The sequence below is a fragment of the Homarus americanus genome, unplaced genomic scaffold (genome assembly GCF_018991925.1).
Source record: "Homarus americanus isolate GMGI-L3 unplaced genomic scaffold, GMGI_Hamer_2.0 scaffold42903, whole genome shotgun sequence".
Classification (NCBI taxonomy): domain Eukaryota; kingdom Metazoa; phylum Arthropoda; class Malacostraca; order Decapoda; family Nephropidae; genus Homarus; species Homarus americanus.
Genome location: NW_024713859.1, coordinates 146,611 through 290,789, shown reverse-complemented (window position 1 = coordinate 290,789; position 144,179 = coordinate 146,611). Strand labels below are relative to the sequence as shown.

Genomic DNA, 144,179 nt, shown 5'->3' with positions numbered 1-144,179 from the left:
GGAGAATAAATATCCAACAGCAAAGCATAAGTTGGGGTGTTGTGCTGACTGGTTGCTCTGTTTTCCTATTGGATTCAATTTGATGACGTTACCTCTTATTCCACTAATCACAGTTAAGTAAGAGATTACTGAAAGAATGCACTATGTACGACACCATTATCCATTTTTTGGGGGCGCCGCCTCCCCTAGGAGGACCTATTGTGAGCCACAGGCCTTGGCAGGGTCCCTGGGAGCAGTGGCGCCCTCCTAGTGGCAGTGGGTGTCTTTCCAGGGGCGGCAGGGTCTCTGCCAGGGGCGACGGCGCCCCCAGGGGCCTTCCACATGCAGCTTTACCTCAAGAACTTCATATTTTTGTCGTACATTTTGCATTCGTTCAGTAATCCCTTACTTAAACGTGATTGGTGGAGTAAGATGTGACGTCATAAAATTACAGCCAATAGGAGAACAGAGCAATCAGTCAGCACAACACTCCAACTTATGCTTTGCTGTTGGATATTTATTCTCGTTTCACTATTTTAAACTCTGGGAGATATGATGTTAAATAAAATACACACTGCCCATAGCATTTTCAGTATTATCAACTTGAACAATGAAATGGAGAATAAATATCCAACAGCAAAGCATAAGTAAAACAGTTGACTGGTTGCTCGTTTTCCCAGCTGCAATCTGATGACGTTACCTCTATTCCACCAATCACAGTTAAGCAAGAGATTACTGAAAGAATGCACATTTACTACACCAGTATCCATTTTCAGTGCCGCCTCCCCAGGAGGACCTATTGTGACCACATTCGTTGGCAGGTCCCGGGAGCAGTGGCGCCTCCCTATGCAGGGTGCCTTCCAGGCGGCAGATCTCAGAGCGACGCAGTCCCCAGGCCCCTTCCACATGCAGCCACACCCCAAGAACTTCACATTTTGCTCACACATTTTACTATCCGTAGCAACCCTCACTTAAACGTGATTGCGGGAGGAAGACGCCATAAAATTACAGCCAACAGAGCAATCAGTCAGCACAACACCCCAACTTATGCTTTGCTGTTGGATATTTATCCTCGCTTCACCACCTTAAACCCTGGGAGATATGATGTTAAATAAAATACACACTCCCATAGCATTTTCAGTACACTCAAACTAAACAATGAAAAAGGAGAATAAATATCCAAATCAAGTGCCACAAGTTAGCAAGAAGCGACTGTAATGCTACTATTCCTATTGGCTGTAATTTGATGACGTTACCTCTTATTCCAACAATCACAGTTAAGTAAGAGATTACTGAAAGAATGCAATATTTACGACACCAGTATCCATTTTTTTGGGGCGCCGCCTCCCCTAGGAGGACCTATTGTGAGCCACAGGCGTTGGCAGGGTCCCTGGGAGCAGTGGCGCCCTCCCAGTGGCAGTGGGTGTCTTCCAGGGCGGAGATCTGCCAGGGCACGGGACACCCCAGGCCCTCCCACATGCAACTTTACCCTGCAACTCCATATATTTTTGTCCATATTTTGCATTCGTCCAGTAATCCTCATTAAACGTGATTGGTGAAAGATAGACGTCAAATTAATTGTAATTATAAAAACAGAGCAATCAGTCAGCAAAAAACACCAACCTATGCTTGCTGCTGATATTTATTCTCGCTTTCACTATTTTAAACTTGGAGATATGTTAAATAAAATACACACTGCCCATACAGCATTTTCAGTATTATCGAAACCCGAATACGAAAGGGAACAATATCCAACAGCAAAGCATGTTAGTGTTGTGCTGACTGGCTGCTCTGTCTCTCATTGGCTGTAATTTGATGACGTTACCTCTTATTCCACCAACACAGTTAAGTAAGAGATTACTGAAAGAATGCAATATTACGACACCAGTATCCATTTTTTGGGGCGCCCCAGGAGGACCTATTGTGAGCCACAGGCGTTGGCAGGGTCCCCTGGAGCAGTGGCGCCTCCTAGTGGCAGTGGGTCCCTTCCAGGGGCGCAGGATCTCTGCTAGGGCGACGGCACCTAGGGCCCTTCCACATGCAGCTTTACCCCTCATATTTTTAATATATTTATGTATCTATCCAGTAAACCTTCACTAAACGTGACGGGGAGTAATATATATAACCCTTTTACTAAACGTGATTGGTGGAGTAAGATGTGACGTCATAAAATTACAGCCATTAGGAGAACAGAGCAATCAGTTTAGCACAACATCTCAACTTATGCTTTGCTGTTGATATTTATTCGTTTCAATTATTTTAAACTCTGGGAGATATGATGCTAAATAAAATACACACTGCCCATAGCATTTTCAGTATTATCGCAACCTTGAACAATGAAAAAAGGAGAATAAATATCCAACAGCAAAGCATGTTAGTGTTGTGCTGACTAAGGTTCTGTTTTCCAGTTGGCTGTAATTGATGACGTTACTTTTATTCCACTATCATAGCAGATACGAAAGAATGCAATATTTATTTACACCAGTATCCATTTTTGGGGGGCGCCTCTCCCCTAGGAGGAACGACAGAGCCACAGGCGTTGGCAGGGTCCCTGGGGAGCAGTGGCGCCCTCCTAGTGGCAGTGGGTGTCTTTCCAGGGGCGGCAGGACTTCTTGCCAGGGGCGACGATATTCTAGGCCCTTCCACGTGCAGCTTTACCCCAAGAACTTCATTTCTGTCGTGATGATTTGGCATTCGTCCAGCAATCCCTTACTTAAACGTGATTGGTGGGAGATGACTACAGCCATTAACACTCTCAACTTATGCTTTGCTGTTGGATATTTATTCTCGTTTCACTATTTTAAACTCTCTGGGAGATTTGATGCTAAATAAAATACACTGCCCATAGCATTTTCAGTAATATCGCAACCTGAACAATGAAAAAGGAGAGTAAATATCCAACAGCAAAGCATAAGTTGGGGTGTTGTGCTGACTGGTTGCTCTGTTTTCCTATTGGCTGTAATTTGATGACGTTGAGCCTTTTTCTTATTCCACCAATCTACAGTTAAGTAAGAGATTACTGAAGAATGCAAGTTTGCGACACCAGTATCCATTTTTTGGGGCGCTTCCCCTAGGGAGAGTTCCATTGTAGAGCCACAGGCGTTGGCAGGGTCCCTGGGAGCAGTGGCGCCTCCCAGTGGCAGTGGGTGTCTTTTCCAGGGCGGCAGGATTCTCTGGGTTAGGGGCGACGTACCGAAATTTTCCACGCAGCTTTACCCCAAGAACTTCATATTTTTGTCGTACATTTTGCATTCGTCCAGTAATCCCTTACTTAAACGTGATTGGTGGAGTAAGATGTGACGTCATAAAATTAGAGCCAATAGGAGAACAGAGCAATCAGTCAGCACAACACCCCAACTTATGCTTTGCTGTTGGATATTTATTCTCGGTTCACTATTTTAAACTCTGGGAGATATGATGTTAAATAAAATACACACTGCCCATAGCATTTTCAGTATTATCGCAACCTGAACAATGAAAAGGAGAATAAATATCCAACAGCAAAGCATAAGTTGGGGTGTTGTGCTGACTGGTTGCTCTGTTTTCCTATTGGCTGTAATTTGATGACGTTACCTCTTATTCCACCAATCACAGTTAAGTAAGAGATTACTGAAAGAATGCAATATTTACGACACCCGTATCCATTTTTTTGGGGCGCCGCCTCCCCTAGGAGGACCTATTGTGAGCCACAGGCGTTGGCAGGGTCCCTGGGAGCAGTGGCGCCCTCCTAGTGGCAGTGGGTGTCTTTCCAGGGGCGGCAGGATCTCTGCCAGGGGCGACGGCGCCCCCAGGGGCCCTTCCACATGCAGCTTTACCCCAAGAGCTTCATATTTTTGTCGTACATTTTGCATTCGTCCAGTAATCCCTTACTTAAACGTGATTGGTGGGGTAAGATGTGACATCATAAAATTCCAGCCAATAGGAGAACAGAGCAATCAGTCAGCACAACACCCCAACTTATGCTTTGCTGTTGGATATTTATTCTCGTTTCACTATTTTAAACTCTGGGAGATATGATGATAAATAAAATACACACTGCCCATAGCATTTTCAGTATTATCGCAACCTGAACAATGAAAAGGAGAATAAATATCCAACAGCAAAGCATAAGTTGGGGTGTTGTGCTGACTGGTTGCTCTGTTTTCCTATTGGCTGCGCTCTTAGGAACAACGGCAAATCTAGGGGCTTTCTCAGGGAAGGCAGGGTTTTCAGGGGCTCCTCCAGAAACAGCCGAGTTTCCATGGGCCTCTCAGGGTCGGCAACGCTCCTAGGGACCATCACAGACACGGCGGCGCCCCCCATGGTCCCTGCTAGGGACACTGGCGACCCGAGGGGCCCTCAGAGGGACAGCGGTGACCTTAGGGGTATTTCCAGGGACGGGGGCGCCTCCAGGTACGTTCCTAGGGACTGTGGTGTTCCCAGAGGCCCTCCCAGAGGCCCTGCCAGTGGCGTGACACCTTCAGGGGCCCTTCCAGAGGCGGTGGCTCCCCCGAGGCCTCTTTATGGTGCGCCACTGCTCCCAGGGACCCTGCCAAGGCCTGTGGCTCACAATAGGTCCTCCTAGGGGAGGCGGCGCCCCAAAACAATGGATAGTGGTGTCGTACATATTGAATTCTTCCAGTATTCTGTTACTTAACTGTCATTGGTGGAGCAAGATGTAACGTCATCAAATTACAGCCAATAGGAAAACAGATCAATCAGTTTGCACAACACTCCAACTTATGTTTTGCTGTTGGATATTTATTCTCCTTTTCATTGTTCAGGTTGCGATAATACTTAAAATGTGATGGGTGGTGTATTTATTTAACGTCATATCTCCCAGAATTTAAATAGTGAACGAGAGTAAATATCCAACAGCAAAGCATAAGTTGGGGTGTTGTGCTGACTGATTGCTCTGTTCTCCTATTGGCTGTAATTTGATGACGTTACATCTGGCTCCACCAATCACAGTTTAGTAAGGGTTTACTGGACGAATGCAAAATGTACGACAAAACTATGAAGTTTTTGGGGCGATGCTGCATGTGGAAGGGCCCCTGGGGGCGTCGTCGCTCCTAGCAGAGACCCTGCCGCCCCTGGGAAGGCACCCACTGCCACTAGCAGGGGCCCATAGCAGCGCCGCCGGCCCTAGGAAGGCCCATAGGGGCACCGCAGCCCCTGGCAGGGTCCTTGTGGGCAGTGGCGTCCCAAAGAGGTACCCTGGGGGGGAGACCACCTCTGAAGGGCCCCTAAAGGTGCCACCGCTGTGGTAGAGCCCCTGGGGACATCGCCGTCCCTGGGAACACCCCTGAAGGCGCTTCCATCTCTGTAAGGGACCCTGGGATCGACGTTATCCCTGTGAGGGTCACTTGACCATGCCAGGCACGGAGGCGCCCCCAGGGCCCTCTCAGGGTCAGCGGTGCCCCCAGGGGACCTGTCAGGGGCGCTGGATCCACCAGGGGCGCTGGATTTACCAGGGGCGCACTGAGGGATAACGGCAATCCGAGGGGCTTTCTCGGGGAAGGCGGCGTTTTCAGGGGCTCCTCCAGAAACAGCCGAGTTTCCATGGGCCTCTCATGGACGGCAACGCTCCTAAGGACCCTCACAGACACGGAGTCGCCCCCATGGGCCCTGCTAGGGGCGCTGGAGACCCGAGGGGCCCTCACAGGTACAGCGGTGACCACAGGGTTTTTTCCAGGGACGGGGGCGCCTCCAGGTACGTTTCTAGTGGCCCTGGTGCTCCGAGAGGTCCTCCCAGAAGCTTTGCCAGCGGCGTGGTGCCTTCAGGGGCCCTTCCAGAGACGGTGGCTCCCCCCAGGCCTCTTTGTGGGGGCGCCACTGCTCCCAGGGACCCTTCCAAGGCCTGTGGCTCACAATAGGTCCTCCTAGGGTTGGTGGCGCCCCAAAACAATGGATAGTGGTGTCGTACATATTGCATTCTTCCAGTATTCTCTTACTTAACTGTGATTGGTGGAATAAGAGGTAATAAGTTGGGCATCGCCCCCAGGGACGAAAACAGGTTTGTAGGTGCCCTCAAATGCCCTCCCAGGCGGAGCGAAGCCCCCACGGGTCCTCCCAGGGCCGGCAGTACCCCTACATGCCTTCCAAGGTGCGGGAGCGCCTCCAGGGGCCCTCCCAAGAGCGGTGGTGCCTTCAGTGAAATTCTCTGGGTCGGTGCTGCCTCCGGAGGATCTCCTGAAGGCAGCAGCTTCCCCAGGGGCCTCCCAGGGTTGATCATTCCCCCAGGGTTACTCCCAAGGGCGGCGGAGGCCCCAGGAGCCCTACCAGGGGTGCCCCCTTCCAGCAGCCCTCTAGCTTGCTTGGTCGTTGTGTTCTACGGCAGCAATCCCTAACTTACTGTGATTGGTGGACTAAAATGTAAACCCAACGAACTACAGCCAATAGGAGAACACAGCAGTCAGTCAGCACAACACCCAAACTCATGTTTTGCTGTTGGATATTTATTTTCCTTTTCATTGTTCAGGATATAATGTACTGATGAAGGTGAACGCCAATTCTGAAATATCAGTCATATTTTGTAAAACCTCTTGAATCAAACTATGAAAGGGAGAAAAGTTCCTCTCTTTTCATTCCATAAGATTTGAAGTTGTGGTATTTTGTGAAGATAATATATGTATAAAAGAGCAAAACTTGTGTCACTTGACTGAACCACAATATCAGTACATCCGAATTTCTCAGCTGAATATGCCATTTGAGTCACTTTCTGAGTATCTGACTCTTCATGGTCAGTTCAAGCAACTTCATTAACACCGCTAATGCTGTGCCCAAACCTGTTCAATATTCTGACTAGGTCCTTACATCTTGTCTGTTTCAGGATATGGAGAGCCAAACCAATGTGCTTAGGCATTGGCAAATTGCTAACACTTGCCATCATGTCTTGGGCAATACTCAACACCTTTTCAGATTTCTCCTTTGAAAGTCTTACTTTGCCACTCTCTTCAACTCCAGGATCGGTATCACTTAAAAACCATGCAACATGATTGTAATGATCATCAGACACTCTTTTTGTTGCAGCTGCAGAGGATATCTTCAAGTAAATGTCAGAAACGCCAGGACACCTACTGTTCACAGCAGTGGATGATATATGTGACTTTTCTTAAGGAGCCTTAGCCTTCACCCCTTCATGAAAATACTTAGCAACAGTATATGAATCATTATGTATGAAGTGTGTGTGTGTGTGTGTGTCATTTGTTTCTCTTCGTTGTTTTCATCTGCTTCACTCTGAAGTTAGCAATAATCAAGTTATTGCAGTTTAGCTGAAATAGCATACATCTTGCTTACTGTGACTTCTGAGGAGCAGACTAGGAAAGGTTTGCCTCTGTGTCACTTACCTCAGTGTTGAATTAAGCGTTGCTGCAGTCTGTCCCTTCTGTATGTCACAACTTTCTAAACATTATAATTCTTAAGTAGTTGCCTTTATCAGTCTCTAAGCTGAGTTATAGAGAATACTGCCTCTTCTTTCATTAATGCATATTCTACCTATAAGATTAATTCTTGAAAGGCCTGGTCTGGTCCAATGGATTTACAGAAGTATCAGAAAGGGAGGATTTAGGCATCTTTTTATTCATGTTAACCGAATACTCTTATGTTAACATCTAAACGACGGTTGTACATCAAACTGCAGCTAACATTTAGGGTAAATCAATCATTATAATTATGACATGAATTAAATTTGTAATAGAACTTAGCCATTTAGAAGCTTTCTATTGTTTAAAATGGTTGCTTGATAACCTTTGGGTGATTTTATAAGTACTTTATCAAGTACTGAATTTGATATCACAAAAAAACAGATGGTTACTGTAAACCATAATCATATGCCCCAAAATAGGCTAATTATTATTTTAAGATATAATGATAAGAATGTATTATTGATAAAGTTAACATGCCTTACTTCTGTCGATTTTTTCACCTCAGTTTTAAGAGATGTACACTAGTGCGTTTACGGGGATTCATCAGGTTTTGTACAGCCCTGTGTTTGTTTACGTTCGACAAAAGGAAACTCGCAATAGTAAACGTACAATGGAACCAAATTAAAACAATAATAAAACAAGTATCTCAAAGATAATGATTTGTGGAATGTTTATATGACGATCACCTGTAAACGCACTAATGAAGGGGACTACATGGTATAATATCAGTCACTATGAGTGTATGCAAGCCAAAAATTAAGTCCAACATTGTGTGTCACATGTATAAAGATGCATAGAAACATATAAGTGAACATTTAAATCAAGGGAGTCGCACTTGAGCCCTTGAACCCTACGTAAGAATGGCCCCCTGAGTACCTTCACCTCTAACAGGTAGGTATGTTTTCCTACCTGGGTGAGATGACTCTGTCCACCTTATCCCAACCAATCCTATGCAGACCTTAGTAAACCAAACAAAACCTGTTCAAACAAAATCTAACTGAACCAACTAAAACTTAGAGTAAATGAAACTCAAGCTGCATTTAATAAGCCACGGGTAAATAATAATAATAACACAGTTCAGGTGAGTATGCTACCGACACAGGCGTTCCCCATGGTAATGTACTCGAACACCTTCTAAGGAACACACACCTTGATATCTTACCTATGACAGTTACAGTACTTCTACCTCATAAACACAGCTGAAGATAATTTTATCATGGGAGCGACTCTGGCAAGCTTCTCATGCATATAATTAATGGGTTATTCCTCACACACTAGACCAGACTCCCCACTATTACTCAATTTACCTGTATACGGGGTGCTGCACATAATTTACCTGTATACGGGGTGCTGCACATCATTTACCTGTATACGGGGTGCTGCACATCATTTACCTGTATACGGGGTGCTGCACATCATTTACCTGTATACGGGGTGCTGCACATCATTTACCTGTATACGGGGTGCTGCACATCATTTACCTGTATACGGGGTACTGCACATCATTTACCTGTATACCTGCCCATCATTTACCTGTATACGGGTGCTGCACATCATTTACCTGTATACGGGTGCTGCACATCATTACCTGTATACGGGTGCTGCTCATTTACCTGCGGGTGCTGCACATCATTTACCTGTATACGGGTGCTGCCCATCATTTACCTGTATACGGGGTGCTGCACATCATTTACCTGTATACGGGTGCTGCACATCATTTACCTGTATACGGGGTGCTGCACATAATTTACCTGTATACGGGGTGCTGCACATCATTTACCTGTATACGGGGTGCTGCACATCATTTACCTGTATACGGGGTGCTGCACATCATTTACCTGTATACGGGGTGCTGCACATCATTTACCTGTATACGGGGTGCTGCACATCAACAAGACGACAAAAGAAGCACAACTCAAACTCCAAAACCCAGTAAGTAATGGTATAATCAGCTGTTACAGTATCTAGAATTCCTCTACAAGTTCATATTTGTGATTATCAGATATATTACAATAAAAAGTTCGGCATCTAGTTGAAAGAAGACCTACTTTACTTGACGTTCCTTCGCTAGCTGAGGCCTGTTGAAAGTTTGTTTATCTTACAAAGTACACAAAGTAAACACACACCTCATTAACCCTCACTAAGGATGCCCTCCAGTCAGACCAACTTCATCTAACAACACTAGCAGTCACAAGCAGACCCCAGCTACAAGTGTCTTTTGCTCCCATCCAGCAATATTTACTCTCCATTCAACCAAGATAACACGCTTCTGTGGAACTCTTTTTCTGCGGATGATCAACCCGCCACAACTGTAATAACTGCAGCATTTTAACATCTGGAATACGATGGCTTAAGCCCTTGAATACGAATGCTTAATCCCTTAAGGACGATGGTTTAACCTCTTGAGTACGATGATTTAACCTCTTGAGTACGATGATTCAACTTCTTGAGTACGATGATTTAACCTCTTAAGGACGATGGCTTAACCTCTTGAGTACGATGATTTAACCTCTTGAGTACGATGATTTAACTTCTTGAGTACGATGATTTAACCTCTTAAGGACGATGGCTTAACCTCTTGAGTACGATGATTTAACTTCTTGAGTACGATGATTTAACTTCTTGAGTACGATGATTTAACCTCTTGAGTACGATGATTTAACCCAGTGGTTACTGAATTAGGGGCAATTTGACCTTTTGGGGCCGGTAATTGGGTAATTTGCCAACAAAATTCTGTAAGTAAAAAAAAAATGTATAAATAAAAGACATGAGAGCACTGTTATTAGCTGATGATCATAGGTAGTTACTTTTAACTGCGAACCACAACTAAAGGAATATATATTTTTTAACTGTAATGCTTCTATCAGTCTTAGGATTGTAGTTTATGACCCAGGTAGTTATCTGGGCATCTGGTGGGGGTGGGGGGTCGTCAGGAAGATAGTCAAGTGACACTAAAGTAATGTTAAGAGAGTTTGGGAACCACTGAACCTCCTTGAGTACGATGACAACCTTCAAGTAGTATATAACTTATTCCTTAAATACTGGTTTAGTCCCTTGAGTACAATAAGTTAACCCCTTAAGTACAATGAATTAACTCTGAATACGATGATCTAACCCCGAGTATATTATTATCATCGTACTCGAGGAACAGATCATCGTACTCGAGGAACAGATCATCGTATTCGAGGAACAGGTCATCGTACTAAAAGTATTAAGGTTTTATACTCGGTGGTGAATTGAATCGTTTTACTAAAGAGATTAGACCAGTATTTAAGGGTCAAGGGTTAAGGGTCAAGACATTTTAATCAATGGGCAATTATGAAGCAGTGATGTTTAAGTAGGGGTTAGCACCTGTATAACGGAGAAAACATTAAAATTGCAAAAAATATCATAATTTTTAGCGTAATTTAATTTGTAAGATTTGGTCACATTTAAGTTATTATATTTAGTTAGGTTAATGTTAAGATAAATCAAATCAATTTGTTACGTTGGCTTAGGTTAATTTAAATTGTTAGGTCAGGTTAGTTTAACTCAAGGTTAGGTTAGGTTAAGGTAAGTTAAGGTAAGTTCAGGTAAGGTTATGTTAGCTTAACATTAGTGTTGTTAATTTTCAATGGTATAAAACTGGGTGTCAAATCTACAGGTGATCCGAATAATATAATGAAAAAACAACGAGTGATGAGACGTGTTCATTTACCCTCAGTGTCGGTGGTTGAGTCTGACACTGTAGCGGCCTCTGATGACAACTGTACTGTGTGCTGGAAGATAAATAATAATAAATAATAATAATAATAATAATAATAATAATAATAATAATAATAATAATAATAATAATAATAATAAATAATAATAATAATAATAATAATAATAATAATAATAATAATAATAATAATAATAATAATAATAATAATAATAATAATAATAATAATAATAATAATAATAATAATAATAATAATAATAATAATAATAATAATAATAATGTGCAGAAGGAAGGACAGACAGGAGGATTAAAGTCGAAGCGAAGAAAACGAACTAAAAATAAGGACACAGACGACGAGAGATAATCTGGCGGGGTACAACTCACGTAAAGAGGAAGACAAAGTGGACAGAGAAGAAACATTGAGAGAGACTATGTAAAAAAGGAAGACATGCTTAAGAAAGAAAAGGAAAGAGGGAAATGGGTACAAGTGTGGAGACAAGGAAAAAAGGCGAACAGATGGAAACCCGAGTGAGGAAGAGGAGAAAAGGGGAAAGGAGGAGAAGGACAGGTAAAAGGGGGGAGGAGGAGGGGCAAAAGGGAGAAGAGGTGGTTGAGGGGTGGAGGGAGAGTAACTAGAGGTGTGAGGAGGAGGTAGAGGGGGGAGAGGTAGGAGGAGGGGTGAAGGGAGAGGAGTTGGATGAATAAGGAGGAGGTAGAGGTGGAGGAGGAGGCCATGGGGAGGTTAAGGGGGGAGAGAGAGGCAAGAGGAGGAGGAGGAAGGGGAAAGGAAAAATCCAATCTCTAATTAAAATCTACATGGGCCATCCTATCACAATCTAATTTGTACAAGGCAACAAAGAAAGCTCCCCCAAGACTGTCCTTTACATCCAAATGTGGTAGTGCCTGCTTGGCCATAACTGGGTATAATTGACAATTACGTCGGTAGTTTGGCGGCAACGGGCAAGTTTGTGTCAGCATTTTGGTGGTCGGACGCGGTACACACCAAAGGCCCGCTTTAATTACAGGCTGAAGCTGCAGGTTTTTAAAACAAGAGTTTGGTTAAGCCCATATTACGCCGCAACTTTCCTCCCCCTCCCCTCTGGAAAAAAGGCTTTTAGACTAACTTTGACATCACGTCATTATATTACTTTTTACCCTTGTTTCCTGTATTCTTTTAGAGGTTACCACAAGTTTAATTTCCTCCTCCTCTGTGTTTTTTGCGGCGTTCCAAACTTTAAGAATATAACGTTGACTTTTGACTACAACAGAGTGTAAATGTTGCCTAAGAGCGGCTTTAGAGAGACACGGGGTCATGGCATTTCGCAGTACCACTTTTTTATCCCGTATTTTTTTTTTAGTTGTGCAGCCTATACCATGACGAAGGTAGTCTTGACTTATAATATTTGATAAATGTTCAGTTCAGCTCTGCCACTTCATTTCTTGATGCCTTTTGACTAAATTTCAGTGATATGTTTGTGTCAATGCAGGAAACACAAACCAAACAGGGGAGGAACAGATGATGAATTGTAATATATTCATGAAGCAGGTCACAAGAACCAATCAAAACTATGACTTGTGGTTTGTTTATAACTGTTCTTAAACTAATCTCCCCTCCCAATCCGGTTTCCATTCTATGCATTAAAAAATCTAACAGTGTAGAGTTCCTTAAGAAATACCGAGAAAATAGTGTGGCAGAGCTAAACTAAACATTTCCCTACTGTTGTTATGATGATGACAAGTATTGGTCAGAAAAGGAGCTCAACCCCGATCTTTGTTATTTTGTGTTTGTTAAAAGTCGCATCAAGCAGATGTGAACAAGACTTAATGTAAAGTGTGTGGTCAGACATATGGCCACACACTTGAACACTACGTCCTCGACTGTGTGAAGATAGAACCTTTTAGGGACAGGTCCAAGCACACTGTGTGTGAAATGGCACAACACTTCATCTCTAATGGCACTTAGTAACTATATCAGTTCTCATGTATAGAACCAAACGCACAATGTGCTTGAATACTTCTCATGCAAATGTGAATAACAAAGTGTGCGGCCAGACATACTGCCTCACACTCCTGTACTCACGCAGTTGTGAATAAGTTACCCTTTATGTATAGAACTAAACAAATAATGTAATTGAAATACTGTGTAACATTCAGTGCCGTAATATCCTGACAACGGGGGTTAATTATTATGACCCTTTGTAAACTCTACTCTGTAATCCTTCTGCGCTACCGCTCACAGGATGAGTGTGGGGTGCACAATTAAGTAGCCGCTGTAAGTGGCAAAATCAAAATCAACAGATGGCATGACCCAACCAACCTAGCCTATCCTACCAACAGATGACATAACCCAATAAATTTTTTAAAGGTCATTGATTATTCCGTGAGTGTTTGTTAAGTCAGGGCAGGTAATCCAACACCTTGGTTATACATCCAGTATATTGTATATGTTCCTAAAGTCATACTGAGTACTGAGCTCCGACATGTGGTGGTGGTGTCATGTGGTGGTGGTAGGGGTTGGCATGTGTTATGTGGTGGTGCTATGTGGTAATGGTGTTATGTACTATGTGGTGGTGCGGTGGTGCCATGTGTTATGTGGTTGTGGTGTCAAGTGTTATGTGGTAGTGGTGCTATGAGTTATGTGATGGTGGTGCCATGTGTTAAATGTGGTTGTGGTGCTATGTGGTTGCTGTGTCATATGCTATGTGGTTGTTGTGTCATGTGCCATGGTGCCATGTGTTATATGATGGTGGTGCCATGTGTTATGTGGTTGTGGTGTCATGTGTTATGCGGCTGTGGTGTCATGTACTCTGTGGTGGCGGTGTCATGTACTCTGTGGTGGCGGTGTCATGTACTCTGTAGTGGCGGTGTCATGTACTCTGTAGTGGCGGTGTCATGTACTCTGTGGTGGCGGTGTCATGTACTCTGTAGTGGCGGTGTCATGTACTCTGTGGTGGCGGTGTCATGTACTATTTGGGGAACTAAAAGAAGATTTGAATCACAAGAAGATTAGCCCCAGCTTACCTAACCTAAGCTCTTCAGGTAACGTTACGGTGGTTAATGATCAGGTGAAATAAGCTGGAGTTTGGTGAGTCTTTACGTAATATTACAATATGTTATTTAACGTTAGGTTACGTTTGGTTAATTTACATTACATTGTGTTAGGTTAATTAATGTTACGTTAGGTTAATTTTAGTTACGTTAGTTAGGTTATCGTAAGTTACGCTATAAGAGGCTTCTATAGGTTTGGTTTGGTTAGGTTAGGTTATGTTGGAGAAGTTGTGTTTTTGTTTACATTTTCAGGATACATTACACCAGGATATACAGCACCAAGATACATAACACCAGTATACATAACACAAAGTTACATAACACAGGGATACATAACACAGGGATACATAACACAGGGATACATAACACAGGGATACATAACACCAGTATACATAACATAAGAATATATAACACAGGGATACATAACACCAGTATACATAACACAAGAATATATAACACAGGGATACATAACACAAAGATGACTAAGGGCTCACTAGCACACGAAAATAAAAATAATGGCAGCTTGATAAAAACATATAAGTTATTATACCATCTGAGGCGATGTTGACACTATTTCCTGTTCAAGGCTCCCGGTAACTCACCCCCCCACACCCTTCCTGCCTCACTCCCTTCCTCACCTACATAATCTCTATTTCAAATCGTCAAATAATTAATTTTACTGTTTAAAAAGTGGAAATTGTCATCAGAAATAAATAGTATATCTTTGACCTGATAAATATCGACACCAGAAGATATTGTACAGTGTCCAAGAGGCTGGATTAAGCCCTCAACATGTATGATATATTGGGCCGGTCGTCTGAACATGCAGTGAGGATGAATATTTCAGAATCTTGCCAACTAAGACTATTTACCAAATCCTGATGACGTCTGCCAATATCAGGGAAGTAAGTCTTCTCACGGCATAGTCCCTGTGCCGTCTTCTGGCTGATTTATGAAAAGCCTTTGAGATGCAGAAGCACTAAACAGTATATATCTGCACTGGACACTACACAAGATATTGGATATTGAAAATCGAAGGTTTTACTCGTCTTACCCTCGTCAGCGTTTAGTGCTATATGGAAGAAGGTGTCCTGGAAAACACGGGGAGTTTTATTGTGTAGGTGAAGCTCTTTGTGGCAGTCGTTGTCAAAAAAATCACTCCCTCGCAAACTGAACCAGTATCGACCCTAAATTAAATAAAACAGCACACCCACACCAGATGAGTCAGGGTGAGTACGTTCGGTGACTCATTCCCGTGAATCAGTTTCACCACGGGGAAGGAATGTTTGTCCGAAAATGTCTAGTGTTTTGTTTTTGTGTTGAATGACAGATCCTCTGAGTGTCATCATGGCAACGACAGCAAATGTTTACGAAAACAACAACAGGTATAACAACATACTACTGTAACTCTCAGACACACACACTGAAGAAGACAGAGTGGGTCAGCATATCGAGGTGGTTACTGAGAGCGGTGTGACAGGGTCTTTGACGTCTAGATTAAGAGGTTTAGCACTTAAGGCAAAACAAAGACCAGATCCTCTCTGAGCCGCTCCTCCACTTGCTAGTCAACCATGCAGTGATAATCATGCGGGTGAAACAACTCCCCCAGATGATCAGGTTAATGCCTCACTTATCTGTACTGCCGTGTGTGTGTCTGTAAGGATCAAGCTATTGGAAGTAATGGTAATATTTGGTTACTGTGATATTTGTGTAATAAGATAACCCTCGGAGGTAACCTTGATCTGTGACTTTCTCGATAAAGTTAAATGTTACCAGCCATAGTTTACCAACTCTTAACTCGGGAAGAATACATTTTTAATTGCTTCAGCCATATCTTTTAATACCAAACCTACCCGAATAACTCACTCACTGACCGCCTTACGCCCCTCCACCGACCCGCACTGACACAGCTTAAGACCAATGACTCGGAATTATCTTTGGATCTGGACATCACCCAGTAACTCGCATCTCATGTTGTCGTAAGAGATCGTAAGTGAAGGCATCCGGCTTCCCACTGCCCTACCAAGACTATTATGGAAGCGCTCTTTAGGACGGTGCATAGGTAAATCAGATAGGCTTTACATCTCCAGTTACGAGGCAAATTTACCATAACTCGTAGGTGAGTGATTACCTGGCGGTGTACATCATAAGGTAGTCGCCTTATGGTATACAATGTGGTAGACTGCCTGATGGTATACTACAGCATGTGATGTGGTAGACTGCCTGCCTCCTGCTGAACTAAGTGGTGTGGTAAACTGCCTGTCTCCTGGTATACTATGTGGTGTAGTAAACTACCTGTCTCCTGGTATACTAAATGGTGTGGTAGACTGTCTGTCTCCTGGTATACTAAGTGGTGTGGTAGACTGTCTGCTGGTAAACTATGTGGTGTGGTAGACTGTCTGTCTCCTGGTATACTAAGTGGTGTGGTAGACTGTCTCCTGGTATACTATGTGGTGTGGTAGACTGTCTGCTGGTATACTATGTGGTGTGGTAAACTGCCTGTCTGCTGGTATACTATGTGGTGTGGTAGACTGTCTGCTGGTATACTATGTGGTGTGGTAATATACTGGTCACATCTTACAAAACCAACAGTAAAAATCCACCGCAAGCAGACAACAAGACGCTGCCACGGGTTGTGTACCTCCATTGTAATGCAAATTAAAGCTCGACTCCTCACCGTGAAGCGACTTGATGCAACTGAACAATGGCCTGCAGGACGAAAGAGTCTAAGCATCTTTTATACGGGGAAGAATGCCATTGCAAGCCTCCCGACGGGTTTATTGTCCTGTACAACAACCTGAGGATATTAATGTCAAGCACACGGTGGTAAAACAGGTTCAATTCTGCCTCTGTTGACTGAACTCCCGGCCACCCTCTCCAGCGTTCGGGCGGCATTGTGTTTTGGTTATATATTTAGGTGTTAGAGAGTATATCGGATGATGATTTTTTAAGGGCTCTTCCGTTATTTCTATTGAAGTAATATTAGAACGCATCAATAATAAGGATTATCAAAGGTCCCAACGTATTTCTCCATATAAATGATATTAGATCGAAACTACAGTACGGATTTTCTAAAGTCTAAGAAAGACTAACTTGAAAAATGCCTTTGATACTACACCTTAATAATGCTTATGAAAAACGTGCTTGACAAGGCATATGACAGAGAGCAGGTTAACATGCCTTACGATATAGTACAGCTTGTTATAAAGCTGCTGACACCACAGGAGGACAACGTTTAGTGACAGCTTGACAACACCCGACCATCAACCTTGTGGTGACGGACAACACAAACTATGGCATCTTGTGGTGGTGTCGAGCTTTCCCGGTCAACCAACTAAGTTACCATAATATCACTATAGGTCACCATACATTCCCAGTCACCATAACATCATCTAACTTGTCATAATATCACCATAGGTAACCATACATTCCCACAATAATAATAACATCACCAGAACGCCTCCTTGGTTCACTATAACAACATCAAAGTTACCTCGTCACATTTCTCATTTTCATTATCATTGCCACCCTCTTGTTCACCACCACCATCTTCATCACCACCTCATAATCCTCACTTACACCACCACCACCACCACCAATAAACACACTTTCGCCATCACTCATCCTCACCATACTCACCACCACCAATAAAAAGGGAGATAGAACATAAGAACATAAGAATGGAGGAAACTGCAGCGGGCCTATTGGCCTATACTGGGCAGTCCTGTTTACACCCAACCCCTATCGCTCATATATCCATCCAACCTACGTTTGAAGCTATCCAGCGTATTCGAGTTAATGATGATATTTGGTAACTTGTTCCATTCATCCACTACTCTATTTCCAAACCAATTATTACCTATCTCTCGCCTAAATCTAAATTTGTCTAATTCAAAACCATTGGTACGAGTTCGCTCCTGGTAGGATAGTTTGAGTACCTTTGTTATATCACCTTTGTTTAGCCCTGCCTTCCATTTATACACCTCAATCATATCGCCCCTCACTCTACGTCTCTCGAGGGAGTGCAGATTAAGATGTTTTAACCTGTCACTGTACTCAAGGTTCCTAATGCCCGGGATTAGTCTTGTCATTCTCCTCTGATTTCTTTCTAGGGATACTATATCATTCTGTAATACGGTGACCAGAACTGACCCCGTAATCCAAGTGAGGTCTCACAAGCGCAAGATATAGTTTTAGGATGACCTCGCTAGTCTTGTAACTAACACTCCTTTGTATGAACCCAAGTACTTTGTTAGCCTTGTTTCGAGTAAATACACATTGTTGACTTGGTTTAAAATTTCTACTTATCATTACACCTACACAAGAAAAAGAAGAAAGAGAAAGAAATTAAGAACAAAGGAAAAAATATGAACTAAAGTAAATAAACACGAAATAAAGAAAAAAAATTATGACGTAAATAAAAAAAAGAGATAAAAATAAAGAAAAAGAAGATAGGAAAAATAAAAAAGTTACGAATAATGGTAAACACTGGGGGATGACGTCACCCAACACAGCACAACACAACACTATGCAACACAACACAACATAGCCCAACACAGCACAACACTATGCAACACAACACAACATAGCCCAACACAACACAACACTATGCAACACAACACAACATAGCCCATCACAGCACAACACAGCACAACACAAAACAACACAAACCATAGCACAACACAACTTAGCACAACACAACACTACACAACACACAAGAATATACAAGTACATACCATCTCATATAAACCAAACCGGCTGAGGCACTTAAGAGAAAAGCATTAAATTATTTCACAAATTGGCTCCTAAAAGTCAACATCACCCACAGAACTACAAGGCATGAGAACTGGAGTTACGTTTATTACACAGCAAACAGGAGGAATACTCAATTACGTTTACTGTACGTTTGCATACACAGCACACGCCATGAAGACTTGAGGTTCGTCTATTACACAGCACACAGCATAAATTCTTTAGTCTTGGCAGGATATAAGGACTGTGGTAACATGATTTAAGGACTGGTGGCAGGATATAATCATTGGCGTGACTAGTGGCAAGAAGTTAACCTACCTAACCTAAACTAACCTAAAATGACCCAAATGCGAGAGTTAACACAAAAGTTAATAATTATCACTTACTTTTTTTCTAGCTATCACATCTCTTCCTCTCACACCATTCCCTCTCCCCTTCCTCCCTCCCTCTAAAAAATCCCATTACCCCCTACCCTTCCCCCACGTCACCTTGGGGTGGTGAGGGGCGTGGGTAGGTGACAGTTGAGGTGTCACCTAAACCTGACAGGTGAGAAAGATATCACGTCTTACCTCGTCTTCTTGAGGCGTGTGTGTGTCAAGGTGACGGAGGAGACTCCCCCTGTCTGATGGTTTGTCACGCCTCATGAATACCATGGAGAGAGAGAGAGAGAGAGAGAGAGAGAGAGAGAGTGCACTTTGTATACATGTGTATGACTAACAAAAATTTATACTACACAAAGAATAGAAATAATGTTTTGGAGAGGGCAGAGAAGAATGGGTGGGACAGAAAGTGGGTGGAATAGAATGAGTGCAGCAGAAAGTGAGTGGAAACAGAGTGGGTGTAGGAGAATGGGAGGGAGGGACAGATTAGGTGGGGCAGAGAGTTGGAAGGTAGAATAGGTGAGTCACTGCGGTAAGACAGTGTTGGTTGGACGCAGAAAGTAGGTGGGGGAGAATGGGTTGGAAAGAGAGTGTATATCTAGAGTGTGTGTGGGGAAAGAATGGGGAAGAAAGAGTGGGTGGGACAGAGAAGGGGGGGGGGGCATTATCATATTATACATCACATGTTGAATAGCATTATGTAGCCGCCATATCGGCAGTAAACAAACAAGAAAATTAAAACATCTCCAGATTACTGACAAAAAATGACTCTTCCTCCTCCCTCGGCGGCTGTGATATGGTCAGTCGAAGCTCATTGACTAGAGTGGTGTATGCTCGCCACACCAGCCACGTACCAGCTGATAATCTGAAACGAGTCAAGCTGTCAGTCTGTTGTGAAAAACAGGAGTTCCTTGAGGCGTTATCTGGGGGATGGGTGTTGAGGGGAGGGGGAAGGGTCAGCTGGGTGCAGTGTGCTCAAAGGAAGGTTAAAGCTCGGGTTTTTCTCGCTAATAATTTTTTCAGGCAACCCAGCAATTAAAAGACTATCACTGTGTGGCTAGAGAGACATTTAGATTTTAATTAAGCTAAAAGCTCAGAACAATGGGGTACAGGAGACTGATATAACGACTTCATTCCCGGGTTGTGGCCACGAGAGGGTTGGCGTCTCTTGCTCACCTCAAACAATAGCTCACAATTTGGGGGCCCCTGAACCATGGGCCGAGTTGTCCAAACACCTAGTTGTACAACTTGACAACATTCTGTGAATAAATGTTCGTCGAGAAGATACAAGACATCCGTAATTAATAGATTATTAGATTATAGGTGTTTAGTTGTCACCTTAATTAAGACAGCCAGGTAATGTAATGTGACTCTGAGCTATTATTCCTAGGGTGAGTTTCTGACAATTTGCGTCAGATTATGTCCGTTTCGGCCTTGGTGAATGGTTACCTGAATTTATCATTGGAAAAGTGAAAATGTTTGAGAAGCGTCATTTAAGCTGCCTCCTACTGAACAAAAGGTATTTTCATAGTGTGTTGAATCATGGACATTAAAATTTACGAGTAACTTATAAGACCCGGGATATTGAATGTCAGGTCAAACTGAGACATTTAAAATTAAGTAGTTAATCGCTGAGAGATAGATGATGCCTCGCCCTGCCCATCAGCTGAACAATAAGAAAAAATGTATGAGGTGAGATACAAAACTGTTCATATTTTTAGTTCGTATAAATGTTAGCGTTGATTTATTGACATTTTAAGAATATCGTGGAGTAAGTGAGCCAGGCCAAAGAAGACGTGAACTACACCACACACAAGTAATGACCACACACATGAGCTAAGTTTCTGTGCCATGATATTTACTGGTCTGTGTGGTGTCAGGTCGTAGGTTTAAGCACTGATATTACTGTACTGTTCTTGACGTGGATTAAATCTCGCTTCTGGTGAATTTTGAATTATAGATTGTAAATTTCAGCGGGAAAAAAATGTGTATATAAAACTTTAGAAATAGTTTGTTTATATCTGTTGTGTAGATTGTGCCCTTAAAAAAAAAATATTGTGCACTTTTATTTACGGTAGACAAAAATGGCAAATCTGGTTAATTTCTGAACAATGTTACCAACTCTGAAACTGAATTCATGCTAGTTACCAATTCCTGTTCATAGATTTCGCTAAATTTACACCTAAAAATAGCCTTAACTGTATACACTGTAACATCAAAACATAAAATTGTAGACAAACGCCATAAGATTAACAACAAACACAAATAAAGGGCATAACACACAATGCGATGCAACAGGTGGTCCAACTTCGTTAATCATTAAAGTCACCCAACACCCCGACCACCAGGTGACGCCGCGACCCACACACACACACCCCACGACCTATTACGGTGCTACTGGTGGATACAGTTTGTCGATGGTATTTCCGTACATGGTTCTTTGGATACTGGTGAAGATGTGTTCACTCAGATGTGTGTTAACATCATCACAGTACACTAACATGAAACACTTAACACGATGTATCATCATAATGTGAGACTTTACGATGCTACTAAGACATCCTGGTGATTCATTTTTTATTCACATCTTATAAATATTCCCCATAACTCATATAACAGCCTTATAAATGATGTCTTAACTATGTCATTCTAATTATAACCATATTATTTGATTAAGCTCTCCTCATGTAACCATTATATTAGTCACCCCCGCCGTCATGCCAGGTTTATTATATATCGGAAGAGAAAACGGACAGCGAGCGCAAACCTTAAGATGATTCGCTCTACGCTTATTATTTCTTACCCTCATTTTAAATGTTTAATCAGATTCATTTCCAGTAAAATTGATACTGTACTTCATTAATTAAAGGTATTTAATCCTTATACCTCAAACAAAAAAACACTACACAACCTTTCACAGAAGGAAAAATCTACCCCCAGATTTGGACCTTGGTAATACAGTCCTCAAACGTGAACAAAATATTAAATTCCTCGGGGTTATTGTTGATGATAAACTAAACTGGAGAAACAACATACAAGCCATTCACAGTAAAGTCAATAAACAGTGAGGTATCCTGTATCACACTCGTCGGTCACTCCTACATTAATACTTTCTGGAGATAAATGTACAGTATATATACCTGGTGCCACTAAGAGAGCTCAGGGTCTCAACTGGCTCAGCCATGTTAATATTGTTAATATTAACCACTCTGTATCTGTATTTTTCTGGCTAAATAAACTGTTTTAATATTAATAGTAAAGGTGAGGGAGCCCTTACAAGTCGTCAGAGAAAGGTCAGAGTACTACCGATTCAACCAGTACTTCACTCACGATAAAATTATCTTTCTTGAGGGGCTGGAATAAGTTAGGGACTGTTCTTGAATCTTAGAAAGTGTTATTAAGTCTGAGGTTCAACTGCTGTGAAACTTTCAAGAGTTATCCCTGAGGAGCAGCGAGTCTGTCAAGTTGTAGGTGCACAGGAAGGTTGTACTTGATACTCTCCTCCAGTTGGCGCTACTGTAGTGATGGTGGAGTGAGTCTCGGTGCGGCGGAAGACTCAGGTATTATTTCACATCATGTGTCTGTCTCTCTACTTGGCGTATACACTCGATCCCAAAAAATATCTTTATTATTTTGTGTGAGACGATATGACCCAACGGATTTGGACAACCCTACCGAGACAACAAGAGTCACGTGTTCATTTTGAAATTCATTGGATCTCTCCGTTATTTTTTGGAGAGAGTACACAAGGGTTCTTTATGGGTATTTCTCAGAGTTCAAATTGTAACCGAAGTCGAATGTCTTTTCAAAGTGATCAGTGTACCCGGAACCAGGCATAAATGTTTATTCTAACACCGTGGGATTCACTATTCAAGTTCTTATAAGGTATATGTCAGGTTTGTTTATGATCCGAGTATATTAATACGTCTACTGGAGAGTGTGGGAAGCTGTTCTCCTCTTTCTGGTTGACGATGGGTTGTAACAAAGCCTCAGGTGACGTCAGGTCCTCTCCTTACTTTTGTATTCTGCCTCTGACCGCCTCCAAGACACATCTAAGTCGTGATCTTACTACCATTGTTCACTGTGGGTAACGATCAGAGGTTAAAGGCGATTATATAACAGGATATCATTCTTTCTTCTCGATAAGTCAATGATATTCACTGGTCTTCTAAAACACTTCACTTCTCCCACATCTTTTTGGTAAATCTCTTTGGAAACTTTCATATAAAATTGGTGAACTTGTTGAGCAAACTTTATAACACTTGAGGCGGTCCTGTCAGCTTGGTCTTACCACAGTACATCATCTCTCTCTCTCTCCCTGCTGAACTCTGGGTTGTGTATACTGTAGCTAATGTCTTTATCTTTCTGAAATACAAACATATATAAACATTACACACACACGCACACACACACACTCACACACACACACACACACACACACACACACACACACACACACAGTTTTCCTCCTCGTCATATCCATCATTATTCTCTATCATTAATTACCTTCCTCTCCCACTACACACGGCATAAACCATCATTTAAGCTCCTAAAATATCCTGTACATTATCTACATCTGCCTGTAGATACGCACCAGCACATCTACGCACTGTAAATCACTCCTCAGGTACTCTCAAGACTCACCTGTACAATTCTTTCCTAGTTCATTATGTATCCTCCTCCCCCTCTGTCTCCAAGGATAGCGGTGAGTGCAGATGGACATTGAACTAGATACATGGAGTAAAAATATAAATTATTCTTACAACAGGAAAGAATAACACTTGCTAAGAACACAAGAGGAACATCTGACCACATAACACCTGTGTGTGCATATATAATTGTCATACAGTAATAGTACATTGTTTTTGTTGCTATATATTAAGGTAAATTAGTTCGTACACCGGTATGGTACATTCAATGTCTAATTAAACCAAGTCAACCCACACGCAGGAGGAGGAGCTAATAATGTGACGTCATAAGGCCGTAGTGGAAGAAAACGGTAGTAAGGGAGGACTCGTATATTATCACGGGTAAGACCAACCCACTGTATTAGAAGATATTCTTGCCATATTTCCTGATTCTCTCATCCCCTAGCACACTGTCTTTCAGTTAGCCACTTGAACTTCTCATTTAATCATTATTTTTATAATATTCCTATTCTTATTATTAAAAATTTATATAATTATTATTAACAATCATCTTCTTCCTCTTTATTATTATTTATACTCTTATGATTTTGCTGCCAGTATTAGTGTAAAAACAATTAAGTAATAATAGGCATATGGGCTAGATATTTACTGGGGGGGGGGAGGTGGTGGCAGAAGGAATATAAGAATTAGGTTAGGTTAGGTTAAGATGGCTCGTGTAGATTAATACACAGTTAAGTGGTCCTGTTCTTTTTTTTTTACTTTCGTTTGTCTGTTTGTAAGTTATTTAGCAAAATTATCAATAAGCATACCGGTAATTTTGCAAATAACCGATTTCGCAAACAAAAAAAACGTATGATCGATAGATTTGCGTTACGTATGATTAATAATAATAATAATAATAATAATAATAATAATAATAATAATAATAATAATAATAATAATAATAATCATCATCATCAGACGGCACACGCTGCTGTAAATGTCAATCAATAAAACAAAAGGAATAAGAAGGCTGTACACCCAAGACCTCTCATGCTAAAGTTGATTATAATTATCGTAATAATCATAATTTTACGCGTCAGCTCAAAAGGTTCGTGACGCCATAACCTTATGTCTTATGACGTTGTGACGGACAAAGAAAATTAACCTCTTGGTCAATATCCTCCCCAAATTTCAGTTTCTTAGATCAAAAACTGTTGGAGATATTGACAGGACAACGAGAAAGAACCTTCACAGAGGATACGGGTTGATACTTCCTTTTCATACACGTTTCCTCCTCCTCTGAGACGGCACAGGGAAGGAGGGAGGCTGAGGTGTCAAATATTCAACACAGGTATTTCAAGTTGATGTTTCAATGACTGAGGCGAGAGTGAATTTAAACATACCTTTAATAACTTACATAAATACCAAGAGGTGATGATGTTCGTCTCTCATGGAGGAACAGCGGCACCTTAAAGTCAGGGAGGGAAGGAGGAAGCTGTGAACGAGCAACATTCTTCACCTGCTGAGTAATTCTGAGGCTCTAACGGCGCACTATATCATGCCGGCCGTCCAAAATAGACAAATAAATTGCCAACCAAAATAAGAGCGGCGTAGCATCAGACATCACTGCTCTCCCCCTCCTCTCTGTGGCTCTTCCATTAACACAGTGAAAAAAAATCAAACGAAGAGGAGAATGAACTACCTACCAGATCTCTGCACTGTGTACAGCTGCAGCCAGGCTATTAATATTATACAAGTGGTCTTGCATGTGTGAACAGACCCACAGTAGTGCCTCTATCTAGTGGTTCCGTCAAGCTGGCTTTTGCAGTAAAGGTGAACAGACAACCGATTTCTAGATACAAATTCGCAGTAATTGTTGCCGTGTTCTCTACCGTGTGATGTTACAGTTAAGTTAAATTTATCAGTGTTGAATAATTTTGGTTTCGAATTGGTTGAAATTCCGTGTTTTTTTTTATATTTTGTTTGTAATTTATTTTTCGAATTGGGTGTGAACAGCAGACCGCCTGGAGATACATCTAATCTTCAGATAATATAAGCTTTTATCTTCAGGTGATCCCTCAATTACTACAAACTTCAAGGTTAGTATCTCACCCTGAAGCAGCAAAACTTAAGCTCATATTGTTTCAGTGTTCCAGGTAGTGTGTAAACCCTAATGAAACATTTAAACAAACACATACACAAACAAAACAAACAAACACACATACACATACAATCAAACAAACGCAAATAAACAATCACAGTTGTCTCAGAATAAATTAGTGAAGTACATATAACACTTTAAAACAAGAAATAAACTCAGATAAATATTATATGACAAATAAAAATAAAAATTGCCATATATTTCCGAAGTGTCTGAACGGCTGTTGTCACGACGCTATAAATATATCAATAATAATTACAGGTTGTTATTATCATCAGTGTTAACGTTACCTGTAGCAATTTTTTACCAAACCCAAATTTATTTTATGGGAAGGTATAAACGTAATGCTATTAACTGATGTGTATGTGTTTGTGTGTAAATTACTCGACCTCACGCAAAACAGGTTGCCTAATTGGCCTTTAATGACACTGTTGACATGGTAAGGTTAACTCCCAGCTAGTTATTAACCTTTGTAATTAATGCATGTAATTGTAGGTAGTTTGTAATTATTATGGTTCATTTCTTGCTGACACGTCACGGTGAATTTTTTTATCGAAGGAAGAATTATTGAATAAATTAATTGGCAAATATGTACAATAATAATAATCAATACACGAAATATATCAATAAAATAAGTAAATATGCAAATTAATGTACAAATAAAATTAATAAAACACGAAAATATAAAATAAAATATGATTTCCACTTTATAAAATGAAAAGACCAAAAATACTTGTGTGAGAGAACTAAGCGAGGACGAACAGAACACGAGACAACTAGATCGAGGACGTAGAGAACACGAGACAACTAGATCGAGGACGTAGAGAACACGAGACAACTAGATCGAGGACGTAGAGAACACGGCACAACTAGATCGAGGACGTAGATAGATCGAGGACGTAGAGAACACGGCACAACTAGATCGAGGACGTAGAGAACACGAGACAACTAGATCGAGGACGTAGAGAACACGGCACAACTAGATCGAGGACGTAGCGAACACGGCACAACTAGATCGAGGACGTAGAGAACACGCGACAACTAGATCGAGGACGAACAGAACACAGGACATCTAGAGCGAGGAAGAAGAGAACACGAGACAACTAGAACGAGGAAGAGGAGAACACAACACAAAGGTTCGTCATAAAAGTCAAGCACCGCCTTACGATAATGTAACATAGATCACCTGAAGACCAGACACCCCAGTGCTTTACCTGGACGTGTTGTGATAAAGAGATGTATTAAACGTTTGGTTATGTTAATTTAGATAAGATATTACATTAAACTTGGTTCGGTTAGGTTAGGTTATATTAGATTATTGTATGCTAAGTTAAGTTACCATTAGGGTGTTTAATTATCAGGTGAAATGCGCTGAAGGTACTAATCTTCAGGTGATCCATACATCTTAAATGTTATCCAAGACGTCGGAACAGTACTGAAGAAACTAGGGTCTAGGTTTTAATATGATATAATTATACAGTATTAACAAAGGTCAGGGTCACTTGGAGTATAACCCCAGTTTATTTAATCTGATGATTAATTACCAAAAGATTATCTTTACTTACCCTAAAGTAAACTAAACTTATCTAATGCTAATCTAACTCTAACGATAAACTAACTTAACCTTAGCAAACTTTACCTAACCTAACTTAGCCTTAACGAATATCACCTCACCTAACCTACCCTAAATTTAACGAACCTAACCTAATCTAACTTAACACTAAGCTAACCTAACCTAACCTTAGCTAACTTAAAGTAGCCTAACATAACGTAACCTAACATAGGGTGAGCATAAAGTCTTTCCCTGATTACAAACATTTATTACACAAAACATATTCTAGGTACAAACATACAGTTTTTTGCAGCTTAAAATATCCATGAACAAAAACTCTATGAATTCGTCTACACAATGTTACAACATCCATGTTTCTATCTAGAATGGTCTTCGAGATATGATTTTTCATCATCAGGGAAAGACTTCATGCTCACCCTGTACTCCCCTCCCTAGCGTTAGAATGTTTATTAGATGTAATAAGTTGGGTTATGTAATCTTAAAGTGATCCTAGAGCATAAGATCTACCCTGACGGAAACTTCCAGTATCCCCCAGACGAGACAGAGCCAGTCATTTAGGATAAGAACACAAAGAATGCAGGTTACCCGCTCCGACTGGCGCTGACAAACGTCATGAATGTGACCTTGCTATCAAGCACGGCCGCACACAGTAGACGCATGTTGAAGTCAGTCGGCGCTGGTTGCCCGCCCTGACAAGTTTACCGGTATAAACAAAACATTCTTTTCTGGCTTGCCCGCGCGGATGGACGTGTTGTTGAGGTGGCGCTAGTTGTGCGAGGTGTCAGTTACACCATGTTTTCGTCAAACGATGTTCAACCTTCTTCAAATTGTGGTCGAAAATTTCCCCAAGTCATTCTCACGTATTAAAAAATCTCATTGGGTCCCTTTTTAGCTCACCGAAAAGATGGTGATATTCACCATAATTTTCTCTATTGCGATTGATTTCATGTGTTCCAGTTCTTTTCCTTCTGATTTTTGCAGAAGCACTATCGAGGAAAAGAGATTCTTCGTCAGACGACGAGCTAGACAATGTTACTATACGACAGCTGGACCACAACTCGCAGATATACTTGCGTCCTCTGTGTCAGCCTACCAGTGCTGACTGCCGGTGCTGGTCGGCGCTGGGAACCGGCAAGTGGGTAACCTGCTTTCTTTGTGTAAGTAGGTAGTGTTCCACACCATCACCTGGAACACACAGACAGATGGAGAAATGTGTTCATAAAAAAAATAATTAACAAAAACTCTTGTACACCTATTCATAAAATGTATTAAGGACAACTAAGACTCTTGACTTGTAAACAATGCCTCTGTCAGTCACAACACAATAAAACACGACATTAACACAACACACCAGTGAATTTTCCATTAGTTTCATACAACACTGTCTGGAAAATATTTACCGGCACACCAGAGACTTGGACACCAGTTCAGCCATTAAAAAGAGTAGATATACATTACCTTCTTTTTAAACCTTGGAAGGAATTATGACTTAGATGGGATCACCTGAAGATTAGCCCCCTAGCTTACTTCACATGGTGATTAAACACTCTTATGCTGCCTAGGAGGGTCAAGATAGTTTAGGTAGGTTAAGTTACGTTAAATTTAGCTTAGAGTGGGTTAGGTTAGGTTAGGTTAGAGAAGATTAGGTTAGGTTAGATGCTTAATTGATTGTGGTAATTACAGCCCTGGAGACGCAACAGCTCAGGTCATATGTCGCCGAGGTCAGGGTGTTTAATCATCAGGTTAAATATAAGCTTCTGGGTAATCTTCACGTGATCCCTTTGATGAAAGTATTAAGAGTTACCAATATGTCTGGTGGACTCCAGTAGTTGTGAAGAAGCTTATGAACCAGGACAAGAAAACGTTTATTATAAATACATCAAGGAACAAAATATTACGAACCTTACAGTAACCATAACTGTAGTGTTGCTTAGCTTACGTTATTTAATACTTGAGATAAATGTAATTAGCAGGTGCCTCCAAAGAATGACACAGCACTAGGAGGACTCGGCCAAATTATTGTTGTTGTTCACTTTGCATTAACCTTACTAAATATATCAACTCAATTTCAAAGTCGCAGAAAAATATATTAAAATTGAAAATGTAAAGAGGATCTGTATTTATTCTGGATAAGTAAACTAAGTCGAACACATATTGAAAAAAAAAATGATGGAAGAGGATTGTGTCATAGCGTTACCCATTCTCTGCTCTGTGAGAAGGTGTGTTAGTAGTGTTTTAACTCACTGTGTACACTACCTTCATGTGGCTGTCTTGATAATTACTATTGAGTCATTTTTCATTAATCGATTAATTATTGGGCATTACCTCCATCATGTGATTACCCTGAGCTATGTTACGGTAATTATTGGGCATTACCTCCATCATGTGATCACCCTGAGCTATGTTACGGTAATTATTGTATCACCTAATATATCTTAACAACATGAGTCAAAATTCTTAAATAATCGTATGTAGTAAAGTTTTGTCGGATCACCGGAAGATTAACCCCTAACTTATTTTACCATAATCCTAACCCAACATACTCAACTAATGACCCCTAGGTACCGTTAGGGTGATTAATCATCAGGTGAAATAAACTGGGGGGTCAATTATTCAGTAATGTTTTGCCTGAATTGAAGATTTAAACAAAAAATACTTAACTTGAGGCAAGACACAAATATAGTGGACAATACAGGGTCTTAATTTTCACCAAGACTATCGTAACTTAACGTACTTTTCATTTATTTTTTTTTTACAAAGTTTGAAGGAGAAACACACTTAAGAATCCTTGAGAATCCACGACAGCTTGGCAAGTTAGAGAAGTGTTACTGATGGAACTGTGAAAAACTTTGTCTCAAACTTTTTTTTATGTCTTTTGGAGGAGCAGTTGTGTGTCATTAGTGTTAGCAGGACTACAGATCTCTCTCATTTTATCTATCACTTTATCCATCCACCTTCTATCTATCTGTCTATCTATCTGTCAATATATCTATCTGTCTATCTATCCATATATTATCTATTAATACTCTCTCTCTCTCTCTACTGATTAAGAATAACATATCTAAGTCTCCCAACCAATGGTATCCACAAGGTTCGTTTTCAAAAACAGATGGGCAAGAGAGAGAGAGAGAGAGAGAGAGAGAGAGAGAGAGAGAGAGAGAGAGAGAGAGAGAGAGGCCCTTGCAATCCCATGAACTAAACCAAAAGCAACAAGTCTGTATCTAGACCTTTTTCACAACCACTTTATTCCTCGGGGTGAACAAGTTAATGTGACTGTAGTCCATAACCTTATTAATGTAAAGTTAACTGCAATAAATTCTAGAATTTTCTTCACTAGAAAAAACAGCATTACTGTATATCCTATGTCAACAGCTTCCTAGTAACATCATTGTGGGGGCATGAGAGGTGTAGCTTCAAACATAGGTTGGGTGGATATATGAGCGATAGGGGTTGGTTGTAAACGGGACTGCCCAGTATGGATCAATAGGCCTGCTACAGTTTCCTCCATTCTCATGTTCCTAAATATAACCTTACATAACATAACATTACCTAACCTAACCTAACCTTACATAACATAACATTACCTAACATAACCTTACATAACATAACATTACCTAACATAACCTAACTTAGTCATCTTACCAACCAAATATAACCATTGCCTAACCCTACCTAAGCAAACCCTAACCAACCAAAGCTAACCATAATCTACCTAACCTAACTTAAGCTAACCTAAGCAACCTTATCCCGATAATGACACGTCCGGGAACACCTGTACGACACCACACAGATAAATCTTGAATTATTCTCCTAATGAAACTCTGACATTATCAAGTTTAATTCACAGCTGGACTTCTGCAGGTGTGCTAAGAATGTTAAGGCATTATTTATAAGACTTCAGGAACGACCTTTGCCTCAGAATAGCTCCACCAGTGTTGCCAATATTAAGTGGGATTCTAACTTTGTCTTTTAGTGCACTTTTAACTCCATGGAGTGGCCCAGTTACCGTATTGTAGTCAACTGCTAGTCTTGGCGCCGTGGTTCTGCTGTCCAAATTTTCTTTCAATTGTTGTTTGGAATCACATGAAAATTCCCCCCCCCCCCCTTTGCTTATTTCACTTGACTATTTAACATCCTATTGCTACCTAGATGGGGTTAGGTTAGGTTTTGGTTAGATTAACATTAGGCTTGCTTAAGTTACGTTAGGTTATGATTAGATTAGCAGGGTGAGGTAATTAGCAAGGTGTAATAGTTAGCAGTGTGAGTAGAGGTCAGGTGAGAGTGTGGGGGGGGGGGGATATGTAGTTAGCGGGGTAAAGTAAGGTGTTCACAGGTAAGGTGGAGCAGAATGATGGACCCTCAGAGGCCCTTACAGTTAAAACACCCCTCGAGGGACACACTCACTCCTTTATGCCAGTGTTTACGAGTGATATAAGTTACTTCTTTACGCTGCCTCTTCCCGGTCGTATGTCTCTGGTAACTGTTGGTTGTCCAGGCCTGGAAACTGTCCACGTCTCGCCACGCCAGGTAATCTTCCACACCACCCCTGTTAATGTTCCACACCACCCCTGTTAATGTTCCACACCACATACAATCAACACTGAATTAGCTATAAAGAAAACATCAATGTATTCTATAAATAATTCATATTCACATTCTTATCACCATTATAATTACCAAAACTGTTAATGCCTAGTACAGTCAATCAATTTATTTCTGCTTCATTGAATTATTTTCATTATGTACAAATTTATTTAGTAATGTAATGTTTATAACATTATTTTCATAATTTGATTTTCAATTAAGGTAATGCAAGTCAAATACATAATTCAACCTCTGGTCTCATTTATATAATCAAATAGACTGTATGTAAGGGCAACATCTTTCCTGACTGTACACACCTACCGACATGACCTCTGGGGAAAATGGTGTGACAACAAGCTCATTAGACAGAACAAGTTATATACTGTTAACAACATCGGTAGTAACATTTTATTTAAAATCGTTAGATCAATTATCAATTTAATGGAAGCCTTTTTATTGGTGATTATACGGTAGCAACTTATGCATTAACTTCAGTACCAATGAGGAGCCATTAAGATTGACACACACTACTACAGGGTACACTACTACTCCATCTCTGAACACAACTTAACATAATGAGTTTCATCTGTGAATGTATTATATAAGTTACAATTAGGATACAATAATTATATTTTAATAATTGATTATTACTCATTAAATATTTGATTATGATTATTACTATAATTTTATTTTGATTAGATTATGCTAGTATAATTTAAAGAAGAAGAAAATAATATGATTTGATTCTGATTACATGATCATTGCCATCATTAATGATCATGATCAACCCCGTGTGGTGCATATATGGTATAAACAACACGTGTTCATACTCAAGAGAAACAAACACCACTACTTCCTTGAACACCAGTAATGTCTTTGAAACCATTTATATACGTTTGAAATTTGACATATTATATATAAATCTATCCAATACATCACTGTTGTGAGCTACCGAAAGTTAACAATGGCAGAACAACACAAAACATGAGCCGATTTATATTCATCATTTAACTACTCTAAATTAATTAGTTCACATCTATGATCATCTCTACTCTTACTACACGAGAAAATTAACATGTCCAAGTCTTACCTTTGATGAAATCCAGTCCAGAAAAATAGAAATGACGAGAATAAAAGCAGACCGCTAAGTTCCTCCACTCTCTCTCAACGTGTTCAAGCGACTGGCGCCGTCGGCCTTCAGTAATGACGCCATCATCAGGGAGACCCAAGCCTTCTCTTCTAGGTGGCCTTGCCCATGGTAACCTCTTGTTGCTGGAATAATATAAACAAAAATTTTAAAATGGATTAATCAAGATAAAATTTGGGGAGGTATATTAAGCTGATACACCTGTATGGCTTCTTGGGGGTGAGGTGGTGGGGTTAGGGTAGAGGTGGGGGGTGTGGGGTTAGGAGTAGAGGGTAGAGGAGGGGAGGAGGGTAGAGGTGGGGGTGCTTAGAGAGGTGGGGGGTGTGGGGTTGAATAACAAAATATTCGGATTACCTGAAGATTAGCCCTCCCACCTTATTTCACCTGAAGATTAACCCTCCCACCTTATTTCACATGAATATTAAACACCCTAGTGCTAACCCAACCTAACAAAATCAAAACTGACCTAACCTAATCTAACCTAACCTCCCCAAGTAACATTAAGATATCTTATCATAAGGTTAAATGAGCTGGGATGTTAATCTTCAGGATATCTAAATACTCTTCAAGAAACAGGAGTGTGTGTGTGTGCTTGTGTGTGTGTGTAATAATAATAATAATAATAATAAGAAACGGTTTATTAATAGAGTTGCAGCCGGTGGCTGAAAATATACAGACTTACATGTGATTTAGACAATGATATACGTTCAATACATTTACAGGGCTGTACAGTACATAAATCAGGAGATGTTTATTATTTTAACAATAGATGGGATGGTGCTGTTCTATATCTATCAGTGCGGGCTCTTATGGGCTGAATTTTGTTGTAGTGACGGACTGAGCGAGATGGGTGGGGGGCTGCTGGTGGTAGTAGGTGACAATGACGAGGATGGTGCATAATCCACTGCCAAACCCTACTAGTGCGTGGTGGTGGAGGTCGCTGAAGGATGACATTTCCAGGGTGGAGAGAGCGTTGTTGTAGCCGGAGTAGTCTGCGCCGAGCATGATTCTGCAGGCTCTCTTCTGTATCTTCTCTAGCTGACGTTGTTGAGTAGAGTTGAGAGAAGACGACCAGGCTGGTGACGCATACCTTAATTTTTGGAGAATAAAGGCGTTGTAGATAGTCCTCAGCTCTGGCGTGGGTGCCCCACGTGACCTGAGTCGTCGTAGCATGTAGAGTCGGTACGAGGCTGCCTTGACTGTGTTGTTTACATGGGCCTTCCAGTCCAGTTTGTGGTCTATAGTTACACCCAGGAGTTTGGCAGACTGCACCAGCTGGAGAGGATGGGCACCCACTGTAACTGCCGGAGCTTGCACTGGAGTGGTGGCGGTATTGATGTGCATGACTACGGTTTTGGTATGATTGATGGTGACCTTGTCCTCCGTAGTCCATGCCTGTAGCCTGTGTGTGTGTGTGTGTTTGTTGGGGTGCAATTTTATATAATACTAAGGTACTATTACATTAGATCACAACCTTTAGCGACACACGTCCGGCGTAAGAGCTACGTACTTGTGTAAGATGACCCAACATCCACTGGTGGGTGGAGGTCACATGAAAGACACTGAGCTATGTGACCAAAAAGTCACAACAATTGTTGTATCTTAGGCACTGCTCAAGGTATGATTACGTTGGGTAATGTTTATTATATAATAGGTCATGTAAATAGCCCACATTTATATAAGCAATATTGTCTACATGTTGACAGGGGCTATTAAAGACCAATTTATTATACGTAAGGTTAGCTTAGAATAAATTAACTTGAATTAGGCTCCGAGTCGATGATTACTGAATCCTATAAAATATCAATCACTTGTCTCCCGGTATTACCTCTTGAAACCAAATACCTTGCCGCCACGTGATCACTTCAGCAATTCATTTATCCACAAGTGCACACCAGATTAATTAGTAAATATCCCTCGCTCTCCAAATTCATATATTCTGGATTCAAACAACGCCAAAGCCTCGAATCATTTGATGGGTAAATGCTATTAAGGTTCTCAGCTATGATTTTCAATATATCAATTATGGTTTCTATGTACAGTATTTCCCCGGTTAAAAAATTGAAGCGTTTGAAATTGCAGTTACCCCCGGGTGTCCTAAAACACTCTCCCCACAGGTGACGTCTCACACGTGCTGTCACATACTGTACATTGGATATGTTTTACACCGTACACGCCAAGTCACATAAGTTTACACCCTGAGCAGCTTGACATAGTTATTTACAATAGTACACAGCTTATCACCGTAATTTATGATATATGAAATAGACAATAAAATGTAATTACAGTAATAAACAACTCACAGCAAAACACTATCAATTAATTTTGTTTTTCGTTTTTCACATTTAAACCAGACGGCATTTTTAGTCTTTTGTCATGTCTCCGTTTTATTAACCTTTGACCCCTTCAGCACGGTAGAAAAAAACATGGGTCAACTAAATCAAGGTTGGATATTAACGGGGGGTGGTGGTCTCTTTGTTCTCACTTATTCTGTTCTTTCTCCCCTCTTATTCTTTCCATCAATCTACCTTTTTCTCTTATATGTTTTCTCTTTATGTCTCTCTTCTACTCTTCCTGTTCTCCTCTCTCCTTTCTTCCTCCATCTCTTCTTATTCTTTCTATCTCTCTATGTTTTTCTCTTTTACATTTTCTCTCATTTTATCTCCATTTTATTCTTCCTGTTTCCTCTCCTTTTCTTCTTTCAGTATCACTTTATTTGTTCTCGTTTCTCTATCCCTTTCTTCGTATCTTATCTTCTTTCCAACATCTCTTCTTCTTCTCCTTTCCCTTCCATTCTCTCTATCTCTTCCAGCTTCTTTGTCTTCTCTTATTCCTCCCTTCTGTTCTCCCTTTCTTATACATAAGAACATAAGAATGGAGGAAACTGCAGTGGGCCTATTGGGCCATACAGGGCAGTCCCGTTTACACCCAACCCCTATCGCTCATATATCCACCCAACCTATGTTTGAAGCTATCCAGCGTGTTCGAGTTAATGATGATGTTTGGTAACTTGTTCCACTCATCCACTACTCTATTTCCAAACCAATATGTACCTATCTCGCGCCTAAATCTAAATTTGTCTAATTTAAGATTCTTACTTATCATTACTCCTAAATCTTTGTCATCATCGGATTTCTCTATAACATCGTTGTTCATCTGGTATCTGGTTTCTCTGTTTACATCTCCTAGACTAAGTATTCCCTCTTTCCTTTCCCTCACTACTTCTCTTCTCTCCTCTTTCCTTCTCCTATTCACCCTCATTTATCCCTCCTATCTTCTCAGCATCTTCCTTTAGCTATCCACTTCCGTCGATCGAAGACCACTTGGGTGAACCTTCCCTGGTTGATAGAAGCTTTCAGGTGGTGGCGGCAGCACTTAGTGGCGGTGTCAGCCTTATCCGGTGAGGGGCCTCCCGTGTGGTAGTAAGTGGTGTCAGGTGGTGGTGGAAGGTATCAAGCGGTGGTAGGTGGTATCAGACGGTGGTTGGAGATGTCACAGCTTATGCTAGGGATGTCAGTCGATGGTAAAGATGTCAGCCTATAATTGTTAGAGATTATTAAATCGTTTGAGGAAGATATTTTGTTGGAGCAAAAAGACTGAAGCGATAATAATTTAGATGCACCGATTTGGAATTTTTTTTTATCAACTATAAAATGTTATGTTAATCACTGGTGCTCGTGCGTGAGTGGGGACAGGGAACGATTTTTCACCCACACTCAAAAAGGTCAAACTTTAATGGAACTTGATCAAAGGGTAATGAGAAAACGCCAACAGACTATTGAATTTGGCAATCGATGGAGCAGCGAGGCGGGTTAGGTGTTGACAATGTCTCCCTCACACGATGATTGAGGTCACCTGTGTGTCATGTCATAAAACTGAACACCATAAATTTTCTTGGGGAAACTCGTCCATTCTTAGAGACACTGGCTAAGAAAAATCTCTTATGCTAATTTTTCTTTTTTAGTATATTGGATCCATTTTTGGTCGCTTAAAGATTATCTCCCAGGTTAATTTATGTTAATATTAACCACTTTAATGCTAACCTAACCTAGTCTAACCGAATCTAATCTAATTTAAACTAATCTAACCTAACCTAAGTCACGGTGTGGCCCCCCCCCCCCTCAGCTCATCCGACGGTAACTCCCTAATTAAAGACTAAGAAAGAATCCGTCAGCGTTACCATTCGCTACTCAACCGAAACACCTCAGCTATCACAGCCGAGGTGTATAAAGCAGGAGGACCTCGGCTTACCCGCCGTTTTCAATCTCTCCTGGAGAATATATGGCAGAAGGAGGAAATCCTCCAAGATCTTGAAAACACCTCAATAGTCAATAATTATAAGAACAACGGAGACTGATCATACTGTGGCAAATACCGATGGATGTCACTGCTGTCTATAGCTGGCAAGATTATCGCCCGACTCCTCCTAAACAGACTTCTTCCTGAGGCGGAAAACTTCCTCCCAGCATCTCAAAGTGGCTTTAAACCATCGTGACTTGTACATGGCTTTCATCGATCATACTAAGACCCACCAAAATTCATCACCATTGTAAGGCAATTCCACGATGGCATGACCAGCAGTGTCCTGCAGAATGGATCCTAGTCTGAGTTTTCCCCATCCAAACGGGGGTAAGCACACAACTGGCACACACACACACACACACACACACACACACACACACAACGTAAGGAATATAGCCACAAGACACGGATGCCTCACAGTGCACGTTAATAGTAGAAGCTGATGACGTAGATGAGGTTAAATGTAAAAACAAACTTAAAAACATATCAAGGTCAGAAAAGTCAAAGGTGACCGTCACTGTAAACTTGTTGTGAAGCGAGGTCATGGTCTTCATGCAATCGCTTGCATACATGGAGAAACGTGAATATTTAGCTATATCGTGATGCAGAGAAGAATGGTCGTTAGGATAGATTGGACAAAAAGTAGTACTGACAAAGGGAAATGTTATATGTGCCACAGATCAAAATATAAGAGTTACAACCAATGATGCGCCACCCTCAGCTGTTATACTGCAGGAAGCGTCAAAATCCCGAGCTCCCGGGGGTCCTATGAAGAACCTTGTGTATCCCGCAGCCCAACGGTTGGTGAGGGAGCTGCTAACATCCTCTTAACACTGCACAAATAGGTGTTGTAATTTTTATAGTAGGCTACAAGCTAAGAGGATGGGGCGGGAACTGGAAGCCTCAATAATCCCTGTGAAACATAAAACTGGCAGAGGATTCGAAGAGCAGAGGGAAAGCCGGCCTCTCACAGCACCTACACAAGGTCCACAGCATCGCCGCAAGGCCCACAGCATCGCCGCAAGGTCCACAGCATCGCCGCAACGCCTCATCGAATATGCGACTGAATTGAAAATCTTGTTAAGAACCTTCGTGTTACTTTTTTTATTCGGTGAACATTAAAGCCGTGAAAGGCAGAGGTACAGCGCTTGCCTCCACTTAGAGCTGTGCTGGGGAAATGTAAAGTGGGCAAGTATCCTCCCTGAGCGTATCGAACCACCTCCTATTTTTAAACCTTTCACATAAGAACCTATTTCCATTCTTTTTTGACTAAGACGCAGAATTAAGTCTATACTGCTTATTCACACCGGGAAGGAAACATATTCAGCGTGTTCAATATACACTAGTAGTCTAAACATGGAATATGAACATTTCAACCATTTCGAGCCTAAAAAATAAAAGAAAAAGTGACCGTAAACATCATTTGAATCTACTGAAACCTTCATGAATAAGTCATCCAACCCCCGAAGGAGAGAACCACTCCCCCAGAGCGAACGTTTCCTCTTGTATGTTTGATGTTGATCTGGCGGGTCGAGGATATGATAATGTAGTCTATGGCCGTGACGCTGACGAGTTTAGTGTTGTCAGCGGTGATCAAGGTCCTTCTGTAGTCGTATCTGGTAAACCACTGAGAATGAGTTTCTTTATTGATTTATTTTTACTGTATATGTCAGGTCAGGCATTCGAGTCCAGGATGATATACAGTATTGTCCAAGTCACGGATCACCTGAAGATTAGTTCCTCGCTTATTTGACCTGGAGGTTAACCCCCTAATGCTAATCTAGTCTAATCTAACCTAACAAACCCTGCCCTAACCTATACTTCCTAACCTTCCCTAACATAATCCCTCAGGTAACATTACGGTGTTTAATCTTCAGTTGAAATATGATGGGGTGTCTAATCTTCATGTGATCCGCAATTACTAAGTCACACTCCTACATCAAGAAGTCTGAGGTGTAAGGGTCGAGCCCTCCAGACCTACTGTCGAGTCTTATAAGAGCCTGTGAGGTCAATAAGAGTAACAACAAACACAAGTACAATGAGCTACTGTGTGAAGAAATGTTTACATAAAAGTATTGTTCTCAGTGAAGACCAGTATAAAGGGGTGGGGTGGGGTGAAGGAGGAAGGGAGGTGGGGGGGAGGAAGGACCGAGGGAGGGATGGAGGGAAAAAGAGAGGAAGGGGGAAGGGCGTGGGGGAAGGGGAGCGGAGGGGAGGACGCTCGGTAATGAAGGCCGTGTAGTTCTCACAATAGCTGTTTTTCACTGGCAGTCGTTCCTCGCCGTCACCACCCTAACTTAGCTGCTCCTCTGCCGCCGTCATCATACTGTATAGCGGATATTATACTCTAAAGTCATCATGGCCAGACTATAGTACTCAAAACTATAGCAAGTTTAAGTAAATATATATCGCATACATCATCGATCAAGTCTGTCTGATATTGATATGATAAGATTTGTCTTAAAACTTAAATAAAAACACGGAATACTTTTGACTGATATAAAAGACACTGAGCTCTTTAGAGAAATGATAAATTCTAATTGTTAAAATATAGAGTGAGTTATAAATGGTAAGGTGTAACAGAGAAATTTATGACGATAAGACATCTTGTTTGTATATGAGAACAGTTCTTAGTCGATCAATATATTCAGTCACCCAGATTTACGATAGGAGGTTCTTAAACACCCCTGGCTTACCTGAGACGACTACAGGTGCTGTGACCCCTGGCTTACCTGGACGATTACAGGTGCTGTGAACCCCTGGCTTACCTGAGACGACTAAGGTGCTGTGAACCCCTGGCTTACCTGAGACGACTACAGGTGTTTTAACAAGAACGTAACATAACACATCAAATATAGTCTGTTTATTTTAATCGCCTGCATTTATCACCGTTACAATTTTTTCTTCAAATCTCTCTCTCTCTCTCTCTCTCTCTCTCTCTCTCTCCATTTCGAGTCAACAGCTCCGGCTGGGAATCCCCCGAGACGCAGAATTGGGGAAAATGCATTTACATCCGCCACTCTGCATTGAGCAATCTAATGGACTTTGTATCCTTTTATTCTCTGACAGTTGACAAAGACCTCAGATGGTACCTCAGGCTCCTCTACAGTCTTACTCCTCTATTTAAGACCATTCTGGGACCTCACCTTTACTTTATGGTGCTCTGGTATGTATGTATGTATGTATGTATGTATGCATGTATGTATGTATGTATGTATGTATGTATGTATGTATGTATGTATACCAACCGTACAACCATAGGACTCAATGGACTACACAATACAATGATCATTCTTAATACAACAAGTGCTAATACAATACACCTAATGGACAAGTATAAGTTATTGTTTGTTTACGGGACAGATCACATTAACACGACTGGCCGATATAGCATAATTTTGTCTACGGTGATACATTGTTTTAATGTGTTGATAGATTTAGTTAATTTGAAAGTTATTAGTAATTCTTTAAGTCAAATTTTCAACATTTTTCACGGGACTGTATTTTTGTAAGTCACACCCCTATACCATATGAAAATGATTGGGGTAGGCTGGGCTGGGGTAGGCTGGGGTAGGCTGGGCTGGGCTGGGTTGGGCTGGGGTAGGCTGGGCTGGGTTTGGTTGTTAGGTATAGTCGTTATTAGGTTAGGTAGGGTTGGGTTATTGGGTTGAATTTGGTTGGGTTCACTTAGGTTTATGTTTGGTTAGGTTAAGATGGGTTAAGTTAGGTTAGGTGAGGTTTGGTTAAGTTAGGCGAGGTTAAGTCTCAATACTTAATTTAATACAATAACTTTCAGTGTTATGTTCTCAGCTGTGTCCAACCCTATGAAGATTTGAACACACAAGAGCGCCTGGAACGTTTGTGATTCATTATTCACTGTGGGTAACTACCTGTACACGCACACACATGTTTTATTAACCTGCCAGCACTTGTGGACCTCAGTGTTGTTTTTGAGTGTGTGTGTGTGTGTGTGTGTCTGTGTGTGTGTGTGTGTGTGTGTGTGTGTGTGTGTGTGTGTGTGTGTGTGTGTATTATTAACCTCAAGGACAAGCTACAAGGTTTAGTTTTAACTTTGACATATTCAACACGACTCTCTCTCTCTCTCTCTCTCTCTCTCTCTCTCTCTCTCTCTCTCTCTCTCTCTCTCTCTCTCTCTCTCCACTGGCATTAAGAGTCACGTCATAAGCCCAAGAAGTGTGGTAACTTGGTTTTCTTTTCGGTGTTCACAATGACCTTGACCTGACCCAGTGACCCACCTCAAAAAGACCTTTGTGAATACCCTCCTATCCCCTCTTACACTGATTAACTACGATTAGCCGCGTGACCCAGGAAGTTCGCACACGCACGCACGCACACATAAAAGCAAAAAGTACTGATGCACACAAATCCAAGGCTTAACACATAAATAACAAACACAACGTACCAACAAAACACTATGATAAACACATCACAATGTCACTACACAACCGTAATTTCCTCCACAACAAACTAGATATTATTAACCTTTCATATAAGATTATCATAAAAAATAAATCAAACAAAAAACGAATTAAACAAACGAATAAAAACAGAAAATAAATATAAAATATAAAATCTATAGATATAAATTAATAATATTTTGTAATGATAAATATTCTTATGTAATTTACTGAGCAGTGGTGGTAGTAGTAGTGGTGGTGGTGTTAGTAATTTGGCAGTCGTGGTATATTACGGTGGTGTTAATGGTGGTGGTTAAATGGTTATGGTGTCAATAATAACCATAACAACAACAACACTCGCATCACCCCCCCCTCCTCCTCTCCTCCCCCATGGCAAGAAATCTGACTATGAGACTACTTACAAGACGCCTCTTAACTAAAGCCTCCCTCTCTCGCTATTATTTTCTACGCCTGGGCCAAAATTGAATTAGGAGGCGGGTGAACTATTTATCCTGGGTATAATGGGCCAAAAATATCCTACATAGAATTTTCTTGGGAAGCGGGGAGAGAGGAATGGGTGACCAGCAGAGGGGAGACTATCGGGGAGTAGGGGGAGAGAGAGAAGTGGGGCTGGGGAGAGAGGTACATAGGAAGAGAGACTGGGGAGACTTTTGGGGAGTGGGGAGAAAGATAGCTAACAGGGGAGTGGGGAGAGATCAGAACAGAGGCCTGCTTTGTGTGTGTGTGTGAGAGAGAGAGAGAGAGAGAGAGAGAGAGAGAGAGAGAGGACAAGATGTGTATGAAGGCAGAGGGAGAGGGAGGTGGGGCGGACGACAAGAAGAATATTATATAATGTTGAATAATTAGGAAAAAAATGAAAAAAATGGAAAGATAAAATAATATAAAACTTACTTAAAGATATTGCTTAAAGGTCTTTTAGGCACGTAATCCTTAAGTAGGTTAAGTAAGGCTTACTAAGTAAGGTTAGGTAAGACTAGGCTTAGGTTAACCAAACCAAAATGTGGCTAACGTAACGTAACGTAACGTAACCTGAACTTCAGTATCCCAACACAGACTTTAACCAGCGACAGGAACATTGATCGACTCCCAGACTTGAGTATCAAATTTTCAAGGAGGTTTAGAGCGAAAAACACAAGTGCCTTTTTTTCACCTCCCCATCACACCTGTAGTAATGGAAGACCTTTATTCTCTTACCTACGAACAAAACAAATTTAATTTTTTATTCGTCTTCGTCGTGTTGGCCTTCCTCCCTCCCTCATGCAAGAAGAAATAGTTTACCAATGAATTATTTACCGTTTTTTATGTCACACAAAAAATGGATTGAGGGGAAACATTTATATTTTACTCTAAATGTCATATATGTTATTTTTGGCTATTTAATCAAATTTTACTAAAGTTTTATGTGCGGAAAAGTTAATATTTTGCCAAAGTTTATATTATAACATTAACTCACTCTCAAAATCATTACATATAGGCTTAAAAATTTAATTATTTAATTATTCAGGCCAATTTAATTTAAGTGAAACTCTTAAGGAAAGTAATTTCACATTTATGGATCGAAAAATATATAAAACGGGAAGACAAACAAATAAAAAAGGAAAATATGTAAGAAAACGAAATAAATTAGGAAGTGGGAAGATGATAACAAAGATAAGAGAAAAATAAATGATAAAAGCCATAAAAAATACGTGATAAGGAAGGAAATAATGAAGAATACGACAGAGAAAGACGGGGATAAGAAATGGACGGAGAAGGAAGACGGGAAAGGATATGAACAAGACAAAATAACGAAAAGAGAAGAAATATGAAACGAAATAAATGAAAGAAAGGGAAAATTAAGCAATAGGAAGCAAAACAACAAGATGAGGGGAATAGTGGTGTGGCTCTGGGGCCCAATAGAAATGGGGTCCATTAGGACTTAGGCACCGTAGGTCTAGGGGCCCCTCATTACTAGGGCCCATAAGGATTAAGGCCCCTTAGGACTAGGGCCCATTAGGACTAGGGCCCACAAGGACTAGGGTCCATTAGGACTATGGCCTACTAGGACTGGGGCCCGTGGTGTGGCATATGACAAGATGGACCCCAGTAACAGATAAACATATGTACAGATGGACGTTAAATAACTGTCACATGGTCTGAAATTTTTCAAAATTTAAACGAATTTATAGTAATTGGATAAATATATAATTACATCAATACAAAAGTAAACAACTAATTAAATAAATACGTAAATAAATAAATATATAAGCACATAAATATAAATATGAAATTTTGAACTTATGTTTTAATGTTAAATTAAAAGAAATAATATATATATATAAAAATACAAAGATTCAAATCGAGTAAAAAATCTGAAACTAACGCGAATTAAGATTTTTTAAATTTTTTTTATTAACACTGATTTTTATAAGCAGTGAAAATTCTCAAACTAATTCTATGCATTTAAAGGCAATTTGTATAAAGACTTTGTAACTAACGCTGTAAATTCTTTAAGTACACTCTGAAAAAATCCCCCCCCCCTAAAACAAAAGTGGAATTAAAATGCGAATAGAATAAAAAAAAAACCAGTTCATATAATAAAAACCATACAAATAAATATTTCAGACATAAAAAAATAAACTTGTATATTCAAACCAAACAAACGGTACAAAGAAACAAACAATGGCAGGAAAATACTTCAATGAAAATATCAATACGAGAAAGACCTGAAAGGATTGTCATAAGGAAGAAGGAAAATAGTAATAAAACTGTAATAAGGACAAACAGGGAAAGTGGCTATGAAATAAACAATAACAAACAAGAAGAAGTAAATAATATCAATGAAAACAAGAAAGGAAAATTATAATGTAAATTAGTGCCAGAAGAAGAGTATATGGTAAAATGTATCAATGAAACTTAGATTATTATAAAAACTATATTAAGTAGCACATGAATAGGTGTAATGGATGGATGGATGGATGGATTGATGGATGGATGGATGGATGGATGGATGGATGGATGGATGGATGAATGGATGGATGGATGAATGGATGGATGGTAGGATGGATGGATGGATGGATGGATGGATGGATGAATGGATGGATGGATGGATGGATGGATGGATGGATGGATGAATGAATGAATGAATGGATGGATGGATGGATGGATGGATGGATGGATGATGATGGGATGGATGGTTGGATGGATGGATGGATGGATGGATGAATGGGATGGATGGATGGATGAATGGTAGGATGATGGATGGATGGATGGATGGATGGATGAATGGATGGATGGTAGGATGGATGGATGGATGGATGGATGGATGGATGAATGGATGGATGGATGGATGGATGGATGGATGGATGGATGAATGAATGAATGAATGGATGGATGGATGGATGGATGGATGGATGGATGAGCGGACAGACAGTCGTACAGATAAAAGCCTCTGTTATATCTTTCCAGACCCACAGTGAAAGTAGGAGCCATCGACACATTATATACTTAGCCTTCGGTACACAAGGAGGCAGCCTGGCCGGTACCGCATTCACTTCTCCAGGTTGTAAACTTAGGTACTCTTTTTCGTAATACCTACAGTAGCGGGGTATTAAACAATAACATAATACCGTGAACATTTTCAAACTAAAGTATTGAACAAAAATATAACCAGTTAGTAGGACTCGAAGCTTGGAATAAACTGAGGTTCCTAATACTTCATGAGATACTTTACTATATTTTTTCAACTATAGTAATGTTGTATTGGTTTTCCACATGTTGCAGATCACCTGAAGATTTATCCAAGGGTCGAGTCGGGTCGGGTCGGGTTAGATTAGGTTAGGTTAGGTAAGAGTGGTTAAGCTGAGGGGGACAGGTGAACCATCAGGTAATCTAATTATATTACGGTAAAGTTGTATGCAGAATAACGTGAACTGAACCTTCCCTATGAGTCTTGGAGGAAGTTCTCGTACAGATATTGTTACTCTCTCTCTCTCTCTCTCTCTCTCTCTCTCTGGTTGTCAGTGTAAATATTATACCAGCTCTGGGCCACCAATCCAAAATCTCCAATGAAACTTACGATTCTTGTCGAGATTCCAGATACCTAAAGATTCTTACTAAGACCCACAATGGTTCGTACCAATTTCTAGATCCTCAAAGATTCCAAAGTTGATATTTCGGTATCATGACAATTGCCCCCTGGATAACTGCCCCCTATTGGACATTTACCCCCCCCCCCCTCCCTTGGATTAAGTAAACGCTGCACAGACTCACATAACGGGGGACAATTGTCCAGGGGGGGGGGGGATTGTCCAGCAGGCAGTTATCCTAGAACCAATATTCCTTAATAACTAGAATTGCCATTAAAGAGCAGATAGATATTCGTCACCTCGTAGTAGGGAAAATAAAATGAAATGCCATGTCAGGTGTAGTAACATGAGCTGACATGTCTGTGAGGTACTGTCAGGTATGAGAAAAATAACAACAGGAATTATATGGATGAAACTGTTAAAAAAGAAGATAAGTACATGGTAAAGGAGGGAATAAAGAAAAACAGTGATAATTTAGGGAAGATGAAGTGCAATGATAATAAAGAGATACGATAATATAATAAAGTGGAGTAATGAAGATGATAATAGGAAATAGATTAAGAGGAAGTATGGAATATGAGGCAGGGAAGAAGAGGGAGGAGAAGAAGAAGAAGAAGAAGAAGGGGAAGAAGAAAGGGAATAATGAAATAATTTATTAATAAAATAACAGTACTAAAAATTGAAAAAAAGAACAATAATTAGGATAACCGAGGAATAGAAACAGAAGGAAAGGCGAAACAAAATAATGTAAATCAGGAACAGAAGAGATAAAAAAAATAAATAAAAAACATAAAAGAAGAAAAACCACAACCAAATAAACAGATAATAAGATAAATACAGTAAAAAGAATAAAGTGAATGACATAATAATATAAAACGAAATAAGGAACAGGCAAGGGAAGAGAATTAAATACGAAATATGGAAAGGGTATACTGCAACGATAAATTAAGAAAGACGGAGGAGGGGAATGAGTCGATTAAGAGAATGGGAATAAGAGGAAATGGAGCAAACAAGGAAGAGTAAGAAATTAAATAAAGGAGTGACGAAGAGAGAAAACACAGGGAAGAGGAGGGGATATAATTTGATGGGCGGAGGACAAGAGGGAATAGGAAGAGGAGGAGGAGGAGGAGGAGGACAGGAGGGATAGAGGGGGAGGAGGACAGGAGGGATAGAGGGGGAGGAGGAGGAGGAGGAGGAGGATAAGGTAGTAAGGGAATTGGCTTATTCAATTTGTGACGCTGTCCCCGTCTAGTCTAGGCTGTCACAACACAATAAGTTGCCTTCACTCCCTCCGTAGACGCATCCCACTGACGCATCCTCCAACGCACTCCCCGACGCACCCACCAACGCATCCAACACTCACAACCGAATTTTTTACCGATAAAGATAAGAAAAAAATCCAACAAAAAACAAAATACATTATATTTTGTGTTCTGAGAGAGAGAGAGAGAGAGAGAGAGAGAGAGAGAGAGAGAGAGAGATTCTAATATAAACGAAATTTTGTAAATGGGAAAATTTTGTTATCAAAAGCCGTTACCTAAGATTTATTTAATGCAAAACCCATTTATATGTTAGGCTGAGTTTGGTTAGGTTAACTTAGGGAGGTAGGCTTGGTTGGGTTATTTTAACTTAAGTCAAGGAAGTTTAGGTTAGTTTAAGTTAGGTTAGGTTAGTTTAGGAGGGGCTTGGTTACATTAGAGTAGGTTTGGTTAGGTTAGGTTACCTTAACTTTAATTTAGGGTCGTTTAGATTCGGGTATGTTAAATTAGGGGAGGTTAGGGTAGGTCAAGTTTGGTTGGCACGTCAGGTCAAGTTACGTTAAATTACTTTACGTTAGGTTAGTGTAGTCTAGGTTAGATTAGGTAAGGTTAAGTAGGCACGTCTGTTTAGGTTAAGTTAGGTTTTGACTAGTGATGGTTGGACCTATTGTTATCTCAAGTGATTTTATAGTTATAACTCATGGGAGATAAATATTCAGGTAAATTCTGCTGGATCATGACTTAACACCTAACCTACAGCCTCTATCCTCAGCACAACAAGCAGGAGACGAACAGCAGTAAAAAAAAAACAACAAAGCAAAAAAACAACACAGGAGGCATCAGAATATTTGTCTTACACAGCAGAACATGAGACATAACACAGCAGACAAAGCAGAAAGCAGCAGGAGGAGCAGGAGGAGGAGGAGGCGGCAGCAGGAGTACACTCATCTAAGGTTAAAGGTGTTGGGGCCAGGAGGATGAGAAGTTAACAATGTTTTAACAAATTTAGTTTGGTGGGTGTGATGATGATCCAGTGAGAGGGAGAGTGAGAGGGGAGAGTGAGAGGGAGAGTGAGGGAGGAGAGGGAGAGGAGAGGGAGAGGGAGAGGGGAGAGGAGAGGGAGAGGAGAGGGGAGAGGGGGACGAGGGAGTGAGAGGGGAGAGTGAGAGGGGAGAGTGAGAGGAGAGTGAGAGGGGAGAGAGGAGAGGGGAGAGGGAAGGAGAGGGGACGAGGAGTGAGGAAAAGTTCAGACGAAGTTTGGGAAGGGTTCAAGAGAAAGAGGAGAGAGAGAGAGAGAGGAGAGAGAGAGAGAGAGAGAGAGAGAGAGAATATGATAAATGTGGGAATAGTAGAAGGAAGAGGAAAGGCGGTATGAAGAGAGAGACGAAGCAGCGTGAGAGGGCAAGAAAAAAGAGACAAGAATATAAGAGAAGTGAGACTCAAGGCAATAATGGGGTGGGTAAGGTTGAGGGAGGATTAAGGAACAGGCAAAAGGAGGGAAGGGCCATCACGAGAGAGAGAGAGAGAGAGAGAGAGAGAGAGAGAGAGAGAGAGAGAGAGAGAGAGAGAGAGAGAGATAGATTAAGGTAGAAAGAAAGAGAAAGAAAGAAAAAAAAGAAAGTGGGGAAAGATGTGTAGGATAGATAGTGGAGTGTTGGAGTAGGGTCCCCTTCCATCCCATTTGATATGACCATCATTCACCCTAATATCCAAGACAAGACCCACATTCACCCTCATTCACCCTAAAAATAACTAAAAATCACATTACTAAACCTCATTCACCCCTGAAGACTCCATCTGGTGCCCCATCCATCCTCAATACAATAACGGGACACAGTGTAATGTCGCTGGTTTGTATTTAGGTAAACCTGCAGCCCACTCATTTGTAAATACAACTGAATTTACAGTTGCAGAGGAGAAGGCGGTCGAGTGCAGTAACAGTCAAGCCGCCTCTGAGTAGCAAAGGTTTATAGTCTACAGGAGCACACTGCCCGGCACGTCTAGCCTATGAGAACTACTTTTACTTTCACCTCATAACCGTAAGCTTAATCCTTTTCCAACATGTATGCTTACCCCTGACTGAAGCCTCTTCCACCATCCTAGTCAAAAAACTGTTTTCAATAACACCACTAAAAAAATGACAGTCAGGATAAAACACACTGAAAGTAATCTGTTTTTTCCTGTACGGCCAGAAGACTCGGCAAGGTATGGTTGTTACGATGGTGGTGGTGGTGGGTGGTGAAGATGGTGAATGTGGTGGTGGTTGTGGTGATGAAAGTGGGGAGTATGGTGAAGGTGGGATGATAGAAGGTGGTGAACGTAGTGCTGGTAGAGAAAGTAGTAGTGGTAGTGGTGGTGGTGAAGGGAAGTGGTGGTTGTGGTGGTAGAGGTGGTGGTGAAGGGGGGTGGTGGTGATGGGCAGTGAAGGAGAGTGGTGGAGGGGAGTGGTAGGATGCAGAAAGGAAGGTGATAGTGGTGGAAGGAGGGGTGGAAGGAGTGGTGGTGGTGGGGAGTGGTGGTGGTGAAGGGGAGTGGTGGTGTGAAGGGAGTGGCGTGTGAAGGGGAGGTGGAGTGAAGGAGAGTGGTGGTGGTGAAAGAGTGGTGGTGAAGGAGTGGTGGTGGTGAAGGGAGGGTGGTGGTGAAGGGAGGGTGGTGGTGAAGGGAGGGGGGTGGTGGGGGTGGTGGTGGGGCGGTTGAAGGAGTGGTGGTGGTGAAGGGGGGTGGTGGTGAAGGGGAGTGGTGGTGGTGAAGGAGTGTGGTGGTGGTGGTGATGATGGTGGCGGTGAATGAGAGTGGTGGTGGTGAAGGAGTGGTGGTGGTGAATGATGGCAGAGTGAATGATATGGCGGCGAATGATGGCGGGCGATACGATGGTGGGTGAATGATGGTGGCGGCGATGAGCGGCGCGGCGAATGATGATGGCGGCGGTGAATGATGGCGGCGGCGATGATGGGTGGCGGCGAATGATGGCGGCGGCGAATGATGGCGGCGGCGAATGATGGTGGTGGCGGTGAATGAGATGGCGGCGGATGATGGCGGCGGTGAATGATGGCGGCGGCGAATGATGGCGGCGAATGATGATGGCGGTGGCGAATGAGCGGCGGCGTATAATGAGTTGCGGCGGCGAATGATGGCGTGGCGAATGAGCGGCGGCGAATAATGATGGGTGGCGGTGAATGATGGCGGCGGCGGCGAATGAGCGGTGCGGCGAAGGATGGTGGCGGCGAAGATGGCGGCGGCGAATGATGGCGGCGAATGATGATGGTGGCGAATGATGGCGGCGGTGAATGATGATGCGGCGGCGAAGGGCGGCGGCGGAAGATGAGCGGTGGTGGCGGCGAATGATTGGTGGCGGCGGTGCATGAATGTGATGGCGGCGATGATGGCGGCGGCGAATGATGGGCGGCGCGAATGATGCGGCGGCGGCGAATGATGGTGGCGGCGAATGTGATGCGGCGGCGAATGATGGCGGGCGAATGATGATGGCGGCGAATGATGATGGCGGCGAATGATGGCGGCGGCGAGACGATGGCATGATGATGGCAGGCGAATGCTGATGGCGGCGGCGAATGATGGTGCGGCGAATGATGGCGGCGAATGATGGCGGCGGCGGCGAATGATGATGGCGGCGACGATGGCAGAATGATGGCGGCGGCAGGCGAATGATGGCGGCGAATGATGGCGGCGGCGGCGAATGATGGGTGGCGGCGGCGAATGATGGGTGGCGGCGAATGATGGCGGCGGCGAATGAGATGGCGGCGGCGATGATGGTGGCGGCGACGATGGCGGCGAATGATGGCGGCGAATGATGGGGGTGAAGGGGAGTGGTGGTGGTGGGTGAAGGGGAGTGGTGGTGGTGAAGGGGAGTGGTGGTGGTGGTGAAGGGGAGTGGTGGTGAAGGGGAGTGGGTGGTGAAGGGAGTGGTGGTGAAGGGGAGTGGTGGTGGTGAAGGGGAGTGGTGGTGAAGGAGTGGTGGTAGTGAAGGGAGTGGTGGTGGGTGAAGGAGCATGGTGAAGCATTGAATGAGATGATCTGGATTGTTGAAGAGTTTATGCTACCAGATGTTTTATGTCTCTTGTGTGTGTGTGTGTGTGTGTGTGTGTGTGTGTGTGTGTGTGTGTGTGTGGGTGTGTGTGTGTGTGTGTTGTGTGTGTGTGTGTGTGTGTGTGTGTGTGTGTGTGTGTGTGTGTGTGTGTGTGTGTGTGTGTGTGTGTGTGTGTGTGTGTGTGTGTGTGTGTGTGTGTGTGGTGTGTGTGTGTGTGTGTGTGTGTGTGTGTGTGTTGTGTGTGTGTGTGTGTGTTGTGTGTATGTGTGTGTGTGTGTGTTGTGTGTGTGTGTGTGTGTGTGTGTGTGTGTGTGTGTGTGTGTGTGTGTTGTGTGTGTGTGTGTGTGTGTTGTGTGTATGTGTGTGTGTGTGTGTGTGTGTGTTGTGTGTGTGTTGTGTGTGTGTGTGTGTGTGTGTGTGTGTGTGTTGTGCGTGTGTGTGTTGTGTGTGTGTTAATCTGTGTGTGTGTGTGTGTGTGTGTGTGTTGTGTGTGTGTGGTGTGTGTGTGTGTGTGTGTGTGTGTGTGTGTGTGTGTGTTTTATGTCCAATGTATACTTTCAGCCTTCTGCAGAATATTTTCAATAAAACTGTTAATTATTATTATAACACACACACAATACACATTGACACACGCTCACACACACACACACACACACACACACACACACACACACAACAACATTTTATTCAAGTTTATATAACTGGAGATGCAGGAAGGGGAGAGGTAGAGAAGAAGGGGTGGGAAGGGGGAAGAGAATGAGAGGGGAAGAGGAAGGTCAGAGAGAAGAAGGAGGAGGAGGATTAGGAGGGAGTAATTTGTGACCATTTAACGACTGAATATATGTTGTTTATATTATTTTACAGTAAAAAAAAATAATAAACTTGTACCTAAGCAATGAGGCAGAGGTATATTAAAAGAAATAAGAAAAAATTAGAAAAATCTAACTAACTCCCCGGAAAATCTAAATAAATTACCTAAATATGAATACAAATAACCTTTTCAACTAGTATTCTGCGGTGGATATAAATTTGCTTATTATTTTTTTTTTTTACGTATTCCTGAGAAGAAAACGTGTGTGAGGAGAAACTTAAACAAGACTCAGGTACAGACAGACAGACAAGTACAGTCCAACAAGCTCACCACATACACCGGCGTGGGTATAAAAAAAAAAGAACAACTTCTCAAACATTCTCTTAACAACAAGAATACGAGAGAGTAAAACTGTCTCGGGACTCGGTAGGTTGGACACGACGAAACTTGTGGCTCAGTGAATACAACAGGCAGAATAAATGACTGGTGGCGTCTCCTGCAGATGTTGTACACCACTGCCTGGGAACTCTCTCTTTAAGCTGTCTCTAATTATTTCGTTTTTTTTTCCTAGAATTGTTAATATTTATATCAATAGCACATAGACACAAGACACAAATCCAGGAGTGCTTGAGAACGAAGGTCTATTTATTGTACTGGTAAAAAAAAATCGAATCCCCCTGAGGAGTAGACACCCCAGCTTCTTATACCCAAACATAAACGGCATTAACGCTAACCTAACCTAACCTAACCTAACAACCTAACCTAACCTAACCTAACCCCCAAGGTACTTTAGTGTGGTTAATTATCAAGTGAAATAAGCTAGGGACTAATCTTCAGGTGATCTAAAAATTCAATAAAACAACTTGACAATCTAAACATATATCATTGTACTTTGGACACTTTTGTAGTTAATCCTGATAATTAAATGCACAAGGCAACAAGCGGTGAGACAGGTGAAAAGAGAAGCACAATCCATAACGCTAATTGGAGAGGAGGTTTGGTTAAGTTAGGGTACGTCAGGTAAAGTTTGGTGAGGTGAGGTTTGCGTTAGGTTAGGTTAGGTTAGGTTAGGTTAGGTTAGGTGAGGTTTGCGTTAGTTTAGTGTTAGATTTGGTTAGGTTAGGTTAGGTTAGGTGAGGTTTGCGTTAGTTTAGTGTTAGATTTGGTTAGGTTAGGTTGGGTTAGCGTTAGGGTTGTTGATATACAGGTGAAATAAGCTGTGGAGGGGCGAACCTTCAGGTGATCCGTAAAAACTGACAAACAGGAAGAAATCAAAACACCATTTGTATACACACTTAGGACACAAAATACAACATAAACAGAATATAAAAAGTTTCATGTAGTGTGAGAATCAGTTCCGAATGACCTAACACACGACCCAAGTTACCGAGGTAGAGGTTGTGTTCAGCACATGTACTGAGTTTGTCCACAGTTGACCTTACAAGAGTTTTTCACTAGTGCGTCGTTAAAGTGTGGTGCGGACACGACCCAAACCTGAAATAAACACAGATCCACGAGGCCGTTGTTTGTACAGGGAATTGCATTATCTTTTATTTTGACTAATTTGCATCATATTTTGTCATTAAATTATTAACCTAATGAATATATCTTTCGTTTTCTATTCATATATTAGATTAAAAGAAATTTATGTAGTATATAGACATTATTTTATATATCTATATCTACACAAACATCTATATAAAGCATTGATATACTAGTACACTTTCTCTGATAAAACATCGAGGGAGGGAACAGAGTATTGTAGACGATCACAGTTCACCAAGTTACTGAAGTTCATTTTATTCGTATTCCATTGTTTCACCTGTTGGGTAGATGTTGTGATGGTTGGCTTACTCACAGCGTTAAGTTCAATTTTGAGTTTATAATAATGTTCAGATAAAAATTATGAACCACAAACCTTTTTCATAATTTTCATCTTTTTCAGTGAACTAACAGGTGTTGTCTGTGTTAATTACTGATATACTATTGCAGCTGTGAACGGTGACAACACGTGTCAGGTAATGATGACGATGGTCTAAGTCGGTGTTGACAGCTCATTACTATTTGTTTGTTTGTTGTCAGGCATAATTATTTATCAGCCACTACTGGACACCATTTACGCTCACATTCCTCACTGTTCTAAAGCTCCTCACTGACAATTTTCACTATAGCTACTGGTGAAAAACTCACACTCAACAAGACAAGTTCGAACAAAAGGATATTTCCGAGTTCTGGAAATAAATTTAGGCTAAACTGGAACAGATTCTTGGATATATTTCCTGTTGGTGGTGGTCCCTGTTGATGGTGTATACAAAATGAATAATCGCTCGAATTGTTTGACCGAACACGTGTTTTAGTGTCATATTTGGATGTTAAAAGGATCTTTGGAAGTTGACCTTTTGTTATTGTTTATTTCACTATGGTTCCCAAATCCTCATAATATTAATAATATAAGGCTTGAAAATTCTTAATTCCTACGTTGTCTTAAACATTAAATATAAATTCTCTTAAGATGTAATTGGAAAATCTTAAGAGAAGTTCCTGCTAACATTCCTCAGGTAAAAGACAGTAATTATCACGACACAGATACAACTGAAGGTGTGTTGTTATTCGTCACTCACGTGGAAGGACTTAATCAAGTATACTTTTCGCAAGTCTCCAACAGTTCTCGGGTGATTCACGACTGCCCTGTAATAATGATAACAATAGTTCTTATAAAATGAAGTCAAAATGTTGTAGAAATCAAGGTGTATCAGCATAACCTTTCTGTACACTCTCCCAGTTACTGTCGCATATTTATTGTTGTGATCTGTAGGTTTGCTCTTTGTTATGCTGGATTATTTTCTCTTTCTCACAGTGGCACCAAAAAGTATCTTTACAGAGGCATCCAATGAATTTCGAATTGAACATCGCGATTTCTATTGTCTCGGCAGGGTTGTCAAAATCTTTAGTCCGTTGTGTCATATTTTCGCACAAAATGGCGAAGCTACTTTTTTGGATCGAGTTGTGTTAATCATGGCGCACGAGGATGTCTTACCAGATAATGACGGTAATACTTCCTCATTAGTTTTGTTGCTTTTAATTTTATTCTCAATGTACCTCAGTGTATCTAAAGAAACCCACAATGACAGACGAAATATTGTGAGTTTCTTCTCATACATACAGTAGGTTATAGTGACTCTCCAGCTATCCCCCAGTGTAGTGTTGCACTCTGGTAAACACAGATGCATGGTCAGCCTCGGGAACACACACTATCTGGATCGTGCGTCTGAGGTCAGTTGAATCCAAACTTGACATTTTGGAACTTTTCTGTTAATACATTGTCCTGTTTCTCTTAAGATGTATACAATGTTTATTTTAATATTAGTATTAACCATGAACAAGGGGAATCGTACATTCCTTCTTCTGTCATTAAAAGATTTGATTCATTACTAAAAAAAAATATATTACTTCAGCATGTTTCTTTGCTGTTTGGACAATCTGAAATATTATCTGAAATTCCTTAAAAGTTTTTGAAGCAATTAAGTTTGTGGTATTTTGTTCACAATAAAATACACTCAGCAAAGTTTGTTTACTATTAACATTTTGAAATCTCTGTAACTGTATTTATACCTGTACCAACACCTGTATTTTTATTTCAGGCTAGTCTACAACTCCTGCAGGTGGGAGTTTCCTAGTATCGCCCTTAGGAACAATTTCTTATATTCATCTTTTTTATATTTGTATTAAAAACAATGTGAGTGGGCGATGACCTGCATTATGACGTCAAGGGAGGAGTTTAAAAGGAATACTAAATGAAGTAGAGATGAAGGAAGTAATGGGAACTAATGGGTGTTATAGAGGATAGGGGGTGGGACAGGATGTAATGGGTAGTGATGATGAAGAGAGGAAGCGGGAACTAATGGGTGTTATAGAGGATAGGGGGTGGGACAGGATGTAATGGGTAGTGATGATGAAGAGAGGAAGCGGGAACTAATGGGAGAGTGAGGGGAAATTTAGTGAGAAAAGAGTGCGTTGCATAGAATGGGGTGAGGTCAGGTGAGGTCAGGTCAGGTGGCATAGAATAAGATGAAGGGGAGATGACTGACATAAAGTGAGTTGGCACTGCACTCGACCTCCTTAATTTCCGTAATTTTAAAGTAAGGTAACCAATTCACAGGTGGGTGGAATAGGGGTGACCTTTGCCCGACTACTGTGTCCAACTAGTGGTAAGCAGCCCATTTTGGTCCCATTTCTAACAGGCCCAGACCTAATAGGCACAAATCCTTAATCAATCCCACTTCTAAAAAAAGCCCCAATAAGGCGAAAGTCTTAATTAAACCCATTCCTAATAGGGCCATTAGGACTGAAGCCCCTGAGGATGGCCCCCCTCCAATTAATCAGGACTAGGGCTCATTTAACGAGTCGCTATAATTAACTAGGGATTATGTAGGATTATAATGGATAAGAGAGAAAGGTTTATCCAGTGAATTTAATGAACACTTAAAGTGATGTGAATGGTGACTGTGATGATGTTAATTGTAAAGTGATTGTTGTAGTGATGATTGTAAGTCTGGAGACGGTGGTGACTTTGTTTATGACGATTGTGAAGATAGTAATGAGGATGATTAGGAATGGTGGTGATTGTTAAGATTGTGATGAAGATTGTGGTGGGGTGATTTTGGTGGTGAAAGTTGAAATAGTGGTGATTAGAGATGAGGGTGGTTGTGATAGTGATTAGCACGAGGTTGGTAACTTTAATGATAGTGACTGAGAATATTTATGATGATGATGACGATGGGAAGACAATAATTGTGGTGATAATTATTATGGTAAATGTACAGATAATTGTGATATTGATTGTGATAATATTGACTGTGGTGGTGATGGTGATAATGACTGCGAGCGAACATGACAATCAATGAAGGTAACGGACTCACTCACTGTTAATTAGCGAGAGTGGACGAGGCGCAGGTAATGAGGTTTGAACGTGATACAGGTAAGTTATATGTTTTCTGAAGTCATAGTTCAATTTGCGTATAGCCCGCCGTGGGTTAGCAGCACTGGAGTGAATACAGTGTGGTTATAATGGTGGTGGTTATGATAGTGGTGGTAGCGATGGTGGTTGAGGTGATAGTAATAGCGCTGGTGGTGGTAGTCGTGGTGGTACCGATGGTGGTTGCGGTGATTGTAATGACTCATGAGTTTAAATCCTATACCTAATCATCCGGGAATGCCAGATTATGAGTCACATCACGATAATAAGACAGATTATGAGTCACATCACGATAATATGACAGATTATGAGTCACATCACGATAATATGACAGATTATGAGTCACATCACGATAATAAGATAGATTATGAGTCACATCACGATAATATGACAGATTATGAGTCACATCACGATAATATGACAGATTATGAGTCACATCACGATAATATGACAGATTATGAGTCACATCACGATAATATGACAGATTATGAGTCACATCACGATAATATAACAGATTATGAGTCACATCACGATAATATGACAGATTATGAGTCACGATAATATGACAGATTATGAGTCACATGACGATAATATGACAGATATGGTCACATCACGATAATATGACAGATTATGAGTCACATCACGATAATATGACAGATTATAAGTCACATCACGATAATAAAGACAGATTATGAGGTCATCACGATAATAAGACAGATTATGAGTCGCATCACGATAATAAAGACAGATTATGAGTCATCACGATAATATGACAGATTATGAGTCACATCACGATAATAACAGATTATGAGTCACATCACGATAATATGACGAATTATGGGTACATCACGATAATATGACGAATTTATGAGTCTATCACGATAATGACCAGATTATGAGTCACATCACGATAATATAACAGATTATGAGGTCATCACGATAATATAAGCAGATTATGAGGTCACATCACGATAATATGACAGATTATGAGTCATCACGATAATATGACAGATTATGAGTCACATCACGATAATATATGACAGATTATGAGTCATCACGATAATATGACCAGATTATGAGTCACATCACGATAATATGACCGGGTGTAGGTCACATCACGATAATATGACAGATTATGATCACATCACGATAATATGACAGATTATGAGTCACATCACGATAATATAACAGATTATGAGTCACATACGATAATATGACAGATTATGAGGTCACATCACGATAATAAGACAGATTATAGGTCACATCACGATAATATGATGAATTATGAGTCACATCACGATAATATGACAGATTATGAGTCACATCACGATAATATAACAGATTATGAGTCACATCACGATAATATGACAGATTATGAGTCACATCACGATAATATGACAGATTATGAGTCACATCACGATAATATAACAGATTATGAGTCACATCACGATAATATGACAGATTATGAGTCACATCACGATAATATGACAGATTATGAGTCACATCACGATAATATGACAGATTATGAGTCACATCACGATAATAAGACAGATTATGAGTCACATCACGATAATATAACAGATTATGAGTCACATCACGATAATATGACAGATTATGAGTCACATCACGATAATATGACAGATTATGAGTCACATCACGATAATATGACAGATTATGAGTCACATCACGATAATATGACAGATTATGAGTCACATCACGATAATATGACAGATTATGAGTCACATCACGATAATATGACAGATTATGAAGGTCACATCACGATAATATGACGGGTGTAGGTCACATCACGATAATATAACAGATTATGAGTCACATCACGATAATAAGACAGATTATGGTCACATCACGATAATATGACAGATTATGGAATGCATCACGATAATATGACAGATTGTAGGTCACATCACGATAATATGACGGATTATGGTCACATCACGATAATATGACAGATTATGAGCACATCACGATAATATGACAGATTATGAGTCATCACAAATGTATATGACGATTAAGGTCACATCACGATAATATGACAGATTATGAGTCTTATCACGATAATATGACGGGTGCGGTGTCTAATATGACAGATTATGGGTCATCACGATAATGCAGCAGATTATGAGTCACATCACGATAATATGATAGATTATGAGTCTATCACGATAATATGACAGATTATATGGAGTCACATCGCGATAATATGACAGATTATGAGTCACATCACGATAATATAACAGATTATGAGTCACATCACGATAATATGACAGATTATGAGTCACATCACGATAATATGACAGATTATGAGTCACATCACGATAATATGACAGATTATGAGTCACATCACGATAATATGACAGATTATGAGTCACATCACGATAATATGACAGATTATGCGAGATTTTGGTTCATAGTGTACAAACTGACATACCAGGCGAGCCGAAGTAGTTTGTAGTTCATAAGAGTAAAAACAAAATTACAAAAAAGAAGGAAAATCTGTCTATTATCCGAATCATTTAAGCATATGTCACCATCTGTTGCTGATATAGATGTAGTTGCTCATGGACACGGTGCCTAGGAGGGCATCTGCAAAGGCCCCTGATTTGTATTTTTTTTGGAGATATTCTATTGTGAAAAACTCTACCTAACAAGATTCATTATATCCAGGATTAACTAACGCTATGTGGAACTCTCTACCACATACTGTTGTTCCTATATAACCGTCATCACTTCATTTAAACCTATATAATCATCATCACTTCATTTAAACCTATATAATCATCATCACTTCATTTAAACCTGGACTAATACTGTGAGGAACTGCCTGCCACAAACTGTTGACTCTGTATCACATAACATCTACCAGTTCAAATCATCTTGCTCAAGCATCTTCAGTACATAATTCATCAGTTACCTTCAGGACTCACTAAGCTTTGTTGTTGTTGTTTTCTTCGTATCTGTATTTTTCTGGCTAAATAAAATGTTTCATGATCAATTTCAGGGAACACCTCAGTGAAGAGAGCCGACAAGGACGTCTGCTTGCTATTTCTCCTGAGCTTTTATCTGTTAAATAAGACGTGGCTGATTTATTAGAGTCATGCCAAGCAAATCTGGTCCTCAAGTCATTACGTACAATAGACATAAACACAATTATAAGGTTCTTCAGTTTTGTGTTGCCCTCGTTCGGTTGTGTGTTGATCTCGCTACTGATTTAGCTCCTGGGGATTAACTGACAGTGCAACCATGGCTAGTGTTAGTTGTGAACAGCTCTGTGCCTCTCTGAAGGCTGAGCTAGAGAAGGTCAAGGGCAAAACTTGACGTCAAAGGTAGTTATTGCGAGGATGAAGAAGGAAGATACGAGATGGAGAGAGTCTGTGTCTGGGAACAACACTGGCCAATGGAGTGTAGTGAGAAGAGGAGTAATTAAACTTTTAGGAAAAAAAGCCAACAAGGAAATGACAAGAGCTGGTTATAGAAACGTGTTCTTGTCTGGCTCCTCACACAGTCCCATCTGGCTCTTTTTTGATCCTCTGGCTCCTCACACAGTCCATCTGGCTCCTCACACAGTCCCATCTGGCTTCTCCACCACAGTCCCATCTGGCTCCTCACACAGTCCCATCTGGCTCCTCACAGTCCCATCTGGCTCCTCCACACAGTCCCATCTGGCTTCTCCACACAGTCCCATCTGGCTCCTCACAGTCCCATCTGGCTCCTCACACAGTCCCCATCTGGCTTCTCCACAGTCCATCTGTGCTCCTCACACAGTCCATCTGTCCTCACAGTCCCATCTGGCTCCTCACAGTCCATCTGGCTCCTCACACAGTCCCATCTGGCTCTCACACAGTCCCATCTGGCTCCTCACACACAGTCCATCAGCCTCCTCACACAATAGGCTACTGTTGCTACAAACCTACACAGTCCAGGTAGGTACACTGTATACCTGCACCATCTAGGTACAGTTGCCTCACAGAGTTCCTTTACCCTCTGTAGTGACGTTTACATACATGTGGTAGAGTCGCAATACAAAAGTAAACTTATGAATGACTCTGTAGTATTGTAACACTGGAGGTGAGTGTTGGAAAAGATTATTAGACGTAATTTCGCTTGGTAATAATGATAAAGAGACATATGTATATAATATAAATCAGAATATTTGTATCATCGGAGGGAACTCAGATCACCTGCTGGAACTCTCGTCACCTGCCGGAACTCAGATCACCTGCCGGAACTCAGATCACCTGCTGGAACTCAAATTACCTGCTGGAACTCAGATCACCTGCCGGAACTCAGATCACCTGCGGGAACTCAGATCACCTGCCGGAACTCAGATCACCTGCCGGAACTCAGATCACCTGCTGGAACTCAAATTACCTGCTGGAACTCTCATCACCTGCGGGAACTCTCATCACCTGCTGGAACTCTCATCACCTGCTGGAACTCTCATCACCTACTGGAACTCTCATCACCAACTGGAACTCAGATCACCAACTGGAACTCAGATCACCTACTGAACTCATATCACCTACTGAAATTCCCATCACAGACTGTAATTCAGACCAGCTGCTGAGAGCAACACTTCACAATATTGTCGTGATAATGAACTTACCTGATAATGAGTTGACTGAATTACGGGAATGCATCTCATTAGTTCAAGTCACTGATGAATGTTTAAAAAGAGCCACGACCACCCAGAACATGGAAGGTATTTAACACTAACCTGTACATAAAGGTGAAACATAGTGTAAATATATATATATGAGATGGTCTCTAGTGTAATTTAAAACACCTCAACGGTCATGGGCATCATTTAAAATATGTAAATTATAATATATATGCGTGTAATAATGTATTTAGAGCACAGGTAAACAAAACTGCCATGTTTGTACTTCTGTGAATATTAAGTTATTGTTTTCTTTTACAACCTTTGTTTTATTATACAAATAAATGTGTCGACAATACAAGGGGCACCCTGTGTAACCAATACTCTCCCTGACTACAACACAGCGTTCACTCTTCTCCCTTACTACAACACAGTGTTCACTCTTCTCCCTTACTACAACACAGCGTTCACTCTTCTCCCTTACTACAACACAGCGTTCACTCTTCTCCCTGACTACAACACAGCGTTCACTCTTCTCCCTTACTACAACACAGTGTTCACTCTTCTCCCTGACTACAACACAGCGTTCACTCTTCTCCCTTACTACAACACAGCGTTCACTCTTCTCCCTTACTACAACACAGCGTTCACTCTTCTCCCCGACTACAAGCGTTCTCTCTCCGCCCTGATCAATGCGTTCTATTGTCCTTCTCCACAACCTTTTACACCAGGTCATCTATCTTGACCCCCTTATCTTGACCTTCCCTTAATGGTAAATGCTTTCTTCAACCTGACCAGAAGAGCTTTTAATTCTCCTTCTGTGACTTCTAAAAGCTTTTAAATCTCTCCCCCTTTATCTGGGTGTCTTCTTGTGCTACTACTGCCGTAAACTAAGCTTAAATTGCTCCTGTCTTTTGCCTATAAAAAGGACTCAAGTGTTGCTTAAAGACTAAATGTTTTTTTAAACTCCTTTGTTTAAGTAAAGAATATTTTGTTTTCTTAATAAATAAAGGGACGTTTGGTACTGATTATCGAGGAAATGTTTTACTCCTCAGCTTAAATAAAATACATTTGGATCTACTTAAACCTCAATGCTTTTCTCTTCAACCGTAAAAAAGACGAAATATTAGCTTCTTAAAACACAAATGCTCTCCTATTCACTTTGAAAGGAAGACTTTTGGCACTACCTAAATTAAATCTCTTCTTCTTTTACATTAAAAGGAACATTTAGCAATACTGTACCACAAACCTTCCTTTAAATGTCATAATCACGAGCTTGTGACAGGACCACTACTACCACTACAATTATACCATAAACCTCGTTTTAAGAGCTGTCGTCTTCCTCTTAAAATAGAATCTATTTATCTTTATTGTTTAGTCCCTCGTGTCATATATTCCATCTTTCTCTTTATTCACCATTTGTCCTGTTATCATAATTCACTGTCAACTTCCATTTTACTGAAGTGACTTGGTAATTACATAAAAAAAATCACTTAAATGTTTAGTTAAAACTATGTTTAATAATATGGTAGTCCTGGATTTCGGGGTGTTCTCAGCCTCCTTTGGTGAAAGTAACTTTGCCTAGTTAATACTATCACTGTTAGAAAATTCAGTATTTTTTACAGGTTTCTTCTGTATTTCCGACCAGGAAAACGTAATTTGATTTACTTTTTTTGTTCTGTAAAATATTTCAGACACTCTTTTTCTGTTTCAATTTGTTTAATTATCAATATAAACTGACATTTTATCATACTATACACACTTCATGATGCAAAGAACATTTAAAATTGCATGTTAATGCTGTTATTTCTATATGTAATTACTGAATATGCGGTTGGCGGGTGTTTGTGCTTCACGGTCGTCGTATGTCCGTGTTTGTTTACATTATTTCAAAGCGCGCCACATCACCACATAGGTGGGTCGCTGGTGGAGTGGTACCGCTCTTGCCTCGCAAGCAAGATGTCACGGGTTCGATTCCTGGGCCGGTGGAAGTTGTTTGGACACTCTTCCTTGTCCCCTTGGTCCCTGTTCACCTAGCAGCACAGTAGGTACCTGCTGTAAGTCGAAAGTTGCGAATTCGCATTCAGGGACAAGTTGTTGGATCTTCCAATAACTTCCAACAATCTGTTAATTCAACAGATATTTTATGTAAAAATATATATAGAATCTCTGTAAATTATACAGGAAATGTTTGGCAACAATACAACCAGTGAATTTTCTGTAAATTTTACAAGATTTTTTTTAACAGTGGAGTTGTATCGTACATCCTTTGTGACTTCTAGTTTTAACTCGTCAATAAAACGTTTTGACTTATTTCAGGTTTTAATTGTAATATATATACACACATATCAAGCCGACACGCAGCCAGAGGTTCCTGTGTGAGACATCTTCCATCACACTTCCCTCTCGTCTTAAAAACCGAGCACTGTGTCTAGCTGTGAGGGTGAACGAGCTGGTGCGTGGTGCCGCCCCTCCCTCCACCCCACAATAAAAACACCAGTTATCGAATTTTTAAAGTGCCACAATTGTTTTGATTGCCTCTAACTCTGGCTCAACTCTGGGGCGCCACAGTGAGGAACTTTACTCCCTCAGCTCACAGAATATATATATATATATATATATATATATATATATATATATATACACACACACTGGGATACTCCCTGTATATTATTAACCGTTCCATCAATATAATAAGGACACTATAGAGGGACACTTATTGAAGGTTACACAACCTCTCGTGGACCAGTGTGAAGGTGGTGGAGTAGCCCATAACCTGATGACTGCCAAGAATCACGGGATCTGTACATGGCCCTGCATCATAGCAGGATATATCTTACACGATTGAACACGCACGCACGCACGCACGCACTCAATAAAAAATAAAAAAGTAATATTGTGCTGTTAACATCCTCACTCAGAACCAACATGGATTGAGCGACACCAAACAAATATTTTATTTTCTTCCATTAGTCAGTTTTTGCTGAGTAGGTTTGGCATTGTACCAAGTTGGCAGCGATCAACAGTTGTGGCAGACCTTTCCTCGTCCAATAAAAGAATCACCCACAGGCTCTCTTTTTTTACGGTGAAATGAAACAAAATGAAATAAAATATCAGAAGAAATTGTGAGGAAAAAATGGAGACTAATTTTAATTGGAAACATGACAGTAAAAATAAAATACTGCACCTCGACTAATCTCCCTTCAATAGATCATTCGGATCACCAGAAATTAACCCCACATGTGAAGTATTAACACACTAACACTATACCTAAGGGTTGGGTTGAGTTAGGTTTGGTTTGGATGGGTTGGGTGAGAGGTTAGGTTAGGTTAGGTTAGGTTAGGTGTATGATATTTTCATTGGCTGGTGGGCCAGTTTAGGTTTCAAGTGGGTGGACGTTCGAGTCTATCCATGGATATCTAGACAAATCCAACAAATATCCATAAAAACATTTACTCTTAATAGATGTATCCATACATCATCTCATATCTATAATTATATCCTAAAATATCCAGTGTGTATACACGTAACCTACCACCGACGGGCATTATCCAAGTATAACCGAGGGATATTTTTTTATTTTTTTTATGCACATACATTCGACACTATAAACATTCTGTCTATATGTATACATAGACCAACATAAACACACACGGACATGCACACTCGCATACTGCCCAGACACACCCACATGTATAACCAAACCCACACGTACAGTACAGTCCTCCCCCCACGTACAGTACAGTCCTCCCCCACGTACAGTACAGTCCTCCCCCCACGTACAGTACAGTCCTCCCCCAAAAGTATCGTTAGATTTTTCGTCGCTACAATTTGAAACGCAAGACGAAATGCTTTGATATGATGCCCAGTGTATCATTATAAGTTGATATGCTTGCTGGCCTCATCATCAACAGCTAGAGATGGGGGAGGGGGTTTGATTGAGGAGGGGGTCGTCTTTGTATGGCGTACTAAATACTTCAATAGATATAACAAGAAATCCATTAAGCTATATTAATGTCTCTATAGTGTTGGGTAGGAGCAAGCCACTGACTGATGATTACAATAACACTGAAATATACATTAAACGGATATTTTTAAGAAAATCATAACTGAGACAAATTTCATAACGGATATTTCACCATTACGTCGCTGTACTAAAGAAGTTTCATTCATACAGTGGTTCACAATATACTACTCGTGTTGTTAAGGGTATGCCTCATTTATGAAGAGTGACTAAGCAAATAATACTGGATATTAGAGGGAACAGCTCCAGCATTATACTATATATCGGCTTCCATGGGATCTGCCGTGTTAATGATATGTTAATTGCATTGATTTAACACCGAATTAAGGTTTCAAATGAAGGGATTTATAAGACACTTGTGACTGTAAGTTTCAGTGTAGCACCAGTTGTTTCATAGCGACTAACCCAGCTAGATACTGTGGGTTCGCTCGACCTAGTTCCCCGTGCTATACCAGCGTCACATATACCCTCGTTGTGAAGGGCAATAATACCACCTTCTACATCTCGCGGTGTCTCCCCGATAATTCCTCTCTCCATTTGATGCAAGATACCTTTGATGACTAGCATGGCGTTGGTATCCATTTGCGACATCCACTCCAAGTCATGTAATGTATGAATTGAAGCCTCGGAGGATTCACATGGCTCGAAAACGTATATACTCATTCATGCTCAAAGGTCGCGGATGTAGAACCACCAAACGCTCAGAAACAGGTCGCGTAATATTGTTCAGAAAGCTTCGAATCACATCTGTTCCAAGGCTAACGATACTGTTTGGGGACACTGTACACGAACACGGATATATACAGGAAAACAGATATAAACGCGAAAATTCATAAAAGCACATCACACACACACTAAACATTTATACAAGCACATCACACACACACTAAACATTTATACAAGCACAACCACACACACTAAACATTTATACAAGCACATCACACACACATACACACACACGATACATACAAGCACCACTCTAAACATTTTATACAAGCATCACACACACTAAACATTTATACAAGCACATCACACACACACTAAACATTTATACAAGCACAACCACACACACTAAACATTTATACAAGCACATCACACACACACTAAACATTTATACAAGCACATTACACACACCAAACATTCATGCAAGCGCGCCACACACACACACACACACACACACACACACACATGTATACAAGCACCATCGTACAAAAAATTATACACAAACACGAACACAAATAAAGTATTATCTTGACGACTTGACATCCACAGTTTAGTTTTAACGACAAAGGAAAGACGAACAAATATTACAAAATGCTACAAAATATTACAAAAGGTTTCAAAATACTAAGAAAAGTTACTAAATATTTTGAAATGTTATTGAATATTACAAAAATATACTAAATGTTATATAAGGACAAAACAGCTTACGAGATACAAATGATTACATTATATTACAAAAAAAGTTAAATAAGTAAATAAAATAGGAAACTTTACAATACGTTACAAAATGTTACAAAATATTACATTAATGAGTAGACAAAACCACAATATATAAACCACATCTGACCTTCATTTCAAAACGCAAAAAAAAAATATCACCATAATGAAATCAAATTATTCGAAACCCGACAAGTAATTAAGACAGGTAACAATATGTCATTATTAGATGAGACAACGCCCTCAAAATGCTCATGCAACAAAGTCAATAAACTATATCACACAGGACGGGTAAATGTAGTGTGTTTTACCGCTGCTATTCTTTGTGATAAAAGCTTCCTCACACACACACATACATACACAATAGCCAGCCAACAATCGGATATATTTCACCATGATTTTTTTATTTAAATTTTTTTTTCTCTCGTGCACATCGCTTTGAAACGAACTATATTCCCAGAGTGTATTTTTTGGTGTCCGCTTTGCATACGTAGGAATAAAACCCACGTGTCGGTTTTTATCACTACGAAAAGGCGAAGAGTACAGAGAGCGAGAAGCCTTGGAGTACCCTAGCCAGACACCCCTCCAGCAGGTAGTCTCTCCACCAGGTAGTCTCTCCACCAGGTAGTCTCTCCACCAGGTGAATTTCCCCCACCGGACCTCCCTCCTGGACACTCTTTCCACCAGACACTCCCTCCACCAGCCACCTCCTCCACTAGCCAGCCCCTCACCAGCCTGCCTCCACCAGCCACCACTCCACCCAGCCACCACCTCCTGACCACCTCCTCCACCAGCCACCACCTCCACCAGCCACCATCTCCACCAGCCTACCTCCACCAGGCTACCTCCACCAGCCACCACCTCCTGCCTACCTCCACCAGCCACCACCTCCACCAGCACCACCTCCCACCAGCCAGCCCCTCCACCAGCCACCATCTCCACCAGCCTACCTCCACCATACCACCTCTACCACCTCCACCAGCCACCACCTCCACAGCCACCATCTCCACCAGCCACCAGCCTACCTCCACCAGCCTACATCTCCTGTCTACCTCCACCAGCCGCACTCTACCAGCCACCACCTCCACCAGCCACCACCTCCACCAGCCACCACCCTCCACCAGCCACCACCTCCACCAGCCACCACCTCCACCAGCCACCACCTCCACCAGCCAGCCCCTCACCAGCCACCACCACCTCCACCAGACACTCTTCCACCAGACACCTCCACCAGCCACCTCCTCCACTCAGCCAGCCTCTCACCACCAGCCACCACCTCCACCAGCCACCACCTCCACCAGCCACCACCTCCACCAGCCACCTCCTCCTGACCAGCCACCACCTCCACCAGCCACCATCTCCACCAGCCACCACCTCCACCAGGCACCACCTCCACCAGCCACCACCTCCACCACAGCCACCACCTCCACCAGCCACCACCTCCACCACACACCTCCACACCAGCCAGCCCCCCTCCACCAGCCACCATTCCACCAGCCACCCACCAGCCACCACCCTACCAGCCACCACCTCCACCAGCCACCACACCCCCACCAGCCACCATCTCCACCAGCCAACACCTCCACCAGCCACCACCTCCACCAGCCACCTCATTCTCCCACCAGCCACCACCTCCACCAGCCACCACCGCTCAGCCACCACCTCCACCAGCCACCACCTCCACCAGCCACCACCTCCACCAGCCACCACCTCCACCAGCCACCACACCTCCACCAGCCACCACCTCCACCAGCCAGCCCCTCCACTAGAGTAATAAATTGCATTGTGATCCAACTATTCTATTACTCTCAAAAAGTCATCCAACAATTTTCTCTCTGTTTTCATCTCCCAACATTGGAATTTGACGAAAAAGTTGCGACCGCAGGCGTAAAAATCTCGCCTCGGTAGCTTTGTTTTTAATAATATCTAGCACCTGACACGTACACACACACGTACACACTAACATAGACGCGGGTATACACACACACACACACACACACACACTTACCTTATCAAACACGCACATACACACGTACACACTAACATAGATGCGGGTATACACACACACACACCCCTAATCAAACACACACACACACACACACTGTGAAGATAAACACCTTTTATAGCAAAAACAAAAAAAAATCCAACTTTTTTAAATGCAGTAAAACACTTGTACCAAATTCTGTATTGCAGATATAAATTAAAAACCTGTCGTAGCTTTTCACTTCAGTAACACAGTCATACAGTATATTTTACTCTACATAAAATAAAGTAAATGTCACTTGATTTAAATAAAGTAAATTATTCTTACTTTTATACATTCTCTGGAATATTTTAAGAAAAAACTCGTTCTAGAAAAAATCGTCACACAGTCAATTTATACTTTATAAATGCATATAAAATTCAAGCTTTTAAATTCGTAGCATAAGTCAACTGTATTTCATATATGTAAATAAAAACCAAAGCTTTAAATTCAATAACTGTATCTATTAAACTTTTTACTGAATAAGCTTAAAAAAACATTTCCAAAAGTAGTAACAATCAAATTATATTTTTTGCATTTTTATATAAAAATTTATCTCTAACGTTTAGTAACACAATATATAACACTCTTGTGGGACTTGATAACAGTGTATATATTTACGTAGCAGGTAGACCACAGGTAGACCACAGGTAGACCACAGGTAGACCAAAGGTAGACCACAGGTAGACCAAAGGTAGACCACAGGTAGACCACAGGTAGACCACAGGTAGACCAAAGGTAGACCACAGGTAGACCAAAGGTAGACCACAGGTAGACCACAGGTAGACCAAAGGTAGACCACAGGTAGACCAAAGGTAGACCACAGGTAGACCACAGGTAGACCAAAGGTAGACCACAGGTGGTGGCCCACAGGTAGACCACAGGTAGACCAAAGGTAGACCATTGGTAGACTATTGGTAGACTACAGGTAGACCACAGGTAGACTACAGGTAGACCACAGGTAGACCATAGGTAGACTACAGGTAGAGACCACTAAAGGTAGACCACAGGTAGACCACAGGTAGACCACACAGGTAGACCAAAGGTAGACCAAAGGTAGACGCTGTACTACAGGTAGACTACAGGTAGACCACAGGTAGACGGCAGACACAGGTAGACCAAAGGTAGACCACAGGTAGACCAAAGGTGGACCAGGTAGACCATAGTAGACCACAGGTAGACCATCATAGCAGATAACCAAGAGAAGGTTTGACTATAATAAAGCATAAACTAATAATTAAAGAATATAAATATATACTTACAGACATAAAACTCTCCACACGTAACATTAAAAACAGAAATACACAACATGACGAAATAATGACCTCTTCCTCCTCCTCCTCCTCCTCCTTAACACCTCCCTCCCCGAGTCTCATAATTTCTTAATCTCATTTTTATATCTTGTTTAAAAGTGAACATTCTTGAACATATGACACTAACTGAGTGAGTAACACCCCCCACATAAGGCATCACCAAACACTCCAATAATACAATATAGTGTTCTGCTCTACGCCCATGACACAACTTTTATCAACTCACCAAAACTCTTCAGCATCTAGAACGTGGTCGAGTAAATAATGAAACACTTGTACAAATAAGTTAAGTGGAGAGGAAACTTAAGAGAAGTTAAGAGTGTAAAAAAAAAATAATGTAGGTTGGTATACATGAAGCTTGGGGGAGGGAGGAGGGGTTGTCCTCGTCCTTAAGAAACAAAAGAAGAACGCTTGAGTTTGAAGTATCTTGGGAAAAGCTGGAAATTCTTAAGAGACAGGAAAGGACGAGCCATCAGGTGGAAACTTAGTCACCTAGTCAAATTAGTGTTGGGTAGAGATACACACGGAAGACGACTCACAGTGGTCAGGGGAAGATGAACTACTTTCTATATTTCTCAAGGTCAACAAACTCGATATTCAAGACAAATACATCAGGGTTAATGACACAGCTATGAAACTTCCTGGTGTGTGGGGGGGGGGGGCACACATGCTGTTGACGGACACCAAACTGACACTGTCCAGAGATGAACTTCACTAGATAGACACCAAACTGACACTATCCAGAGATGAACTTAACTAGATAGACACCAAACTGACACTGTCCAGAGATGAACTTAACTAGATAGACGGAACTAAAATACAAACGTTCCCTGAAAAGTATACGAGGAACTATTATATTCTGGGTAAGGTAAGTTCATCAGGGATTTAGGTTCCATCCAGCGAGCATACCGAACCTTGGAGTGATGAGTACAAGGAACCTCAGGTCATTAAGCATTGTTGTCAGAGATGAGAGTAATGAGTGTGTCGTGGAGCTGAGAGATGTGGCTACTGTAGTGGGAGTGTGTCCTTCTCTCCCAGCGCACCACTGAGTTTTAATCCGTGTAGGGACGTTGTGCTACCTATGACGGGACTTAACACTACCAGTATTAACAATAACGATGAATGTTTACAAAGACAAGACAAGAATAAGCGAGTTGTAATAAACACAAGAGATACAACTACAACAAACCCCAGCAGGAGGAATATGTTGTAGAGGTGAAGGAACAACAACACAAGGAGCTTCATCGAGCAAACTACATGTTGTTAAAGATTGTTAAAAATTTATTAAACTCTTTGACTAAACTAATCTAACCTAACTTAACCTAATATAAATCTAACCAAACCTAAATTAACCTAACCTAACCTAACCAAACCAAACCAAACCAAACCAAACCTAACCTAACCTAATCTAATCTAACCTAACCTAACTTAACCTAACCTAACCTAACCTAACCTAACCTAACCTAACCTAACCTAACCTAACCACCCAACCAATTAATAAATGTTCACTAACACTAAAAACCAGTTAAGTATTTTTCATAAGACTAAATATTCAAAGTTTACAAAATTTCCAAACAAAAGTATTTTACATAATCCATAAGATAATTAAGTCCACTGTTAACCTTTGAGTTATTGTGTGTGTGTAAGCAACTACTGAAAATATTACCTAAAAATGGATGTAATGAAGAATTGACCCGGCCACCAACAGGACCAAGACGGCCGTCTCACTTAACAAACCTTACTGTGTTACTCTTCAAGGAAATTTTAACTCGAGAAATAATTCAAAACAAATAAATAAAAGATTTTACCTGAACTTTAGATAATTACAACGAAGCACTTTCAATACATTTTAGACCTGGGGTAAATAAGTAAGTATTAATATAAAAGTTTTCTTAAGTACAGAGTAATGTGTCAGAGAAGAAAGACGTAAAATATCGCCTATAGCTTATTTCACCTTTAAGGTTAACCACCCTAATACTATCCTAACTTAACCTGATAGTAACGTATAGTAACCTAATCCACTCTAACGTAACCTACAGTATCCTCACCTACCCTAACTCTCAAAATAGCGTTAAGGTGTTTGTTCCTGCCTGGAGTCGTCTTATGTTGAAGAAACCCTTCATCCGGTACTCGATGTCCACTCTACCAGCTAAATTGGCACTGACACGAGTAAGGAAGGCAGCCAAGAAAATGGAAGAGAGAGTTGGTGCCAGCACACATCCTTGTTGTACCCCCGTCGGTCCAGAATAGTCGCCACGGGATCAAACTGGATCAAAATTCCATTACTAAAAGCGAGGGATTTGTTAAGTTAGGTTTGGTTTGGTGTAGGATAGGATAAGGCAGGTTAGGGATAGGTTAAGTTAAGGATAGTTAAGGTTAAAGGTAGGGTGTGTTAGGGGTAGGTTATGTTAAGAATAGCTCAAGTTAAAGGTAGGGCAGATTAGATGAAGGTTAGGTTATGGATAGGGATGGATAGAGAAGGTTAGATTAAAAAGAAGTTAGGTTAGAATAAGTAAGGAGAGCATCGGTTTAATTAGAATCTAGGTCCCTGAATTAGGATAACCATCAGTGGTTCCTTCAAGTTCGCTAACGTAACAGAAACACAGAAGTTACTTAAAGGAGAAAACTGCTTCTTACGAGACCTGTAAAATAAATCACAATCATTAAGAGCTACTTAGAAATTCGTTCTCTAGCTCCGTCAACCACAGCACCTACAGTAGAAACCACTAATTCCGAAGGGTAGACAGGTCCACACACACACACACACACACACACACACACACACACACACACATAATTTCCACCTCACTCTAACACCAGGGTGAGTGACATGTGCAGACCTGCACACCTGTACAGACACATGTAATTACCAACTCACTCTAAAACTCTCAACGGCAACCAGGATGTCTCTTAACTTTCCTAACTCCAGCGTTTAGTACTGATGCGAGTTATGAAGTACTTTTTACTAAGTTAAAAATTAAAGTTTACGTGTTTGAGAACGAAAAGCCATTTGTTGCGACACAAATGTCGGAGGACTGTTGGATCACCAGTGTGTACACACACACACACACACACACACACACACGTCAACAAAGTTAACTTCAATTTACGTTCCTCAGGAAAGGGGAAGTAAATTTGGTGAGCACAACTACTCAAGCACGTCGACATATAGTCCCTGGAAGTCAAGAGGATAAATTTATTTTGTTAAAAGTTCCACTCAGTAACATGTTCACGTTGTATATTCGTATTCCACGCTGTAAATCTCTCGACTTTTTGTTCAGTTTTAGCTGGGGAGAAATATTTTATAACACGCCCATCTGACTCTTAAAGTTGGGTCATGTGTCTGTGTGAGTGTCTGGAGATGTGGAATGTTGAGGTTGATGACTTTACTCACCCACAGCTGCCAGTGTCATCTGTACCTACATATATACACATATTATCATGTGTGTAACTGTGTATTTACCTGTAGCTACAGTATATATTTACCTTTTATAATATATCTAACTATGTGTATTTACCTAATATTGACGTATAGAATCATATGTGTGTGTGTGTGTGTGTGTGTGTGTGTGTGTGTGTGTGTGTGTGTGTGTGTGTATGTGTGTGTGTGTGTGTGTGTGTGTGTGTGTGTCTGCCCTTCAACACAACACAAAGCTCTCCCACCTTCTCAACTTACCAACCTTCTTCCCATCATTCCCCTCCTGGGTAAACCTAAGCATCACCGGGGACCCCCTTAATATTTTTCCAATAACTAGGTATTATAATTAAGATGAAAAATTAAATGAGTCTTACCAGGAACAGAAAAAAAACATAATTTTTTTTCGTTTATAATTATTGTAAACTCATATAAATTTAAAACAAATAATTAATGATCACATAATAGCATAATCGCTGGATTTTATTCATTCTTTTCCTTCATTAATTTGGCTCACAGCAAACTTGAGTTGGGTTGGAAAGAATCAAGTTCATTTGTCTTGCTGTTAAATGGCCAGGCTGGTGTTGCATCTTCTCAAGTTGGAATAATAATAAAACTTTATTTAACATCAAATTCCTCAGATTTTCTTGAACATTTTCCAGCTTTTCATAACCCGCTGTGGACCTCCTGAAAATCTTGCTGTGGACCCCTGAAAATCTTGCTGTGGACCCCTGAAAATCTTGCTGTGGACCCCTGAAAATCTTGCTGTGGAGCCAAACTTAGGTACCAAGGCTCTAGACTGTCAAAACATCACTAGGCCAAAATTATGACACTAAAAGACACCCTCCCCCTCTCCCACACACACCAGTCAACTTGAACTAACACCTCGCTCGAGTGTATATTAGCCCCAGATACGAAGCTACAATATCCCTTAATCCACCATAAACACATCTCCATCATACACCGGCTATAAATATATCAAAGTCCTTGTCTTTTCAGTTTGTTCACCTGCTGACGGTACCGTAATCTAGTGAGTAAGACACCTTCATAAAATAACACGAAAGACGGTGATAAATGACAATCTAAAAAAAAATAAAAATAAAATGTGCCGATGCAGCGACACCCGGCATTGAAAAGATTCACTGGAGGAGAATTTGTTTATGATTTACGGTGTACCTTTTTTTGTGTTATTCTCTGTTGACAAGTGACGAGGATTTGAGGACACGAGCGTTATGGAGGTATTGTGTAAGAGGCCTTGTGGGCGACACAATAGGGGAGGGCCACATACACAAGAAGAGGAATGAGAGAAACACAATAGGAGGAATGAGAGAAACACAAACCGGGGAATAAGAGACACACACACAATAGGAGGAATGAGAGGAGACAATAGGAGAGATGAGAGAAACAGTGAGAACCCAACTGATCTCTCTCATCAGCTATTAGAAGGAATATTTTACACACTATTACACTAAAACAATCAATGTAATAATTCAACATACTTTACCGCACTGGATAACATGGACTATTCTGCCTACCTGCCTCGTTAGACTAGTCGGAATATTCAACACACCTGTTTGGTCACTTTAAAGGGAATAGTCTACACACTTGCCTCACAAAGTACTCAAGAGAGAATTTATAACACGAAAACCTGAATGATTTTGAAATGATTTGGAGTTGCATTTAATTGACCTTCACTAACCTAAACTGGTCTAACTTAACCACAGAGTCGACAAGTTTGCCTTTGATTGAGAAGGATAAAAGCAATGTGTCGTTCCTCAATTATCATTAGTTTGAAATAAAATGGTATACATTAAAACATATATATACTATGTACATTAAGCCACACGAGAAAGACATTGATGGGATATTGTTCGTTTTTAAGAATATCAGAGTCACAGAATCTTCTTCCGTTCTTCTGAAGGTAAGAAATTAGTGAGGAAATTTAAAATTAGTCAGATAATAATAGTGACTGGATCTGCCATCTGCTTTGTTATTGTTTTCGGTCTCGAGGTTGGGAAGTAGTGAGGGGGGGGGGGAGTCGATGGTGTTGTGGTGTAAATTAAATATTTGCTGTTTAGTATACCTGAGGATGACACATTACCTCATATAATTATGATGTAGTACACTGATGTAGTACGCTTTTGATCGGAGAGGATTGAGAGGTCCTTCAGTCAGCCGTCACCACCACAGCATTTACGTCGAGAGTGAGGGAGTTACACAGTTCCGGGGTGATTTACTCTACTTCATTTGTTGGTTGTAAAAGAACCTGCAATGTTTGGTAGGGAGTAAAGTGTTCCCGTATGTTCGTCCCAGGAGCTATTGTGTGACAGACAGGTAGGCAAGGCAGGGAAATGTTGGGGGATGGGGGAGGGAGGGAGGGGTGGGGAGAGGGAGTGTCACTGCGCCCCTGACATCCCACGCTGCTACTAACAGGTACGCGGCGCACGTCCAGAGGGGAGGGTGGAAACAACAGAAAGCCATTCCCTTATAAGCTCCCAGACTCTCTCTCACACGGTTGATTATTATTAGCTATCTGGGGGTCAGGATGGTCTTCCTCCCCTGTCAGCATCTGTAGCCTCTCACACTATAGATCCTCTTAACTACGAGGGTAAAGAAGCCTCCTTTACCTCGAGTCTCTCTCAGGGATCTTTGGCTCGTTGGTTGAGCCTCATGTTCAAAACCTCCACCTTCTGCCGTCCGTGACAAGATGTGTTTCCTTAGCTGCCCATCTGAAGGCGTTGTCTGTACGCTCTAAGCTGGTGGTCTGGCTCCTTCTGTATAGGTGAAGGATGTTTAAGGGAGATTATCTACTAAGGACAGGCCAGTTTAGTCTTTACTGATAACTTTTAAAATCTTCTTAGCACTGACACACTTTTCTTTCCCATGGTAACTCGAGTCTTAGGGGAGAGTTTGTGTTTCTGATGAGGAATTCCAGTCCATTGCCTCTTTCTGCCTCATGACTGACACATTCTTTACTGGCGTTGGTAAAAACTGGATTTTTTGGTTAATTTCTTCTTATTAGAGTCATTCCTGGTCCCGTTTATCTGGGCAGGATAACTGAACATAAAACTTTCATTAGATACCCAAAATAATTCAGCTATATTTAAACATGTTAATGAGTTGGGTCATTAACTGTAATGATTCATCCATAATGTACAAATATTATCGTAGTTCGAGAAGAAAATGTGTAGACTTCTGAAAGGAGTTGGAAGACCAATGATGACGTCAATACCGGAGGCGGAGTCAGGAGCCAAGAACCAGCCAATCAGGAGTATGAACCTGATATCTAAACATATGTTCCTCTTTGTAGTTGAAACCTAACCTGACTTGACCTAACCTAACCTGACCTGACCTGACCTAACCTGACCTGACCTAACCTAACCTAAATTTACTTACCCACGCAAGTTTCACGTAAAATTTGTTTCTTGAAAAATAAATATGGAGTTACCTTCTTCAACTCCTATGATGAAATAAGTTAGTGGAGTAAATTATGAATCCTTCCCTTACCTCCCACCACAGGTAAGTTCAGAAGGTCAAGGAACAGGTAAGGAACACAAAACAGCATTAACAGAGAGAAATAACAGCAATAACAGAGACTAAGAAAAGCAATAACAGAGACAAATAACAGCGTCAACAGCAATAAATAACAGCAATAACAAGAATAAATAACAGCATCAACAGCATTAACAGCAACAAATAACAGCATCAACAGCACCAACAGGAATAAATAACAGCATTAACAGCAATAAATAACAGCAATAACAAGAATAAATAACAGCATCAACAGCATTAACAGCAACAAATAACATCGTTAACAGCAAAAGTTTTTCCACTACTGATCATTACAACTTACGGCAACCAACTTATGGTCGTTAATTAGTCTGTTTTTGGCGACAACTTCTAACGAGGGGGTATGAAGAGGAGGAGGAGGAGGAGGAGGAGGAGGAGGAGGAGGGAGGAGGAGGAGGAGGAGGAGGAGGGGGTGGCGGAAGAGGGAGAAGGAGGAGGAGGAGGAGGAGGAGGAACAGGGAGGGGAGGGGAGGGTGAGGAGGAGGGGAGGAAGAGGAGGAGGGGGGAAGGGGAGGAGGAGGAGGAGGAGGAGGAAGAGGAGGAGAGGGAGGGGAGGAGGGAGGGAGGAGGAGGGAAGAGGAAGAGGAGGAGTGAGGAGGAGGAGGAGGAGAGAGGAGGAGGGAAGAGGAGGAGGAAGGGGAGGAGGAAGAGAAGAGGAGAGGAGGGAGGAGGAGGGGGAGGAGAGGGAGGAGGAAGAGGAGGAGAGTGAAGAGGGAGAGGGAGGGGAGGGAGAAGAGGGGAGGGGTGGGTGAGGGGGGAGGAGGAGGAGGAAGAGGGAGGAGAGTGAAGAGGGAGGAGGAGGGAGGAGGGAGGAAGAGGAGGAGGGGTGGGGAAGAGGGGAGGAGGAGGAGGAGGAGGAAGAGGAGGAGGGAGGAAGAGGGGAGGAGGAGGAGGAGGAAGAGGAGGAGGGGAAGAGGAAGAGGAGGAGGAGGAAGGAGGAGGAGGAGGAGGAGGGAGGAAGAGGAGGGGAGTGGTGAAGAGGAGGGAGAGGAGAGGCAGAGGGAGGGAGGAGGGGAGGAGGAAGAGGAGGAGGGTAAGGAAGAGAGGAGGAGAGAAGAGGAGGGGAGAGGAAGAGGGAGGTGAGGAGGAGGAGAAAGAGGAGAGGAGGAGGGAGGAGAGTAATGAGAGAGTAGGACAGACACTAACAAAGGCGAAGAGAGAGAGAGAGAGAGAGAGAGAGAGAGAGAGAGAGAGAGAGAGGAGAGAGAGAGAGAGAGGGTCTGAGCCCACCAAACCATAGAGAGAGGGTCTGCCCAGCAACCATACTGGGGAGACTGGGGTCGCCCACCAAACCATAACAGACCAAACCATACTAGAAAGACACTGTCCCTGCACCAAACCATAACTGGGGTCTCAGGGTTCTGGGGTCACCATACCAGGGTCTTCTATGCCCACCAAACCATAACTGGGGTCCTGGTCCAACCAACCATAACTAGGGTAGGGGCCCAACCAAACCATATCAGGTCCCGCCCAACCTGGGTGTCCCGAGGCTCAACCAAACCATAACCGGGGTCCCGGGCCCCAGCAAACATAACTAGGGTCCCGTGCCCAACCAAACCATAACTGGGGTCTCAGGGGCCCCCAAACCATAACTGGGGTCCTGCCCAACCACTGAACTAGGGTCCTCGGGCCCAACAACCAAACTACCCAAACTGGGGTCTTCGGGGTCAACCATCAAAAGCCATAATTTAAACCAGGGTCTCATAAGGGGCCCACCAACAGTCCTGGCCCAACCAAACCATAACTAGGGTCCGGGCCCAACCAAACCATAACTGGGGTCAGGCCCACCAAAACCCAAATCTGGGGTCAGGCCCAACCAAACCATAACTAACTGGGGTCCCAGGCACCCCGTCCCGGGCCCAACCAAACCATACAGGGTCCTGGGCCCAACCCACTACACCAAACAAACTGGGGCATACTGGGGTCCCTGCCCAACCAAACCATAATCCGGGGGGTCTGGGCCCAACAAACCATAATTAGGGTCCCGGGCCCAACCAAACCACAACCAGGGTCCCGGCCCAGCAAACCTGGGGTCAACCTGGGGCCTGCCCAACCAACCATAACTGGGTCCAGGCCCAACCAACCATAATAGGGGCTCTCAGGGGCCCAACCAAACCATAACAGGGTCCCAGGCCCAACCTATACTGATAACTAGGGTCCAGGCCCAACCAAACCATAACTAGGTCCGGCCCAACCAGACCATAACTAGGGTCCTGGGGCCCAACCAAAACCATAACAGCCCAACCAACCATACCCTAGCCCAACCCATAACTAGGGTCCTGGGCCCAACCAGACATAATTAGGTCCTGGGCCCGGCAACCATAACTAGGGTCTCTGCCCACCAGACTCACCAGGGTCCCGGGCCCAACCAGACCAGGCAACTAGTCCCTCAACAACCTGACCTTATCAACTCCACAAAAGTCGAAGTTAACACTGCAACTCGGTGCTAATTTTTGGCTGGAAAAAGTTAGTCAACCCACATACTAATGACGGAGTCGATCACGGAGAGATGGAGGGGTTGAGGGGAGGGAGGGGGAAGGATGGAGGGGGAGGAGGATGGGGGAAGGATGGAGGGGGAGGGAGGGGGGAAGGATGGGAGGGAGGAGGGGAGGAGGGGAAGGATGGAGGGGAGGAGGGGGGGGAAGGAGGGAGGGGAGGGGAGGGGGAAGGATGGAGGGGGAGGGAGGTGGGGAAGGATGAGGGGGAGGAGGGGGAAGGATGGGGGGGATGGAGGGGGAGGGGGGGAAGGATGGAGGGACGAGGGAGGGGAGGATGGAGGGGGAGGATGGGGAAGGATGGAGGGGGAGGAAGGGAGGAAGGAGGAGGGGAGGGAGGGGGGAAGGATGGAGGGGGGGAGGGAGGGGAAGGATGGGGGGAGGGGGGGAAGGGGAGGGGGAGGGAGGGGAAGGATGGGGGGGAGGGAGGGAGGAAGGAGGGGGGGAGGGGAGGGGGAGAAGGATGGAGGGGAGGAGGGGGGAAGGATGGAGGGGGAGGAGGGGGAAGGATGGAGGGGAGGGAGGGGGGAAGGATGGAGGGGAGGAGGGAGGGGGAAGGATGGAGGGGGGATGGAGGGGAGGAAAGGATGGAGGAGGTGGGTGGGAGGGAGGCATGGGAAAGAGGGTGGAGGGATGTGGAGGAGAGGAAAGAGGACAGAGCATGCAGGGGAAAATAGGAGGAGGTTCAGGGAGGAGTAGGAGGGCTGTAGCAGGGAGAGGGAGGGGGTAGGAGGAGTAGCAGGGAGGAGTAGGAGGGGGCTGTAGCAGGGAGAGTAGGAGGGGGGTAGCAGGGAGAGTAGGAGGGTAGTAGCAGGAGAGTAGGAGGGCTAGGGAGAGCAGGAGGGGGTAGCAGCAGGGAGAGTAGGAGGGGGGGTAGCAGGGAGAGTAGGAGGTGGGGTAGCAGGGAGAGTAGGAGGTGGGGTAGCAGGGAGAGTAGGAGGGGGGGTAGCAGGGAGAGTAGGAGGGGGGGTAGAGAAAATAGGAAAAAAAGGATATATTACCACATGGAAGAATTGTACAGTACCTGTAAAGTTAATCTATCAATATATTTCATGCACAATCTGTTCTTCACCATATAGATATTACATGATATTTTGGTATTTACTGTACCTGTATTTGTTATCCAAGAGGGTACTATCAATCAATCAGAGTACCATAGTCATATCTGAGGGTTGGCGACCACAGTCCTCCACTCTAAACGTTCTCGGGCTGTTTTTACTAATTCTCAAAGGTTTTGTATCTCTCTGGGGACACAGTTTTTAATTTCATTAATCCATGTCAGTCTCTCCCTACCCCTGGCCCTCCTACCCTCACCTTTGCCCATTAATATTTATGTTATTATTCCCTCATCCCTAATTATATGATCAAACTATCTTTTTTTTTTCTTATGTACATTTCAAGTATTTCTCTTGAGGCTTTTGCTAATCTTATTAATACTTCATTTATTTTCCTGTCAGTGCAACTTATTCTTAGCCTTCGCCTATAACACCACATTTCAAAGGCCTTTAACCTCTTTCTGGTGTCTGGTGAAAGTGTCCACGCTTCCGACCCATACATCAGTCCTTGTCATATTAAGCCTTTCAGCAGCCTTTTTCTCCAATTGAAGTCAATGTCCTTTTTCCTTGGATCTTTTAGATTATTAAATGCTGTACGATATAACGAAATCTGTATTTACACCGAAACTTTCCTATTCTGTAACGCCAGGTGAGACAATGACCAGCCGACGGGGTCACGAGGGTCAACTGCACAGGGAGGTCAACGCTGCCTGTCAATAGCAAATCAACCATCTGTGTTAATTAATGTGTGTGTTAGTAACGTAACTCCTATTGTAACAGGAACTTGATCTCCTCTCTCAGGTTTTTCAGTTTACTTGGAGAAACACGATAAGTGGTCTACTTCACTGGACTTGCACCTTCTATCAGCTCTACATCATGAGTGACTATTGGACCCAGCTGAGGGGAGTGAGGGGAGATAGACTGGGTGAGGGTGGGGAGTGAGGGGAGAGAGACTGGGTGGGGAGTGAGGGGAGATAGACTGGGTGGGGTGGGGGAGGAGGGGAGAGAGACTGGGTGGGGGGAGTGAGGGGAGAGAGACTGGGTGGGGGTGGGGAGTGAGGGGGAGAGAGACCGGGGAGTGAGGGGAGAGACTGGGTGAGGGTGGGGAGGAGGGGAGAGAGGACTGTGGGGGAGAGGAGGGGAGAGAGACTGGGTGAGGGGTGGGGAGGAGGGGAGAGAGACTGGTGGGAGGAGGGGAGAGAGACTGGGTGGGGGGGGGAGTAAGGGAGAGAGACTGGGTGGGGAGGAGGGAGAGAGACTGGGTGAGGGGTGGGGAGGAGGGGAGAGAGACTGGGTGGGGAGTGAGGGGAGAGAGACTGGGTGGGGTGGGGGAGTGAGGGGAGAGAGACTGGGGGGAGTGAGGGGAGAGAGACTGGGTGAGGGTGGGGAGGAGGGGAGAGAGGGGTGGGGAGTGAGGGGAGAGAGACTGGGTGGGGTGGGGGAGGAGGGAGGAGACTGGGTGGGGGGGGGAGGAGGGGATAGAGACTGTGGGGTGGGGAGGAGAGAGACTGGGTGGGGAGTGAGGGGAGAGACTGGGGAGGGGTGGGGAGGAGGGGAGAGAGACTGGGTGGGGAGGAGGAGAGAGACTGGGTGAGGGGGTGGGAGGAGGGGAGAGAGACTGGGTGGGGAGGAGGAGAGAGACTGGGTGAGGGGTGGGGGAGTGAGGGGAGAGAGACTGGGTGGGGAGGAGGGGAGAGAGACTGGGTGAGGGTGGGGGAGTGAGGAGAGAGACTGTGGGGGTGGGGAGTAAGGGGAGAGAGGCTTGGTTAGGGTGGGGAGGAGGGGAGAGAGACTGAGGAGAGAGAGGGGGTGGGGGTGGGGAGTAAGAGGAGAGAGGCTTGGTTAGGGTGGGGAGTGAGGGGAGAGGGAAGAAGATGGATGGGAAGAGGAATTAGGAGGAGGAGGAGGAGCATGGAAAGATGGTAACAAGAAGGAAGAGAAATAGGTAGGAGGAATAAGGAAAGGATGGATAGACGAGAAGAAAAAAATTAAGAATGGTAGGAAAGAGGATGATAGATGAGAACAGGAGGAGAAAAGAAGAGGATAAGTAGGGAAGAGGATGGAAAGAGGAGAAAAATAAGAACATATGGTAGGAAGGAAGACGAAGATGAATGGGAGGAAGGAGGGAGGAAGGAACCCCCCCCCCCCACCCTATAGCCTTCACCACGACCACTTCTCTAATGTTAAAATCAATAACAATCTCTTTTAACTTCCACCCCCTATCCCCTCTCTCCCTGTCAAGAGCTAGGCGGCGGTGGCAGTGTCGTGGCTGCACCCCATGGACTCACTCAACCACTACTAGCGTGTTTGTTAACGAGGGCGACACAAGTTATTCAGTACTCGAACTCTTGTCATCTTAACAATCAAAGGCTCACTGATGAATTATTATTATTATTATTATTATTATTATTATTATTATTATTATTATTGTTTGACACCTCATACACATTTATAAAGTAGTTTAAAATTATTTCTAGCAGTAAATGAGAGATACAACACACATAGGTAAGTATTGAGACGTGGAAGTAATAAAAACATGGGTTTATATATGCGTGGGAAGTAGCCAGCTATCTCAATGAACTCAAAAAACCTCTGGGAATGAACCATCTGCTCCGACAATCGAGGATAAAGTACTGACGAAATGTACAAAACATTAACCCTTATGAAGGAAGTGTACAAAATTTAACACCAAAAAAATTCCTAAACTTCTTCACTACGGGACGACGCGCCGCCACTTTTAATATTTTAGCTGGATAACGCCAGGGTATTTTATTTAACACAGAGACTAAATACTGGTGAGAGAAAGGTAGAACTATTAGTTAAATTTAGTCAGTTGTAGATAGGATCAGATTTTTATGATTTTCCTCAATACACTCAAGACAAAGATATTTTTCTAAAGGATATTATGAGACGCAGGATAGCCGCATGGGACGACGCAATCTCCAAGTACTGGACTGTAGCACAAAGGAGAGACAGTGTCATGCAGAGTGAAGTTGAGACGCTGATGATAAAATACTCATAATAGCCACCAGACGTCGCCATCAGCCTAACACAACACTACACACAGCCAGACTCGTGGTGTGGAGACTCCCAGGGTACCAGATGTGAAGAAAACGGATCGAGGTAATGTGAGGATAACGATAAACAATTCCTCTTGACACCCGACATATATAACTCTCTAAACTTCAAAGGTCAACATCAACCCTAATTAGCATCTCTATATTCAAGTTGTAATCAGGTGAATATAATTAGCGACTCTTTCCTGTAACCTCATCAACCCCCCACACTCCCACTACAACACCCACACAGTACAGGTTCCTTTCCTCTTCCAAGCTGACTAAACATGGCGGTCGATTAGAGATATTCCAAGAACCATTTACTTGATCTGACTAAGTATTTATTTCTGGCTGGTTAAAAGGAACAGCGAGAATAGGAACTGGTTCGAAAACTGGTCTGAAACAGCATCATTAGACAGACCCCTGATCTTTTTCGACTCAGACGGTCTCGTATCTAGGAAAATATTACATTCCCATTAAACTAACTATTACACGAGCCATTGTCATAGTAATTAAGTGATGTTCTGAAAAAAGACAATCCCCTTCGCTGTGCATCATATTAAGCTCAGAAGATTTATGAAGAAATGGACTGTGGAATAGTTTGGGAACCTTAATTAGTTTATTTACTTTCTGGAATGTGATTGTGGGGATTTGGTAGAGAGGGAGAGGGAGAGGGAGAGGGAGGAGGAGGGGGAGGGGGAGAGGGAGAGGGGCAGGGAGAGGGAGGGGGAGAGGGAGAGGAGAGAAAAGGAGAGGAGAGGAGAGAGAACCTGAAAATCATTACGCCAGGATCAACAATACTGACTGACAAACATCACACAAAAATAACGATGTGATTTTCAAAGTCAAAAGATCAAGTTCTGGATTATGGCGACAGTCACCAAGGTATTTACAGTGCTTTGTGAGTCTGTTTTATGCTGACAGAACACCTTTTGTGGAGGTAGTGGTGTGGTCAATGGTAGATGATGTCGCCTACTTGCATCTCTACCAGTTCTTGACTGCCTTGTACAACTATTGATACTTTCTACTAAGCAACGGTCAACTATGACGCGAGTTTTACACTGCTGTAAGAAACGGACATAAATGCGAAGACAATGTGGACGAAGTTTTCAACAGTTGCTCTTGCAGGCCATGGCATCACCCACAACCTGGCACAGTCATCTGTTAGGATCACATCTGATGGTGGAACTAAGCGACTAGAAATTTTCACTTGTAATTTCCTCTTCATAGTTAACTTTGTATTTGTAATGCACATGTCACCGTTATCATCAAATAATGATGGAGGCACAGGAGATAGTTCACATCTCAAGACTTCGCTCAGATCAATATCACGTGGATTCTTCAAGCCAATGATTGTGGCGTATATCAAACTAGTGTCGATTTACTGAGTATTGTCCAACTTTAATTTGTTTTCTATAAGCAGACATAGTAACTACCTTCTTGGCAAGTAGGTTGTTGAATCCACCTGGCCAGCTTTCTTCAGAATGCTGTAATTGTTCTTTCCCAATGTCAACAGAGTGTAGGAGCTGCTGCAATATTGACCATACCACCCTTAGGGTAAGTTGCTTGCAATGGGTCAATGCAAGTTTCTATCTTATTTATGAGCTTTTGTCTGTCTTCTGCATCTGCCACTAGACGGGACGGCATCTCTTCCTTGTGAACTGTAATAGTTTTGATCTTATCCTCACCCTCATCCGTCTTTCATTGACTGGCTCCATATATGTGTGCCCATCATTTCAAAACTGAATGTTGAAGAGTTATCCCAATTATCCCTCCTGGACCACGTCCGTAATGCATGGACGTTAATTCCATGTTCATTTGATACCACAGTAATGTAATAGGTACTGATGATTGAGTGGAACTAAAAAAAATTGAATTCCTTTACCACAAAAACCTAGGATTAGAGCCAGAAATTGTCACTCACTCACTACAAAAAGGATGGTTACTTCACCTACTCACTCAATTCACCACTACAACAGAGGACGGTCACTCACCCACTCAGTCACTCACTTCATCACTATAATAAAGGATGGTCATTCACGCTCCTCGTCACTCACACATAATAAGGGACCTCCGTATTGTGTTCCAGCCAGCCGTAAATTTCCATTTCTTTGTCATCTTAAACTTGGAAGATTTGAGTAGAAATTCGCCATTACTCGTAGTAACACAACCACTGTTCAGATTACAATAGGCCAAAGTGAACATTTGAGCAGGTAAGTGAACAACTCAACAGACTAATGGAAAGTGAACAACAGGTAAGAGGTACAAGCGAAAAACTGAACAACGTACAGCTCCATGGGGAAGCTTAAAGACTCGTGGGGAAGATTAGAGACTCATTGGAAAGATTAGAGACTCGTGGGGAAGATTAGAGACTCATTGGAAAGCTTAGAGACTCATTGGAAAGCTTAGAGACTCATGGGAAAGCTTAGAGACTCATTGGAAAGATTAGAGACTCATGGGGAAGATTAGAGACTCATTAGAAAGATTAGAGACTCATTGGAAAGCTTAGAGACTCATGGGAAAGCTTAGAGACTCATTGGAAAGATTAGAGACTCATGGGAAAGCTTAGAGACTCATGGGAAAGGTTAGGGACTCGTGGGGAAGATTAGAGACTCATTGGAAAGATTAGAGACTCATTAGAAAGATTAGAGACTCATTGGAAAGCTTAGAGACTCATGGGAAAGGTTAGAGACTCGTGGGAAAGGTTAGAGACTCGTGGGGAAGATTAGAAGTCATGGGTAATCTTAAAGACTCGCTCCACCAGTCACCATTCCGACCTCTACACACACAAAAAAAATCAGAATTAAAATATAAACTTTGGATCTATAAAATTCGGATTGTATAAATATTACAGAATTCAAACACCAATTTTAACGATAGATATGAAAAATATAACTTTACTCAGGATACCAACACATGCCATAGCAATTACTCATTACATAATTAACACGGCCGTAAGATCTCCCACTCTTACGTTTAAAATCCTTCATAGAAACTAATCATCCTGTTCGTATTCTAATTCTGTTCGTTAATCTTTCCAATCAGGTGGATGAACTCTCTTCTGGGTTGTCACCTGATTGCCATTTGCTGATTGACCAAGTTCTTAACACTTAGATAGATTACTTTGTCTACTGTACTATTACGCAGGAAGAGCAATCATAGTGTATTGAGTAAAGTGCTTTTACATTGTATCATCAATCTTTTTCAGCTAAAAAAAACCTTTCCAATGTTTACTGTTGTTACAAAATGCACAGATTTTGAACGTTTTCTCGCATATTTTGTTCAATGGCAGCATCCAAAGCGGAGGAGTGTTGAAATAATGTTGTATTTTGGGTTACTTTCTTATTTTTTAGTAAGTAATGCATTCACGGAGTGGTTAAGAACAGAGAGAGAGAGAGAGCACTACACACATCATCGTTCTAGTATCAAGATCACCAACTAGCTGGAAACGTCATCTGACCCAAAACAAACTAGCTACTTTTGCCTCCATACCCAATGTCCCGTGAGAGTGTTTATAGTTTGTTATACACTGGAAAAGGTGTAGTGAAATTTAACAAGATTATATTTCTTGTCTGTGTCCGTAAACTATGATGGTGTTATAAGTTGTCTCTGAAACTGTACAGGGAGTTCACGTATTCCCTAAAATCTTCAGGATGAGACATTCAATTAAATTAACCTAACATAGTTGATGATTAACCCCTAGAGAACGATAGTTTAATAATTTTAAATGACACTTTTAACCCTTTGAAGATTGTAGTTTAACCCTTTGACGACGATGGTTTAAATCATAATCGTCAAAAGATTAAAACATTTTCATCAGAGTTAAACCATCATCCTCGACTGATTAATTGTTAGAATAGGGTGAGTTAGATTATGTTAGGTTAGGTTAGGTTAGGTTAGGTTTGCTGAGGGCCGATTCGATTATATGAAATTCGTGAAAATTTTAAGAATTACGTAAAATCCCAAGTTACATATTATAGGGATTAGGAAAATCTCTGGTTAAATTTTTTTTAGGGATTACATGAAATCCCTCGTTTCATTTTAGGGAAGATGACAAGGAGAGGAAAAGGCTGAGGAGGAAGAAGAAGAGGATGATGATGAGGAGAAGGATGAGGAAGAGGATGACAAGGAAGAGGAGGGGGAAAAAGAGGTGGTTGAAGAAGATAACGAGGAGGAGGGAGGCGAGGAGGAGGAGGAAGAGGAGGAGAAGGGAGAAAGAAGAGGATAACTAACTCTGTGAAATTTTGTAAATCACCATAAAATTGAATTAAGTAAATTACAAGCAAAGAAGAAGTTAACTGGAGTCATCAATAATACGACGACCCATTCCTCAGACACAGACCAAAATCACTAGGGTTCCTGTGTATGAACAAATTAATATGAATTTTAGTTAAATTAAACCCAATAGAAGTATAGTTAGTGTGCAGACATCAGGCGGAAGGACAGTCGAACAGACGAACGGGGCATATCGTGATTATTCTCCCACCCACAAGCTTCTAGAACGGACGGGGGAAACAGGCCAAGGCGACCAAGACTGAATTTGAGCTTTATTTTGGCTCCTGAGAGGGTGTGACCGCCACCCAATACTGCACCTTAAGGTTTTAATTTTCCAATTATCGTCACGAACAATGCGTCCTGGTGGTAATGGTCATCTGCTGCAATACGGAGAGACTTTCTAGGTTAGATACCTTAAAAAATTAATTATTTGAAGAAAAATGACTATGACTGGATTACATTAGCTTTTGTTATTGAGTTATATATAATTATTTTAGTAATTTCTTTGCAATGACCAGCGAGGTTATCCTAAAACTACTGTATATCTTGTGCTTGTGAGACCTCACGTGGATTACGCAGTTCAGTTCTGGTCACCGTACTACAGCATGGATATAGAATCCCTAGAAAATATTCAGAGGAGAATGGCAAGACTAATCCCGGGCATTAGGAACCTTGAGTATAGAGACAGGTTAAAGCATCTTAATTTGCACTCCCTCGAGAGACGTAGAGCGAGGGGCGATATGATCGAGGTGTATAAATGGAAGTCAGGGCTAAACAAAGGTGATATAACAAAGGTACTCAAACTATCCAACCAGGAGCGAACCCATAGTAGTGGTTTTAAATTAGATAAATTTAGATTTAGGCGCGACATAGGTAAACATTGGTTTGGAAATAGAGTAGTGGATGAGTGGAACAAGTTACCAAATATCATCATTAACTCGAATACTCTGGATAGCTTCAAACACAGGTTGGACGGATATATGAGCAATAGGGGTTGGGTGTAAACGGGACTGCCCATTATGGGCCAATAGGCCAGCTGCAGCTTCCTCCATTCTTATGTTCTTATGAACCTAATTTAAAATGACTCAAAAGACTATTACAATATTCCCCTTCAATGAACCTAATCTAGTTAGACCCAAAAGAATATTAAATACTTTTCCAATGGACAAAGTTTAGTCAGTTCAACACAATAACTTTATTCTCTCAATGAATCTCGTTTTCTCAGGATAATGTTGGTTTATTTCAAAAAATATCTATTCCCTCTAAATGTTTCTACCTAAGTAAATTCCCTGTAAATATTACATTATTTCCTCGACAATTTATGTACATTCGTGAGGGCAATTTTACTCCTCGTTAATAGGGACACAATCAATGCAGTAATTCACGTGTTAATTAAGCATTCATGGGAAAAAATGACCAGGATTTTTGTGACTGACGATAATCAGGTTGGTAACAATGGGTGTGTGTGAGTGCGTGTGTGTGTATGTGTGCGTGCGTGTGTGTGTGTGTGCGTGTGTGTGTGTGTGTGTGTGTGTGTGTTTTATGCACTTACCCCCGCCAGGCCTTTGGTCGAGGTCTGGTTTCCTATGTTCATTTCTTTCCGTGTTTCTCATCATAACAATAGCGAATATCAAAAACTTGTATATAAAATTGGGAATGGTTGTTTGCTCACAGTTTAACCCACCATCTAATCTAGACTGTGGGCATAAGGCAAGCCATACTACCTTCTTGTGTTCGGTTACCAAAAAGAAACATAAGAAAATACAAATGATATATATATGGGTCAGTGTGAATGGAGTGAGGAAAGGAAAGACCGGTTGTAAGTATGATAACTGGATTGATATATGATTAAAGAAAGAGAACCATGACAAGACCTTTTGGAGTGAGTGATTCAACTGTAGGCTGTACAGGTGCAGTCAGCAAAAAAATTCTGCACCTTTATGATGTTATACAATATGACACACCGGACCAAGAATTCTGAACAACACTCATTTACGAAGGTGATTCCTGCGGCAGAACATTTTTTGCTGACTGTACAATGATACAATCTATTAAAACAAAATGTACTATAACATTGTACAATGCTGTATTTCCTCAGTGTTCATACAAATCATGGCTACAGAGACCGTGTTTAATGATTTATTGTACTAACTTTTCTGAATATATAATTATCACAGTATATGTGTTCGAGTAGACTGCTTTTAAGAGTTCACTTCTCTCCTCCCCCAGATTATTTCACCTCAATATTAACTTCTTTAACGCAAACCTATCCTAGCCTAACCTACCTTAACGTTTTGGTGGTTTTAAATAAGACAAATTTAGATTTAGGCGCGAGATAGGTAAACATTGGTTTGGAAATAGAGTAGTGGATGAGTGGAACAAGTTACCAAACATCATCATTAACTCGAATACGATGGGTAGCTTCAAACATAGGTTGGATGGATATATGAGCGATAGGGGTTGGGTGTAAACGGGACTGCCCAGTATGGGCCAATAGGCCCGCTGCAGTTTCCTCTTTTCTTATGTTCTTATGTAACGTAACGTAACGTAACGCAACATCATCTACTCTACCTTAACCTAACATATTAACGTAACGTAAGTTAACCTACATACCTTAATCTAACTTACCCTACCCTGACCTGACCTGACCTGACCTCACCCCAGGTAGTGTTAAGGTGGTTATATATTCAGGTGATGCAAGTCTGATACACGGCCATAAACCTGTTCCTCAACAGTAATTTGTACTGCCTTTCGGCCTCACTAATATCGATAGGTAAGGGATAACACGTCCCTTACAATACGAAAATAGACATTCTGGTTAGGTAACGTCATGCTAAACTTGGGAGACGTATACAGTATAAAGTAATACTACTACTATACAAGTATCCCACTTTCTTCTTATGTTCTACTACTACTACTACTACTACTACTACTACTACTACTACTACTACTACTACTAATAATAATAATAATAATAATAATAATAATAATAATAATAATAATAACCATGAGCTCTGGCTGACAATTAAACTATAAATTAAAGGACTTATTTTCCTGTCAACTGTTATGTTCAACTTTTTAATTCATCCTTTATTTTGTATATTTAGGACGACAGGAGAAAAGACGTTACCCTGCTAGTGAGAATGATTTGTAGAGTCGTTGTTAAAATTTCCTGAATAATCAACAATATCTGGGTCTTATATATCACAGGTTTATATCTAATAACGCTGTTTTTCATCACATGACAGAACCACAACATGAAAATAAATCCTTAAATCACAACTTAATACAAAGAAACATATGAGAAAATACGTTAAAATTATGATCCCTTAAAGTAACGATCAATATTTACGTACCAGATACTGTCAAGTGTCTAGGGATTACTGTGTGTAACTGTACATGATAATAACTTGAGACATCTATATTATAAATTGTATCAATGTTCTTCCTCCTTTATCAAAACCAATAAAAATAAACATTACTATTATTGTTCTTTAAGCTTTCGTATTTTTTTTCCTACCAAACACTAATTAAGACACACACTCGCTTCATTGTTTATTGATTCTATAGAGAGACAACCACATCCTAGAAAAAAAAACACCCATACTGTATTATGAAGGAAGTGGAAGGTCAGAGTCAATATATAATCCAATTTGATTTTTTATTTTTTTTTATGAACAGAAAATCAGCTCAGGTCGGATGTTGAAGTGATTGGTCATATTTAGGCCGAGATAATATGGGTAGGTCTTATGGACGTGGGTAAGACTTGTGAGCGTGGTTAGGCCTAGTGGATGTGGATAGGCCTGGTGGATGTGGATTGGCCTGGTGGATTAAAAAAAGTCAAGATGTTGTGGATAGACCTAGTGGATACGGAAAGGCCTAGAGGATGTGGATATGGCCATTGGATGTGGATAGGCCTAGTGGATGTGGATAGGCCTTGTGAGTGTGGATTGATTAGGTTAGCTTAGGTTAGGAAATGTGGATATATTATAGGCTATTATACAGACATAATGTATTACGAATCATCGAACACTGGAATACTAATTAGGACACACCTGTCTAAAAAAATACAAAGAAAACGGGATATTTATCGGCTGTATACTTAAATTACAGGTAAACTCGCCCTCCCCTCTCATCCCAAGTCCTCTCCATAAGTCCTTCTCATCCCCATCCCACTCCCTTTGTATTCTCTCCCTTTCTCCCCACCCCACTCCCTCCCTTCCCTCTTTCACCCCATTCCCTCTCCATTCTCTCCCCTTCCTCCTCACACCTCACCTTCCACCACTCATCCACACCTTGGGTATTTTTGGCCACATTCGCTTGGATTAATCAGACTGAGAGTCTCTATGGACACGGATAACACCCCGGGGCACAGAACCGCATCAGTGGCTTGGTAGTAATGGATGGCCACCGTCCCATGGCGCTTGACGTGTTTCGCTCCGCCAATCGGATTGAGGTTATAACCCCCCATCCCTCCCTGCCAGACCACCTGACATACGTACGTCTGTTTGTGTGTGTGTGTGTGTGTGTGTTTGTGTGTGTGTGACCAAACAAACTTGTGTACAGTGTGTCTTATAGGAGGTGGCCACAAAGTCCTGTTCCCCGAAAAACATATAATAGTGCAGTTTATGTATATATTTTTTATTTTTTATTTTTTGCATCTTGTAGCTTAATTTTGTAATCTGAGTATCCAGTTGCTAACAATAAAAGCCTGAATGAAGATGGCTACTACACAGGAGAAAGCTCAATGTATCATCAGGTTTGCTGTGTCGAGATCAGTGACAACTGTTCAACGGAATCACCGCCGTCAATATGGAAAGTTTTGTTGTACGTAACTTCCTTAACGATAACTTCCCTGGCTGCAGAAGGATTGGACGCAATGGCCCCGTCTCCCTCCCCATTGAATCCGTACGATCTTAGACGCCTTCTTGCGGGGGAGGATGACAAGGATTATATTTTCCAGACCCCAGTTGTTGGCACTGAAACACTTGGAACACAGTACGAGGATAACCGAGGACATCAGAAGAGTGACGAAGGATATGTTTGGCCAACACGTAGACTGAAGTGTGGTACCAGGTGGATGTGGTAGAGTCCGCTCACGGTGCAGATGTTAAGGTACACTAAACAACATACAAAACTAAATAAATTAAATAATATAATGCAAAATAAAAGAAGAAAAAAATAATCCATCACATTTGATTTTGTCGTAATAAAATTCACAAACCGGAACAGGATTTTGTGGACAATCTGTATAATAACTTCTGTATCTTGTCTCATCTCACTGCTATAGACACACTGTCGTATACACAACAACCAACCAGAACTGTTAAAACTAAACACTAAAACACACCACGAAAAGACACTCGAGTTAACAGCCAAAATAAACACCGGTGTAGTCTATTTCTTATACACTGGCGACCTGGGATGACGTCACCACGAACGCTGGCTGGATTCTGTGCCGGAAACGCATTTCTCTCTTTGTTTACTTTTCATTATTGTACAGCGGAGTGCCCAGAGGCAGGACAATACGTCACATCAATCAAAACAAACCGGACCTGAAGCCGTGACGGACCTAGTGTGTTACGTGGACGAGGGTAGTGGTGGTGGAGTGTGGTGGAGCTGGTGGAGTGTGGTGGTGGTGGAGTGTGGTGGTGGTGGAGTGTGGTGGTGGTGGAGTGTGGTGGTGGTGGAGGAATGGGTGGAGGTGGCGGAGTGTGGTGGAGGTGGTGGAGTGTGGTGGAGTGGTGGTGGAGGTGGTGGTGGTGGAGGTGGTGGTGGGAGTGTGGTGGTGTGTGGAGGGTGGTGGAGTGTGGGTGGAGGTGGGGGAGGTGAGGTGGTGGAGGTGGTGGGTGGAGGTGGAGGAATGGGTGGAGGTGGTGGAGTGTGGTGGAGTGTGGTGGTGGAGTGTGGTGGTGGTGGAGTGTGGTGGAGTGTAATTATTTTTCTTACACACACGCCACCCCAGACACAACTCACCCCTCACAGATAGGCACACCTCTATGCACACACATCCCCCCATACACAAGCTCCCCTACACACACACACACAAACACTCCACATACACAGACTCCCCCACACATTAATCATAACCAGGCAAGCAATATCGAGGGCTGATGCTACTAATTTTTTTAATTAATGGTGAGAATTTGCATACGTAAAATGTGCTCCATTTTGCATCTACAAATAATATCAATTAATTAAAAATTTCCATTTGTCTACCAAACAACAGACATGATGTGGTAACGGGGGAGCACAGTGTTGGGTGGGATATTCATGACCTGTATAGTTTACATCAGTCCAAACATGATGATACAAGTGGAAAATCCTCACAACTATACATAATACATACAGGTCATCGTAACAGGATACCCAGATTTTAATACATAACCAATTAAAATCAGAGGAATCTTTTTCGATGATCCTATATATAATACAGTATGATATTTATGGCCTAAACAGTTTGGGGCAAAACAATGACACGCTGGTCTGTGCATGATGGGGCGAATCCTGGATGGCTTTAGCCTCACAGGTGTAACACTTATGCTCTGAGCTCTAACACCTGTTTAAGGCGATTGTGTAGAATGATGAAGTGTCGCTAATTAATTATTATTATTATTATTATTATTATTATTTATTAACAAGGTCTTTTTTGATACAGGATTAAGTAATTTTTAATTAATGTGTATTTTATTCCTTTTCTAAATCATAATTCTAAACTTGACATAAGCGGTAACTCCCAGGAACGCGATGACCCCAATTTGAAAATCTGATATTAATGACATTTTCACCCACTAAACTTACTTGACAAACGAAAGTTCTTACAAAAATCGATCAACCTTTAGCCAGGTAGTTAATGAACGTCACTAGAGGATGGAATAGGAGAGGAGACTACCAGATGCACATTTTCTTTAAATCCACCAAAGAATCATGTACTTTCAAGCACTTTAATCGTATAGGATAAGCATAAAATTGCCTCAAATAAGAACAGTGATTTAAAATACTGATCAGAAATCATATGGGAATAAATTCACTAAAGTTTTATAAGAAAATCAAGTTTGAAAAAAATATATACTTGTGGCAAGGATGTATCAACCAGGCTATGGTGGAGTCACTTAACGTTCACTTTTGAGCATCAGTATATAAATAGCATAACTCTGAAGTAAACCTGTGGTATTTATGGTTGTTGTAATCAATTTTTTTCTTACCTTACATCAGGACTCAATAAATGTCTTGTGTTGGGGTTTTAATTTTTGTTGGCCATTTTCAAACATGTTTTATGCTAAACTATGCTTCAAAAAAGTCGCCAACATTATTATTATTATTACCAATTATAACAAAACTGAAATAACGTATATCTGGAGTTAACTTTATTACTACCTGAGGTTATATTATTATTCGTAAATCCTGTTGTTATTAATATCTGAAGTTCTTATTTTTTCGTTCCCATTTTTTATTTATTATATTTTTATGTTCAAATGCTATTCTGTTTTTCTTTTGCCTTAATTCATTTCCTCTGACCTCACACTGCCTAGTTTATAATGTATTCAAAGCATTTTTTGTGTTGTACTGTATTTCCATTTAAAAATTGGCATGACCTTACCGTATACACGTATGGTATTTTAACATCATTCCCAGCACAAAAATAAGATATTTAGACCTATTTGACTTCACACATCAACATGATATATATATAACAACAATACATTTTTAGAGGAACATAAGCTTTATAGGTCAGATTTTTTTATCGAATATCTTGTGTTAAATGAGAAAAAAAATGTAGTTCTGAGGTGATGATAAGCTACAGCTGGCAGGTCAGGAATGGTCTAGTGTCTCGTTTTGCTGGTCTAGTTGAGGTCTGCCTGGACGAGAGAGCAGACCGACAAGCACCTATGCATTTGTGACACAGAGTCTTGTATTTCATAACATAGTGTCGGTGTAGCCGCGTTGCTGCCAGTCTACGTACACATACCTACCCGCATGCCTGCCACCGTATCTGCCTGCCTGCGTGCCTGCCTGGATGCCTGTGTGTAGTGTCCGTGTCGAGTATTTCGGTGACAATCTAGTGGACTTGCAACTCTCCCACACTATAATTGGTGTCGCTTTATCGTGAAACCTCAAAGATTAACAAATATTAAAGTTGGCAAAGTAACTATGGGCACAATAATAATTACTTTATAAATTAATATCTACGTTATAGAAACACATTAGGCACAAAAATCAGTGATTGGTCGACAGTTTACAACACTCGGAGTAGCATCAGTGAGCACAAATATTCTTAGTTATCCAAGACGGCGGCAGTTTGTTTATATATTTTCAAACGATCGATTTTATACAGATGAATAAGAAAAACTCTTTCGTTTTCTCCAAGTACGGTGGAAAAAATAGTTCTTGCAAAATAAAATAGTTTCACTAAAATAAGCCATTGTTTTTTTATATAATTTTCTTGACCTTTTTGTTACCTTTCATATGTCAAACACTAACTGTGGAGTACAGTATATTTTAATTATATACTAGCTGAAGACTATTTCATTTATATTCCCAGTTTTATGCTCACTACCGAAATATTTATACAGTGTCATCGTGTATTAGCACAACATAATACAACTAGTTTAAGGAATTTGTAAAGGTTTTATTTTATCCTCGAATTTCTTTTAAAATCACCAAAAGCTTTTTATCCAAGTATTGAATAATATGTGAATTTTGTTCATTGGGCCGATATATATATGACCAACGAACCCATGAATCAGTGAACCAATTACCACCATGTGTGATCAATCAACGCATGAATCAACGAATCAAGGGGGCAACATAATGAAACCAGTATTTACGAGGATATATCGACCGCATGAACCAATAGAAACAGAAAATAAGAATTAGGAGAGAAAAAGGTGAGATATGAAGTTGGTAGGAAGATTCACTAAAGGTAATGATAAGGGTTAATGAAAAGGACGAAATAGACAACTGATTAAAGGAAGTTGGGAGCAAAAAATATGGCAACATCAAAGTAGAGAGAGAGAGAGAGAGAGAGAGAGAGAGAGAGAGAGAGAGATCTCCTCCCCTCCACACACAAAAGCAGGATCAAAATGTCAAGATTTACATAACAGAATGTACTCTCGTGTGTGTGTGTGTGTGTGTGTGTGTGTGTGTGAGGGAGCAGAGGAGAGAGAGAAAGAGAGAGAGAGAGAGAATACAATATTGAACCACAACTGACACGTGAACAAAATAAAATACGCTTCGAATTAAAACTGGTATAAAAATGTCGCCCCTGAAAAACAGAACAGCAAATACACCTGAATTTTTTGGTCCAGGTGAGGGTCAGGTGTAGGGATGGCAGGAGAGATACACACACACATACACATGTAGATACAAGGTACGGCTCGAATTAACCTTTCGAGAACTTACGTGTTAGGGTTTCAAGTTACCGTGAAAATTTAAATTAAAAGTCAAATGGAGATAAAAGGATTATTTTTCCACTATTTGTCGTAACCATTTTCAATAAAACTGAAACAAACTCACATTACAATGGGGTAATTTTATTGAAGGTTCTCACAGGTGTTATGAAACAAGCTGTGAATTATATCCAATGTAAAAGCAGAAAATTTGACTTTTATAATGAAAATAACGAAGTCACACACACACACACACACACACACACACACACACACACCAATACTATTACTACTACTACTACTACTACTACTACTCTGCTGTCGAGTATGACGATCATCCAGCTATGATACAATAATATGAGTTATTTTGGATGTCACCTTCGTTGGTGAGTTTTGAGGTGACTAAAGAGGCCGATACGGGACAGGCAGGGTCGTTCACAGATGTTGCACGTGTGGAGGGCTACATCTAGTGCGGGAGGGTCCAATCATGAAGGTTTAGTGCATTATTCAGCCAATCATGAAGGAGTTACAGTAGTGCATTATTCAGCCAATCATGAAGGGCTTAGTGCATATATATACAATATAAACTATAAATAACGTTAAGAGTGTATTAGGTGGAATAAGTATCCAATATTAATGAAAAAAGTTTGTTAATTCACTTAATACTTTGTCAAGGTAACTCTAGTTTTAGCAAAGTTAAAAGGGTTTGTTGACTAACATTTTTATAGCGTAACTTTTGATCAATTCTGGCACGAAAGAATGATAATTAAGTGAACGTAAGTTTATGGTTCAGTGAACGTTCATATCCGATCACGTTCTAGGCTAAGATCTATTTCCAGGACGGATAATTTTGTTCTATTAAAGTTCCACTGTGAATCTAATGCTATATCGTCCACATCATGTCAGTAGAGAACGTTTTCAGATTATAATGGACAGTTCTCAAGGCGGGTGTCTGTTGTTGTTGTTATGATGTATACTCTTTAACAACTAAGGTCTTTAAGCGCATATTGTAGGATGTTAATGTTACAATGTATTACTGCGCTTTAACAACTCAGGTCTTTGAGTGCGCATTCTAAGTTAATACATATAATTGTCACCAACAAATAACATGGAGAAAGAGATACTGTACACACGATCAAAAAAGTATCTTTACGATTTTGTGTTCGACAATATGACACAATGGACGAAGGATTCTGACAACCCTACCAAGGCAACAGGAGTCGTGGTGTTCATTTTGAAGCTCATCTGACCCCTCCGTAAAGATACTTTTTAGGGTGAGTATTTTACATCTCTCTGGTTTGGGAGGTTTCAAAATAACAATATACGGTCTTGTGTTCTTTACTGACTTCTACTAGTTGCTAATTACTAGGAACTAAAACGGTGGAAAAGTTGTACTTATTTTTGACATTTACACTACTGTTATAAAGTTTGGTTCAACGATACGTAACAAACGTTTACGACAAAGTTTTCATTTTTATTATTTATTAAATGAAGTCGAGACGAATTCTACTTTTAGATTTTTATTCTTAATGGTAACTGTATTTATTAACCTGGGATACATCCTTACAGACCTTTGTTGTTGAGTCGCAGTTATAACATCAACACAAAAACTTGTCCTCTTACCATAAAATGACCAATTAAAAACATGTAGGAACTATGAAGAACTTTAATAGCAGTTTTTATCTCTGCTGCAGCCCGAGAGTTAATCACTCATGTATAGAGATAGGATTATAACAATCATTAATCGTCTTGTCCTAATAGCCTTAAAAGTAGTTAATAGTATTATTTTAAGTGAAATTGACAAGTGTTTGATGTTTGAAGATTCATTAAGATTTGAGCATAGAGAGATTTTTCGTCAAAGCCTTGGTATTAATGTACGTGTATGTGTGTGTGTGTGTGTGTGTGTGTACTGTAAATCACACACACTATAAGATACACACGCACGCGCACACTCATGTACACACACTGGGAGAGACCTCGTAAATCACACCATGTATATACGGGTGGCAGTAATTGGCTGTGATTGTGATTAATTTTCCATCATTTTTCAGTGTTTTGGTGAATGATTTAACGACCATAACTTTGTTAGTTACTGAAAATAATGATTACTGAAGTTAGGGGAACAAATAAACAGGTACAGCCTACGTTATATATTTTAAAGATGATGCCATAACCTGATAACATGACACAGTAAACTTAACATTTGACTTTATCTCTGAAAAAGTTGTTCAAATGTTAAAATGATACGAAAAATACAGGTAAGTTAGATGGTAATGACAGGTGCAGCAGGTAATAGTAATCTCCATATATTTCGTATTAATTTAGTTACTTGTATAATTATAAAAACATTAAAGTGGTTAAAGAAAATAGATATAGTTTGTGTTGCATGTGTCACAATGAGGATAAATACAGTACTGTAGTGGTGAATAGAAAAACAACAAAGACCATGAAACATACAATAAAATCAGTGATATATATAGAAAACAAGAGAAACACACAACCTAAAACAAGGAAACATAAGCAAAAACAATGAAATTAAACAACAAAATACAATATACTTCACTACAATGAAATATAAAAGAAAACGTTATGACACACGACACAACAGTGAAGTAAAAGGCAAAAACAACGATGAAATATACAATACACGGCTGGCTGGACACTGATAAAGGAGACGGGATCAACAGCTTTTAACTCTCTCAGTCAAAGTATTATGTTATAGGAGAGGATTTACCAATAATGTATGGGAATGGGGAAATGGGGAGAGGGGGAGGGGAATGGGGAGAGAGAGAGGATATGGGGGAATGAAGAAGGCGGAAAAAGGAGGTGGGGAGAATGTGGGAGACGGGGGATGAAGGAATAGAATGGGGATGAATTGGGGAGGGAAAAGTGGAATGGGGGGAATGGGATGGGGAGAGGAGGATAAGGAGGGAGAATGGGGTGAAGAAGATAAGACAGGGGATTTGGAAGAGGAAATAGGGAACGGGGATAGGAAGGGAAGGATAAAGGAGGTGGAATGGGGAGTGGGGGAATAAGAAGAGGTCGATGGGGGTGGGGAGGTGAGGAAATAGGAAAGGGGTTAATGGGTAGGGGAGGAGAGGATAGGGAAGATAAAATAGGAAGTGGAGGAAGCAGGATGAGGAATGAGGAAAAGAGATAAGGGAAGGTGGAACGGAGAGTGAAGAGGAGGATAGAGGGAGTAGAATGGTAGGGGAGGATACGGGAGGGGGAGATTAAAGGGGATCGGGGAGTAGTGGGAGGTAGGGAGATACAACACCGTCTAGGGGTGACAAGTGGTTCTTCCCAGACACTGAAAAAAAAAAGTTCCTTGGGGTAAAGAAATTATTTTATTGTCTTATATCAAAGAGTTTAGTGATTAACAGTTGCATAGTAGACGACTTTAACTTCAGTCAAATAGATTGGACCGACCTTACTGGTAACTCTCAATCAGAGGATATTCTTGAAACAGATCAGGACTGTTTTCTAAGTCAACATACTGTATAGCCAAACCCACCCGGGAATAATATAATAGAGTTAGTTATGTTAAACAGAGATAACCTTATTAGTAATGTCGATGTAGGGAACGAACAAGCTTAACAGAGATCCCAAGGAAGTGAGATTCAAAATTGGACTTTGTCAGTCGGAAGGAAAATTTCATTAAAGTCCCAGATTTTGGAAGGGCAAACTTTGACTGGTTAAAAAGACAGATGGGGGAAGGAGTGTTGCGTTGGGGGGTGAATTATGTGACCTCACGAGAGAGTGTCAATAACGAGATAAGAAAAGCAAAGAGAAATAATGGAGTTAAGGTAAAATCGAAGACAAACCCTAAAGATTTCTTCCAAATACACCAAACTAAAACTTGTGACAAGATTGAACCACTACAGTCAGTTACCTGCGAGCTAACTGATAACGGGTAAGAAATGAGCAATAATCTGAACAGATATTTTTCATCAGTTCTCATAACCGAAAGCTCAAACATGATACCCGGGGCACCGAATATCTACAGAGACAGTGAAGTAAATAGATTAATTAAGCGAGTCGTAGTGACTAGTAACGATGTCAGTAAACCCTATAAGTCACCAGGTCCCGACGAGATATTTGTCGGAATATTAAAGGAATGTAAGAAAAAACTTAGTATACCCTTAACAAACTCGTTTAACATGTCATTAAAAACGGGTGTAGTATCAGAATCCTGGAAGATAACGAATGTGATACCAATTTTCAAGAAGGAATATAGATCACTATCCTCTAACTACCGTCCAAAAAAGTTTATCACCAATTGCACGCAAATTGGTGGATGCAATAATTTCAAACCTAATTCAAAATCCCTTCTAGAAACACAAATTGATCAATGATTCCAAACATGAATTCACAAGTGGACGTTCATGTCTGCCAAATTTAATTTAATTCATTTCAACTGTTTCTGAATCAGTGGATGACGAGCACAGTTATGATGTGGTTTATCTTGACTTTAGCAAAGCCTTCGACAGGGTCCCCCACGGAAGACTAATACGTAAAGTGGAGGCTCATGGAATGGGAGGAGATATTCTAAACTGGATTAGGGCGTGGTTACAGGGCAGTAAACAGGGAGTCAGCATTAATGACACTAAATCCGATTGGGGTAACGTCACTAGTGGAGTACCCCAAGGCTCAGTACTTGGACCATTACTATTTATTATATACATAAACGACATAGATATAGGCGTACACAGTAACATAAGTAAATTTACCGACGACACAAAAATAGAACGTGTAATTAAATCGGACGCGGACTCGGCAAAATTAAACGAAGATCTAAACAATTGTTTTCACGTGGTCTGAATGACAGGTGAAATTTAATGTGGACAAATATAAAGTACTTAGTCTAGGAGATGTAAACAGAGTAACCAGATATCAGATGAACAACGTTATTATAGAGAAATTCGACTGTGAGAAAATTTTAGAGGTAATGATAAGAAGGAATCTTAAGCCAAGACAACAATGCGTATTTGTTCGAAACAAGGTTAACAAAGTACTTGGGTTCAAACAAAGGAGTGTTAGTTACAAGACTAGCGAGGTTATCCTAAAACTATATATTGCGTTTGTGAAACCTCACTTGGATTATGCTGTTCAGTTTTGGTCACAGTACTACAGAATGGTTATCGAATCACTAGAAAGAATTCAGAGGAGAAGAGCAAGACCAATCCAGGGCATTAGGAATCTTGAGCAAAAAGACAGATTAAAGCATCGGAATGCGCACTCCCTCGAAAGACGTAGAGTGAGGGGCGATATGATCGAGGTATATAAATTGAAGTCAGGGCTAAACAAAGGTGATATAACAAAGAGACTTAAACTATCCTACCAGGAGCGAACTCGTAGCATTGGTCTTAAATTAAACAAATTTAGATTTAGGCGCTAGATAGGTAAACACTGGTTAGAGTAGTGGATGAGTGAAACAAGTTACCAAACATCGTCATTAACTCGAAAACGCTAGGCAGCCTCAAATATATGTTGGCTAGATATATGAGCGATAGGGGTTGGATGTAAACGGGACTGCCTAGTACATATATGGGCCAATTAGGCATACTACCTGCTGTTTCCTCTATCCTTATGTTCTTATAATAAAGGAGTGTATAGTGAGCCTGTTCTCTGCTGCCTCTGTGACCGGCAGAAGGAAACAAGAGGATCAAGCAGAGTAAATGACTGTGGCTTCTGTGAGGCCATTCAAGCCAGCCGTAGTGGGCAACAATGTGATGGTTCCCCGTTCGTTGATCGTGGACAAGTAGAGTTTACAAATGCGAGGTCAGTAACCCTGCAGGAGAAGGAAAATGGAATCTACAACCTTGGAACGAAACATGGAATTTTGAAACTGCTTTACACACGAATTCAGTTCACCCCATGCATGTATGGAGAAGTTCCTTTCCATTGCAGATGTACCAGAAGGGAAGGAGTTAAATCTGCGTAAAGTTGCCATTGCAGACTCCACGGGGCATGGACAGGGTTTCATCAAGCGTAACTGCTCTAAGTTTGGTCACAGCAAACCTCTGTAAGTGTTATAGATCATGTGCAACAGCAGATATAACTGCAGCTCCACTTGTCTGAGTAATAACAACTGGTAATTGTTTTTTGTTTTGTGTATTGACAAGACTTTCCTTCTAGTTCTTCATCCTTCAATAAAATATTGTGTTCCATTCATTTGTGTTTTTATCATCGGAAATAAATACACATATTTCGTAAATATTGTCTGGGCTTTTTGTTAATTAACCAGTAAGAATAACAGTCATTTTGCAAAACGACCAGGTTCTTGGCTTGCTTGCAAGATGACAGTTTTTTTCGCAATAAATAAATAAATAAATAAATAAGTGTGTGTGTGTGTGTGTGTGTGTGCGAGAGAGAGAGAGAAGTAAATCTTTCTTCCAGTGCAACATCGCTAGGCACAAAAGTTCCAAAACTACCCAGCAACGTGTAAACTGTGGTGAGGGCAAGGATAAGGGTATATGCTCGCCGTGGATCCTGTTCCTTGTGGGGGGTTACTGCTTCTGACTGTACCAACACCACCCCCATACCATGAGAAAAACAACCAAAACCCCAGGAAAAAGAAAAGAAATCTTGTCAAATCGCCTTGTCACAACTTTATCGAAATTTACGCTAAAAAAAAGAAGAGATTTCACTCAGACTGACACGCAAGAAAACCAAACAAATTCTTACCTGTGAGTAGATTCCTTCAGTACACACACACACACACGCGACTCGACCGGTCCCTGGAAAGGAATGGGAGAATGAGAATGAGGGAGGCAGTGCATAAATAAATACCATCGATATTATATGTACTAAAATGCATTTCAAACCCTTATTACAGCATAAATAGTTTGTAATAGTATCGTCAAGACCAGACAAATGCTTCAATGGAATGTTTTTCTCCACAACACCACATGCAAACTCGTATTTCCAGACCACATTCCACCGTCTATCACGAGGCTCAGGTGATCCATCTCTCAAGCTCTCATGCCGTCGTGAATGTCGAGGCTAGTGTGAAATATCGCCTAATACTATGCCATGATGACAGGTGATTTCTTAACCCATAATACTTACTGACCAACTTATTTCCTGTAATGGCTCTACCTGGTTGTACTGGCTCTATCTGGCTCTACCATGTTTATCCAGCTCTATCGTATCATCTCCCCACGATTTATTGACATTACTATAAAGAAATAAAGAAACTAGATATTGCCTTTGTCAGATATATAAACGAAATGAAATAAATAAAAAAATATAAATACCACAAAAAACGGATTGATAAATAAGGAATGAAATGAAAACAAAATAAAAACTGTCTCGTGTGTTTGTTTTTTGTGATGAAAGCAAATAATACACAAGGATACGTTTACTGAGTTAATGACCGTAAAAAGAAGGTGTTTACATATATGATTGAGGAGGAGGAAGCTTAAGCCAGAGTTGTCCCAGTGTACTCAATCATCCGTGAGTACTTGTGAGGTAGTACTTTAATCTAGATTTTTATGTGTTAAAAAATTCAACACTCTAACTCTACCTGGAGTGGTTGGTTGGGTTAGGTTAGATTAGGTTAGATTAGGTTATCTTTAGGGGTTTTAAAATAAGCTAGAGTGCCTAATCTTGACATGATCCGATTTCTACATCCAACTTTTCTAACAGTCATATTCTTTATTTCGTGGCCGAGATATGGCAGAATGAGTGGGTGGCCTTATGACTGTGTACACACCAGACCATCAGAGAAACACCGTGATTAATGTTTGTTGACAGACAGTAATGACCACCACAGAACGCCACAGACGCCCGCCATAACAAGACAGCACCTGACCTGTGACGTTATATGCAGTCAATCTACAAAGGAAGGCGATAAGGTTTAAGTTCGTAAGTGACAGTTATTTAAAAACAATAAAGATTATCAGTAAAAATTTCTTATTTAACAACCTTGTGTACGTAGTTCCTTCTATGCTGAATAAAATCGTATGACGTTCGCCAAATAAAGATATTAAAGGTATCTCGTCCCTGTAGTAGAGGAGTTACGGGAGATAGTCTACTAGTGTTAATAGTATTCTTCATAGTCTTGTAGTACTAGTCCTGAAATTCCTGGATATGAAGGAAAAAAAAAACGCTACAATCACTCGTAGTAAATATTTCGTTCAAACTACGACTCAAACTTAGGTAGTGAGGCCAGAAACTTTGAGAAAAAGACTCGCCAAAAAAAAAAGTGAAATTCCAATGAAAAAAATATGCGTTCGGAAGTTGAGAGAAACGCCAATACTAGTGGTGGTGTGACTGGTGCTGTTGGCTGAAAGGTTTTCCAGCAATAGTTAAAACAAAAATGTCTAATATTTATATCTTCATAAAGTTAGGTATTCATAAAAGGCAATAGGAGGTAAGACACAAATATTGGACCACCTGAAGACTGGTCCAAACTCAGTTTATTTCACCTGGTGGTTAAACATACTGACGCTACCTGGAGGGGGAGGTTAGGTTAGGTTATTTAATATTAAGCTGATTTAAGATGAGGGGGGGGGGGGATGAGGCTCTTCAGTATATAGTGTAATAAATGTTGTTCACCGCACGAGAGACAACATCATACAGCGATCTGGTTGAGTCTAGATTCATTAAAACCCTTCCACTTTATTTATATTTTCATCTCTAAATCTTCACCACTATTTGTTTTTCTTAATTTAACTAAAGGCATCAATTCAGTATAGTAACACCCAAGGTTGTTTCTATTGCTGATCTCTTGACAGGCTATTGAGTCTCCGCAGCAATGGTTTAAGCGCAGTCTTTGCAGTTAGTCTTTTATGATGTTTGAAGGGTTACAGCTGCTTGCTGGGATATCTTATACGGTCAGCGGTTCCTAAAATAACCTAAATGTGCATTGCTTCTGTAAATGTGGTCTTGCACACTCGATGGTCCCAGCATTAAGCTTCAACAAGGTTAATGGGACGTGATATACAACCATTGATTCCTAAAATACCGTCGTTGGCCTCTAAGTCACAGCACCTCACTCAGTTCTAACTATCCGTTAAAGTGTCTCAACATCAAACACCGCCTTCAATAGATCATTACCTGCAGTCAGCAACAGGTCAGAAATACGGTCGAAAATACAGAGAAGCACGATCTTGTAAACATTAAAGGCACGTGTCTCAGCGAGGTGGGTAACATATCTGGCTCTTTCATCGTCTTGGTGAAGGAGAAAAGCGTTCATGCGTTTATTCTTTAGTTGGAGGTCATGTCTCGCTCCTAACCGCGTCAGGTAAAGGTGCCGCAGGTAACAGAACAAATAGATAAATATAATTTAATATATATTGCTCTATTATATAGACACCCATAGTGTCCATATAATGCATATTATATCAGCAAATACAATAATAACTCCCTATAGTTCACTTAAATCTTTTTCTGTATATTAACACAAGTTGTCACTATTATGAATGATTTAAACGCACTACACACAACACAAACTTCCATTACACCACATCGCTTAACAAAATAAATAATAAGTTACTTAATGCACAAAGGCAGAATATACCATACAAAAAACTCCCATCAAAATAACAATGACCCCAAATGGATAAATAATTATTTAAGGAATATTATTGGACACAGGAAGGCTATAGGTAGGAGAAGAAATCGTGGCGACTTTTCCCTCCGAGTTACAAGACTACTGAGGTTATCCTAAAACTAATCTTGCGCTTGTGACACGTCACTTGGATTATGCAGTTCAATTTTTGTCACCGGACTACAGAATGGTTATCGAATCCCTAGAAAACATACAGAGAAGGATGACAAGACTTAACCCGGGCATTGGGAACCTTGAATATAGAGACAGATTAAAGCATCGGGATGCGCACTCCCTCGAGAGACGTAGAGTGAAGGGCGATATGATTAAGGTGTATAAATGGAAGCCAGGGCTAAACAAAGGTTCTGTAATATAACAAAGGTACTTATATTATCCGACCAGGACCAAATTCGTAGCAATGGTTATAATTAGACAAATTTAGATTTAGGCGCGAGATAAGTAAACACTGGCTTGGAAATAGAGTAGTGGATGAGTGGAACAAGTTACCAAACATCATCATTAACTGGAACACAATGACAGCTTCAACTATAGGTTGGATGGATATATGAGCGATAAGGGTTGGGTGTAAACGGGACTGCCCAGTGTGGACCAATAGGCCCGCTGCAGTGTCCTCCATTCTTATGTTATTATGTTCTTAACTAACTGATAACGATGGAGAAATGAGCAATAATCTGAACAGATAATTTTTTATCCGTTTTCACAAGAGAAAATTTAAACCTGACATCCGAGGCACCGACTATATACAGAGATAGTGAAGAAAATAGATTAAGTGAGATAGTAGTGACAACAACGCTGTTAATAAACAACTAGATAAACAAAAACCTAATAAGTCACCAGGTTTAAAGTATTGTAAGGAAGAACTTAGTAGCCCTTTGCAAACTTGTTGAATATATAGTCTAGTAGTCCTCGTCTTAGAAGAACAAGGGAGACTGCTATTCAATTTATCTTCCTCTTAGTCCTTTGCTTCAGCCTTACATTAAAACTACAATGATATCATTTCTTGTTGCCATATAAGGTATAATGATTTAGTTTTGCTGACAACATTTATGGCATGACATTTAAGGTAGGAGAAAAACAACAAATAGTTATGCTGACTTAAAGAAAACTTTCCTCTAAAGTCTTTCCATTATACTAATAAGTCCACCAAGTTAACATCTAGTTCACACCTTCAAGGAATATCAAACCTCTTAAGTTCCTCCTCAAACTTCGCCATCTAAAGTCAGCATCTTCTGGAGGGACTCTGCTTCTTGGTCTACCTGTCCACTGCAGTAAATCATAAATGTGGTGACTCATACAGACTTGATCCTTCAGGTACCAGCTCGTGTAGGAGAGTGAGACCTTTAATATATTGTAGTATGGTCACTGCTGGCACTGTTATCACACACGGTCACTGCCTCCCTCACTGCTGGCACTGTTATCACACACGGTCACTGCCTCACTCACTGCTGGCACTGTTATCACACACGGTCACTGCCTCACTCACTGCTGGCACTGTTATCACACACGGTCACTGCCTCCCTCACTGGCACTGTTATCACACACGGTCACTGCCTCCCTCACTGGCACTGTTATCACACACGGCACTGCCTCCCTCACTGGCACTGTTATCACACACGGTCACTGCCTCCCTCACTGGCACTGTTATCACACACGGCACTGCCTCCCTCAGCTGTATGTCTGGACATCAAAGGCCGCCTTCAATAGATCATTACCGCTTTATGCACGTGTGTAGACAACTTGACAAAAGAGGGAAGAAACCTTGAGAACTGTCCAAACATTGGATACAACTCATCCTAAACATTTTACAAGATGTTTATTTTGTTATTCATCTCACAAGAAAACTATACAATATAACAAACACCCTGAAGACGGGCACTGTATTTCATTTTCCTTTATGCTAAAAAAATTAATCTGAAACGGAATTTTAATGTTTTCGTGCTGTACTTCAGTCTTAGTCAATTTGATATAGTTTAAATTTATGTTTATTTCTGAACAGCGTGTCTCAACCTTACATGATGTTCTCAAGACACAGAGAAACTGTATAACGTGTGTATACCCTGCTGGTCTAGCCCGGGCCCACGAGGCACCCAGCTACCGTGTGTTGCAAGAGGAGGCGCTGTAGGAGTCTTGTTAGTGAAAAGGCTGTACTGGCAGGGGGAGACTTACGCAAGTTGTTTCCCTGTTCACCACGAGGGCTAGCCACCAATGGTAGTGGGAAGCAAGCAGCGCCTGCACCTTAACACTAACATAATGCTGCTACACTAAGCTCATTACACGCACGCACACAGTGACTTGACAACTTTTAATCATTTACTAAACTTCCCCCAAATCCTTGAGACAGATTACAACTGTCTCCCCTCGCGCATCATTAAAAAACAGTTAGCTACTATTTTGATGACCCCTGACCCCTGACCCCTGACCCCTGACCCCTGACACCTGAGACGCAAAGAAAATTAGACAATAACATTAGAGTAAACACTCTGTAAACACAGTGTCAAGTTTGTAAACAACGAGAACCAAACTCCATATACTTTAATAACATTTACAGCAACAACAGTACGAAACAGGAGATACAGCAACAGGAGATACAGCAACAGGAGGTACAGCAACAACGGTACGCTACAGGAGATACAGCAACAACAGTACACAACAGGAAATACAGCAACAGGAGATACAGCAACATGAAAAGTACAGCAACAACGGAACACGTCGCAACAAAAGAGTTCAGACACGCGTGATAACTCAATGGAAAAATCACACCAACGATTACTTTCTGCCGGTTAGATTCTGAGAGTAAACATAAACACAAACATTCTAATGACAGTAAACATAATAAACACCCCAGGTATTCCAAACACTACCTAAGTCTTCTCCAAACACTCACACTCCACCTCCTTCAAACATCCCCTCACCCTCACCTTCCTTCAAACATCCTCCACCTCCTTCAAACATCCTCCGCCTCCTTCAAACATCCTCCACCTCCTTCAAACATCCTCCACCTCCTTCAAACATCCTCCACCTCCTTCAAACATCCTCCACCTCCTTCAAACATCCTCTGCCTCCTTCAAACATCCTCCACCTCCTTCAAACATCCTCCACCTCCTTCAAACATCCTCCACCTCCTTCAAACATCCTCCACCTCCTTCAAACATCCTCTGCCTCCTTCAAACATCCCCATCCACCTCCCTTCAAACATCCTCCACCTCCTCCAACATCCTCCTTCAAACATCCTCCACCTCCTTCAAACATCCCCACCTTGAAACATCCTCACCTCCTTCAAACATCCTCCATCCTTCAAACATCCTCACCTCTCAAACATCCCCACCTCCTCTAAAACCCCACCCTGACCTCCTTCAAACATCCCTCACCTCCTTTCAAACATCCCCCACCCTTCAAACACCCTCACCTCCTTCAAACATCCTCTGCCTCCTCAAACATCCCCACTCACCTCCTTCAAACATCCTCCACCTCCTCCAAACATCCCTCCACCTCCTTCAAACATCCTCCACCTTCAAACATCCTCACTTCTGAAACATCCTCACCTCCTTCAAACATCCTCCACCTTCCTTTAAACATCCTCACTCTTCAAACATCCCCCACCTCCTCAAAACCCCACCCGACCTCCTCAAACATCCTCACCTCCTTCAAACATCCTCCACCTTCCTTCAAACATCCCTCTCAAACATCCTCAAACACTCCTTCAAACATCCTCCACCTCCTTCAAACATCCCCCACCTCCTCTAAACCCCACCCCACCTCCTCCTAAAGCTCTGGCCTAGTTTAATGTCTGGAGGAAACACTGTACACTAGTCCCCTCTACACTACACACAACTCATTGGCGCCAACTTGTCCAATGAATATGCTAATTCGTGCTGGTGTATGGCCAGTGTAATGTTTATAGAAGAAATTTGCATGTTTATCACTTAATCACTCGTATAATGGTTACCCCCTCTTGTACGAGGATGGCCAGCACAAGGACCACCCAGGCGTGACTATGGTTACGGTGTAGAAGCTGTCACCAACACAACACCCACACCCTGAGTTAACGAGTTGCATGACCCAGTGTCAAAAAATAGTAATACACATAGACACCACATACACATACTAACCATACATAGGCTATACACACATACACACACTAACCATACATACACTTAACCTAATGCTAACCTAACCTAAAACAACACAACATTAACATAACCTAACAATTACACATAGTACCTAAAAAAAAGTTTCAATCACAACCTGAAATAACAGATGACACTGACTGACAGATGCTATATATGGTTCACACTATCAAATCCATCACGTGTGTTTTAATGTACCGCCTGATACATAAATTGAGCCATTAGCAGGTTAACGCTCTAGGGATAACGAGCTTAACTACCTAATAACACACCTGCTTATCCCAGGTTAATGAGCGATAATGATAACTGACCTAGTGGAAGTTTTTATGTTATATGCATCATGATAGACAGTTTGCTAATTCAAATTTAATGATCTGATTGGGTCGGATTAGGTATTAGAACTTAATCAATACGGTATATCAGTTATAAATTCCTCTAACTATCGGTACATCAATCTATATGAAGTATTTTAATATACAATCTAAAATGCTCCCAACTTTTCAGACTAAGTGTTAAACTAAGAAAAAAAATGCTCAAATGCTCCTCCGTTTGGGTCAACCTCAGTAGTTATCAAACGGGTGAGGGAGACTGTGTAGTGGGTGAGGGAGACTGTGTAGTGGGTGAGGGAGACTGTGTAGTGGGTGAGGGAGGGACTGTGTAGTGGGTGAGGGAGACTGTGAGGGTGGGTAGGGTGGGAGTGGGTGAGGGAGACTGTGTAGTGGGTGAGGGAGGGACTGTGTAGTGTGAGTGGGTGGCTGTGTAGTGGGTGAGGGAGACTGTGTAGTGGGTGAGGAGGGACTGTGTAGTGGGTGAGGGAGACTGTAGTGGGTGAGGGACTGTGGGAGTGAGGGAGACTGTGTAGTTGAGGTGAGGGAGGACTGTGTAGTGGGTGAGGGAGACTGTGTAGTGGGTGAGGAGACTGTAGTGGGGTGTGTAGTGGGTGAGGGAGACTGTGTGGAGTGGGTGAGGGAGGACTGTGTAGTGGGTGAGACTGTAGTGGGTGAGGGAGGACTGTGTAGTGGGTGAGGAGTGGGTGAGTGTGTAGTGGGTGGGGAGGGAGGGTGAGGGAGGGACTGTGGTGGGTGAGGGAGACTGTGTAGTGGTGAGGGACTGTGTGAGTGGGTGAGGGAGTGTGGTGGGTGAGGGAGACTGTGTAGTGGGTGAGGGAGACTGTGTAGTGGGTGAGGAGACTGTAGTGGGTGAGGGAGGACTGTGTAGTGGGTGAGGGACTGTGTAGTGGGTGAGGAGGTGTAGTGGGTGAGGGAGACTGTGTAGTGAGGTGAGGGTGAGACTGTACTGTGTAGTGGGTGAGGGAGACTGTGTAGTGGGTGAGGGAGACTGTCTGTGTAGTGGGTGAGGGAGACTGTGTGAGGGAGACTGGTGTGTGTGGGTGAGGGAGACTGTGTAGTGGGTGAGGGAGACTGTAGTGGGTGAGGAGTGGGTGAGGAGACTGTAGTGGGTGAGTGTGGTGGGTGAGGGAGACTGTGTAGTGGGTGAGGAGACTGTAGTGGAGTGTGTAGTGGGTGAGGAGACTGTGTAGTGGGTGAGGAGACTGTGTACTGTGTAGTGGGTGAGGGTAGTGGGTGAGGAGGACTGTGTAGTGGGTGAGGGAGACTGTGTAGTGGGTGAGGAGGGACTGTGTAGTGGGTGAGGGAGACTGTGGGTGAGGGAGACTGTGGTGAGGGAGACTGTGTAGTGGGTGAGAGGTGTGAGTGGGTGGGGAGACTGTGTAGTGGGTGAGGAGACTGTAGTGGTAGACTGTGGGGTGAGGGAGCTGTGTAGTGGGTGAGGGAGGTGACTGTGTAGTGGGTGAGGGAGACTGTAGTGGGTGAGGGGGACTGTGTAGTGGGTGAGGAGACTGTGTAGTGGGTGAGGGAGACTGTGTAGTGGGTGAGGGAGACTGTAGTGGGTGAGGAGACTGTGTAGTGGGTGAGGGAGACTGTGTACTGTGTAGGGTGAGACTGAGGGGACTGTGTAGTGGGTGAGGGAGACTGTGTGTAGTGGGTGAGGGACTGTGTAGTGGGTGACTGTGTAGACTGTGTAGTGGGTGAGGGAGGGACTGTGTAGTGGGTGAGGAGGGACTGTGTAGTGGGTGAGGGACTGTGTAGTGGGTGAGGGAGGGACTGTGTAGTGGTGAGGGGAGGACTGTGTAGTGGGTGAGTGTGGTGAGAGTGGGTGAGGGAGACTGTGTAGTGGGTGAGGGACTGTACTGTGTAGTGGGTGAGGGAGGACTGTGTGTGTGGGTGAGGGAGTGTAGTGGGTGAGGGAGACTGTGTAGTGGGTGAGGAGGGACTGTGTAGTGGGTGAGGGGGACTGACTGTGTAGTGGGTGAGGAGACTGTGTAGTGGGTGAGGGAGGGACTGTGTAGTGGGTGAGGAGACTGTGTAGTGGGTGAGGGAGACTGTGTAGTGGGTGAGGGGGACTGTAGTGGGTGAGGGAGGACTGTGTAGTGGGGTGAGGGAGACTGTGTAGTGGGTGAGGGAGGGACTGTGTAGTGGGTGAGGGAGGGACTGTGTAGTGGGTGAGGGAGACTGTGTAGTGGGTGAGGGAGGGACTGTGTAGTGGGTGAGGAGACTGTGAGGGTGAGGGAGACTGTGTAGTGGGTGAGGGAGACTGTAGTGGGTGAGGGAGACTGTGTAGTGGGTGAGGGAGACTGTGTGGGTGAGGGAGGACTGTGGGTGGGGGAGGGACGTAGTGGTGAGGGGAGACTGTGTAGTGGGTGAGGGAGGACTGTGTAGTGGGTGAGGGAGGGACTGAGGGGTGAGGGGACTGTGAGTGTGGGGGAGACTGTAGTGGGTGAGGGAGGGACTGTGTAGTGGGTGAGGAGACTGTGTAGTGGGTGAGGGAGACTGTGTAGTGGGTGAGGAGGACTGTGTAGTGGGTGAGGGAGGGACTGTGTAGTGGGTGAGGGAGGACTGTGTAGTGGGTGAGGGAGACTGTAGTGGGTGAGGGAGGACTGTGAGTGGTGAGGAGGACTGACTATAGTGGTCAGTATACACAACAGACACACCAGTAAGTTCATATGTAATCCTCGTTAATTAACCCTGGCGTCAGGTAAGGGATTAACGAACGGGAGACAGGGAGATGAGGATGATAAGGGAAGGGAGTGATTCAAGGGACGTAATGTATACAGTTTGTCTCTCATGTTTTATGTGTTTAGAGAGATTTCCAAAGGAGATTACATACAGTACATTTTTTTTTACGGCGATTAGCCCACCCGGGCAGAGGTCAGTGACCCACATCGGGGCCTGGGGGGATAAAATGTACATACACACACACACACACACACACACACACACACACACACACACACACACAGAAGGTAGAAGGCAGTTACCAAACAGGAGGCAGGCGGGAGGTACTACCGCCTGGGAAGATATTGGAAGCATAATGTGTTGTCTAATGGTAGACCCTGCTGCCATATGTGACCAAGTCCCAGGTTGATGATCTGACTTTCTGCCTCATTTACACACAATTGCAGGGTCTCAATTGTTTCTCTCATTGACAACACAACATACATATATTGTTTCTCACTATTGATCTTTTTTCTAATATTTGTATTTCTTTATGGTCCTTTATCATCATCATCATCATCATTATTATTATTATTATTATTATTATTTATTATTATTATTATTATTATTATCAGTATTATTATTGTTATAATTATTATTATTATATTTTCGCTCACAGGTTGGTGGGCTAATTCCTAAACAAACACCAGTCAGAAGATATAATGGCGAGAATCTCTGGTGTTTTCAGGTATCCAAAACTAATTAATATTTGAATAAAAATACGCAGGTAAAACAGTAAATAAAATGTTATTATACGATTTATGAATATGGAAATAAAAGGCATTAAAAGTTAAGAATTAAAAATAAAATATATAAGAAAATAACAAAACAAAAAATACAATATATTAAATAATTCCCTTAATAAAATCCAAATATTCTTTTCAATCAAAAAATTCGCCTTCAGGTGATCGTGTCGGGTCGGGGCAGATTGGTCCCGTCTGGGCTGGGCTGGGTTAGTTTAGGTTAGGTTATGTTATGGTTACGTTAGGTTAGGCTATATTATGGTCAGGTTAGGTTAGGTTGTCACGTTAACTTAGAATAACGAAACAAACATTAAAAGCTTTCGGTCGTCACGTCTCAGGTAAGTAGGTCGAACATTCTCCCACCATCAATAAGACGACGTGAGACCAATTAGCGCAGGTAAAAGTTGCAGGTGAAAAGGCGTTCTCAACCCTGGCAATGACTAATAACCCGTATCTATCTATCTCTTATCACTGGCAATAATTTCTAAGCCCTTGTCTATCTATCTCTCTAATAGGGCAATAAATTATAAGCTAATGTCTCTATCTCTCAACCTGGGCAATAATCTCTAAGCCTCTCTCTCTTTCTCTCTCTCTCTCTCTCAACCTTGACGATAATTTCTAAGGCTCTGTCTCTATCTCTCAACCTGGGCAATAATCTCTAAGGCTCTATCTCTCAACCAGGGCGATAGTTTCTAATAACCCTGTCTACTTCTCCAGGCGGGCTTGTCTCTTAACGTCCTCACTAAAAATATTTCCAGGAACTTAATCTATACTGTATATAATGCTTAAAAGAGGGGTGGGGGTCCTTACCTCTTCCCTACTTATTTAGCGACTTCTTCTTTCTTTTCCTCCTCCTCCTCCTCCTTATTTATTTACAACCCTTCCACCTCTTTCTTCTCTTCCCTTTCCTTCCCTTCCTCCTCCTCCTCCTTCCTTATTTAGCGCCTCTTCCAACTCTACACTTTCGTTTCTTCCTAATTTGCCTCCTCTTCCTCCTTATTTAGTTCCTTTTCCTAATCTTCTTCTCTAATTACTCCTTCCTTCCTTCCTTCCTTCCTTCCTTCCTGACTCTTCCCTCCTCCCCTTGATAGCTTATGAACAAAACACCGTCTTAAAATATTCAGCTTAAAGAAAGAGAGAGAGAGAGAGAGAGAGAGAGAGAGTATCGACACGCGTTAAGTTACCACCAATCTGTTGTGACAATTTCTCGCTCATGTAACACACTATTTCTCCCCAGGTAAACAAATTAATGGTTCCTTAATGGAGTAATAATCTACCTTCCTACCACACCTGAGGCGCCGCTAACACATTATACTACACGAGACGAAAATTATACCACACAAACATATTTATGAATTATATTACAAGAACTATCGACATTGACTAATAATAACGATACAAAAATAATGATATACCGATAAATAAAATATTCACACCGATACTAAATGACATCGGTACATACTAAATTACATTACATTACATTGGTAACTTAAAATAAATCATCTAGGCATTTATTACCTCTTGGTAGGGTTACATATCGATCAGGTGAACAATAATATATGAGAGAAACGAAACGAAATGAAGTGAGAAATTAACGTACAACCAAGCAAAAAAACACGCAACTTAGTATCTAGAAGGAGGTGGTGGAGGTGTGGTCATTAATTAACCTGGAGTGATCCTTTGAGACGCAAGGTACCCCCAGGAGTAACCATTTCCACCCTACTCTCTCTCTCTCTCTCTCTCTCTCTCTCTCTCTTCTTCATATTCTCCCCACTTTCTCTGCCTCCTCCATTCTTATCCTCCCCTCTCATCCTCCATTGGTTAGGTTAGGTTAGTTTGGTTTAGGGAGGGAGGGGGAGGGAGGGGAGGGGAGGGAGGGAGGAGGGGAGGGAGGGAGGGAGGGAGGGAGGGAGGAGGTTAGATTAGGTTAGGTAGGGTTAGGTGAGGTCAAATCAGGTTATATTTGGTGAAGATAAATTATATCAGTATAGGTAAGGTAAGGTAAGGTAAGTAAGGTATGAAGGTAAGATAAGATAAGATAAGATAAGATAAGGTAGGCATGGCAAGGCAAGGCAAGGCAAGGCAAGTAAGGTAAGGTAAGGTAAGGTAAGGCAAGGTAAGTAAGGTAAGGTAAGGTAAGGTAAGGTAAGGTAAGGCAAGGTAATAAGATAAGATAAGATAAGATAAGATAAGATAAGGTAAGGCATGGCAAGGCAAGGCAAGGACAAGGTAAGGTAAGGTAAGGTAAGGTAAGGTAGTGTAAGGTAAGGTAAGGTAAGGTAAGGCAAGGTAAGGGCAAGGTAAGGTAAGGTAAGGTAAGGTAAGGTAAGGCAAGGTAAGGCAAGGTAAGGCAAGATAAGGTAAGGTAAGGTAAGGTGAGTAAGGTATGAAGTAAGGTGCGAAGTAAGGCAAGGCAAGGTAAGGTAAGATAGTAAGATAGTAAAAGGTAAGGTAAGGTGTTAAGATAGGATAAGTATAAGTACAAGCAAGGCAGCAAGGCAAGGCATGGCAAGGCGTAGCAAGGTAAGTATAAGGTAAGGTATGTAAGGTATGGGTATGTAAGGTATATATATATGCAAGGCAAGGCAAGGCAAGGTAAAGGTATGTAAGTGGTAAGGCAAGGTAAGGCAAGGCAAGGCAAGGCAAGGCATGGTAAGGTATACAAGGTACAGCAAGGCAAGGTACAAGGCAAGGCAAGGCAAGGCAAGGCAAGGCAAGCAGGGTAAGGTAAGCAAAGGCAAGGCAAGGCAAGGTAAGGCAAGGCAAGGCAAGGCAAGGCAAGGCAAGGCAGCAAGGCAAGGCAAGGTAAGGTATGAAGGCCAAGGCAAGGCAAGGCACAAGGCAAGGCAAGGTGCAAAAGGTAAGGTAGATGGTAAGGTATGAAGGTAAGGCAAGGCAAGGTACAAGGCAAGGCAAGGCAAGGCAAGGTAAGGTATGGGTAAGGCAAGGCAAGGCAAGGTAAGGTAAGGTAAGGTAAGGTAAGGTAAGATAAGATAAGTGAAGGCATGGCAAGGCAAGGCATGCACAAGGGAAGGCAAGGTAAGGTAAGGTGAAGGTAAGGTAAGGCAAGGCAAGGCAAGGTAAGGCAAGGCAAGGCAAGGCAAGGCAAGGTAAGGTAAGGTAAGGTAAGATAAGATAAGATAAGATAAGATAAGATATGCAAGGTATGCAAGGTAAGGCAAGGCAAGGCAATGTACAGCAAGGCAAGGCAAGGAGAGGCAAGGCAAGCAAGGTAAGGTAAGGTATCAAGGTAAGCAAGGCAAGCAAGGCAAGGCAAGGCAAGGTAGTAAGGTAAGGTAAGGTAAGGTAGTAAGTAAGATAGGTAAGGTAAGGCATGCAAGGCAAGGCATGGCAAGGCAAGGCAAGGTAGTATGGGTAGCAAGGCAAGCAAGGCAAGGTACAAGGAAGGTAAGGTAAGGTAAGGTAAGGCAAGGTAAGGTGAAGGCAAGGCAAGGCAAGGCAGCAAGGCAAGGGAGTAAGGCAAGGCAAGGCAAGGCAAGGTAAGGCAAGGCAAGGCAAGGCAAGGCAAGGTAAGGTAGAAGGTAAGGTATCAAGGTAAGGAAGGAAGGTAAGGAGTGGAGTGGTAGGAGCAAGGAAGGTAGGTAGTAAGGTAAGGTAGGTAAAGGTAAGGTAAGGTAAGGCAAGGCAAGGAAGGTAAGGTAAGGCAAGGCAAGGCAAGGTAAGGTAAGGAAGGAAGGAGGTGGGGAAGGCAAGGCAAGGCAAGGCAAGGCAAAAGGCAAGGTAAGGTAAGGTAAGGTAAGTAATACTGCCACGCAAGCTTCATGTTAAAGCAGGAGTGTAAACGTAAGTAACAGTGTCGTATCCAAACATTGATGTTAATTAACTCAACGTATGCATACAGTCATAGAGAGAGAGAGAGAGAGAGAGAGAGAGAGAGAGCACCTGCAACGTTGTATCAATATTAGTTTACTTACTTTGCAGATTCTTATTTGGTAAACATCGTTGGCAACACTGCACACAACACCACCTGCTCCCAAAAACATCAACTGCACCTTTCAACCCCACCTGCCCTTGACAACACCATCTGCTCCTGACAAACACCAGTTGCTACTACAACACCACCTTCCACTGACAACGCCACTTGCTTTTGACAACATCAATTACTCTTGACAACACCACCTGCTCATGACAACACCACCTACTCATGACAACACCACCTACTCATGACAACACCACCTACTCATGACAACACCACCTACCCATGACAACACCACCTACTCATGACAACACCACCTACCCATGACAACACCACCTGCTCATGACAACACCACCTACCCATGACAACACCACCTACTCATGACAACACCACCTACTCATGACAACACCATCTACTCATGACAACACCATCTACTCATGACAACACCATCTACTCATGACAACACCACCTACCCATGACAACACTGGTAGAATGGTTTGGAATATTAACAATAGTCTGAGTCCCCATTATCCTTGGTTAGATTAGGTTAGGTTAGGTTAGGTTAGGTTAGGTTAGGTTAGATTAGGTTAGGTTAGGTTAGGTTAGGTAGGTTAGGTTAGGATAGGTTAGGTCAGGAGGGAGGGAAGTACGTAGGGAATGAAGGAAGGAGGTATTTGAGAAGGAAGGATGGAGGTAGGGAAGGAAGTAATGCAGAAAAAAACGATGATATGGAAAGATAATAATAAGAAAGAATGATGAAGGAGATAGAAATGAGGGAATAATAAACAAAGAAGTGATAATAGAAGAAAAGTAAAGATGGAAATACGATAAAGGGAAGAAGGAAGAAAGATGAAATAAAAGAAACAGAGGCAGAAGAAAAACGGACAATAATAAAACACGTGAAGAAGAAATTATGAAAAGTGAGAGAGAGAGAGAGAGAGAGAGAGAGAGAGATTAAAGAAAACATCTTGTCGGTTAGTTTCTTTTCTCACAAGATGCAAACGTCACAGAAAAATCGGTAACGTCAGCAATAGCGCGAGAATACCCCCTCCATTACCCCCTCGTCTTCCCATTCCCCTCACACCTCACCCCCCCAAAACTCTACCCCACGACTTTTTTCTTTCCCCTCAGCCCTTCCTCCCCCCAGGTTTCCTTCCCTTCTGCCCCCTCCCCCACCTCTCCTCCTGCCTCTCTGCCCCTCCCCCTCCCCAGGTTTCCTTCCTCTCTGCCCCTCCCCCAGGTTTCCTTCCTCTCTGCCCCTCCCCACCTCCCCATCCCTCGCTGAGATGCTGACGTAGCTGAAGGAACCCTCGAGTTGATACTGTAGGATTCTGAAGAGGATTTTACTTTATTTTATTTCAGATATTAAATATATGTATTTCTGAGTATTCCTTCAGTTAGGATATTTTCTGATTTGGGTGAATTTTAGGTAATTATTGACGACTGAGCTGCTAACATTAGTTGATAAGAAAACAAGTGGCAGAAGCGTTGTTATAAGACCAAAGAAACCTACCTACCTAACCTAACCTAACCTAACCTAACCTAACCTAACCTAACCTAACCTAACCTAACCTAACCTAACCTAACCTAGACCCCCAGTATATTAAACAGAATGAGGTTACTATGATAAGGAGAGCAGCCGCCCAGCCCGAGCTGCTCATAAACGTACACTGAGCCGCCTGACCGTAGCTGTAGGCGTCGATCGGAAAAACACACACACACACACACACACACGTACGCAGGCACTTATGCACACACACAGACACTCACACATGATTCTCAGTCCATTATAAACGTTAACTGTTAATCGTAATGATCCTCGTAAGTGGTATATAAATCTGACGCTTCAATTAGGGTGATTACCTGCTGTAATTTGAGTCAGGTAACTTTACTGAAGAGCTAAAACATTACACGTTTTCGTAAGTTGACCGATATTAAACATTAAAAACCTAATCACATGTATAGAACTCAAACTTAACCTAACCTAAAGAGACCGATAGTACCCTAAATAGACCTAACCAACCCTACCCTACCCTAACCTAACCAAACCAACACTACCCTACCCTAACCTAACCAAACCTACACTACCCTACCCTACCCTAACCTAACCAAACCAACACTACCCTACCCTACCCTACCCCTAATCCCAATCCCACCCCTACCCTACCCCTACCCTACCCTACCCTACCCCCAACTCCAACCAAACCTACACTACCCTACCCTACCCTACCCCTAATCTAACCAAACCTTACCCTACCCCACCCCTAACCTAACCAAACCAACACTACTCCCTACCCTACCCCAACCTAACCAAACAAACACTACCCTACCCCTACCCCATCTCTTACCCTACCCTACCCTACCCTAACCTAACCTAACCTACCCTACCCTAACCAAACCAAACCAAACCTAACCTAACGTAGTAGAATACAATCTTAACTACAATATATAAAGCTTATTCAGATTTCAACGTAACTTAAGAGTGAGGACGATAAATCTGACTATACAGGGTGTTAAAAAAGACATATAGAAAACGTGTGTGTTCTACAGGCTGATCAAAAAGATGTAGGGCATTTTTTTTTATATTACTGTATTTTAAGATGTAAGATATATTTTTTGGGGGGTGAACTTTGTTAAAAAAAAAAATCCCAAGTTGAACCTCCAGTAAACATCTTCATTAGATACTATGCTATATATTAATCAGCCATGTTCCAAAATACTTAAAAAAAAAAACAATAAAATTTCTATCAATTTTGTAAGATAATAAAAAAAAGTAAAGTTGTAATACTCAGAAAAAAAATTCCGTATAATAAACAACTATTCCAGTGTGGGTTTTAACTTCGAATCACCTGAAGATTAACCATCCCCAGCTTGTTCCACCTGATGATTAACAACCTTAATGCTACCTGAGGGTTAGGTTAGGTTAGCGTTAGTGTAGATAATATTATGGAGTAATAATCATTTCATCCCACATTTCACAATATTTTCTGTGTTGATTTATTCATTATAGAAGGTAGAGCTCAAGAGTTCAATTGCCTACTAACTATTTACAATTGTTATCTCAATGGTTCATAAGGTTTAGAAGGCTTCGAACCTCTTCAAATAAACCTAAAATAAACTGAATTCTCAATTACCCCTAAAGCAGCAAAAAATAATATATTTCACCTTATACGGAGCTGTCAAATTAATTGGTTAAAGTTGACGTTAGTGAGAATCTCTCTCTGTTTCTCTCTCTCTCTCTCTCTCTCTCTCTCTCTCTCTCTCTCTCTTCCTCTGATCAGGTAAATCGTTCACTTAAAATAAATGAGACGTTAAGAGCCTTTACCTAAGTACCTCCTTCAAGGCCGGCACTTCCTCCTTAATCGAAGGAGGAACTCGAGGGAGCCAAAGTTTGTGGCCTTACCAACGACTCACAGTAATGGTCGAGTAGGTTAGGTTAGGTTAGGTTAGGTTAGGTTAGGGGGTAAAAGGGATATAGTTAATATATTTTTGTCTTTCGCTTAATGATTTATTTTGTTGATTCAGGGATAAACTTTTTAATTTAGGGATGTGCTCTACTTAGGGATATACTTAAAGACATATTAATTACTCGTCTAAAAATATAATTATTCAAATGATTTAGTGATAATTTAAACTTTTATTGTTTTTAGAACCACTTAAGTATTTTTTTTAATAATATTGAAACACATAACTATTTTCCAATACCCAATTTGTTTAATGATTTATTTAAAGGTCTTGTAATTATTCTTATTTAGGAATATAATTACTCTCATGATTCAGGGACAAAATACCACTTAATCATAAATTTATTGAGGGATATTTAAATACCTCTTAATAAGTCAATGTGTGTGTGTGTGTGTGTGTATGTGTGTGTGTGTGTGTGTGTGTGTGTGTGTGTGTGTGTGTGTGTGTGTGTGTGTGTGTGTGTGTGTGTGTGTCGTTCTCCTCGTACTATTTATTATCAAATAAAAAAAATCGGTTTTAATTAATTTCCAAACACACACACACACACACACACACACACACACACACACACGGGGGCCTCAAAACCAAACACTCGGCTTTGACTTAGTGAACTGGCAGTAAGTTTTGATTTTTTCCTTGTCAAATTACAGCTTTAACTGGATGTCCTTCACCAAACTCCTTAGTGAAAAAAAAAAAGTAATTCAATTCCACCTGAAGTGATTAAAGTTTAAATATCCTTCATTTTCACAGGATGAGAAACAACGCTTCAGGTACAGACACGATCAAAGAGAGTTCCAAAAAATTATAACAATGTGAAATAATTTTATCATTACAGAAACATCATTCAGTTTAATAGATACAGGAACAATACGGAGTTGAAACGGACAGCACTGTATACCATTTTCATGAATACAGAACTAGCAATACGGTTACAACAAAGAATGCAAGAACAAAAACAGTGATTTAAGATGGAGTCAATAAAAAAAATCATTGAGAATAATAAAAATGATAAGTCAAGGAACAAAACTACGAAAATAAAAATAAAACATAAAAAACCTCACCGGAATATAACCCGTACCTCAAATACAACCCCGGGATAAACTTTATGCTTATCGTTCTTAGTAGGTAGTGAGGGGAAGGGGGAGGGGTGTCAAACTAAGCCTCTGAACCCGGCCTAACACACGACTAACACGATCGCAAAGTTTCGAAATCTCTAACTATGCCCTCTGATTTAACTATAGCTGTTGTCTCCAAGTTGTGGTTCAGTTTGCTCCGAAGCGCCTCTTAACTGCTCTTGGTAATGTGGTGATGGGCATTGAAACTACCCCGAAGCTCCGAGCCAACTGCCACACTGTCTCGGAGTTTCGGGACTATTTCTCAAGCTTTGGGTATTACAGAGAAACGTCCCGGCTATAAGCAAGGGCAAACTACGCTAGAATTCCCAGAGTCATTAAACTTACAATGCACAAACCTGAAAAGAAATCCTGCTTAGTGTTGTTAAGTTAAACCAGTAAGAGGGTTATGGTGTAAATCTGGGTTTTATATCAGCAGTTATTGTGTAGCTTTCTGCATTATTTCCCCAGTTAGTGCAAATTTCTACATTCCCTATTTATCGTAAATCTCTGCAATATTTCTCCAGTTATTATAAATTTCTACATTATTTCCCCAGTTATAGTGTAAATCTGTGTATTATTTCAGTTACTATTTTTGCAATATTTCTCCAGTTATTATAAATTTCTACATTATTTCCCCAGTTATAGTGTAAATCTGTGTATTATTTCCCTAACACTGACTGATGCCACGATTTTACATGAAGAGAAAAATACCTCCGGGGACACTGTCATTAAGAGAGACACCCACACCTGCACTTTTCCAGTAATCGAGGAAGAAACTCACATGAGAAACCCAAAGTTTGGCATTTTTACCGAGGCTGGAGAGAGTAAAGGAGGAGGAAGAAGAGGAGGAGGAAGAATAAAAGAAAGAGGAGGACAAAGAGAAGGAGGAAGAGGAGGAAGAAAGAGAAGAAGATGGAAGAAGAAGAGGAGGAGAAGACAGAAGTGTTATGTAAATCTTTCACCAACTTTGAGGTCAAATTGCTGCAGTGTTGAAGTGAATTGTCTTAATCAGCGACGTCGGATTAAAAGAATCAACACAAAGACTAATGTTTACCTTAAAATAATCTAAACAAAGACTGATGTTTACCTTAAAAGAATCAACACAAAGACTGATGTTTACCTTAAAATAATCTAAACAAAGACTAATGTTTACCTTAAAAGAATCAACACAAAGACTAATGTTTACCTTAAAAGAATCTAAACAAAGACTAATGTTTACCTTAAAAGAATCTAAACAAAGACTAATGTTTACCTTAAAAGGATCAACACAAAGACTAATGTTTACCTTAAAAGAATCAACACAAAGACTGATGTTTACCTTAAAAGAATCAACACAAAGACTAATGTTTACCTTAAAAGAATCTAAACAAAAGACCAATGTTTACCATAAAAGAATCAACACAAAAGACTAATGTTTACCTTAAAGAATCTAAAAAGCAAAGACTAATGTTTACCATAAAAGAATCCTTACAAAGACCCCATGTTTGCAGCAAAGAATCTAAACAAGACTGATGTTTACCTTAAAAGAATCTGAAAAGCAAAAGAATATGATGTTTTACCTTAAAGAATCTAAACAAAGACTAATGTTTGCAGCAAGAATCTAGAAAACAAGACTAATGTTTACCTTAAAAGAATCTAAACAAAAGACTAATGTTTGCAGCAAAAAGAATCAACACAAAGACTGATGTTTACCTTAAAAGAATCTAAACAAAGACTGATGTTTACCTTAAAAGAATCTAAACTAAAGACTGATGTTTACCTTAAAAAGAATCAACACAAAGACTAATGTTTACCATAAAAGAATCAACACAAAGACTAATGTTTACCTTAAAAGAATCTAAACAAAGAGCCCCAGTGTTTTACCTTAAAAAGAATCTAAACAAGACTGATGTTTTACCTTAAAGAATCAACACAAAGACCCCAATGTTTACCTTAAAGAATCTAAACAAGGGCAGTGTTTACCTTAAAAAGAATCTAAACAAAGACGATGTTTACCTTAAAAGAATCTAAACAAAGACTAATGTTTACCTTAAAAAGAATCTAAACAAGACTGATGTTTACCTTAAAAGAATCTAAACAAGACTGATGTTTTACCTTAAAAAGAATCTAAGTAAAAGACTGAGAGTGTTTACCTTAAAGAATCTAAGCAAAGACAATGTTTACCTTAAAAGAATCTAAACAAGACTGATGTTTACCTTAAAGAAGAATCTAAACAAAGACTAATGTTTGCAGCAAAAGAATCAACACAAAGACTAATGTTTACCTTAAAATAATCTAAACAAAGACTGATGTTTACCTTAAAAGAATCAACACAAAGACTGATGTTTACCTTAAAATAATCTAAACAAAGACTAATGTTTACCTTAAAAGAATCAACACAAAGACTAATGTTTACCTTAAAAGAATCTAAACAAAGACTAATGTTTACCTTAAAAGAATCTAAACAAAGACTAATGTTTACCTTAAAAGGATCAACACAAAGACTAATGTTTACCTTAAAAGAATCAACACAAAGACTGATGTTTACCTTAAAAGAATCAACACAAAGACTAATGTTTACCTAAAGGATACAGACGAGTGATTGGAGAATGATTCGATAGCAGGGAGGAGCAGAGAAAGAAGATGAGAGATTAGCACAGAAATGGGAGGTGTGAAAGATGGAATAGAGGTATTAGAAAAAACAACAAAATATACAGGATAATAAAAGAATAAAGGGAAGAGAGACGCATATCTCCATCATTATTTACATGGGATTTGTGCGTTAGTACAGAAGGAAACTGGAGTACAGTTATCCGGAGTCATACTAGACCTGACATGTTCGGCTGAGCCACACTGGACAGTATTCACTATCTGACACAAGCGGAAATTGAAACCTGTGTCATCCAGATGTTTTGCGTAATTCTTTTGTTTCTGTTTTTTGTTTTAATATTTGTTAGATTTAATGTTGGAAATTTCCTTCAGTATTCTTTTTAATTAATTTCAGGATTATCTTTTCACAACATATAAGTGTAATTGGATCACCTGAACATTCGCCCCCCAAGATTATCTCACCTAATGATTAACCACCGTAACCATTCCTGGGATGTGGGTGTTAGGTTCGGTTAGGTTAGTTTTAGGGTGAAATAAGCCGGGGTGTCTAATGATCAGTTGATCAGTGTAATACTTCTCAACACTGCCTATATCACCTTTAGTATTTATGAAATGTGTACGAGTTAATCAATCACGTATACACATACATATATATTGATATATACATGGTTATAAAACACATTATAAACGTATAAAATTCAAGTTTATTAAGATGTCGTGTTTGCCGTTCACGCTTCTCCTCATCCCCTGAATTCCATTTATACACCACGATCACAATCATTCCACGTCTCTCGAAGGAGTTCAAAATTTAGATGCTATAATCTATCTCTATACTCAAGGATCCTAATGCCAGGGATTAGTCTTGTCACCCTCCTCTGTATGTTTTTCTAGGGATTCGATATCCATTCTGTAGTACGGTGACCAGAACTGAACAGCATAATCCAAGTGAGGTCTCACAAGCGCAAGATATAGTTTTAGAATAACCTCGCTAGGCGTGTAACTAACACTCCTTTGTATGAACCCCAAGTACTTTGTTAGTCTTGTTTTAAGCAAATACGCATTGTTGTCTTGGTTTAAGATTCTTTCTCACAGTCGGATTTCTCTATATCAACTTTGCTTATCTAATATCTGGTTTCTCTTCATCTCCTAGGCTAAGTACTTTACATTTTCCAATTAAATTTAATCTTTTTAGGACCATCCGAATTTTTTTTTAGATCTTCCTTTGAGTCCATCGGCTGTTGGATGGATAGGATGAAATAACAATGTCATCATAACCTGAACGAACTTATAATGATTCGGTCTAACAACAACATTATTCACCTCCCATTCCCAGGTAACCTCCACCCCTACCTCATTAACATTCCTTAACCCAGGTATTTCCCTCATTACCTTCCTAAGACTCGGTGTTCAGGTAATCTTATTAAGTTTTCACACATGACCTGACCTAACTTAACCTATTCTGACGTACCCTGACCTGAGCTGACCAACAGATATGATATTACAGTGAAATCTCCAAATAACGGACATCATCCTAACGTTTCCAGTCCGTTATATAAAAAGGTTTCACATCTATCAAACCTCGATCTAACAGGCTTACCTCCCCATGACAAACCGTTATATGGAGGACTCTCATCTAAACGACTACGATCTAACGAACTTCCATCTCCATATAGTCCGTTTAATAGAAGTTTCTCTCATTTACTATACATACACTAGAGCAATAAAGGCGATGGGGCGGCAGATCAAACCATTCAGGACCAGTGTGGTGTTGGTATAGCCTGAGGGAACACAGTATTAACCTCCCAATGACTTCCAGGTTGGCCAAGACGCTGCGGATCCTAAACTAATATTAAAAGCAGAGGGTGGGGTGGGGTGGGGTGGGGTTGGTTGGGGTGGGGTGGGGTGGGGTTGGGTTTGAATGGGTTGAGGGGTAGGGGTTGGGTTTGAATGGGTTGAGTTGGGCTTGAATGGGTTGAGGGGTGGGGTGGGTTTGGTTGGGGTGGGGTGGTTGGTTTGAATGGGTTTGAGTGGGGTGGGGTGGGGTTGGGTTTGAATGGGTGGGGTGGGGTGGGTTAGATTAGCATTAGGATGGTTAACTTTAAGGTGAATTAATCTGGCGGATGGAGAGAGTTATAATCTTCAGGTGATACTTCTACACAGTAACTGGTTCACGTTCAAGGAAATCTATTCACACAACTGTAAAAGAAACGCACATTGACGGAGATTCTAATTTCCCAAGTGTTGGAAGAACTTTCACTTAATGTTGACAGTTTTCGAAGTTGTGGTTCAAGTTGAAAGCCCAAGTGTGTCTTTAACTGTTCCTCCAAATGTGGCGATGGGCAGTAAGGTTAACCATCTTGACTATCACTACACGACCCTACCGGAAATAAGCATCTGATGGTTTTCTCGACTATCCTTGGTGAAAATGTCTTACTCTTTACTGTTATTGTACACCTGTATTCTCGAGGTAACACTAGCGCAAAAAAAATTATCATTACGGAAGTGACCGATGGATTACAAAATGAACACCATGACTCCTGTTGTCTCGGTAGAGTTGTCAAAATCCTTCGTTCGTTGTGTCATTGTCTTACACTGTTTTGGAGTGCATTGGAATACCACTACGATCTATGCATGCCGTATACCTGCTTTGTCTATATACATGCTCAACTGTATATACCTGCCAAACCAATTGTAAACATGTATGATGATTTTATTATTATTATTATTATTATATTTTCGCCCCCAGACCCTCATGTGCCCGGGTGGACTAATTCTTGTAAAAAAAAAAACATCCCACAACGTGTTAGTATTAAAGAAAACGTGAAATCAGTAATCCACTATGGAAGACAAAGGAAATTTAAACACACACACACACAGGTTATGTTAGATTAGGTTAAAAAAAGGATAGGATAGGTTAGATTAGGTTAGGGTGGTTAATTAGGTGAAATAAGCTAGGAGGGGGGCTAATTTTCACATGATCTCCCCTAAAAGACATTCCTACTTCTACATTACCTAAATCGTTTATATGTAAATCCCACACTCAGGAATTTAATTTACGTGTTTTACTTCAACAGGTATTACCTTTTGTTTCACCTGAGGAGGAGCTGAATTAAACACCTTAGCTTATTTCACCCGATGATTAAACAACCTAACTATGCTAAGTTAGGGTTAGGTTAGGGTTAGGTTCGGTTAGGTAAGGTAAGGTTAGGTTAAGCCTGGTGACCCTGTTATGGAAGTTGTGGGTAAGAGTTGCGGTAGAAAATTGATTAAAATACCTGGGACTGTGATCCGACCTCCTAAGACTATTACGATCTCCTTAAACTGTGTTCTGACCTCCTTAGACTAACCTAACCTAACCAACTTATAACTTAAAAAAACCTATCCTAATCTAACTTAACCTAGTGATCTTGGGTTAGTTTTTAGTCAGGTTATTTTAGGTTGGTTCACATCTCACATAAACAGTCTTAAGGGTAAAATTATCGTTTCGGTCATCCAGCTATTTGGAAGTTGGAAAATCACCAAAAATAGTAATTTGCGATATAAATGAAGGTCAGAATCGTTTAAAACACATAAAAACACTACCGGAAAAACATAATTTCAACCTAACCTAACCTAACCAACCTAAAATTCGCTAGATGACCGAACGAAATAATAATACCGTTTTAAGTCCTAATATATAAACAATAACAACTCCTAATATCACAGCTGCTTTTTGTAAACAAGTTGTCAGGCCGTTTACCTGCATGGAAAATGTAAATGCATGAGTTTGATTCCGATTAATTTCATTTTACCCTTAACTCCTATCCTGGAGTCTTTTAAACCACCTCACAGGGCGTCTGATAAAGTGTCTATAAAAAAATATTACTGTAATTCGAGCGAACACAACTGCACTAGACCCTAATATTTGTTACCTTCACAATGGATCAAACTGAACGAAAAGAACATGGGATCACCTTTAGATTATAGCCCCTCCGCTTATTTCACCTTAAGATTAGCCACCCTAACGCTAGCCCCAGGTAGCATTAGGAGGATAAATCATCAGGTGAAATAAATTAGGGGCTAATAATATTCAGGTGATGCAAAACAAATATTACGACAATACAAAGTTAAGGTAGATTTCCAAAAATGTTCAGCCATCTTTTTACTAATTTGAAAATAAACTTACCATTATAGAAGTTGTTCGGTTCTGATTTGAAAGATGAAGAGCGTTGTTGGAGTCAAAATCGGACGAAAATAGTGTTTACCTGAACAAAGGTAACATCTGGCCCACAGCGGCAAGTGCGTGTGTTTGTCACTGGCCTGTGTCCTGTGAACGACAACAAACCAAGATTTGTTTTCTGATTTTAGTACATCGCACCGCCACCACACGCTTCACCACCGCACACCACACCGCCACCACCACACACCACACCGCATCACACACTTCACCACCACACACCGCACCACACACTTCACCACCACACACCGCACCACCACTCGCTGCTTCACCACAAGTACAAATGACAACATCCTGACCTATTGTGGGACGAGTGAGCAACACTGTACTGAAGCAGCATCGAGTCTTAACTAGTCTACGAGTATGTACCACCAGAATGACAATTAGCTTCAGAAACGATTTGAAGGTTCTTACGTCTATTTACCTTTATGAAAATAAAGTAAAGTTCGTGGAAAACTACAATTGTATGTAGGTATTGAGAGCTACCTGTCGTTACGTAGAATATTAAGATACTGTACTTTGTTAGTTTACAAGTCGAATCATCACGCATTGTGAACAAGACATTACCGCACCATCCCCCGACTGACTATGAAGCACTGAAGCACCAGGAGTTGTGTTCAGGTTTCGCTCACTTGGTAGACACTGTTATGAGGATTCACAATGAAAACTTCACTCTAAATTGATCACATGAAGATTAATCACCCCCGCTTCTTTCATCTTAAGATTACCTAACCTAACCTAACCTAACCTAACTTAACCTAACCTAACCTAACCTAACCTAACCTAACATAACATAACCTAACCCAACTCCCCAGAGACCGTTTAGGTATTTAATCTTGCGGTGAAATCAGGTGATACAAGCAAATTTAATTTTGCTCGGCTACAGTTTAGTTGAGAGTTGAAATTTGGCGTCGAACCCCAATGGTCAGTGCACGAACAGAAACTCATTGGATAGGATAGGTGTTACAATATTAACTTAGGTTAGGTTAGTTTTGACCGGTGAGTTTTTGTTAGGTTAGTTTTGTCCGGTGAGTTTTTGTTAGGTTAGTTTTATCCGGTGAGTTTTTGTCCTCCCCAGCATATACGTATACTTTCAGACAATTGTCCTAAAACTCTGTAGTGTTTTTCCTCACAGACTGACGACTTAAGTGAGATGTTATTTCGTACGGTCAACAATTACCATAAAAGACTCGAGTTTGGGAAGTTTGTCACAACGGGAGTAATTTAGTGTTATTCCTTGAAGCATAATATGTACACTCTCCCTAAAAGTATCGACCCCCTTGAGACCTGATGTATTTGGGACACAGTAACACGCACACAACAGTCTCAGTTCAGTTGGTATTTCTTATTGTGAGTTACACCTCTCGTTCATTCTTCTTGTACCTGATAATCACCATGACACCTGCAGTATACCACCTGTTCTCTACATAATGTAATGAAATACGTTTAAGTACCACGTTTAAGTACTGGCGACCAACACGTAACACTGTGGCAATTAACCACATCTAAACTGGCGACTGTATTATAAAGTGAAAATTGAGCTTGACTGACTTTATCATACACACAGGTAGCAGAAATAATTTGTATTTAAATAATTGATACGAAAGAGAATTACAATAATCCTTTCGTCATATTTCCCCTTTTAACAAATTAAATGATAAATTGAGTACAAGTATTTTGTGTCAGTGGCCATTGATAGAAATAACCAACTCTGCTTCAATCAGTCTATAAACGCCTCGGGTAATCAATGTAAACTGTTTTTTGTTTTTTGTGTATATATAAATATTTTTGTGTCATGTATTTTTCGGTGATAGAGTTTGTAAAAGGTTCGTATGGCGAATATTTCTCTCGTAATTAAACGTCCAAAAATTCACGTAATAGATCAAATTAAACCAAAACACAAGATTAAACTGCAATGATATGAAAATTAAACATAATCTCTTAATTTGACTCAATATCTTCATTTAACACATATTTGAAGACAAAGAGTTAGGGTAATATTTTGCTTGGTGGTTAATGACTGTATCTCGTCAAAGTTGAATCACAGTTACAGTTTCCATGTAAATTTTTCCTGTTATTTTTGTTTTCAGCTTAAATCAGCCTATTCGATATTTTACCTTAACTTACGACCGAGTTTAGTGCCGGCCACACTATTTTCTTGCGTAGTGAAGATCTCGTGTGATATATCCGCTCTGCATACTTAGTGTGATGTATCCACTCTACAGACCTTGTGTGATGTATCCACTCTACAGACCTAGTGTGATGTATCCACTCTACAGACCTAGTGTGATGTATCCACTCTACAGACCTAGTGTGATGTATCCACTCTACAGACCTTGTGTGATGTATCCACTCTACAGACCTAGTGTGATGTATCCACTCTACAGACCTTGTGTGATATATCCACTCTACAGACCTAGTGTGATGTATCCACTCTACAGACCTAGTGTGATGTATCCACTCTACAGACCTAGTGTGATGTATCCACTCTACAGACCTAGTGTGATGTATCCACTCTACAGACCTAGTGTGATGTATCCGCTCTACAGACCAAGTGTGATGTATCCACTCTACAGACCTAGTGATGTATCCACTCAGACCAGTGTGATGTATCCACTCTACAGACCTTGTGTGTGATGTATCCACTTCACAGACCTTGTGTGATGCATCCACTCTGCAGACCTAGTGTGATGTATCCACCTACAGACCTAGTGTGATGTATCCCCCACAGACCCAGTGTGTGATGCATCCACTGCACCTAGTGTGATGTATCCACTCTACAGACCTAGTGTGATGACCACCTACAGACCTAGTGTGATGTATCCACTCTACAGACCTAGTGTGATGTATCCACTCTACAGACCTAGTGTGATGTATCCACTCTACAGACCTAGTGTGATGTATCCACTCTACAGACCTAGTGTGATGTATCCACTCTACAGACCTAGTGTGATGTATCCACTCTACAGACCTAGTGTGATGTATCCACTCTACAGACCTAGTGTGATGTATCCACTCTACAGACCTAGTGTGATGTATCCACTCTACAGACCTAGTGCGATGTATCCACCTACAGACCTTGTGGATGTATCCACTTACAGACCTAGTGTGATGTATCCACTCTACAGACCTAGTGTGATGTATCCACTCACAGACCTAGTGTGATGTATCCACTCTGCTGAGACCCAGGTGATGTATCCACTCTGCAGACCCTTTGCAGGTATCCCTCTACAGACCTAGTGTGATGTATCACTCTACAGACCTAGTGTGATGTATCCACTCTGCAGACCTATTGTGATGCATCACTCTACAGACCTAGTGTGATGTATCACTCTACAGATCTGGTGATGTATCCTCTGCAGATCTAGTGTGATATCCACTCTACAGACCTATTGTGATGTATCCACTCTACAGATCTAGTGTGATATATCGCTCTACAGATCTAGTGTTATTATCCACTCTACAGACCTAGTGTGATGTATCCACTCTACAGATCTAGTGTGATATATCGCTCTACAGATCTAGTGTGATGTATCCACTCTACAGACCTAGTGTGATGTATCCACTCTACAGATCTAGTGTGATGTATCCACTCTACAGACCTAGTGTGATGTATCCACTCTACAGACCTAGTGTGATGTATCCACTCTACAGACCTAGTGTGATGTATCCACTCTACAGACCTAGTGTGATGTATCCACTCTACAGACCTAGTGTGATGTATCCACTCTACAGACCTAGTGTGATATATCCGCTCTGCATACTTAGTGTGATGTATCCGCTCTGCATGCTTGTGTGATGTATCACTCTACAGATCTAGTGTGATGTATCCACTCTGCAGATCTAGTGTGATATCCACTCACAGACCTAGTGTGATATATCCGCTCTCATACTTAGTGTGATGTATCCGCTCTACAGACCTAGTGTGATGTATCCACTCTACAGACCTAGTGTGATGTATCCACTCTACAGACCTTTTGTGATGTCGACTCTACAGACCTAGTGTGATGTATCACTCTACAGACCTAGTGTGATGTATCCACTCTACAGACCTAGTGTGATGTATCCTCTACAGACCTAGTGTGATGTATCCTCTACAGACCTTGTGATGTATCCTCTGAACCTAGTGTGATGTATCCACTCTACAGACCTAGTGTGATGTATCCACTCTACAGACCTAGTGTGATGTATCACTCTACAGACCTAGTGTGATGTATCACTCTACAGACCTAGTGTGATGTATCCACTCTACAGACCTTGTGATGTATCCACTCTACAGACCTAGTGTGATGTATCACTCTACAGACCTTGTGATGTATCCACTCTACAGACCTAGTGTGATGTATCCACTCTACAGACCTTGTGTGATGTATCCACTCTACAGACCTAGTGTGATGTATCCACTCTACAGACCTAGTGTGATGTATCCACTCTACAGACCTAGTGTGATGTATCCTCTACAGACCTAGTGTGATGTATCCACTCTACAGACCTAGTGTGATGTATCCACTCTACAGACCTTGTGTGATGTATCCACTCTACAGACCTTGTGTGATGTATCCTCTGCGACCTAGTGTGATGTATCCACTCTACAGACCTAGTGTGATGTATCCTCTACAGACCTAGTGTGATGTATCCACTCTACAGACCTTGTGTGATGTATCCACTCTACAGACCTAGTGTGATGTATCCACTCTCACAGACCTAGTGTGATGTATCCACTCTACAGACCTAGTGTGATGTATCCACTCTACAGACCTGTGTGATGTATCCTCTGCAGACCTAGTGTGATGTATCCACTCTACAGACCTGGTGTGATGTATCCTCTACAGACCTGGTGATGTATCACTCTACAGACCTAGTGTGATGTATCCACTCTACAGACCTTGTGTGATGTATCCACTCTACAGACCTTGTGTGATGTATCCACTCTACAGACCTAGTGTGATGTATCCACTCTACAGACCTGTGTGATGTATCCACTCTACAGACCTAGTGTGATGTATCCTCTACAGACCTAGTGTGATATGTCCACTCTACAGACCTAGTGTGATGTATCACTCTACAGACCTAGTGTGATGTATCCACTCTGCAGACTTAGTGTGATGTATCCTTAGACCTAGTGTGATGTATCCCTCTACCCCTAACGTGGACACCGGCCTGTGGGTACACCCCCCATCCCCCGAATTTTTTATTATTAAGAATTACACATTAATTATTTTCTTACACTTGTCACTTATTATTCCCCTGACAGTGAAAACAGACGGTGACTATAGGACTGCTTTATGTGTGTTTGTTTCCTCTTGTTGATCACATGTTGGCGACAAAATGTACGCACGTGTGGACGGATCTTAACTGCCTATCTGCCTGTCTGTCCGTTTCGCCTGTTCGTTTGTCCTCAGTTCTTCAACAACAACTTATGGGTCACGGTCAAGAACTGAAAAAGTTGTCTTAGTTTTATTTAGTTTATATATTTGACTCGACTCGGTATAGTTGTCAGGTATGTTTACACAATTCACTTAGTATTGGGTTAATTTTTCGCGTTGGTAACTATAGCTTTAACGTTATGCATGACGCCATACTGATGAGATGTTCATATAAAAATTTAAAACGTAATTGCTAGATTATACTTGATGTTATGTAATGAGAGCGTGTCACTGGTGCGTTGATCATATTATTGACAGCAGAAACAGGCGGTGATTCGTTGATCGGATCAATGGCGTCACCAACAGCTGCTGATTGTTAATCGAATCATTGACGTCCGAAATAGCTGGTAACAGGTTAATCTAATCAGTGGCGTTAAAGGCAGCGGTTGATTGGCTCTCGTGATCGATTAATTCAGAGGGAGTTGCTGATTGGCTTCCTGGATCAGTGATGCCAGATAAAGCTGCTAATCATGTAATCCAGATGAATAGGTATTCATGTAGTGAGTAACTTCACAGGCGTCTCCTTCGTTGCTCCCTTATGACGTATTTACAACTTTAAAACTTTATGATTTACAAACTTCCTTAAATTTTTATGCTGAATTTTTTCTAAAATCAATTGTTTAAAGTTTATTTATTGTGTTTTATATTTTTTCGTGTGTGTGTGTGTGTGTGTGTGTGTGTGTGTGTGTGTGTGTGTGTGTGTGTGTGTGTGTGACGTTCATCTCTTGATCCTGAAGTACCAGTATCTCTCCAGCGATGGCGACGAAGGATAAATTTTTACCCATGATCCCCTTATCCCCTGACTCTTATCCTTGACCCCTTATCCCTGGCCCTTATCCCTTGACCCCTTATCCCTGACTCCTTACCCCTTGACCCCATTAACCTGACCCCTTTAATCTGACCCCTTTAACTGACACCCTCTTCCTTTCCCTCTGACTCCTTATCCTATACCTGACCCCTTCCCTGATCCCCTTAACCTGACTTCTTTACACCTCTGACCCACTTTCCCCCTTAGCCCCTGACCCTTATCCCTCTGACTCCCTTATCCCCTTTCTTCCTGACCCTCTTATCCTGACCTGCTCACCTGATTCCTTACCCTAACCCCCTAACACCTCCAGCCACACCATACTCTCTAGTCTGGTGATAAATAAAGTAAGATGCACTCTGAAGGTAACTCATCTGGATTGAAAAGTTTGACTCTTGTAAGGTAATGATAACGTGAAAGATATTGACAATATTCTGAATAATTATTTCTCATCAGTTTTCATAACCAAGAACTTAAACATGATATCCGAGGTACTTAATATGTACAGAGTCATTGAAGGAAATAGATTAAATGAGATAGTAGTGACTAGTGACGACGTTAGTAAACAAATAGATAAACTAAAGCCTCATAAGTCCCGATGAGATATTTGCCAGAGTATTAAAGGAATATAAGGAAGAACTTAGTATGTCCGTAGCTGTCTTGTTTACTGTGTGATAACCGCTTCTTAAGGGAGATAGATCACTATCCTCTAACTACCGTCCAATCAATTTAACATCAGTTGTAGGAAAGTTTCTGGAAGCATAGTTACAAAGTGAATTCGAAATCACCTGACCTAATCTAACACTAACACAACAGTAACTTAACTGTAGGCTGTGTCTCCAAGACCAGTGTGGAATGGTGATATGGAACGTCTTTCTGGAAACTCGATCCTTGAAGTTATTGGTGGAGGATGAGGTGGAAAGATTGGCCCTGAGAGGTTTTCAAGGAGTAACTGGAAGATGACCCTGGTGCCCTTAACCTAACCTAACCTAACCTAACCTAACCTAACTTAACAGTAACCTTACCTAACGTAACACTAGCCTACAGTAACCTAATTACCACGACCTAACCAGTTCCCAATGGGTAGTGTTAGGGTTTTTAATAATCAAGTGAAATAATCTGGGGTGTATAAGCCTTAAGTGATCTGTTAACATTATAAACCTGTATTTGACATCACACCTGTGGGAGTGTCGCTGGGTCATGAGTTAGCTGTCATTAACAACGTTTTAATTTGGTCACTAATGATTGAATGTTTATGTCATTAATGATTGGGTGTTTATGTGATTAATAGCTTTAATTGTGATTATTATAGGGTGAGTTTGGAACACACACACACATGTCCTGACTCCGTGTGTCATGTTCAGGGAAAATACAGCAAGATTATAATGTTTTGTTTGGCTCGTGTGTCTTTGGTGGTAAATGAAGAGGTTTATCGTCATCTTGGCGTGGTTGACGGCGTGGTTAGTTCAGCGTCATAGTAATCATCGTGCATTAGCCTGACAAACAGACCAGTAATGGTTATATATACAGTATGTGAGCTGCATAAGTTATGTTTATATAATAACTACATCCACGGCAATTAAAGAACGAGCAAGAGTCTAATAAATACTGTCTAGTAAATATATTCTAATACTGAAGCAAGTGATGTATGTCACGTGACCTCATTGTCTTTCAAATGACCTCTGCACACCAGTGTCTAGCGGAGGGTAATCAGTTTATTCGCCAGTTATCTCATCATCCCAGGTCTCTCAGACACACCACATTAACGATGCTCGCTATAACTCGCTTCAACTATACTAACACTCATAGCGTTAGTTACGGTGATCTCCTACGTTAATTGTGAATAGACTATTTTCTTAACAAAAGAACAAAAGACAATTTGGGTTTGCAAACTGGATGAGGTAGCTACTGCCATCAGACCGATGAAAAATAACAAAGCCTCAGGGCCTGATGGAAACCCAGCCGAGGTTTATAAAGCAGGAGGACCTCTGCTTACCAGCCGTCTCCACTCTCTCCTGGAGAATATATGGGAAAAGGAGGAAATCCCCGAAGCAAGGGAGACCGGTCAGACTGTGGCAACTACCATGTGATCTTGCTGCTCTCCAAAGCTGGCAAGATTACAGCCCAGTCCTCTAAACCAGACTATTACTTACCTGAGGCGGAAAAATTTTTCCCCAGAATCTCAATGCAGCCTAAAGACACTCACGTGGCAACACTGACATGATCTTTTCTGCCCGCCAGATACAGGAAAAGTGCAGAGAAAAGCCAAGTCCTTCGACTCGGTAACAAGGGAGGCCCTCTGGTGGACCCTCAGCCGTTTTGGCTGTCCACCAGAATTCATTGTCATTGGGAGGCAATTCCACGGCAGCATGAACGGCAGTGTCCTGTACAATGGCACCCAGTCTGAGTTCTTCCCCATCCAAACGGAAGTAAAACAAGGATGTGTACTGGCACCAACTCTCTTTTCCTTCCTTACTCGTGCCAGTGCCAATTTAGGCGGGGTGAACATCGAGTACTGGATGAAGGGTCTTTTCAACATAAAACGACTCCAGGCAGGAACAAAGGTGTCCACAGCTTCCATTACTGAACTTCAGTATGCAGATAACCTCACCTTTGTCGCTCACACTGAATGCGACCTACAGGAGATCATGAACGCCTACGTAGATCTTGCACATTTCGGTCTTGAGGTGAATGCGTAAACTCAGATTCTCTTTCAACCTGCCCCTGATTCAGCCACACTTCCACCATCCATCCGGCTTAACGGTACTACCCTCACTAATGTTACCCACTTTCAGTATCACGGCTCCCACCTGTCCACCACTGCGGATATCGATGAAGAAATTCAACATCGGATCAGATGTGTATCCCAAGCCCTTGGCAGACTCCGTACTCGTGTCTTGAGCTGTAGGGAGCTGAAATTATCTACAAAGCAACACGTATATCGAGCAGTGGTCCTCCCAACCCTGCTATATGGCGGCGAGACATGGGTCACATACAGGAGGCACCTCATGGCACTTCAAAACTTTTACCCACGATACCTACTCCCTCACCACCCTCCCTTTACCCTTCATCACCACCAGCTCTCTCCCCTTCATCACCTCCCTTCCTCGCCCTTCATCCACCCTCCTTCTCCATCCACCCTCCCTCACCTCCTTCTCTCTCCATCCACCCTCCCTCTCCATTCACCCTCCTTTGCCTCCCCTACCTCTCCACCCTTAGAAACCTCCTTAAGCACCCTCCTCACTACCCACCAACCCTCATCTTCCTTCCCCCTCCCTCCCACTCACGCTCAATATCCTCCTACATCACCCTCTTTCACCATCAATAACATGTAAATATCAGGAGTTGCCAAATCTAAAATTTCCATAACATTGTCATCATTGTCGAGGCGTGTTCATTCACAAAATCTCTCTCTCTCTCTCTCTCTCTCTCTCTCTCTCTCTCTCTCTCTCTCTCTCTCTCTCTCATTGTCGATCGTAGCTGAGTTACTGTTGCCCACACACACACACACACACACACACACACACACACACACACACACACACACACACACACACACACACCCCACACACACACACACACACCACATACACACACACACACACACACACACACACACCCACATACACACACACACACACACACACACACACACACACACACACACACACACACACACACACACAGAAAGAATCAAAGCATCATTAGCAGGTACAGCATCAAGGCAGAGTAGCTCCTGCACTAGTGACTGTGGCTTGCTGTAAATACGAGATACTGCACGGGTATTACAGCAAGCGTTCACTCAAGGGTTTACAAGGGTTACAGTGGACCTCACCCAACCTATCGCGAACTTAACCTAACATACTGTAATTTAACCTTAACCTAACCCAACCTAACTTAACCTCACTTTAACCTAACCTATCCACTCTAATCACCCAATCTGTAAACCACTCTTTTAATCTCCGCTTTCTGATTCACACGCGGGAGTTCTATTACCCGATGTTGTGTGTACAGGTGAGCGTTCTCCCAGGTCTTTGGTGATAGAGTTCATTTTTGTTAATTGACGCGAAACAAAGATTCAATTGCGTTTATTTCAAGGCAGTGACCCGAAGGTGCTTTCATTGAGTGATCGGGTGCTATGACCTTATATTGAGTTACCAGGTATGAAGTCCTATGATGAGTGACCAGGTATTGGAATCCTATGATGTGTGACCAGGTATTGAGGTCCTATGATGAGTGACCAGGTATTGAGGTCTTATGATGAGTGACCAGGTATTGAGGTCCTATGATGTGTGACCAGGTATTGAGGTCCTATGATGAGTGACCAGGTATTGAGGTCCTATGATGTGTGACCAGGTATTGAGGTCCTATGATGTGTGACCAGGTATTGAGGTCCTATGATGAGTGACCAGGTATTGAGGTCACCACCTTGATGAGTAACCAGGTCCACGTACTGCCTCTAGGTGCCAGAACCTATAAAATTTAACCAATCTCTCTTAGTTTATGTTATCTGTCTATCTCTCTATTCCCCCATTTTCCTATATCTCTCTTCAATTATCTTTATTATCTCTCTTTCTCTCTCTCTCTCTCTCTCTCTCTCTCTCTCTCTCTCTCTCTCTCTCTCTCTCTCTCTCTCTCAAATCCATTATTTCACCCTCTACTGAGCGGCTGATTTTCCTCCCGAAACCTATCTCCATGAAAGTCATAAAGCCGTGAGAGAAGAAAGAGAAGATCCATATGTCTATACAACTTCATAGATTCTTTCATTAGATCCTTCACAAGTGCCAATAGGGTTATGAACACAGTTAGGATGTGGTTTACCTCAACTTTAGCAAAGCCTTCCACAGGGTCCCCCACGAAAGACTAATACGTAAAGTGGAGGCTCATGGCATTAGAGATGTAGTAGACTGCATCAGGGCGTGGTTACAGAACAGGAAACAGAATCAGCATTAATGGCACTAAATCCGATTGAGTGACGTCACTATGGGTACCCTAAGGTTCAGTACTTGAACCATTTTGCTATTTATTATATACATAAACGACATAGATAGAGGCGTAGGCAGCAACATAAGTTAATTTGCTGACGACACTAAAATACGGCGTGTAATGAAATCTGAAGAGGACTCCGCAAAACTACAGGAAGATCGAAAAAAAATTTCGCAGATGAAATTTAATGTGGACAAATGTAAAGTACTTAGTCGAGGATATGTAAAGAGAGACACCAGACATCAGATGAACAACGTTGATAAAGAAAAATCCGACTGTGGGAAAGATGTAGGGGTAGTGGTAAATAGGAATCTTAAACCAAGACAACAGACAACAATGTGTATTTGCTCGAAACAAGGTTAACAAAGTATTTGGGCTCATACAAAGGAGTGTTAGTTACAAGACTAGCGAGGTTATCCTTAAACTATATCTTGCGCTTGTGCGACCTCATTTGGATTACGCAGTTCAATTCTGGTCACCGTACTACAAAACGGATATAGAATCCCTAGAAAGAATTCAGAGGAGAATGACAAGACTAATCCCGGGCATTAGGAACCTTCAGTACAGAGACAGGTTAAAGCATCTTAATTTACACTCCCACGAGCGACGTAGTGTGAGGGGCGATATGATCGAGGTGTATAAATGGAAGTCATGGCTAAACAAGGTGATATAACAAAGGTTGCTTAAATTATCCTACCAGGAGCGAACTCGTACCAATGGTTTTAAATTAAACAAATTTAGATTTAGACGAGAGATAGGTAAACACTGGTTAGAGTAGTGGATGAGTGGAACAAGTTACCATCGTCATTAACTCGAAAACGCTAAGCAACTTCCAATATATGTTGGCTAGATATATGAGCGATAGGAGTTGGGTGTAAACGGGACTGCCCAGTATGGGCCAATAGGTCAGCTGCAGTTTCCTCCATTCTTATGTTCTTATGCTCTTCAGTTGTCCTGATATCCAGCCACTACCAAACCCTTCAAAATATCTCATATTTGACCACCACCCTCACCACCTACTACCACCACCGCCAACCCTTACAAACCCTCACCGCTTACTAAAAAAAAAAATAATAATAATAAATTAATACTACTACTCCTCACCCCTACCCTCACCACCTAGTGCACCTACCACCATCTACCCTACCCCTAGACCCGTCTTTACTCACCCAGCAAGTGGGCAGAAGGAGTGGCATCCAAGGGGTTTAGCTGAGGTGGACAGATTAGGTAGGATTTTCATGTATATAACTGACCATGACCAAAGTGAGAGTGAAGATCTCCGGAACCCCGACCCAGGGGTCTCGGATAGGGCTAAAAAGACTATTAAGTGACCTAAGGGTGAGGATAAATAGACTCGTGAATCTGAGAGATGGTTACCATCATCTTCACAGAGACAGATGGTGAAAAGCTACTTAAGTCTAGTGCCATGGACAAAATGAAAACCAACGGATACGAGGTCAGTGTCCCATGGGAATACGGCGCCAAGCTCACCCTTGTGTGTAAAGAGTCGGACAAAGATGTGGTAGAAAATAATGGATAAGAAATAAAAGATGAAATAGAAAAGCAAAAAATTTCAAGATTGTGGAGGTATATCCTATGTATGCCCATAGGTTCGCTTTGCAGACACAACGGATGAAAGAGAAGGGGCTCTATGCATATGGCACTTCCATCTCCTCACACTAAATAGAATGTGAAAAGTGTACGCCCATCCAACAATGTATGAAGTGCTACAAATACAACGACCACATGACCAAGAACTGCCCCCTGCAAGTGGTCGTGTTTGTGTGAACATTAAGTACTCTGAAACAACAACAAACAGAGATTACAAGTAACTTCAACTGAAATTACAAAGCAAATACAAGAGTTACAAGGGGGCTGGTTGGTGGGCTCACCGGCTAGTACAGGGTGACTAGCAGATGGATTACCGGATATTCACAACTAGTTACACATATGTTACCAGGTGGATTACCAAATATCCATGCCTGGAACATGAGGTAATGACCGGTGGGATATTACTGCCTAATCAATGAGGGAGGTGAGAGTAGAAGGAGGTGAAGGAGGAACGCTACCTGGGGGTTAGGATGGGTATGGTTAGCCTTAGGTGTTTAATCATCAGGTGAAATAAGCTATAGAGGAACTAATACACACACACACACTCTTAGGGTGTATCACATAAGCACACTCCTT

The 144,179-nt window shown here is 41.5% G+C and overlaps 1 protein-coding gene across 1 annotated transcript; it reads left to right on the top strand.

Moving 5' to 3' along the window:
* Window positions 1–58,623: 58,623 nt before the first annotated feature.
* On the top strand, window positions 58,624–59,049 carry LOC121874897 (histidine-rich glycoprotein-like). Its single transcript, XM_042379226.1, has one exon. It carries the CDS (start codon window positions 58,624–58,626, stop codon window positions 59,047–59,049), a length of 426 nt encoding a protein of 141 aa, XP_042235160.1.
* The last annotated feature ends 85,130 nt before the right edge of the window (window positions 59,050–144,179 follow it).

Coding starts and splice junctions, on each gene's coding strand:
- LOC121874897 (XM_042379226.1), top strand. CDS start 58,624: ATGACAGATTATGAGTCACATCACGATAATATGACAGATTATGAGTCA.